General features: G+C 35.0%; 4 protein-coding genes and 1 pseudogene across 6 annotated transcripts; all 5 read left to right on the plus strand.

Annotated features, from left to right (window-relative positions):
* Nucleotides 1-19270: 19270 nt before the first annotated feature.
* LOC107424632 (mediator of RNA polymerase II transcription subunit 6) lies at nt 19271-22609 on the plus strand. The gene is made up of 5 exons (XM_016034476.4): nt 19271-19564; nt 20454-20628; nt 20980-21049; nt 21410-21519; nt 22073-22609. Exons 1-5 carry the CDS (start codon nt 19335-19337, stop codon nt 22232-22234), a joined length of 747 nt encoding a protein of 248 aa, XP_015889962.2. The 5' UTR covers nt 19271-19334; the 3' UTR covers nt 22235-22609.
* A 3904-nt stretch (nt 22610-26513) lies between these two features.
* Nucleotides 26514-29778, plus strand: LOC107424630 (inositol oxygenase 1-like). Its single transcript, XM_016034475.4, has 11 exons — nt 26514-26717; nt 27045-27147; nt 27880-27961; nt 28068-28272; nt 28358-28417; nt 28536-28588; nt 28701-28823; nt 28933-29002; nt 29104-29182; nt 29321-29402; nt 29504-29778. Exons 1-11 carry the CDS (start codon nt 26684-26686, stop codon nt 29528-29530), a joined length of 918 nt encoding a protein of 305 aa, XP_015889961.3. The 5' UTR covers nt 26514-26683; the 3' UTR covers nt 29531-29778.
* Nucleotides 29779-33534: 3756 nt separating this feature from the next.
* LOC107424624 (putative leucine-rich repeat receptor-like protein kinase At2g19210) lies at nt 33535-39965 on the plus strand. Of its 3 annotated transcripts, XM_016034470.4 has the most exons (13): nt 34689-35085; nt 35363-35909; nt 36465-36940; nt 37044-37182; nt 37260-37331; nt 37483-37554; nt 37639-37719; nt 37823-37992; nt 38232-38458; nt 38586-38712; nt 38854-38913; nt 39018-39207; nt 39360-39965. In XM_016034470.4, exons 1-13 carry the CDS (start codon nt 34815-34817, stop codon nt 39775-39777), a joined length of 2850 nt encoding a protein of 949 aa, XP_015889956.3. In that variant the 5' UTR covers nt 34689-34814; the 3' UTR covers nt 39778-39965. The 3 variants fall into 3 exon arrangements, 2 of the variants coding, with proteins under 2 accessions (XP_015889956.3, XP_015889957.3); XM_016034471.4 differs by lacking the exons at nt 34689-35085; nt 35363-35909 and adding an exon at nt 36008-36211; XR_007238500.2 differs by lacking the exons at nt 36465-36940; nt 37044-37182; nt 37260-37331; ... (6 more) ...; nt 39018-39207; nt 39360-39965 and adding an exon at nt 33535-33700 and having other exon boundaries at nt 33838-35085; nt 35340-35479.
* A 2554-nt stretch (nt 39966-42519) lies between these two features.
* On the plus strand, nt 42520-49210 carry LOC107420869 (probable LRR receptor-like serine/threonine-protein kinase At1g05700; annotated as a pseudogene).
* Nucleotides 49211-55837: 6627 nt separating this feature from the next.
* LOC132800540 (uncharacterized) lies at nt 55838-75196 on the plus strand. Its single transcript, XM_060814476.1, has 6 exons — nt 55838-56020; nt 56147-56293; nt 56414-56506; nt 57404-57521; nt 57615-57706; nt 73802-75196. Exons 1-6 carry the CDS (start codon nt 55838-55840, stop codon nt 75194-75196), a joined length of 2028 nt encoding a protein of 675 aa, XP_060670459.1.
* Nucleotides 75197-144179: the final 68983 nt, after the last annotated feature.

A 144179-nucleotide genomic window follows, 5' to 3' on the forward strand; every position in this document is an offset into this window, starting at 1 on the left:
TTTAATTAAAAAAAATATAAAGATATTATTAATTAACTAAGATATATATAGAACGATTAGAAAATAAATTTTGGGTTGAATATCTATCAAGTATATATTTATGGTACATAAACTAGAAGTTCTTTCTACCTATATACTACATAAAAAACAATGCATAGAGTAATTGAAAATGCTCTAATATGGAAAATGAACATTTTTAAAACAATCAATTAAATTGTTATATAATATATAGTTTCTATTAATACTCCGGCAGTAAAAAATATTATTTTTCAATTGAATATCGTCAATTAATAATTGTCATATCAACTATGGTCCCACCATTATAAGTAACAAAACTCTCAATTTATATTCATTCTTTAAAGACTAATTGAAAGAAAAATTTTCTTGAAGATGCAAATTTTAAAGACCGAATAATATGTATACATTATATTTTTGCTTACAAAGGTTCTCATTTCTCACTTTGTCCAAAACCCACCCCCCCCCCCCCCCTCTTCCACAAAAAATAAAATAAAATAAAATAAAATAAAATAAAAAAGAAATGAGAAAGATAAAGGTCCAAATACTTTTCATATTTTCAAATATAAAAAATATATGAAAAATGAAAATATAAAATAAAAAAAATTAGTACAAATAGATCAATGGTAAAAAAGTTATTGTCTTATCAAAAAATAATACAAGTTAATATATTTATATTTATATATATATATAAGGATTTATCCCTATCTTTAAGAAAATTAAAAAGGTATTACATGGAATTTTTCTATATATATATATATATACAATTTTACTGATATGCTCAGTGTTGCTGATCTTTTGGTGGGGGAACAATTGTCATTCATTCTAGCAAATTTTATATATATATTTTGCCAAAGATTACGTACAATCGTTACTCTTTATGACCTTGAGAAATTGCCCACGTGCAAACCCATTGTATAAGTTAAACAATGGGGAATTTGGCCCAATACCCTCGTAGGACCGAGGTTAATGAATTTTGCCCCCTCACTTGATATCTTTTTTGTTCTACCCCTCAATATCCCTTATAACCTTCAAACAAAAAACAATTACTTACATATCCTCTTATTTTTGAAACCAAACAAAAATCAACTTTTCCTTTTCTAAACGTCTTTACACTTTCATACAAATACAAAAAACCAAACAAACGGCTTTACACGAACACACAAATACAAAAAACCAAACCAAAGCTGCCGTGGAAAAGCCAAACATTAGGATCTCATCTCAGCACTGTCCGAGGTAATTGGTTGAATCTTTTTGTTTATTTGTTGCCATGGGACCGGTGTGGGTTGTTTTTGTGTGGATTGGGCTTTGTGTTTATTTCTTTCGTTGCCGTGGAGTGTGGGTTTTTATTTATATTTTTTGTGTTTATTTGTTGCCTTACCTTACCGTTAAATACTTACAAATTTAGTACAATGAGACATTGAAACTTGTGATTTCTGTTTAGTGTTTGAGAACCGGTTTAAAATGTGGAATTTTTGAAGATTTAGGTTTTCGTATGAAAGTGATTATAACCTAGGTTTTAGGATAGATTGATATTGGGCATTAGTAGGAAATGAAGAGAGGAAAAAAATGGGACTGGTTTGGCCTTGAACGGTGGCCGGAGGTGGAAGAAATAACCGGGTCAAGAATCGGGTCGGGACTGGTTTAGGCGGGTTCGGGTCGACCCGGACAAGAGTTGAAGATGGATTGAACGACATGTCGTCTGGGATGAACGACACCCAGACGACACGTCGTTTTTATTTTTATTTTTTTTAAAATTTTTATAAAAAAAAATTTTTTTTTGGGTTCCATCGACAGACATCCCTAAGCATGGAAAATAAATAAAGGATGAAGGCAGGGAAATCAATGAATTTGATGAAGAATAATGTTAGTTTGTAATAATGTTAGTTTGTAATAAAAAAACATAACATATGTATATATATGTATTTGTTACAACTTAGGGATATAAGGATTTTTACCCTGATCAAAGTTTAAATCCTTAAGCTAAAGGTGTTATCTCACTAGTGCATGATACTCAAACTCTGTCTAGAAAACTGCTTTTGTGGGTTGAAAAGAAGAATTTTTTTAAAAACGTACTTGACCCTTAGGAAACTAATTATATTTCTTTTTGGATTTGTATACAGATAAAATAAATATGAAGTGAATGATTTGTATAGCATAGATAGGTGTCGGTAGGTCTGAGCTTTTACAACCAAATCAGGTTAAACACAAGCAGTATGGGGAAGAGATGTAGCTACATTAGTTGACATACTCATATAGAAGTGGTGGACATGTTGCAGTCCAGCTTAACCTATATGTTCAGATTATAGTCTGCAACTTTCTGTGCACATTTTTTAGACATATATTGTATGGTAAGAAATAATTAAATATAACATGAATATGATATGTATATATACAGTCTAAGGACTGCTTTTGATTGGCTTATAACAATCTGTCTGTTGCGTCGCTTCTATCTAGTCTTCCACCTCTATACTTCACTTTCTTGTTTTTCTATTTTGGCTGAATTGACTACTTCCTCTCCAGTCATTTCAATATTTCACTTTATGTGCTTCTGCATGTAGCATCATAATTGGCCACAATTGTGGGTTGCTCTATTAAAACCTCACTTTAGACTATAGCTGCATTAGAAATCTTAGTTGCTTTTCAGACCTTCTTTTTTCTTTTAAGTTTTTTCTTCTTCCTTTTTGCTAGTGTAATTTATTACTAAAAATTAGTACATGGAGATAAGAGAAAAATACTTTATGATTAATTAGAATTGAAGTTGAGAATTCCAGAGTTAGTACTTTCTAAAGGTATAGATATATATATATATATATAGAGAGAGAGAGAGAGAGAAGATCGATGCATAAAATTTTAGGTACATGGTTAGCTAGAAGCAAACACTCAAACACTTTATCCCCAAAAAAGAAAAAAATAAAAAATTAAAGAAGAAGAAGATAGAAAGATTTAGATGGCATGCACACTGCTATACATTAAATGTTCAGTAAACATTTTGTAGATGGCATGCACAATATCCTTAGGAAGAGAGCGTATGAAATTGAGGATTGCGGATATTTATACATGTATGTATACATAGTTGACAATGTTGTTAAAGGTAGATAAAAGTTTATTAATGTTGTCAATGTACATTTGTAGGTTGTACTTTATAATGGCACCAAAGAAGAACTTGCGACGTCAACCGAAGAAGGGAGTTAAGAAGGTGGAAAGTAAGAGATGCGGTGGTAGCACAGCAACACCCGACTCTAAGCGTCGACGTACTACTAGGCAGAAATCCAAATCTGAGACGGAAAGCACCAAACTTCGAGGGCACGTTCCACTTTCCTCTCCCCCATCTGATATGGTAAGTTTTATATTCATTTATGTTGTTTTGTGCGGTAAATGATAAGACATCTGATAGTATTTATTCATGAATGTGAAAACTGAAGAAAAACTTCACCCGATGGCCATCGGTAATTGCCGATAGGCCATCGGGCTTTTTTTTAGTTCATGTAGGTTGATTACCGATGGTTTCATCGGTAATTACCACTTGTGCAAAAATGTGAACCCATATGTCTTAAGATTTAGTTGGAAATTATTATTATCAAGTTAGGGTGGAAAAATAGGGTATGATTAAATCGTTGATGTCAGTTCCATTTATGTAATTCATATTGCAGCCCATCGATGCTCCAAAGGAACGGATGTTGCAGGATGCCGATATAAATAGAGTTAGGGCACATTCATTCGGGAATCCAATAGAGGCGAACAAAGTAATTACAAGTGTCCTCACAAGTGAGCAGCTAGAAAAGTATAGACAAACATGTTTTGGACACTTACTTGACATGAAGAACCTCCGGTTCTCTGGTCAGTTAGTGCATCACCTGCTTTGCAGACAAGTTGTGTCCAACAATCCAGAAGTACTGGAGTTTAACTTCGGCGGATCTGCAGTGTGGTTTATGAAGTGGGAATTCGCACTCATTAGTGGGTTAAAGTTTTGTAGGTACCCTTCGATGTATGATATGCAAATTTCCAAAGGAAATGAGCTGCGCACGAGGTTGCTAGATGACAGGAGTGACTTGAAACCGCCCGAACTGGAACGACTATTCAAGGATACACTTTTTGTGGATGATTGGGATGCTGTTAGAATTGCGTTACTATATTTCTTAGTTCATGGTGTTTCAGGTACGGTAATATATTTAATACATGTAGCGTTTACTTAAAAATTATATTTAATAACCTATAATTTGTATTTTGTAGGTGTGGGGGTTTGAAGCAATCCCTGATTTTGGTAACCAATTTGCCGACCGATTGGAAACCCGTTGTTCGAGGATCCTTGGATGGCATACTCCAAGGCAACCGAACCATTTTGCTGTCCATAATTGGTTCTCCTCCAATAGCAATGTAAGGCAAATTTTTTTTAGACTACATGGTACGACTACATTCAAGTTACATTACCATAGTCAGTTTCCAAATTTACTTTTTTTTCCTTTCTTCATTGCATGTAGTATGTTGTGCACTGGAGGTTAGATGCTACCGATGAGGAGAAGACTATGGATTACTGGCGAACAATAGCAGTTGACATACATGAAGTTCGGTACACGTCACCTTCAATTGTAGCACCAATAGTTGGCGCTAAAGATGTTGGCGCTAAAGATGTTAGCGCTAAAGATGCGTCCAAAGCTGAAGAGCATTCTAGTGGCCCTCCAAATGCTAATTTCAGGGTATGCAATTGTTACTTGCACGCAAATTTGTATTTCATATGTTGTACTAATATATGTTGACTTATGTTTTGGATATTGATATTGATTAGCTTGCTTGCTTGGAGGCAAAATTTGATGAATTAAATAAAGAGATGGCAGCGTTAAGGAAGATGCTTAGTTCTGTTATTGACCAACAAAAGCATCAGGTATCATTTAGACAACTTAGTATACTTTACTTTAGTGCTTCAGCATTATTAAATTACATATTGTAATTCAGCAATTATTTGTTGTTAGAGTTTGGGAACTGCAAAAATAACCATTGTGTTTTGCAGGCCGAGCATCATATGCATAGCCATTCACCGTCATCTTTGGTTAGACCATCATCCCCTGTGGCACCGTCTGTTGGAGAGCAAGCTGAAGAATTTGATGCACCCATAGACGGTTCCAATGGTAGGAAGGAGGATGATGATTGTACTACACCGTTTGAGCCTATCGTACCTAGAGGACCCTATGTGGAGGATTCCTGGGCTTTGTTGCCATATCGGCCTTTGCATTTCGGGTGGGATATCGGTGCTTCAGCTGACAGTCCACATCATGACCAATTAGCTGAGATTGAGGTGGAAGATCGGACGCATAACGTTGGTGATACAAGCCGATTCGGTCGAGTTTACCACCAGTCACATCACGTCATCTCTCCTTACACCGACCCGTGTAAAAAGAAGGTCAAATTTAATCTTACTCGACCTATTGATGCATCAAAGGAGAGGGGGTTCGATGAGTGGTATAGGGTGGCACCGAAGGAAGCAACCATGTGTACATCTTATATGACGGTGGGAAAGGAATTTTTTGCTGAGCTACTTACCGATGAAGGATGGTTGAATTCTGATGTAAGTTATATGCTTTATGTTCATGTAAAATCATTGTGGTCCTACGTTTGGAATGATGTTTTATTTATCACCTCGCACTTGTTACTTATTTCCTTTAATGTGGTTTTGCAGCATATTGACACTATTTTGTATTTCATACGAAAAAGGCGGTTTGATAATGAGAAGATGTTCACCAACACCTGTGCCATATTAGACGTGTTATTTTGGGTAAGATGATGGGATGTTACTGCGTTGCTTAATGTTATATTGATGATATTTTATATTGTATATATTTCATTATTTGGCTGTCATCCGTCAAAGGGCGTTATCCCATATGGAGGGCATCTCGTAGCACATATTCATGTGATGCGACCCTTTGTAACTATGTGCATGGGAAGTCACCCAAACCTAGCGTGTCGTGGCGGATATGTGATTATGTAAGTCCATACATATATTGAAAAAAATTCTCACTAAGTTTCACATTTTGTGGATAATGAGGTTATGTTCTAATTTGCAGGTGTACATCCCTGTCAACAATGGAGGCGCGCATTGGTTGGCAGCATGTGTGGACTTGAAGGCCCGACATATTGATTTATACGATCCAAATATGGGAAATAAATATGTCCAGAATAGAGAGTTAAAGAATGCGGAATGCCTTACGTATATGCTGCCTTACCTATTGAGGGATGGGGGATATTACGAGAAGAATCCGGACATGCCTCCCACTTTAGATCCATTCACGATGACCATGATCAAAGATGCACCCCGCCAAGATAATGGGTATGAATGTGTTGTCATTTCAAACAACTTGTATTGCTGCTGTTTTTTATTGTGGTTACGTGTGAAAATACACGTGGTTGGTTTTCATTAATGCTAATCATTAATGCTATTCTGCAGGGGTGATTGTGGCGTCTACGTTCTGAAATTTATTGAATACATGAGTAGTGAGGAGAACCCTTCATTTGGTCCGCAAGACATTATGTTTTTTAGAAAAAAAATATGCTGTTGATTTGTACTTTAATAAACTTTCAACGTAGATCGTATGTTTAATGTTATGACAGTCTATACTAATGTTATACTAATGTTATCTTAATATGCTGAACCTATCTTTACTAATGACAACCGTTGAAAAAAAAAAAGAAAAAAGAAAAAAAAAACCCTCAGTTGTGGTAAAACTTAAAGCAAAGATGATTATCGATGGTGCATCGATAATTCCCGATTCACCATCGGTAATTACAGAAACGCTTTTCGTAACCAACAAATAAACCCTTGAAAAATTACCGACGGTTTCGTTGGTAATTTCCGAGGGTGTACAGTCCACCACATTTTACCAATTTGTTGGGCCCCACAAGTCCCATAATGTGTGTTGAATGCAAAAACATGGCAAATAGGGATTCTAAAATTATAATAAGTGGAGAAAATCCCAAAATTTAATAAATGTTATCAAATTTTGCAAAAAAATAGGATGACTGTTCACCCTCGATAATTCCCGAGGCAACCGTCGGTAACCACCAAATTCCCTCTGGAATAATTACCGACGGTTTAGTTGGTAATTCCCGAGGGTGTACAGTCCATCCCATTTTACATGTTTTTTGGGCCCCACAAGTCCCATAACGTGTGTTAATGCAAAAACATACAAAACAGGGATTCCAATATTGTACTAAGGAGAGAAAATCCCAAAATTTCATAAAAGTGTATCAAATTTTGCAAAAATAGGGTTAACTGTTCACCCTCGATAATTCCCGAGGAAATCGTCGGTAAACTACAAATGCACTCTGGAAAAATAACCGACGGTTTCGTCAGTAATTCCCGAGGATGTACAATCCATAAAATTGTACCAATTTTTTGGGCCCCACAAGGCCCCTAAGGCGTGTTGAATGCAAAAACATGCAAAATAGGGATTCTATAATTGTACTAAGGAGAGAAAAGCCCAAAATTTAATAAAAGTGTATCAAATTTTGCAAAAAATAGGATGACTGTTCACCCCTGGTAATTCCCGAGGAAAACGTCGGTAACCACCAAATTCCCTCTAGAAAAATTACCGACGGTTTCGTCGGTAATTCCCGAGGGTGTACAGTCCATCACATTTTACTTGTTTTTTGGGCCCCACAAGGCCCCTAAGGTGTGTTGAATGCAAAAACATGCAAAATAGGGATTCTATAATTGTACTAAGGAGAGAAAAGCCCAAAATTTAATAAAAGTGTATCAAATTTTGCAAAAATAGGGTTAACTGTTCACCCTCGGTAATTCCCGAGGAAATCGTCGGTAAACTACAAATGCCCTCTGGAAACATTACCGACGGTTTCGTCGGTAATTCCCGAGGGTGTACAGTCCATCACATTGTACCAATTTTTTGGGCCCCACAAGGCCCCTAAGGTGTGTTGAATGCAAAAACATGCAAAATAAGGATTCTATAATTGTACTAAGGAGAGAAAAGCCCAAAATTTAATAAAAGTATATCAAATTTTGCAGAAATAGGGTTAACTGCTCACCCTCGGTAATTCCCGAGGAAATCGTCGGTAAACTACAAATGCCCTCTGGAAAAATTACCGACGGTTTCGTCGGTAATTCCCGAGGGTGTACAGTCCATCACATTGTACCAATTTTTTGGGCCCCACAAGGCCCTAAGGTGTGTTGAATGCAAAAACATGCAAAATAGGGATTCTATAATTGTACTAAGGAGAGAAAAGCCCAAAATTTAATAAAAATGTATCAAATTTTGCAAAAAATAGGATGATTGTTCACCCTCGGTAATTCCCGAGGAAAACGTCGGTAACCACCAAATTCCCTCTGAAAAAATTACCGACGATTTCGTCGGTAATTCCCGAGGGTGTACAGTCCATCACATTTTACTTGTTTTTTGGGCCCCACAAGTCCCATAACGTGTGTTAATGCAAAACCATGCAAAACAGGGATTCTAAAATTGTACTAAGGAAAGAAAATCCCAAAATTTCATAAAAGTGTCTCAAATTTTGCAAACAAATAGGATAACTGTTCACCCTCAGTAATTCCCGAGGAAAACGTCGGTAACCACCAAATTCCCTCTGGAAAAATTACCGACGGTTGCGTCTGTAATTCCCAAGGGTGTACAGTCCATCACATATTACAAGTTTTTTGGGCCCCACAAGTCCCATAACGTGTGTTGAATGCAAAAAACTTGTAAAATGTGATGGACTATACACCCTCTGGAATTACCGACGCAACTGTCGGTAATTTTCCCAGAGGGCATTTGTAGTTTACCGACGATTTCCTCGGGAATTACCGAGGGTGAACAGTCATCCTATTTTTTGCAAAATTTGATACACATTTATTAAATTTTGGGATTTTATCTCCTTAGTACAATTATAGAATCCCTATTTTGTATGTTTTTGCATTCAACACACCTTAGGGGCCTTGTGGGGCCCAAAAAATTGGTACAATTTTATGGACTGTACACCTTCAGGAATTACCGACGAAACCGTCGGTAATTATTCCAGAGGGAATTTGGTGATTACCGACGGTTTTCTCGGGAAGTACCGAGGGTGAACAGTTATCCTATTTGTTTGCAAAATTTGAGACACTTTTATGAAATTTTGGGATTTTCTCTCCTTAGTACAATTTTAGAATCCCTGTTTTGCATGGTTTTGCATTAACACACGTTATGGGACTTGTGGGGCCCAAACAATTGGTAAAATTTTATGGACTGTTCACCCTCGGGAATTACCGACGAAACCGTCGGTAATTATTCCAGAGGGAATTTAGTGGTTACCGACGGTTTCCTCGGGAATTACCGAGGGTGAACAGACATCCCATTTTTTTGCAAAATTTGATACACATTTATTAAATTTTGGGATTTTCTCCACTTATTATAATTTTAGAATCCCTATTTGCCATGTTTTTGCATTCAACACACATTATGGGACTTGTAGGGCCCAACAAATTGGTAAAATGTGATGGACTGTACACCATCGGGAATTACCGACGAAACCGTCGGTAATTTTTCCAGAGGGAATTTGGTGGTTACCGACGGTTTACTCGGGAATTACCGAGGGAATACAATCATCCTATTTTTTTGCAAAATTTGAGACACTTTTATGAAATTTTGGGATTTCTCTCCTTAGTACAATTTTAGAATCCTTGTTTTGTATGTTTTTTCATTAACACACGTTATGGGACTTGTGGGGTCCAAAAAACCTGTAAAATGTGATGGTCTGTAAACCCTCGGGAATTATCGACGAAACCGTCGGTAATTTTTCCAGAGGGTATTTGTTGATTACCGACGGTTTCCTCGGGAATTACCGAGGGAATACAGTCATCCTATTTTTTTGCAAAATTTGAGACACTTTTATGAAATTTTGGGATTTTCTCTCCTTAGTACAATTTTAGAATCCCTTTTTTGTATGTTTTTGCATTAACACACGTTATGGGACTTGTGGGGCCCAAAAAACCTGTAAAATGTGATGGTCTGTACACCCTCGGGAATTACCGACGAAACCGTCGGTAATTTTTCCAGAGGGTATTTGTTGATTACCGACGGTTTCCTCGGGAATTACCGAGGGAATACAGTCATCCTATTTTTTTGCAAAATTTGAGACACTTTTATGAAATTTTGGGATTTTCTCTCCTTAGTACAATTTTAGAATCCCTTTTTTGTATGTTTTTGCATTAACACATGTTATGGGACTTGTGGGGCCCAAAAAACCTGTAAAATGTGATGGTCTGTACACCCTCGGGAATTATCGACGAAACCGTCGGTAATTTTTCCAGAGGGTATTTGTTGATTACCGACGGTTTCCTCGGGAATTACCGAGGGAATACAGTCATCCTATTTTTTTGCAAAATTTGAGACACTTTTATGAAATTTTGGGATTTTCTCTCCTTAGTACAATTTTAGAATCCCTTTTTTGTATGTTTTTGCATTAACACACGTTATGGGACTTGTGGGGCCCAAAAAACCTGTAAAATGTGATGGTCTGTACACCCTCGGGAATTACCGACGAAACCGTCGGTAATTTTTCCAGAGGGTTTTTGTTGATTACCGACGGTTTCCTCGGGAATTACCGAGGGAATACAGTCATCCTATTTTTTTGCAAAATTTGAGACACTTTTATGAAATTTTGGGATTTTCTCTCCTTAGTACAATTTTAGAATCCCTTTTTTGTATGTTTTTGCATTAACACATGTTATGGGACTTGTGGGGCCCAAAAAACCTGTAAAATGTGATGGTCTGTACACCCTCGGGAATTACCGACGAAACCGTCGGTAATTGTTCTAGAGGGTATTTGTTGATTACCGACGGTTTCCTCGGGAATTACCGAGGGAATACAGTCATCCTATTTTTTTGCAAAATTTGAGACACTTTTATGAAATTTTGGGATTTTCTCTCCTTAGTACAATTTTAGAATCCCTTTTTTGTATGTTTTTGCATTAACACACGTTATGGGACTTGTGGGGCCCAAAAAACCTGTAAAATGTGATGGTCTGTACACCCTCGGGAATTACCGACGAAACCGTCGGTAATTTTTCCAGAGGGTATTTGTTGATTACCGACGGTTTCCTCGGGAATTACCGAGGGAATACAGTCATCCTATTTTTTTGAAAAATTTGAGACACTTTTATGAAATTTTGGGATTTTCTCTCCTTAGTACAATTTTATAATCCCTGTTTTGCATGGTTTTGCATTAACACACGTTATGGGACTTATGGGGCCCAAAAAATTGGTAAAAGTTTATGGACTGTTCACCCTCGGGAATTACCGACGAAACCGTCGGTAATTATTCCAGAGGGAATTTGATGGTTACCGACGGTTTCCTCGGGAATTACCGAGGGTGAACAGTCATCCCATTTTTTTGCAAAATTTGAGAACTTTTTAAGCAATTTTGGAATTTTCTCTCCTTAGGATAATTTTAAAATCTATATTTTTCATTTTTTTGCATTCAACACACCTTAGGGGACTTATGGGGCCCAAAAAATTGGTAAAATGTGATTGCTATAGGGTTTCGATAATTACCGATGAAACCTTCGGTAATTCCTGAATCAAAAACAAATTGAACGTTTTCATTTTTTAATGCCGTTTGATCACTTACTTTGCCAGAATTTATCATTAATAATGCTACATTTAGCATGTTATTGGTTGGAACACACATGATTGAAGTTGCCGGATGGAATTGTTGTGAGTCTTTTATGACGGTGTACAAATGTCAATTACCGATGATGCATTGGTCATTACCATTGGGCAGTAATATCATCCATGCAATAGTAAGAAACATAGAAACAACTGAACCAAAAACTGAAGACGGAATGATATGTTATCAAAACAATACGACAGATGAATTTGACAATAAAAGAACACATAAAGCCAACGTCTATTACGCCAAAACACATGTTACGCGGTTGACCAACTAATTGCATTCCTGACTACATTTCATACACACGCATACCACATAACATGGCCTCATTGTCTGAATATAGCATCATGCGATTGATGGGCGTCCGTTTCAGTGGTGCTGTTGGTTGTTAATGTTATCAAAAGGTACAGCGGCGGAGCATGATCGGCTGGTGTGACCAACCTGTTTGCACCTCCCGCATCTATATTGATGACCCTCCTCTCCTTGAGATTGAATCCTCTTCTTTCTCGGTCTTCCTGACTGTTTGCCAATTTGAGGTGGAAGTACAACCTGGTTTATGACATCATCTGGAGCATGCCACTGACATTTATCTCCAAGTGGATATATGGTTTCCGAATATGCATAACGGAGTGAGTCAACTGAGTAATGCGCCGAGCAAAGGAAATATGGAGAAATATGTCGATGCTTACATGCTGCAATTGCATGGACACAAGGAAATCCATCAATGTCAAATTCCTTGCATGAGCACGTCTTATTTTCTAAGTTAACAACTCCAACGAACATGCCATGGCCAACAACTTGAAACTCATATAAGTTCATTGGCATAACACGTAAGCCTCTGCCATTATTTGAGCGGTCCTGCATGATTTTTTCCAACCAATTAGTAACAGGAGTTTGCATTGCAGCAGCGTTAGTTCGACATTCATACCACCACCTTTGCAAGACATCACGAATGTGATCTAGTAATGGCAAAACAGGTTTATCCCTAGCATCAATAAGCACAGAGTTCATGCTCTCTGCAATGTTAGTTGTCATTATGTTGTATCTATTGCCCGGAAAATGTGATCTAGCCCATTTTGAAGGACTTGCATCCTTGAGATATTGTACAGCTTCAATACTAACCCCTTCTAAAAGCTGCATGGCCTTATCAAAATCCTCAACAATATATGCTCTAGCTGCATCATTAAAAGTTGATATAATCGCGTTGACATTACCTTTAAACTTCTTAGCACGTAAATTTGTACCAAGATGATATGTGCAGTGGCCATGGTGATTATTAGGGAAAACTGTACGTATTGCTTTTGCAATGCTCTTGTGTCTATCCGATATAAAAGCTATATTCGGATCATCCCCAAACGCTTCTTTAAAGCTCTCAAAAAACCACGTGTAAGCCGCATCCATCTCCCCAGGGCCTATTCCATAAGCAAGTGGATAAATTTGATTGTTCCCATCCAAACATGATGCAATATATAACAAACCTCTATATCTATTCTTCAGTGTAGTTTCATCGACAGCTACGACTCTCTGCATATGCTGGAACCCTCTAATGCTAGCTCCAAGTGCCATGAAAAAATATAAAAATATAAAAATCTGTTTTGATCATCAGTTTCAATTTGAGTAAACGTGCCCGGATTTTTGCTCTTCAAAACGTGACTCCATAAAGGAAGTTTTGCATATGAATCTTCTGGCGTGCCCCACAAACCCGATAGTGCAACTTCCTTAGCGGCCCATGCTTTGGTGTAGCTTATGTTTACTCCGTAATTAGAGCGAATGTCATGCACGATATCTCGAGGTTTGTATTGCCTTGAAATCCCATCAAACATTGGCTGGATGATGTCTCCGATAACTGAACTTGTTGCTTGACGATGATCCCTTTTCATGATATTTAAAGAGCAAATATGCTCATCCTTGAAGGCCCTAATCATGAAGGCCTCTGTATTATCACCATGTAGTTTAGTAGCACGCATTCGCCACATGCAATTGTTGTTTGCACATACAACCTCATATCGGACTCTATCTGACTTCTTGACCTTGAATTCAAAATTTCTCCTTAGTGCATAAAGACTAATCTTCTTCTGTAGCGCATTCTTACTCGCAAAGATTTGGTTGATTCGAATGATTTCATGGGCATTGACGGATGAGAAGCAATGGTTAACCTTAAGTTCAGCCATGGTTGCGGTCGAATCGTGTCGAATGTCCAAATGGTTTTCGGTACAAGGAGAGGCAAGCACATCATCATTCACATTATCAATTGGAGTACTACCATAAGGAGACTCACCATGTCGACTATCACCAGCTGAAAGTCCCGAATGTTGGGTCCAACAAGTGTCTCGTAACCCATCTTCACTACGATCAGTGTTGACCTCAACCTCAAATTGTTCATCTTGATCATAATCATGTCCACGATATTCATTCATATCATTAATGTCGAAGTGCTCATTATCATGATCATGTTCCACAGATTGCACATTGTTTTCACAAATTTGATTTTCAGAGAATCTAGGTTGAGTTTCCGGCACATGAAGTTCGGTCGCTGGGGACTGCATGTCGGCATCAGAGGTACAAGTAGCTATCTCGGGAACTGCAGATAGTGGGGCATTAGTCATAAATCCTAAACTTGTAGGTATCCTATTCACAACACATCCAGCAATATTAATACTCTTTGGAACCCTAGATAACACATCAACAATAAGTGGAGATCTGTCTTGAGGTCTGTGTGAACTATACTCTTCTATAAAACTTTGTAGGTCTTCATCATTTTCCACAACGTACGGCTCACATGACAAACACACATGGTATATGAACTTGAAGATTAATTGATGTTGTGTAGAATCTACGTTGAGAGCGTTGTAGACAACATCTTCAAGATCGGTCAACGTACAATTCCTTTTGATACGTATAATCTTCGTTCTTTGACGTTGGTATGTCCAGGTACCTTCAGAACATACACTCCATGTTCCATCGTAGAACAGTAAAACTGAAATTTGTGACATTGAGCATAAAGAGTTTACCAATTCAAAACATACTAAGTATCTACTTCTGCAATCGTAGAATCTTTGCTGGAAGGTTTAACTATAATCCTGAAGCAAAAGTAATGAAAAAATACAAATACATTTTTAGTAAATGAGTACAGAAAATAAGCCAAACAATTATGTTATTAACGCCTACTGAAATAGCATTTTAAATACAAATACAAACATTTTCAGTAAATGAGTAAAGATAAAATAGGAATGCATTTTATGTAAATGAGTACAAATGCTGTTTAAGGGAAAAATGTTGCCATATATGTACACATATTTATATTTATAACACACCCTGTGAAAGCGGATAGAAGGTACTAGCTGCTGGATAGAGAAGACAAACGAGTTTTGTAGTTGGTCAATGTTTTCCCTTTCTGACCATGTAAATGTTATTTTTTTAATACAATATTGACTAATTAAATTCTTATTCTTAGGCTAATATATATATATATATATTTATTAATTAAATCGATCCATTGAAAGGTCTAATGCTCTAAATTTGACCTCGATATCATCTTTCTGTGAATTCAAACAAAACATTTTTGATTCATTTTTATAATATTATATTTAATTTTTTGTTCATAGTTTATAACGCCTCCTTTGTTCGTACCAATTCATACTTTTTCCTCACTACTAGTATTGTGCTAAGGCTAAGTCATTATTTGATTTTGACTTTATCTATCACCTATACGTAAAGTATATTTTAGGAAATTTTTTTCGTAAAATCAATTAACAAAATTAATATGAAGTATATTGTATTTATTTTTTGGCTTAGTTATTAAGCCATTTATGTTTACTATTGGGGGTTCATGATTTCAAAACATTAAGATGGAAAAAATTAATTATAAATGATAAAAAAAATTATGTAAAGAAGTAGCATAAAGCCAAATTATGTATATACATATATATATGTATATATATATCCACATACCAGGTAATCGTTAACTCCGATCTCCAGAAACGTACAATTTAATTACATCCTTTTGAAGTGTATGGGCTCCACAATGAAGATTTTCAGATGATGCAGGGAGAGTGAACTGAACTGAAGAGATTTTGGGATTTTCTGCAATGTTCGTCAATGCAAAGAAAGAAGGTTGAAAGGTACCTGACCAACAAAAGAGAAAGAGAAAGGAAGACACAGTATACATTTAATGTGGTAGCAGGGACAGTAAGAGAGAGGGACAGAAGTTAATGAGGGTAGATAGAAATGAGAGATGGTCAAAAAAATTGTTTTAATATTATCACCTGTATTCGAGACAGTCAATGAGAAATGGAAAACTGTTATTTTTATTTTACACTTTCATATCCATGTATTTAAATAGTTTACAAAAGCCAGACAATTAATTCCCTCCTAACAAGTCTCATTTGGACATACTACCATGGAGCCGTTCATGTAAAAGTGATTGATACCATCTATTTAAATTATCATCCTTCTTATTTATTGCTTCTCCACGTATCAAATAATATGGAGAATTTAATAATAAAATTGGATCCTTACACATCATATTGACACGAGAATCAAGTACAAAAACTAAAAACAAAATCTGAATTAGCAAGAGGAAATTGTACAAGTGTTTTATGACTAAAAACAAGAGAATATTACACCTCCTAGAGAATATTACAGCTCCTAGAGAATATTACAGTTCCTACAAAAGCCTCTATTGGTATCAATCCCAACTTGACCCAATGTTCCCCATCAGAAATGGAAAGGCTTGAAATTGTCACAGCAATTAAACATCAGCCATGGTAGTCAAGGATCACATGCTGACAACACGATTAACTGTTGGTTGAACAAATATATGAACCCTGCAGATAGCAACTAGCTGTCAATAAGCAAAAAATACTATCTAGTTTGCATGAAAAGAATCATGAAAAGGAAACTCCATATGAATGATAAACTTTCGGGTGTACCATTTTCCAAGGAATCATGAAAAGGAAACTCCATATGAATGATAAACTTTCAGGTGTACCATTTTCCAGGGAATCATGAAAAGGAAACTCCATATGAATGATAAACTTTCTATGTACTTTCATGATTTTCTTCATTTGGAAAATTCTCCTTCCCTGTATCAGACTTCTTATCTACACAAAAATATATGAACAACATAAAATAAAAGTGAAAAATATAATGAGCACTGGGAAATAAAAACCACCATAGCTGAATATATTACCCTCGGTAGAAATGGAGGTTTCTGTTAACGTATATAATGTGCAACCGTGGAGTTTAAACAGTAAATTTCCCTTATGATTCTCATATTGATAATGAAGTAAATGCAATAACTGACAGTTTGCATTAAACATTAAGGAAAACAAGAATTATACATGACAACAATAACTGATAACAACGAAAGCAGTTATATTTAATCACCAACAGCAATTATAGTAATAAAATAACTATAACTACAATTATATTAAAACACAAATAAGCGTGCAGACAATTAAATTTAATAAATAAGCAGCATTCAATAATGGAAAACACACAATTACCATCTTTAGAATAACCTCCACAGCACCTTTGCCATCACCAAGAGCTCCATCTATTTCATCAATCACCTAGAGAAAAAGTAGTAACTTGTTTCTTCTGCATACATTCTACAATAAGAAGGGTAACCATAAAAAATAATGCCAACCAAGCACTTTGGCCTCGACTCAACAGTGACAGAGTTCATCTGCACTACATCAAGAAACTAAACTGTTGTATAAAGTAACCTATAACACAAAGCAATACATTGTAATAGCTAGGGAAAAAAATAAATAAATAAAAACACAAAGTAACTTTATACAAAATTTCCAATCTTAAAAGAATCTAATATTCAGCAGATAAAAATTAATGCAGATCCATGTGAAAAAAAACAAAAATGAAAAAAAAAAAGAAGAAGCATATATATACAAATACATACATCAGGGACCAAACCCATGGATTTCATTTGGGGGGGGGGGGGGGGGGGGGGGTTGTGTGGAAATTGGAAGCTGGATGAAGAAGCATTCACTTGAAAAGACAAGTTGAGCATCATTTTCACATTCACAGGTAGGTTACTAATTTTAAGTTCTACCCATGTGTGATATTCAAAATCACAATTTCACAACCACAATTTTATGCTTTGAAAATAAATTAGAGACGCATAGTACTTAGAAATTGAAGGATATAACAGCAGAAAGTTTAACATGACAAGAGTATTACAAAACATTTCTACCAATTGTATATGATCATTGGCACTGTTGACTCCATCTATGCTTCAAATTTTTTAAACAACCATGACAGCTTTCAGAATGCAAAAATCATATGCACTATAAAATGGAAAATGGATTGGAGACACAATAGAAAAGAAGATATGGTACCTGTAGGGCCAAACCATAACCGCCATTCACATCTTGCTCGAAATAAAGTAACAGGAAAATAAAGCAATTAGATTATAAATTTAATGTCACATCAGCAACACAAAAGAAAATGCAGATGCAGAGAGAGAGAGAGAGATAGAGAGAGAGTTCATAGTCATCAAACATGGTATATAAAAAATTTAAATGCAAAAATATGAAATATACATACCTTAAATTTGCTTTGTGCATTTGAAGTAACTCTTACTACAATACCACACTCGGCTTGTTGCTCATTGATCGTAACACCAAAGAAATGAGCATTTTGCTTATCCACCTGCAACAAAACAAAATCAAGCAAACGGAAAATTCCAGAAAGAATGAAAGTCCATGATAACAAACATGAAAGCACCTTTCCACTAACTGATGACAGAATGGAATGTATCCCTAGTTGGCTGTACTCCATCCAGCATCATATCATCATACATATCTCTCAGCAAGAAATGCCTACCACCACCGTTATTAAAAAAAAAAAAAAAACAGAACACAACTTTCACAATTTCTCCCAAAAAAAAAAAATTCCCAAAACCACTAAAAGAAAATCAAAATTAGAGACACTGCTTGCGTAGTTCCTCCGTCCCAATAACAATCTAAAATATATTATTTATTTAAAAAAAAACTATTTCATTATTAGCGAAACAAGGAAGAAAATGTCTGGGGAAAAGCTTAAGAATTTGAAAATGGAGAGGAGAAGATTACCAGTGATTGATCGAATGAGCCTCATGCTTTCCTACTTCGCTGTTGCCTACCTGTTGCTTCTGCTTCTGCTCCTAGGGCTCTCTAAAACCCTGCAGTTTTCTCTCTGAGTCGCCTCTTCACTATCTCCTTCAAAACGCGCAGTCTCCACGCTTACAATCCGGCCGATGCGAAAGGAAACAGAGGGCTCCTAAGGTCTGGTTATGGATAAAGAGATGGAGGAGAAAAGTCGAAGAAAGGAAAGAAAAAAACATATAAAAAAAAACATAAAGGTATTTTGGGATTATAAAAGATTGAAGGGGTAGATAAAAAAAGATATCAAGTGAGGGAGCAAAATTCATTAACCTCGGTCCTATCATGGTATTGGGCCAAATTTCCTTTAAAAATTAAACAAGAAAAATGAGCCCAATCAAGTAGTGGACCATCCCAAACCCAAAGAGGCCCACAATGAGTGTCTGTGCTGAAAACTTGAAAGCCCATTTTCTGCAAGGGCGTCATATTAGGCGTTTAACCTTTTAAATCAACTATTAAACGACAAGTCGGTGAGCCAAAAACGGAGTCCTTTTGAGGTTGTCGAAAATGGCGATGCCGCCGGTGGCGCCGGAGGGCGGTGGAGCCCCAGCCCCAGCACAACCAGGAACGGACATGACGGGGATATGCTTTAGGGATCAGCTGTGGTTGAACTCTTATCCTCTGGATCGCAACCTCGTCTTCGATTACTTCGCTCTTTCCCCCTTTTACGACTGGACCTGCAACAATGAACAGCTTCGCATGCGCTCCATTCACCCACTTGACATCTCTCACCTTTCGTATGCTTCTTTTCTTTCTTTCTTTATTAATTTCTTTATGAATAATATTCTGTTAGTTTTACTTTCTTGGAAAATTATTGATTAGCTAAGAGCTTCTGATAATTGTTTTGATTTCTTTTTGGTTGCTTAGCTTTTTTTTCTTTTTTTTTGGGTTCATTCTCTGGTCGCTAACAAATGGGTGGGAATCCAACATTGATATTAGAATTTGTTGTTTTCTTTTTCCTTCTCTTTTTTTCGAAAACAGTACGATATAATATATTTAAGCTCATATATATAATTTTTTTTTTTTTTCACAAAGAAAAGATGTTGTGTTTCCTTGAGCTCCTTGACAACTAGAAGTAACTTTTAATTGTTCTATATATTATCTTTGTGTAACATGATATCATTTTGCTCATTAGTCACTTAAACCATGTTGGAATTAGTCCAAATGAAGATTTGGAAGTGATTGGTATTTCCACTTTGAACAATTTGTAAGGAATTTAGATTGTTTCCCATCATACTTCTAGTTGAAAATGGTTGAATAGCTTGTGTTATAGATGATATGACGACTTAAAAACACAACTATATTGAGATATAGCAGAATCCTCAAAACCTTGAAAAGAACAGTCAATTTGTGATAGGTGTGGATGCTGTCATTCAAACTTTGTTTACTTTAAACATCATACTGAAATACTTATATGAAACATGTTGAATATCATTTTGGTTTGTCTATGAACTACTAAAACATGGCGGACAAGAAGTTAAATCTTTTAAAAAAAAAAAAAAATTTTAAAAAGAAAAAAGAAAACTAATATTGGATTTGGACCAGAAATTTCATTGTTTTAGGCTGCTAACTCCAAGTAGTTGGTAGAAGGTAGAGTTAGTGATGCTAATTGTTTGTGTATTACAGGAAAATGACAGGCACAGAATACATGCTGAATGAAGTAATGGAGCCCCACCTTTTTGTTATCCGCAAGCAAAAGAGGGATGGACCTGAGAAAGTTACACCGATGCTGACTTATTATGTCTTAGATGGTTCAATTTACCAAGCACCGCAACTATGCAATGTTTTTGCAGCTCGAGTTGTTAGTGCCTTTTCTTGTCTGATTGAGTTTTTGTCTTGTTACTACTATCATAGAGTAATATTCGCATATAAGCATTACTGTGAAAATTGTTGAGCCTTTGTTTATGGTAATGTCATAAAATGACCCTGTAACTATAGGCGGTTAGACCTGTAACTAATTTTATTGTGCTTGGTAGTACTTGTTTTGAACTCCTGTTTAGAGTTGGTATTGTCATTTTCAAGTTTGGACTATATATGTCATACAATTGTTGGAGCCTGTCTTAGAAAGACTGTTGTCTTATTGCAGAATCTATTTATTAATATGTAATAGGAAAACTCAATGCTGTGTTTTGATAAACTATTCATGCTGCAGGGACGGGCTCTTTATTACATATCAAAGGCTTTTACCACTGCTGCCTCAAAGTTGGAGAAGATTGGATATGGTATCGTATCTGAGTGCTAATTTTGATAAATGCATGGGCTTAAAAGCAGTGTGTCTTTTTTCTTTAAAATTTTTATAAACAGAGAAAGCAGTGAGTCTTTCTTCTTATTAAGAAAAAAGAAAGAAAGAAAGAAGGCAGAGTATCTTTCAATAGCTGTGGTCTAATACTATTAGGCATGACCATGAAAACTGATGCAACGCTAAAAAATTTCTTCTATCATTTAGAATGCTCTCCTTCATGTGTGTGTGCGAGTGTGTGTGTGTATGTTCCACTGCTAGATATACACTTTTATGCCTTCTTTTGTATGACTATTAGCTTTATGTTCATAAGTTATATTTCCTTTTGTCATTTCGGATGCAGTTGATTCTGAAAACGAGAGTGTAGCCCTTGAATCAAAGGTTGGCAAAGAGGCAATTGATTTTAAGGAAGTTAAGCGAGTGGATCATATTCTTGCATCCTTACAGCGGAAGGTGACATTTTATAAAACTTAAAACATATATTCTCTATTATTCTTGTTCTCAAAAGAAATAGGTAATGGAATATGTAAAATACCAAAACTTAAAAAAAAAAAAAAAAAAAAAAATGTATTGGAAAATGTAAAGTAGGTAATAAATATCATTTTATTAGGGCGCCTATTCTTGTTTTTGTCCAAGAAATAATACCAAGAATGTAGATGCTTATTTGCTTGTTCACGTATCTTTCTCTGTGCTGTTACCTTTTTAACTCATTAAGATCCCAGCATAAAACTATTTCGTGTATATGTATGCAGAGTGAGTCTGAAGCTGTGAGTTTTAAAAACCACAATGCCACCATGTATATGTGACTGTTACGAAGCTTCTAACCTTTTTCTATTAGTGTTTTTAAATAACATTGTTACTTATCAAAAAGGTATATCTTATCATCGATACCGTTGTTGATGTCTCAGCTTTTGGAGTATGGCTAAAAATTGTAATGCTCTGCTGTGGTTAAGATGTTAAAAAAATCTATTACCAAGGCATTGACTTTATAACTTTGTTGATGCAGCTACCACCAGCCCCACCACCGCCACCATTTCCAGATGGTTACATTCCTCCTCCCACCACAGAAGCAGAAAATGCCCCTGAAACCCAGCAAGCTGGAGAGCCACAGCAACCTATCGTTGATCCCATAGTTGACCAGGGCCCTGCCAAAAGAATGAGGTTTTGAAGTATTTTTATCATTTTCGATTCTTATGGGCATGAACTGGATGCTACGTGAGGATCGTTGTGCAACATTTGTGTGATCTAACTTAAGAGTTTTTTCTGGTTTTTGTAAGATTAAGATCCATGTCAATTTAATGTAATTTCCCAAATGGGATAATTGAAGTTACACGTAAGTTTAACATCTTGTACATACATCAAACATGATTTTTGTCACTCTGTTCCAAGTGTCCGTCCTGCATTACAAGGACGATCAGTTACATAGCAGTGTTCTTACATGTTAAGTAAAATGGTAATTGCGATAGGTTTAATTCTGATTTATGTCTATATAAGACAATCTGTTACTCATTTTCATGTTTAGCAACTTTATTCCGTTCTGTTTGATGCTTCTCCCTGAGACGATCCACTCCATTCTTTTTCCCCAGCAGAGAAGATATCAATATCATCCCTCAATTAATTTTGAACTGTTCTAGCAAGAAGATAATAATATTTGCCTAGTTATGAGAAAAGGGTAATAAACAGTATTGAATTGCTCAATGCCGCAATCTTCATAGCAATTTCTTGACAGGAAAGGAAAGGAATGCTTCACTACCTTGCCGTTGTGGACGTATGTCCTTTAAATTGCCATTTACTACTCGAAAAGCTTTTATACCCTCAAAAAAAAAGAAGAAAAAAAAAAAAACTGTTGTGAGACACGTCTGCAATCAGGCATCTTGGTACGTTTACATAGTTTAGGATAGTGCATTTAAACCAATCCAAATCAGTTCAGAATCAAACATGATACTGTGTTTTTCAAATTTCCAATAAAACCAATTTGGATTGGCTATTGGTTTGCCAAACGACTACATAATGACAATGGACTATCGCAGTCATTGTCAATAAAAGAATTATGAAAAAAAAAAAAAAGAAAAAAAAGAAAAAAAAAAACTATCTGTTCAAAACATAACAACAATCTTTTTTGGGCGAATGAAAACATAACAAGAATCACGTTCAACTCCTTTACCACTTGGTAATTTTGCTGAAACGGAAGTACATGGTCACCCAATAATTCATGAAGAATATAAGTTAATAGGAATATGCTTTTGTGCTCGGTTGTTTACTTTAGATATTAATGAAAACACTGAAAGGAGCAAAAACATAAGTTTAGTGGCTGCAACTTGCAGAGGAATTAGCTTTACAGAAAACCATCACTCGTAATGACCTTTCCTTTTTCTCTTTATTAATTTTATTCGACAAAACAAAAAAGTTTGAACATAAAACGTCAACTTTCACGATTGCTGCCACTCACTTTTGTTGCTTGTGAAGCAGCAGGTAAGTTTCCCTTTTTATTTGTGTTCTGTATTTATTTATTTATTTTTTTTTTGGGCCATCCCTCTTATTAATATAATCCAATGATGAAAAGAACCGCAGAGCATAGCACAATGGTAGATATTTTAGTCTGCCGAACTTTCCGCCACACAAAAAAAAAAATAAAAATAAAAATAAAAATATTTATATTGTAGTGGTTTGAGATGATTATGCATTAGGAAAAAATAAGTTAAAATAGCATACGTGTCTATCTACCATGAGAAAAACAGGGAAATATTTTATATTCATTCTGTTCGGTGTCTCAGTGACTAGAAATACATTTATCTTATCCAAATTTACTGGACTTAGTAATGGAATTGTAAACAAAACATGAAATTTTCCATAAAGTAAAACAAAAACGGGAAGGTGATGTGGGTGATTGTGGATCGTGAAGTTGGCTTCTTGTACAGTGTGCCAATTTGACAGATAAAAATGAGATTTGGACCAACTTTAATAGAAGCCAAACAGCTAGCTCTCTGATAATAACCTTGCATTAGCAACCAACCACTACTTGCATCAGCGGCCAGAAAATCTCAGCATCTCTCTTTGTCCCACACCAAATCCATAGCAATATTTCGTACCCTACCATATGTAACTGGATCGGCCTCTTTCTTCTCCACTTGTAAGTTATATCAAAGAGAGCTCCTTTCTTTGCTCGCTACTTTATGATTAATTCGTCCTTTATTTCCTAATTTGAAACACATGTTTTTCCAATATCATCAAGTCGGTACCGTTAAATTTAGTTAGCCCTGCGTCCTAATCATATTACTATTTCCACATTCAGTTGCACAGATTCTACTGCATTATATATAAAGCAAAACTAGAGTTTGTGAAAGTTTTTACTGCTTGTTGTGACAGCTAGGGACCTGGGCTTCTAGATGGTGAAAAGTCCTTAACAAAACAAACCATTGATATTACACTTCAAAAACTTTGATAGTATGGAGGATATTATTAAAACTACTAATTATTTATTTGCTTACCTTATATTAATCACGTCGTCCAATATCTCTGTAAATTAATTATATAACACGTTGCACCATCGTAATTGTCATTCCAATGACTTTGAGAGAAGCATACGATTACGATCAGATTACTTTTTGAATTCATTGCGTATATCCATGCTTATATAGAATGCCGAAATTATACACGCTTTTGATGCGTTGGATTGTTTTTGTGATCAAATCAGCATATGATTTATGGGAATAAAACCAGCTTTCTTTTTGGGACAATTTAACTGCACGTATGCTGTTAATGTTATATGTAGGGACAGAACTTTCTAATTTTTTATTTTTATTTTATTTTATTTTTTTTTGGTAAAAACCTTAATAATTTAGTTGCATTCGAAAGTGGCGAACCAAATAGATTAATATGGAATATAACGCCAAGATAATATATATTATATTTTTTAGGATATATTATATTTTGAAATTTTTTTAATTACAATCAATATTTTCATAAAATTATAAAAATATAAATATGAAAATATTCAATTATAATATAAAAAAAACATCGAAAATATATAATATAATATATCCTAATTTTTATGTTCAAAGAAATAATAAAATAATTTTATTTTAATAATAAATTAATAATTTGTAGTCTTGTAAACAAAGTGGTCAGTATTAAAATGATATCATTCAATTAATATAAAGATACTTTCTTTTTCTAAGAAGAATATAGGTGTTCCTTATCCGAGAAACATATTGAAAAACATGATGATCATGTCATTAATAACCCGATCTAACAACAGAAAAAGGTTATTGCCCAAAAAAAAAGAAAAAAAAAATTCATGGTAATATATAAACTCTCTTTTCTATCCTAACCTTTTCGATGGATTAGGTTCAATCATTTTGACTTTTTCTAATCCTTATTCTCTTAGTTATATTTTAGGTAATAAAAGTATATAAATCGTCAATGTTTCATTAGTGCTTAACATTCACCTTAACTTAGAGACCTGTCCTATGTATCCTTATCCTTATCTAGTATTGGAGCAAACTGATTCAAAATTTCCTGAAAATTATCCAAAATGTGATTGATTGCCCGGTTCCAAGTGTTAAGTTTCCAATGAAGGTCCAAGGCGTATTTTCTTAAATTAATTTATTATCCAAACCCTACAAGATCTTTTTGTGATAATTTTGTTTATACAGTAAATGCTTAAAACAATGCCATTTGGATTCGACCAGTTTCTCATTCAAACATTAATTGCCATCGTCCTTTATATTTTGTTGAAAATTTTACCTTCGAAAGTAGAAAAATATTATTAAATGATTACGTGTCAAATTATATGGTGTACTTCGTAGTACGTTTGACCTCGACTCTCAACGCTGCCCCGACACATGTGACCATGACCATACGTGTACGATAAAAAATGATCCAATATCAACGTGCACAAATTTTCAATTGACACGTGGCAAATTCATGGTGGTTTTTGAATAATATCGGGAGGGGGTTAATCTTATTGAGGAGCAGAGGAAGGGCGTGGGCGCTTTCCTTAAACTGCAGTGGAAATAGCAAATTAAACGCCTGATAAGAACAACGCGTAAGGGGCACCAACTTGACTGGATGCCACGTAAAGTGGGCCCCTCTCTACAGAGAAGAGATTGTGACATCCCACGCGGTGCTGACTCAGTCTTGATTTGACAAAATATAAAATTTATGGTTTACAGTGGGACCCACAGACCCCCTAATTTTATCATAATTATAAATTTAGCTAAGGAAATTTAGGATTGGATTGTGGATTAATAACGTATTAATAACAATCTCTCTCTCTCTCTCTCTCTCTCTCTGTCAGTCCTCCTTTCTGTTTCCAACTTTCTTACTTTTACTTTGTTGTAAAATAATAATGTTAGTAGTTAGAGTAATGTTTTATGGATTTATTTGTGGTGATAAAAATATGGGAAAAATATTACAAAATAATAGTAAAAAAAAGAGAAACAAAACTTAGATTTTCAGGTAAGGACTTGGAACATCCGAATTCTCAGGGAAGGACTTCTCCGGCCAATTATAAATACCAACTCCAAAATGCTTCCAAAACTCACCCTATTATCGATTTTTCTTATTATTATTTTCTCTTTCTCTCTCGACTGTTATCTTGTCGTTTTCATTCACGATGACTATTCTCATTGAGCAGCTTCATGACTTTGGTAATTTTCCTATTTATTTTGTTTTCATTTTTTTTTTTTTTTTTTTTTTTTTTTTGGATTCCTTCTGTCATAGCTGTTCTTTTTATCCTTATTGTTCAACATGATTTCGTTTATTAAAAATTTCCCAGTTTTGTTCCTTAATGAAACAGGATTTGTTTCCAAGGTTTTTGTTAATAGTTATCTCAAATACACCATTGAACTATATTTGTTAATTTCTTTCTAACTCTAATTTTAATAAATTAAGATTTTTCTCTCTCAGTTCGGTAATTTTGATCCAAACATTTTTTTGTTTTTTTAATCTTTATACATAATTGGGAATATTTTCAGGAGTTGAAGCAGATGAAAAGAAGGTCCAAATAGATGAGAAAGAACTGGCATTGGATGGGGGATTTATGGTGCCAGAGACCAACTCATTTGGACACACGTTTAGGTTATACTCTTTTGCAAATATGCTATATTCCTATGAACCCTAATAGAACTCAATAAAAAACAAATCTACAAAGCACAATTATAAGAGATGCTGAATATATCATTAAGCCTATGACACTTTTCGATGTCTTATAGGCTAATAAAGTGTATAAGCCTAAGTATTATCATATCAGAAATTAACTCTTCACATGCATATATGAAAGCGTGCTCCATAAATAAATATACTATTATAATTCCTCTGATCTTGATTGTCCGACTATTTTTTGTCACATGCATTAGACCTGTATTTGGCGAGGGCCACATGCTGAAACATTTTCACTTCCAAGCTCTAACTCAGGATTTCACCCCCCCACACCCCCACAAAAAACCAAAAAAAGAAAAAGAAAAAAAGGGGACTCTGTACTATATATATATATATATATATAAATCCAACTGTGTAACAAAAACTTTACTGTCTATAATAATTGTTTCTGGATCAATAAGCAGCAGGCTTGTCAATAGAGCCAAGGTCCAGATAGAAGCCTGGGCTTGACTGTTTCTGGCCCGCAATGTCGTAGCCCTTGGGTCGGTCTGTTGTCCACCTTAATAATCTTGAGATTGAAACCCGGAGTCATAGTCTCAACCCAAGCCTGGTATAATTTTCTGCAGAAAAAGAATGAAGTTGGGTATTAATTGTTATTCCCTCTTGAACTTATTGGATTACTTATAAGAAAAAATATTAATGACAAAACAGGGATTATGATGCTGAAGGTGAGAGGCAACCCGGCGTGGAGAACTTCTACAGAGTTAATCACATTAACCAAAGTTATGAATTTGTAAGTAATAAGCTCTAAGGACTTTGAATTGGTGATGAATCTACAAATTTAATTAAGAAAAAAAGAAAAAAAAGAATGATGTGCTTATAATTTCCATGAAATGCAGGTGACGAAGATGAGGGAAGAGTATAGCAAATTGAACAGGGTGGAGATGAGCATATGGGAATGTTGTGAGCTTCTGAATGATGTGGTGGATGAGAGTGATCCTGACTTGGATGAGCCTCAAATTGAGCACTTGCTGCAAACCGCTGAAGCCATTAGAAGGGACTACCCTGATGAAGATTGGCTTCACTTGACTGGCCTAATCCATGGTATTTTATTACTTCAAATTTTGTTCTTTTTTGGTTGGACCTCTACGGATTAAGCTTAATATGATATGTTTTGAACTTGTTTTAGATCTTGGTAAAGTGCTTCTCCTTCCTAGCTTTGGAGAGCTTCCTCAGTGGGCTGTTGTGGGTAAGAATCACGCTCCATTTGCATCATTAATTTATTATCTGAAGAAAATACATATTTTGATGTTATTTTGTTATAATTTTTTCAACTTAAAACAGATCATTGAACAACAATATTTCAGGTGACACTTTCCCAGTTGGCTGCGCTTTTGACGAATCAATTGTTCATCACAAGGTGATTAGCAACCAAAAGAGTGAAAATTAAACCCAATTTTATTAGGCACAACTTTGAAATATATTTTCTGTTGGTTAATATTAATGAAATATGTGTTATACTGTCACTGCAGTATTTCAAGGAAAATCCTGACTACAACAATCCTGCTTATAACACCAAGTATGGAGCCTACTCTGAGGGATGTGGACTGAACAATATATTGATGTCATGGGGGCATGATGACTACATGTATTTGGTACATCCTCAAACCTTGAAATAACACTTGGAAAGTTCATATTAAAAACAATTGTATAATTATCAAGAAAAAGAAAAATTAATGTGTAATTGGCATGAGGCATTTTCAGGTGGCCAAGGAGAACAAGACTACTCTACCTTCAGCAGCTCTTTTCATCATTAGATACCACTCATTCTATGGTAAACAGAAAATTATAGAAAAATACTTCTTCTTCTTTTTAGAAAAAGACACTTTTCATGATCTATCATACTGACTGTGATGGAAAATACTGGTCTTGCAGCACTACATAGATCAGGAGCATATAAGCACTTGATGAACGAAGAGGATGTTGAAAACCTGAAGTGGCTCCAAATATTCAAGTATGAATTATTATGTTATATAATATTTTTATTAATTATTGTTACTGATGCAAATTTTTTATGCTTTGGTTCTGCTTCTCTGTTACTGAAAGTGCTTATGCTTCTCTGTTTGTATCTTGTATTTGGTATGTTGTACAGCAAGTATGACCTTTACAGCAAGAGCAAGGTTCGGATTGATGTCGAAAAGGTCAAACCGTACTATCTCTCCCTCATTGAAAAGGTATTTTATAATTCGTCTATTCTATCCATTTATAATTAATATAATATGTTATTGCTTGTGTTATCTCTGTTCTAAACGTATATACAACAATGTTGTTGCAGTACTTCCCTGCGAAGCTAAGGTGGTGAAGTAGAAGTTGTTAATAGTATTTGTGGATATAAGCTGAAGAGATAAAAGGCCATCCGGGAGTATTAGTGCTTGGCTGGCTGCGTTGTAGATCAGAATGACATTTGGAGCTTGCTGTTTTATCTTATTATTTGTTATGAAGTGATGTTTAGTTTGTCATCCATGTGAAATATTTTTATTCAGATTGCATAATAAAAAAGATCTGTCTTTTCTGTTTCATAAAACAATAAAATAATGATTGAGTTTTGTATTTTTTTATCCATATTGAAAAAATATCCAATATTTTTCCAGGTAAATGAAAGGAGTTAAATAAATTCGTTTCACATCCTGAAGGGAACAGTTAATTAATACTACTAAATAGAAGTAATTCATCCACAATTATCTAATATGTTTACTAGAAAAGATTTGCCAACAACACATATCAAATAGCATAAGAATGCTAAATAGTGCAAAACAGAGAAAGTATAACGCTTAATTTTATTTTTACTATTTTTTTTTTTTAATTTTTCTCGAATAGTAATGAAAAATGAAGTATAAGGATCATGGCCAAATTTGCAACATTAGCAATCATGGATTAGTCTAAAATGTTAATATATTATTTCATGTTCCCAGGGGATAACCAATGGTAAAAAAGAGCATTAGCTCTAGTTTGAATCCCCCCTAACATCAAAATTTATACATGGGACATCTAGATATTTTATCACAGACAAAAGTGGTTTTTGAAAAAATCCTTCTCTTGTAATTTTAAAAGGTTACCTGTTGTTTTTAATTTGAAATACTATTTTAATCAAATAATTAATTATTGTCGGTCCTATCTTAATATAGGATATAATTGTATATTCCATAAAATATATAACCGATTCCAATTCAGTCTAAAAGATTAATAGAGTCCAATTCTAACTTAACAAACATGATGAATAATCTATATGTAAGTGGGCCTCAGGAAAATAGGTGATGAAGGAATATTCGAGATATTAATGTTAATGTGAATGTTTTTTTTTCTTTCTTTTTTTTTTTTTTAATGTAAATTAAGAATTGACGTGAATGTTAATTAGTAAATAAGTTTATCCTCACGATCACAACGCACGTTGCAATCCGTGATAAAATTCAAGATTTTCAGCAGTTGACAGGGCCAATTGAAGCTTATTAGCTGGCTCAACTTCTCAATACTCCATCTAAAATTTAATACAAACATACAAAATTTAAGTCAGAAATGATCAAACTCAGTTGTATTTTATCCAAATGATAGCCTTTTAAAAATGATAAGAGGTTGTTCGAAAAATTGAAACTTTGACCTACTTGCCAACCAAAATTAAGAAATCAAGGTTTCAAAACACAGCAGCTGACAAATACAATTTGCTATAGTAAATCTTAAACTAGTTTCTCAAAGGATTGAGACCCGTAAATGTACATATAGGTCCACTATAAATACCTTATACCCGTACTATACAAAATCCATAAAGATAATCTTAGTAAGGTTTTGTTGTAACGTTTTTATCAGTCTAATTAGTTAGCCATGGCAGGAAACTCTGCTACAAAGTCTATCTTGGTGACCATCCTCATATTTGCTATGATTTTATCTCCATTGTCAACCTGCGATGCAGCTCGATTGTCTTATCAAGGTAAAATCACTACGCACCATACGATTTTCTTGGCAAGAAAGTAACATTTTTATGATGGATTTTGTTATTGATTTCAATTGAAATTTGTGTTTGCAGAGAGACCCATATGCCCTGCTTGTGTATGCTGCAGACCCCCTCCTCCAGGCTCTGCTTGTTGCCGTTGTTGTGCTGCTCCTATTGAAACTCAGCCTGCAGAAAATGGTTCTCCTTGAGAATATGCTTGATGTGTCGCCAATAAAATATTCCTAGCTAGCAAGGATGTGCTTTCTGACAGTGAAAGCTATATATATTTGCAATGAAAAATTATATGAATAAAAGAAGATTAATTATTTTGTATTTTTATTTTTTTTGCTTAAAAAAAAAATGAAGATTAATTATTATGTAACAATAATTTGCATCCTAACAGCTTAAGCTGTTAACACTGAAAGAAGATCAAAAGGATTTCGTGATCCTTCAATCAATATTTCCTGAGCGAGAAAAGGTTCTCTATTTCTAATATAAATCAAGTGGGCGAAGGAAAATAAATTACATTGTAAAATATGGTACAAACGATACGAATCAGAACTTATTTTTATATTTTCTCTATAATTTTCTTAGCCATGCTTACTACATTATACACTATTAAACGTCAACAGAATTTTTGTCTCTAAAAAATAAAAGATTTGTCCAAATTTTTTTTTTAAAAAATGAATAAATAATTGGCGGGCCTATTGAAACGTTTATTTTCTTGGGTTCAGATCCTTTAGAGAAAAGCCCATAATGGGGTATTCTTTAAATATGGTTTCCAGTGGTCCTGCGCTTTTGCAAATTCTCATTAGGCTTTTGTTTCAGAACAACGACATTTTTTTTTTTTTTTCCCCCTCTCTCTACCCTAGTTTCAAACTCGTTAATTCTCTTTTCAAACTGGTTAATACAAAGTAAAAGTGAATTATAATGTGAATAGTTGATATGTCATGAGATAGAGGCTGAAGAATAACACCAGAATATTTTAGCCAAAAAGAAAAACAGAATGGACTATTTTACCTTAAGGAGACATTAAAGTCCATCCAAATGCCATTTTTTTTCTTTTATTCTATATATATATATATATATATTAGAGTTAGTGACCCGAATTTTTGTTGATCCAACCCAAAAAGCTAGCGATGCGACTTATTTGGTAAAACTAATTTTGGAGAAAAATTTGAGGCTCTGTGGTGGAAGCGGAGGTAATTAGGGTTTTAGAATATCGCGCAATTTGCTCACCTTTGTACTAATTTTTTCGATATTGGATTTGCTTCTTCCTGCCCGTGATTTTTCCCGTCAAGAGTTTGCACGTAAATTGTGTGTTTGCTCTTCGCTTTCTTTGTTTCCGTTGCTATTTGTTTTTTTCCCAATTCCGTAACAAGATACATATGGAATAATTCTATGGTTATGATGCATCGTTTTTTCTTTGTTTGTGTGAGAAAAGAGATAAACCGTCATTTTTTTCATTGATATGCATGTATGCATGTAGACGATTATGATCATAAAAAGACTTTACCAATTTAACCGTTATTATCAACGGATTATCCAAAAAGGACAAAGCCCAAATGTTAGTCTGCATGCTGTACATTTACCACCCAACTATTTGTCAAGATCGGTGGCATAGCACACAAGAAAGCCATACGCATCGTTAGTGGAAATCGTTGCCAAATCTAGTACGGCCCATGGAAAAAAAATAAAAATAACAATAAAAATTAGGAAGCAGTTTCCTAAGATCATGCAACTTTTTCTATAAAGGAAGATTTCTTTTTTTTGATCATCTAGAAGGGAAGATTGATGGGTTAATCAAGCAACTCCGTTTGTTATGGGTAAGACACATGGTGCATCGAGATTCTATAAACACACGTGGACTATTTGGTTGTGGGTATAAAGACTTTCAAAATTATTAATTAATTAATATAACTTAGAGAAGACTTTAATTTACGACTTTTACAATATTAGATAATATATATGTCATTATTCTAAGTTGATTTTTTTCTTCTTTTTTTGAACCGAACCGAAAAATAAAATAAATATAATAGTTTATATAAAATACGATAAGATGTAAATTAATAAAGAAAATGTTTTTGTCAACGGCGCAAATCAAGTTGCCAAGATAGAAAATTGTGGAAGTCTTTGTAAAAGACTCATGATGTTGACGTCTTTCATTTTTTATTTTTTATTTTTTTATATTTTTTTGATAAATGTTGACGTCTTTCATTTGCATGCAGCAAAGAAGACTGACTGTATTTCAATTTTCAAACAATGAAAATCAAGATTTTTCTATATTCAAATAACACGGCCGGCACAGAAGCAAACCATGTGGAGATGGCGTATCAATGTAGATATATATAGATAATGTATTATAATATTTCTTGAAATTCTCTATAAATACCTTCTCAACCATGTGAGAAGTTGCCGTATATATTTTTCCTGTAAAATTAATTAAAGAGATGGCTTTGAGGTCGACAACTTTGGTTACCCTCTTCATCTTTGCAATCGTTCTGTCTCCATTGTCAACTTGCAAGGGAGCTCGATTCTTTTATCAGGGTATTTATACAACCCCATCACCGTTTCTTTGCATATATACTATATATTTACTATATATGGTTGTGATATTGTTAAGATAGAAGTGAGGGTATCTCATACACATTAATTAATTATTTTTTCTATTTTATTTGCTGCAGATACGACACCCATATGTCCTGCTTGTGTATGCTGCTATCCTCCACCTCCTGGATCTTGCTGTGAATGTTGTGCTGCTCCAGTTGAGACCACTGTCAGTGGTTCACCATGACACTGAATAACAGTTTGAATTAATAAAAGGATGTATGTGCTTTATATCACACTGTAAATAAATTGAAAATATACTAAAAAAATAGATAAATACCTAAATAAAGCATAATTAGTATGGTACCATAGTGAAATTAACATGGGAGTTCCTCGTACTGGAAAACCATGCATTCATGTAATTTCTATCATTAAATAAGATGTAAAAAATCAAGGTGTTATGGTATGTTCATATTAATTAACAGTTGTTATTGGATATAGATGAGTGGATTATTTGATTTTCCTATTAGCATTCATTAAATACTAATAATAATAAAACCCATGGTGTGCTAGTAAGGAGGCTAGCTCGACGCTCTGCTGAGCTAGCTATCTCATGTTGGGTCAAAGAGTTATTGGACTAACCCACCCCTAACATAAGCTAGCCCATTAACCATTTGACGGCCCAAAACAAAATGTGAAAGGAGAAAAAGAATCCACTTCAGCTGTTAAAGAAGTAGCAGTTGCCATGTCAGAAACCAACTTACCAAAATAAAAGAACAAAATTAAAGCACAGTGATATGCATTTCCAGTTGAGGAGGGAATGTGAATGGCCATGGGATATTTTCTTGCACTGGTATGGAAATATCTTCATTTATATTGTATCTACGGCCTCAATGATTCAGCTACGTGGGCCACATCACAATAAGTGACTGACAATGAAATGAGCGGACATCATGTCCATGGGCTCCCAATACCTTTAACTATTCTTTCACACGTAACCATGTTCTAATGAATTTGGAGAATATTGATCCAAAGCAATATGATATCCAAGTTGGCGATAGCCCCTTTTCATGTCCACAACTAATGCAATTAATATCTCATCGACAATCCTTTAATGGGGCATTTCCCTCTATGCATTTATTTTATTGTTCTTCCCCCAAGAAAAAAAATGTTCTCCATTTTTTGTTTCTTTAAAATTCACTCCAAACATTACTGGATGGGTATGGTATCTAGAGGCCGGAAGGCTTTGGTTGTGTGGTTTATGTTTGCAACTTTGTTGGGCACCTTGGCAAGCACAGAGGGGTTAACAGTTTTTGCTGCAGACAACAACTTTGTCAGTATTCACAATGGTAATGGTAATAGAAGGAAATTGGATGATATAGCCGGTAAGTTTACTCTTTGCCTTGCTGCTACTTAATGTAAGCATCCAATGCTTTGTTAATAGTTTACCCGCTTTACATTTTGCATTAGAAGTAGTCCTTCTACCAGATACGGCATATGGTTATGTTATATACTTTGTTGGCCAAATGTAAACTTAACATAACAACAAATTCAATCTGAATATGAAAAAGAAATCAGAGTCCTTTTTAGCAAAACGAAAATGAAACAACAGCTTTAAATGGTTCAATTTTGCTGACAGGAAGTGTTTCTATACAATTCTAGGTTCCATAAGTATCGATTGTGGGATAGCTGAAGATTTCAGCTACATCGACAGGACGACTGGGATCCCTTACATTTCAGATTCTACTTTCATTGACACTGGAATAAACAAGGTCATTTCTGCCAGGTTCATTTCTCAAACTCTTCAAAGGGCACTTTTGAATGTAAGAAGTTTTCCTAAAGGAAAGAGGAACTGTTATACCCTTAGACATCCTGAAGGCAAAGCGACCATATATTTGATTAGGGCTTCCTTCATGTATGGGAACTATGATGAATCTGATCGGTTGCCAGAATTCAGTCTCTATGTTGGTGTCAATTTTTGGGACACTGTCAAGTTTGACAATGCATCCCATGTTGTTATAAGGGAGATTTTACATGTACCTTTGATGGATACAATTGATGTTTGTCTCTTGGACACTGGCTTGGGAACTCCTTTCATATCAGCATTGGAGCTGAGACATTTCCATAATTCCAGTTATAGAACTCAATCTGGATCCTTGGTTCTTTTCAAACGGTTTGATATTGGTTCAACAACTAATCGAATAGTCAGGTATATAACATTCTTATTATTACTCTTCCAGAAGGGGAAAGAAAAAAAGAAAGTAAATAAACAAATAAATAAATCAAGAAAAACTGCTGTGACTGATTAGATGAGATGACCCAGTTGAAAGCTTTAGAAGCTTGTGCCCTGCATTTGGAGCGAAGTCACTAGGCCACCCAAGGATGTGCTATTTCTGTAAAAACAGAGGATAGTAGCTGAAAATTCTACCTCCAATGTGCAAAACAGGCTAATAAATGGCAAATTACAGGTCACCATATATAACTAATCAGGATGGACAATGTAGGTATCAGGTGATTCAATATCATAGTTGATATCTACTAATTCAGATTGTACCTCTGTGATCTTAATATCTAATAATTGGGGTTGTACTACTGCGATCAACTTTTAGTTGTTTAATATGGTTGTTGATCTACAACTTATTTCGAAACCAATATGCTTTCAAGTTCATTCCTAACATATATGTATATATATATATATAGATAGATTTTATTTTTCTTTTGTATATCATACTTTGGTGACGTGATACATTTGTAAATGTGATAGATATAAAGAGGATGCTTATGATCGAATGTGGTTTCCTTACAACATTCCATCTTCTGTCTCAATTAACTCCTCTTTTACCATTGACTCGCTGAATGACAATGAATATAAACTACCATCAACGGTTATGAAGACAGCTATGAGACCATTGGATGTTAATGACTCCCTGGACTTTGAGTTGGATACCGGTGATCCTAGTTTAGAATTCTATGTGTACATGCATTTTGCCGAACTTGAGAAGCTGCAACGTAACCAGCATAGAGAATTTGATGTTGAGCTGAATGGGAACATTTGGGCAAAATCTATTGTTCCAGAATATCTGCACTCTAAAACTATATTTACAAATGATTCTGTGCGAGGAACCAAGCTCAAGTTTTCTCTTTATAGGACAATTAATTCTACCCTCCCTCCCATTCTCAATGCTATGGAGATATACCTAGTAAAGGATTTCTTACAGGAACCAACAGATCAAGAAGATGGTATGCTGTAAACTTGCATTTCTTTGTTGTTGTTATTATCCTGAAATCATATATATATATATATATGAGTATATATCTCTTATTTGAATTTTGGATGTCTTAGTTAATGCTATCAAGGATATCAAGTCGAGCTATCGTATAGTTAAAAGCTGGCAAGGAGATCCATGTGAACCAATGCGATACTCTTGGGATGGCCTAAATTGCAGTTATAACGGTTATGAGTCCCCGAGAATAACCTCCTTGTGAGTATGTGTAGTTTGACAGAAAAGAATCCAGCTTCTGGCAGACAATTAACTTACATTCATTCTCTCAATTACAGGAATCTGGCATCAAGTGGATTGACTGGCCATATATCACCTTTATTTTCCAAATTTACGACATTAGAATACCTGTGAGTACAAGTTAGTAACAATAAAAAATAATGCCATATCAATGCATTATCACATTAGACAGGCTCTTTTCTTAAACCATTCTTTTTTCTTTTTTTGCACTGGAAAGTTTTTGAATTCTTACCTAAGCAATTGAATGCAATCTCCTTGCAGGGATTTATCAAACAATAGCTTAACAGGAGAAGTTCCTGACTTCCTTTCGCAATTGGTCAACTTGAGGGAACTGTAAGAGATTAAGTAATGTAGTTATAATGTTATATTCTTTATTGTAACTAAAACTGCTCACCTGCATTTAACATGTTGCTACAGGAATTTATCACGTAATAAACTCTCTGGTTTGGTTCCTGCATCTCTCATGGCCCTATCAAAGAACAGTTCATTGACATTGAGGTTTTTTATTGACAACCCAATACTACATCTTGCTTTTCTTTATCTCCCTAGTTTCCTTTCCAATTTGTCATATTTCTCTAACTTGACAAGTATCCAATGCTAGTTTGGATGGAAATGTGGACCTTTGTCTGACTGCACCATGCAAAGAGGAGAAGAAGAAGAAGAAGAATAATATTGTTGTTCCACTAGTTTCAGCCCTTGTTCCATCACTAATCATCCTGGCTGCTCTAATTATTATTTGGCGCTGCAAAACAAAACAAAGTATACATCAAGGTTTGCATTATGACACTAATATTGACTGTTCAAAACTTACAAATTGCAAAATAAAGAAGTACCCTGCATCTTATTGTCTTACTTGCAACTCAAAAGATATGCCTTTCTTGAAGATTTATATATATATATATATAATATACATTTTGCAGTTGAGAAGTATATATGGAAAAGTTTCAATAAGATTTTGTGACGCTTACTTTTATGGGCTATGCTAACATAAGTTGCAATGGAATTTCTAGGTCAAGCAACAGTTGTAAAATCACACAAGAGAGAAGGACTACTGAAGTCAAACAATCAACAATTTACCTATTCTGAAATAGTGAGTATGACAAAAAATTTTCAGTCATTAATTGGAAAAGGAGGATTTGGAATGGTATATCATGGCTACTTGAATGATGGAACCCAAGTTGCTGTCAAAATGCTATCCACATTGTCAAATCAAAGCTCTTCGCAGTTTCAAAATGAGGCATGCTTCCAAACAGCTTGATATTCATCTTCATTTTGTACTGAAATTATGATCATAACAATAATTCTTTTAGCAAAAATATTATTGATTTGGTTATTTATAGCTGTTATTTTTTTTCCAATTACAGGCTCAGCTCTTGATGCGAGTTCATCACAGGAATTTAGCTTCCATTATAGGATACTGCAATGAAGGCGGAAATATGGGAATAGTTTTTGAATACATGGCTTATGGAAACTTAGAAAATTATCTATCAGGTATCATTCACGAATATCAGAAAAACATTTTACAACTTGATGGCCTACACTATTTATGTTTCTTTTTTTGTTAAAATAAGCAAAGAAATACAGCAACGAAAATTAAACATCAGCATCTGATTTGAAATGTTGTGTTTTTAGATAAAACAAAAGTCCTAAGTTGGAAAGAGAGACTTCAGATTGCAGTTGATGCAGCACAAGGTGAGAAAGCAGAATACTATTGAGGTTATATATTCAATTCTGATCATTGCCAGCACGAGATGTTAAAAGAAAACTAACATATATGCCAAGTTGTACACATGCAGGGCTAGAGTACCTGCATCATGGTTGCAAGCCACCTATAATTCATAGAGACGTGAAGACAGCAAACATCTTATTGAACAAAAATCTGCATGCTCAGCTAGCCGATTTTGGTTTCTCGAAATTGTTCCCACTGGAAACTGTTAGTCATTTATCAGCTACTGTAATTGGCACAGTAGGCTACCTTGATCCAGAGTAAGTTGTTGTGTTGTGTCTATCTTACATCCTTGCATATATACCATATTCATTTTCAGCATTTGGCAGTCAATTAACATGGCAAATGAGATACCAAAATAGAAAATCTTTAATTCTGAACCCGTGAAACTAAAAATGTTTCACCAATGCAGGTACTACATTTCCCAAAGGTTGACTGAGAAAAGCGATGTGTATAGTTTTGGAATAGTGGTATTGCAACTAATCACAGGCCACCCTGCAGTTATAAAAAGCCATGACAACATTCATATTGTTGAATGGGTTCGTCCAATCCTCACAAGAGGTGACATAAGAGATATTGTTGATCCGAGTCTTGAAGGAAATGTCAACAGTAATTCTGTCTGGAAGGCACTCGAAATAGCAATGGCATGTGCTGGATCCAAGTCCATTGAAAGGCCAACTATGAATGATGTGGTGGTGGATCTAAAGCAGTGCTTGGAGATGGCAAATGATATCAGACACACTTGGGAAATTGGAAGCCAAACCATGCAATCAATTGATTACTCCGGGGCAAATTGTACGGAGCTTGAAATGGGTCCCCCAGCGAGGTAGTAGTCAAGGACTGCACAACTTGTATTGTATAGTAGTAGTCTGCTTAATTGGAAACCTGTTGAATGGCCTATTTTATCAAGTACTTATAAAGCTTTTTTTTTTTTTTTTAATTGTTTTTTGTAACTCAATGAAAACAATTTTTCATTTTTATTTTTTGAAAAATAAGAATAAACAACAAAATATGAGTATGGTGCGGAAGACAAAGATTGCATTTTGGAAGCTTTTTATTTTAGTCTTAACTCGTGAAAGGCTCATTAATGACACCGTAGCCGATAGCTACAAAAACCAATCAAAACCTTCCGTGTCATATCCCCCATGGTAAGGAGATCAGGCCCATCCAATACGTTTTGACTTTTGACTGGGTCAGTTGGTCCTGTCACCTTCTGCTGTGGAAATTAAATTCAAATTTCATTTATAACTTTTTCTTTTTCGTTTTTTTTTTTTCCAAGCCACTTTACGTTGTTAACAATTTAAATTTTGAATTATAACTATAAATTAAAAGGCCTCCTTGCTAGCATAAGTTGCCTTGCCAACAACTTTCTTCAACTAGTGATATGAAAAAGTTAATATCTTATAATTTTATTAGTCGAAAAATTAATATAAATTAAATAATATAATTTATTCAGAATTAATAAAATTATATATAATAAATTAATAAAATAATAATATTTTTATTTTTAATAATACTATAAGCATCAAAATATTTAATAAATAATACATATTAATTATTGACCAATAAATATTAATAATACTAATAATACTAAAAGATAAAAATTAATTTTTGCCCGTCATAGCAAAATAATAATAATAATAATAATAATAATAATTCGTGGCCAAGTACAGAGTTCAAGCTCAGTGAGACATCTTGACTGGGTCAACTGGTCCTGTCACCTCACAATTTGTTGCGGATATGAAAGTCAACTAAATCACTACTTCTTCTTCTCGTTCTTGTTAATTATTATTTTATTTTGCACTTTAATTTGTAAACCTTAATTTAGTACAATTTTGTCTTAAAACTATTTTTAATTTATTTATTTTTTTAATGTTGAAGCATATAAATGCAATAAAAAAATGAAATTAAAAAAAAAAAGAGACAATCCTTAAAGGACTCAAAATGTTGCATAAAGTACATATAAAAAGTAGATGAAAAATAATTTAGAGATCAAGATACATAAAAAAAAAAAAATTAAAACTTAGGGATCCATCAACGTGCCTAAAAAATATATAAATAAATAAAACATTTCAAAGACAAAAAGACGTCTGTGGGCCTGGTTAAATGACTAACATAGCAAATAACTCTTTTTTATTTTTTATTTTTCTCTTATTAGCCACTTATATTGTAAATTTTGAATTATAACAATAAAAAAATTCTTCCTTTTTAAGCTTGGCCATCAGTGTTTCATAAAAAATGAATAAATAAATAATAGTTGCGTATGTTTTTAAATTATTCTTTTTCAAATCTGTTAAATAAATTGATTTACATTCTTTTTATTTATTAGATTTGGACAAATCACTTGTGTTTTTATTTTATTTCGTTTGGGTTGCCATTACCTTCAGTATCAGTTGAGGCCCAGGAAAAAAATACTCTTTTAATTAAAGCGGTCAATGCTTTTCGACAAAATAAATAAATAAAATAAAGCATTCAATGAAAAGTGATGGTAAACTGTATGTGCCTCCCATCCCATGTGGGGATCTTAATTTAAAAAAAAAAAAAAATATATATATATATATAAAATTGAACGTAGTATTTGAAAAATCAAGCGTATGTACTGGACTGGTATATTCCTCAACCCCTTTTTTTTTTTTTTTTTTTTTTTTTTTTGTGGAAAGGAATTTTCCTCAACCCTATTAATCACCCTTATCGATTGTCCATTTTTTCCTTTAATGAGATCTCTTGGATACGCAACGCCAATAAGGTTCCTCTTCAGCCAATGACCAAAATTTTCTTGAAATCAATGGAGGGAGACAAGAGAGGGTCTCTTCTTTAATACTATGTCAACTATTTGCCTGAAAAATCTATCTACTATTGACTTGGGATGTTCAATATTTGAAAAATCTATCAAATTAATTGATTCTCGATCAACTAGAGGTCGACCCGATCGAACAACGTGACCAAGTCATCATACCAAAACAAAAAAACCTGACTGGTTCATCGAGATGTAATTAATTCACCCTTCACCCTCTTGGATATATTATCGACCAAATTCATTTCTATGTAATTAAATCAATTCATAATTGACTTTAGTTAGCTACATTTATATGAAATTAAGTTGTGTCTCGATATGTTTTCTAATTTTTTATTTCAAATCTGTCCAATATATAAATCAATATATATATATATATATTACATTTTGTAATTAATCAATAAATGCATATGTGTTAGTCAATTAATGAGTTAATATATTATATATTAATTGATATTTAATTATTGTAATTACTGTATAAAATAATTATTTTTTAAATATTAAAAATGAGAATTCAAATAAATTCAAGATTATTGTCTGAGGAAACTTTCTCCACATAGACATATAATTATTATTTAAACAATGCATATTTTGTAATTATCAATGGTAAGTCCCACATTATTAAAATATCAAAAAGACGTGAAAATAAATAATATAATTGCTTATTATTTATAATTTTAAAGGTGACTAGTTAAGGTCTTTTTCTCTTCTCATATGGCCACTAGTTATAAAAGGCGCTAGGAGTGCACTTGAGAATTCACCTCTGATAAGTTCAATTTTCATACTTTCAGGTAATCTTCATATCTTAAAACAGCCACATTAATTTTCTTGCTTTCCTCTCTAATTTCAGTTATACTTAGGAATTATGAATAAAAGGCTATCTCTTTTGCTGGTAAGAGCTACGTACTGCTTTATTAGCATTCTAATTCGAAACTAGCTAGCTAGCTTCTATATATATATATATATATATATGTACACATATGTATATATCGTATACATTATATATATTAAAAAGAAATCTTTAATGCATATATAGATTCTATGAGTACGGTACATATATTTAATTAAAAAATCTTCAATATTATAAATCTCCTCCCAATTAGGAAATTATGGTGATGGTGTGGACGTTTAAGTATTTCCTCTTTGCCGCGCTTGTTGGAACTGGTGGTTTTGCTCTTTTGGCTGATGCCCAAGATCAAAAAGGTATATATTAACCATCTCTCTCTCTCTCCCGCTATATATATATATATATATTAAATTGCGTTAGTCTTATAATTTTAGGTATTGATTATACCTACTAATCAAGTTTCACGTATATATATATATATATATGCGCCCAAGATCAAGATGATAGAAGGTAATTAAGGATATGTTATGCAAATTTATGTGTATTATGTGTTCATAGTTTTAGCAAAAGATAATAAAAATAAAATAATAGGAACAACAACAACAACAACAACAATGATAATGTGTTTCTGATGATGATCATCAGGATTCATCAGCCTAGATTGCGGCTTACCACAAAGCAATACCCAATATATTGAGAAGGATACAGGGTTGATATTTGTGTCGGATGCACCCTTCATAGACACTGGTGAAAGTAAATTCATATCACCAAAGAATAAACAAGATTATCTACGAAGGATGGAGTCTCTGAGAAGCTTTCCGGACGGAATCAGGAACTGTTACCGAATAAACGTCACAAGTGGCACTAAATATTTGATCAAAGCATCATTCTTGTACGGAGACTATGATGGCGAAGATATACTACCAGAATTCGATGTCCATATTGGAGCAAATTTGTGGGATACAGTGAGTGTCACAAAGGCAAGTGAAAGTGAAGAGATGGAGATCATACACGTCCCTCCCCAAAACCACATCCATGTTTGTCTTGTGAGAACGGGTTCTTCTACTCCGTTTATTTCATCATTAGTGTTCAGGCCTTTGAATAATCAATCCTATAAGACTGACGAAGGATCCCTGGTGGGGCTGGCACTATCCTACAGGGTTGACACTGGTTTTACTACATCTGATCCAGGATACGTCGGATACAGGTACTTACAATTTATTATGTACGTTGAATGTTTTCAATTAATTAATTACCTTCACTTCAAATTAATTTATATATATATATATATGTATATATTTTTTACTAGGGAACGTTAGATAGCTTATGTTGTTTAACTATCATCTAATCTCATGAAAAATTTTCAATACTCCGTCTTACATACATTTACTTAGGATCCACATATGTGTCCCACATGCATGTGAGAGGAAGTATCTGAATTTTTTTTCTTGATTTAATCGATGCGCTAGTTGGACAACATAAAAGAGCCACTTGACATTGCCCAGAATAAAACCACTATATATATATATATATATATATATATCTAATAGCTAGATTTAAATAGGATATTTAATATGAGAACTAATGAGTTTTTTTTTTTCTTTTTCTTCTTCAATTTTTGAATAATATTAATAGTTGAGATTTAAAGTTACATTTATTAATAACTAATTTCAAAATAATTTATTTTTGCTAAATATAGTTTTAGTATGTCATTAAATTTATATTCGATTATTTTTTAAATTTTAAATTCTAAATCTTATGTGATGTAATAATTATCAAGGTTAGATTTTTGTTTAACAAAATGGAGAAATTTTTTTTTTAATTTTTTTTTTATAAAATGTAAAATAGATTTTATTTGAGGTTGACTAATATATAAAAATATATATAAACATTTATACGCTGTTTATTTAGGTATCCTCAGGATGTTTATGATCGTTATTGGCCTTCCGACGACCCTAATAGTGATTGGACAAGTTTAACTACCTCGCACACCATTGAAAGTAACAATTCATACAAACCACCTTCTGATGTAATGAGTACTGCTGCTACACCCAAATATCCACTAGATTCCTTGGATTTTGACCTGTTAACTTTTGATGATGGTAATGACACTTCCGAATATTATATCTACATGCACTTTGCTGAACTTGAACTGCTCAAAGCCCACCAGCGTAGAATATTCAACATTTCATATAATGAAGAGTACTGGGCTGGACCTTATGCTCCTCGTTACTTAGAAACAGAAACCTTTTACGGCACTAGCGGATTGATGGGAGGACATCATCGTTTTTCCATTTACGCGGTTGACAATTCAACCCATCCACCCATCCTTAATGCTTACGAAGTTTATATTGTAAAACGCTTCTTACAATCCGAAGCCAACCAAAACGACAGTAAGTACAACTTTTTTTTTTTTTTTTTCAAAGTACAACCTTAATATTATTTACTAAACTTCAACCCATTTGTTGAATATATACTTTGAATACCAAATATAATGTGATAGAATGTTGGATTATGTTGGGTTTATCTAAATGTTTTTGTGTGTGTCTTTGTGAAAGATATTATGTAAGCTCGCATATCGATTTATATAAGATAAATTTCTGTATGCATCTATAATTAGTTGATGCTGTAACAATACTAAAATCAACTTACGGGATAAAGAGAAACTGGCAAGGAGATCCATGTACCCGTGAATACTTGTGGGAAGGTCTAAATTGTAGTTACGATGGTAATTATGATGCCCCAAGAATCATATCATTGTAAGTATACATATGTTTCAAATAATTAAATTTTAATTTCTTTCCCTTCTTTTCCTCCGCAATTTTTTTCTTAGAATTAAATGCACTTTGTTACCTTTTTATTTGAGCAAAGTTCATTTTCGGGTTTCTACAGTTTTCTAAATTTTTATTTTTATTTTTTACATTTGATATCTTTTAAATTTTAAAAAAATTAGATTTTGATGACAAACCGTTAACAGAAACCATTAAGTTCGTCTGTTTTTTTAACACTAAAGCTAATTTTTTTTCTTTTTTAGCTTAACAGTTTCCGTTGTATTTAATATTTCTCACCAAAATGCAGCTTTCTGAGAGTTAAAAAGGATATTAAATGCAATATATATATATATATATATGCACAAACTCCTAAGTGAACTTTGCTCGTATTAGAGGGTAGAAAAGTGCATTTAACTTTCTTTTTACTTTAGCCAAGTACTTACAGAAGATGCAATCAGGAATTTGTCCTCAAGTGGATTAACCGCCGAGATTCCTCCTTCTATATCCGAACTCACCATGATTCAAAATTTGTAAGTATATCAGCTATATGACATAGTGCTTGGAACCAAATCGGATGGCCATCATTTTAATTTATTCCTTTTTCATATACCAATCAAAATGCTTAATTATTTCAGGGATCTATCAAATAATAACTTTACAGGATTAGTGCCGGAATTCCTCTCCAAATTGCCTAACTTAAGGGTCTTGTAAGTAATTATTAATGTGGATTCTAGTGGATGACATTGTGCATCCATCCTAATTAATTAGTTATATTAATTTATTAACTTGGTGATATACATACAAGCATATATATATATATATATATAAATATAGTCTTTCTACTATGCAAATATCTAAATTTTAACAAAACACTGATATAGTATCTATTATTTTATGGGATTACATGTAAGCTGAATTAATGATTACATACAATCCCATTATAGATATACCTATATGCATTTTAAGAAACTACAGATATCAGCATAGTAGAATTTTTGTATATATATATATATATGTATGTATACACAAACATATGCAGAAACTTGGAGAAGAACAATCTCAAAGGTCCAGTTCCAGTTGCCCTCGTGGCAAAGTGGAAGCAGGGTATACTCTCCTTAAGGTTGGTATCGTGTATGTGCAATTAACTACCAATAATTTCTTTTTTTTCATTTTGTTTTTCCGTTTCAATTTCTTTCTTACCATATGCCTCCTAAAATTATAAATTTTTTTTCCATAGAAATTATCTATATAGATTTGTAAGAGTTACATAATGTATCACAATCAATAACATATTTTTCTATTACTTATTATTCTAAATCTTGGTTTTTCACTATGAAAATTTTTTTGGTTACTATATCTATTGATGCAGTGTGTGCGGAAATCAAGATTTGATTGTACCAGTCCCTTGCAATTCAACGACGAAGGAAAAGAAAAAAGAAAATTCAAATCTAGTAGTAATTCCAGTAGCAGCATCAGTTGGTATTTTCGTTCTCTTATTAACAGTTGCAGCAGTTTGTTGGGGCCACAGAAGGAAAAAACAAAACAGTAAGACTATCCGTATAGATATGGTCCCCTTTATATGTATGCAGTCCGGTATGGATGTCTACAACATATATTACTTGTGAATTTAATATTTTTCAGCCTTTAAAACAATATTTTAAGAATATATATATATATGTATATCTGCTGGAACTTCTTATTTTATTGTGAGCATATATGAAATATGAATTGGAGCTAAAATTGAATTTCATGCATCCACTATTATGTTTAAAGGGGTAAAAATATTAATTAAAACTATGACCATGACAACAATACTGAGAGGAATTTAACTATAACTGGGTCAGATACCAAAAAAACAAGAGTATTGACCACAACAAAAGTAGTGGCTAAAAGTTTGTATTTTATAATTAAACGTTTTTAACAATTGAAAAACGTCATTACTAGGTTGTGGCCAAAAATCCCTTGGCCAAAATTTTTATACACAATATGATATCGATAAAAGTTTTTAGCCACATTCTTAGTAAAAACAATCCTTGTACTCAAACAAATTAATGTTGCTAAAAGCTTTTTGTTCTTGCCAAAGGTGCTTTACCTACAATAATTCATAGTAGCTAAAAGTCCCATGGTTAATGCACAATTTATTACTATTATTATTATTTTCTTTTATTTATTTTTATTTTACTATTATTATTATTATTTTTTGTAGTGATTGCAAAATACACAGATCAGAAAGGGCCATTGGCGTCAAGCAAACAAGAATTCACATACTCAGAGATACTAAGAATAACCAACTATTTTGAGAGGGTTATTGGCAAAGGAGGATTTGGAGCAGTTTACCACGGCTACATAGGTCACACTCAAGTAGCTGTAAAAATGCTTTCCCCCTCAGCCCTGCAAGTACATCAACAATTTCTTGCTGAGGTTCCTAATTAATTAATTCTTAAAAATAATATGTACCTGTGTTTAAAAAAACAATACGTGCATGAAGTCCATTACACAAATATAGTCATATACATAGTAATCAAAGTGAATTTTTTTATTTTTTATTTTGGTAAAATCCAGGTAAATCTTCTTATAGGAGTTCATCATAAAAACTTAACAAAATTGATTGGACATTGCAACGATGGAACAAACACAGGGCTCATCTATGAGTACATGGCTAATGGAAACTTGAAAGCGCATATTTCTGGTTAGCTACCTGACCTATAATTTGGTTCTTTGGTTATAATTTGTAACGATCTCCAATAACCAAGACTAATAAGGGAAACAATAATTAACTAAACAGACAAATTTTTTTTTTTTTTTTTTTTTTTTTTTTTTTTTTTTTTTTTCATGTGGACACAGATCAGAGTCCATATATCTTGAAGTGGGAAGTTAGACTTCAAATAGCACTGGACGCAGCACAAGGTAAGCAGCATAACGAAAATTTCCCGATTCTTCTATATATGTTATATAGCATGCCTTTTCTAATTTTCAAATTGTGGTGTTTAGGTCTGGAGTATCTGCATTACGGTTGTAAGCCTCCAATAATCCACAGAGACGTGAAATTAACAAATATCTTGTTAAATGAAAATCTTCGAGCCAAGATATCCGATTTTGGTCTATACAAAATATTTTCAACTGATAGTATTACCATATCTCGTATATCAACAGTAGTTGCTGGTACTCCAGGGTACCTTGACCCTGAGTAAGTATATTTAATGTATGCATATTTCCCTGCTTTTGGAGAAATTTGCTAAATGAAGGAATTGATTTTCTTTGTCAAAAAGGTATGATTTTATTTGCATGCATTATGTGATTTTTGCAGGTACACCAAATCAAACAGATTGAATGAGAAGAGTGATGTTTATAGATTTGGGGTTGTACTGTTGGAGATTATCACAGGTCGATCTGCCATTGACAAATTGCACAACAATATTCATGTTAGTGACTGGGTAACTTCCACACTTGAAAATGGGACCTTAATAGTATCGTTGATCCAAGGTTAGATGGAATTTTTGAAATCAACTCGGCCTGGAAAGCTGTTGAATTAGCAATCAATTGTGTGTCTCCTAAGCCAAGCCATCGGCCAACCATGAGTCAAGTAGTGAGTGAACTAAAGGAGTGTTTGGATAAAGGACATGCTTGGACAAAGGGAAGCCGAGATATTGAATTGAATGAAACGAGGCCTCTGTATTCGATCACTGAGTCGAGTCCCTCAGCTAGGTAGGATTTTGTGTGTTTGTTTTCTAAGAAAATGCCTTTTGTAGCAGTTAAATGAATTAAGCAGGAACCACAGGGTAAAATGATCCTCTGGACATGATATGTATATAAAATTATAAACGGTCATGATGCATAATTTCTTTTTCTCATACTGATTACTTTCCTATGTATGTCATTATGTATGGATATGAATGATAGTTCAAAGTCAACGCCTCATCTTTAGTTTGGAACACAGAAACTAATAAATGCATTACGAACCAAATTAACATCGAAATAGCATATGCAAATGAGCATTCGTACGTCCATCCAAATATTAAAAAGTTTAGAAAGTTGTGGCCTGTATTTGGAGGGAGCTTGTATTTGTATGACCTCGCTAGTACAAGCTGTTCTGGAAAATCAGAACCAAGTTGCTACTTTATCTGGTAGAGGACAGAGCCACACCTGCCTCATAACAAATGACAATTTCTAGCAATAACATTAACCGTACCCAAAGAAAACCCTTCTGATGCGTAAACACCATCATTCCTCTGATTTGACTTATCTGGGATTCTCAGTTAGAAAACCAACTCTGCCCCGGTATTGTCTACTTTCCCAAGTTTTTTCAAAAAGGGAAAATACACAGGCTCTATATTAATACTCCTCCCTCGCTAGTTATCATTTCAGAAAAACATTGCACAGAGAAAATAAATAAATAAATAAATAATTCTTCATATGTTTTCTACTGTTCTGTCAGAATGTCCCCACTAGCATCTCGATTCTCCAGTGTATAGTAGCTTTTTTTTCTTTCTTTTTTTCTCTTCTTCTTTTCGTTTATTATTCTTTATTTAAATATTTAATATAATAACTATTGTTTTCTTAATATATCATACAAACCATCAAATAGTTGAGTTTTTTGGTATACCTATTTGTTTATCCGTTGTTTGGATACTAATTGATATATAAATGAATCAATTAATAGTTAACAAATTAATAAAGCTAACCTACATTTACTGAATTTGGTATTTAAATTTGTCAATTCCGTGTGCATCGTTTTTTCCCCACATAGCACTAATGTAGTGGCTCACATGTTGTCACGTTTTAGCTTAATTAACCACTAATGATTAGTGTGTTTGGCTGGAAGATGGCCCTGCATGCGTGGCTAACTTGATCTAGACTAAGTTGTTGTATTGTATCTATTTTACATTCTCACATATATACCTTATTCATTTTTGGCATTTGGCAGCCAAACATGCCAAATGAGATACGAAAATAGAAAATCTTTTAATTCTGTACCTGTAAAACTAAATGTTTCACTAATGCAGGTACTAAAGTTACCAAAGGTCGACTGAGAAAAGCGATGTGTATAGTTTTGGTATAGTGGTATTGCAACTAATCACAGGCCAACATGAAGTTATAAAAAGCCATGACAACATTTGTTAGATTTTTAGAACAAAAAAACACAGCAAAAACAAAAGACAAAGAAGCTTAAACAGGTGTGGTCTCAACACCCTTGTTCATTATGGACATAACATATAACCACAAGTTTTCAGAAATAGTAAATCACCTAATTTTCACCTACTAGTGACTCATATTGCCAAAAGGCAAGCCATACTTTGGCTATCTAATACAACAGTGTTTTTATCAAAAACTGAAAGCACAGTAACTAATCATTACAAAGCAACTTATGACAGCAACAAAAGTGACATTACACTAACACTCCTCCTTGGCACTTTTGCTGGAAACACTAAGATCATTTCTTAATGTTTCAAACCTGTTTCTTGGCAAAGCTTTCGTCAAAATATCAACAAGTTGGACCTCAGAACTGCAATGAACCAGCTTCACTTCACCATTTCTTTCAGCTTCTCTCACAGCATGATATTTGACTAGAATATGCTTTGTTCTTCTATGTTGACCTGGATTTTCAGCAATGGAAATTGCAGACTTGTTATCACAGTATATTGTGGTAGCTTCTTCTTGCCTCTCATTTAAATCAACAAACAACTTTCTTAGCCATAAAGCTTGATTTGAAGCAGCTGCAGCAACAATATATTCAACTTCAGCTGTGGATTGAGCAACTGAACCCTGTTTTTGTGAGCTCCATGAAAAAGGACCTGAACCAAGAGAAAATAAGTACCCTGAAGTATTTTTTAATCTTCCATACTTCCAGCCCAATCACTATCAACATAGCCCATCAACTTGCCTTTTTCTTGCTTCAAAAACAAAACACCATAGTCTATGGTGCCTCTAATGTACCTTAGCACTCTTTTAGCTGCAGAATAATGCATATGTGATGGAGCATGCATAAATCTGGAAAGCAGACTCACAAAAAACATAATGTCAGGTCTAGAAGCACATAAATACAGTAAACTTCCAATAAGGCTTCTATAGGTTGAAACTTCAATCTTGGCAGCACCATCTTCAAGTTCAAATTTTTGATTGTAAACCATTGGAGTGTCAACTAGATTACACTTCTCCATGTCAAACTTTTTGAGTAGTTCTATAGCATACTTCTTTTGGGATAAGAAAATGCCATGACTAAATTGATATATCTCCATACAAAGAAAGTAGTTCATCACGCCTAAATCTGACATTTCAAACACCTTTTGCATCTTAGATTTAAACTCCAACACACTTTGTGAATCTCCTCCTGTAACAAACATGTCATCAACATATAGAGAAACAATCAATTTTTCATCATTTGAACCTGACTTCACGTACAAAGTAGGCTCATTCTCACTCCTTTTAAATCCTTTTCCAACAAGCTGTGAGTCAATTCTACTATACCAAGCTTTGGGAGCTTGTTTCAAGCCATAAAGAGCCTTATGCAATTTATAAACCTTGTCTTCCTTTCCTTGAACAACAAAGCCTTCAAGTTGTTCAACATATACTTCTTCCTGTAGGTAACCATTTAGAAATGCAAATATCACATCTAAATGGCAAACTTTCCAGCCCTTTTGAGCGGCAAGTGCTAGTAGAAATCTGATTGTTTCATGTCTCGCAACTGGTGCAAACGTATCTCCATAATCAATACCAGGTTGCTGTACATAACCTTTAACTACAATCTTGCTTTATGCTTATCTATTGTACCATCAGCATTGACCTTGGTCCTAAAGACCCATTTCACTCCAATGGCATTTTTGCCTTAGGGTTTGTTCACCAATTCCCAAGTTTTGTTTTTGCTTATCATATTGATTTCCGTTTTCATAGCCTCTCTCCATGTCTCGAACTGATTTGCGTTATTGAAAGTAATTGGATCACACAATGCTAGGTTGCATCTTTCATATTCATCAGTCAAGGGTCTTGTACCTCGAACATCGGACAGAGATCTTATAGCTCAGATATCGGACAGGGATCTTCTATCTCGGACATCGGACAGGGGTCTTATAACTCGGACATCGGACATGGATCTTGTATCTGGGACATCGGACAGGGATCTTGTAGCTTGGAAATTGGACATGGATCTTATATCTTGGATATCAAATAGGTGTTTTGCATCTCGGACACGTCTCTCGGATGCATCAGTGAAGGGTCTTGTACCTCAGATGCTTATCTTGGATGCATCAATCAGAGGTCTTGTACCTTGGATGCTTATCTCGGATGCATCAGTCAGAGGTCTTGTACCTTGGATGCTTTTCTCATATACATCAGTCAAGGATCTTGTACCTCTGATTCCAATAGCATCTTCATCATTTGAATCATTCTCCTCCTGAATCTCGTTATGTTCTTGGGTAAAATTCTTTTATGAGGCTTAAACTTCATTCTTTTTCCAATTCCAAACAGTAGCTTCATCAACTTTAACATTCCTACTAACAATGAGCTTGTTAGTTTTCAAATGATATACTCTGTACCCTTTTGTGTTGCTGCTGTAACCAACAAAAATTCCCATATCAGCTTTTTGATCCAACTTGTCTCTCTTAATTTCAGGAACATGTGAATAACAAGTACTTCCAAATATCTTCAAATGCTCCACAGTAGGCTTGACCCCATACCACACCTCATATGGAGTTTTAAACTCCAATGCTTTAGTTCACCACAAAAAAATGGGAATTAGTGACTATACTGTCAGTGACGAAAAAGTAATGGTCACTGAATGAATAAAACAACGACCGATATTTAGTCGCAGAAACGATAGTAAGAGAAACATGTAGAATTTTGGTTGACCTGTTATGGTGACCAGAAATTTGGTCACAAATATAAATTTTCGCTGACCAAAAACTATTTGGTAGTTAAAAAGGCAGGGTGGGAAGCTTTCCCACCTTTTTTTTTGGCGGGAACATGAAGTTTCAACGACCAACCACTGTTGGTCACTAAAAGTATTTATAAAGGACCAATATATTAATCACTAATAATATAACTTTAAATTTTTTTTTAAGGAAAAATAGCAAATAATGTTAGCATAAGGCATTCCACGACCAAATTATTTTGGGTGGTCAAATGTTATATTTGTGACGAAAATATTGGTCACTAAATAGAATTTAAAATAATAAAATATGAAAAAAAAGTTTATAATAGGTTTAGTTTAATGCCATCAGCGACCAACTATGTTTGGTGAGTAAATGCAAGGGCGGGAAACCATCCACATGCTTTTCCATTTTGGCGGGAAGTGAGAACCTTGACTAAATGTAAGAAAAAGAAACATGAAATTGGTAATTTAATGGTTTGAGCTACCATGTCAGTGGCTATTAAATAGATACAAACGGTGTTAATAATAATATTAATAAAATAATCCACAATGAAGCTGCATTTTGTAAAGAAATATTTACTTAAAAAAAAAAACAGATTTTATTTATTTTTTGTATTTTTGGTTACAATCCCGATAGAACCATTTTTGGATGGATGATCCCCATAAAACCCTTTAGATGATAAAATTGCATGGGCCCTATTTCCTTTCTAAAACTCTCTCCAAGAGTTGTGCTGCCCCCTTTGGATTGTCTCACCTCTCTGACCATTCGTTGCTTCTGACTGCTTGGATTGGCATCTCTCTCAAGCTCCATCTCAGGTGTGTTTCCTCTCCCATTTTCTCTCTGTGCTTTTTCTTTTCTCTGTTTCTTCATTTTTCCCTAAGTTGCTCATTCCATGAAACGTAGGTGAAAGATGGGTTAGTTCTTTGTTACATATGACAAAGAGTCAACTGGATTTAATGAGCTAATAAAGGAAGGATTGAAGGATTTATTAGGGACATGAGAGGAAGCAAATCTATTCTTGGTAAAAGACATCTATAACTTCTTCTTTTTTTCCCTCTATGTTTGTTGTGGTGTTTTGTGAGAGATAGGTATATTGAGTGAGAGGAGTCTCTGGCCCTATATGTTATTGGTTTTTGGCAATGTGGTTGATATTTTCAAACAATAAAGTTCTAGAAATTTTTCCCACATGTTGATACATAATTGCATTTTTATCTTTTTTCCTATGTTCTTAACATAATGTAATGAGTTTTCATGGATTGGAATTTTCTTGAACTGCTCTGTTGCTTTTGAAAAAAACACAAGCATCGTAATTTTATGGCTTGAGATTTTTTGTTTTTGAGAGATACTGAATCAAAATGTAAAAAAAGAAAAAGAAAAGAAAAAAGAAAGAAAAAAAAAAGGGTAACCGAAAATGGGAAAAAAACTTGAGGTAAAGAAGTAAATATGGTTCTCCAACCTATAAACAAATAAGACAGTTTCTAGATTTTTACTTTATTTTGGTTTTGGATTGGGACTTTTAAGAACTTCTAAATTGTTGAATGTTGAATAATGGACTCTGTAACTTGTCTAATAATAAACACCCATAACATAGCAAAATGTAATTGAATATCAATATATAATATTATTGCATATTGGGAATTGAATGGAGAAATCAAATTAGAATAACTCCTGTTGAATATATATAACTAATTGTCTAAATATTATTTATGATCACCTTGTGTAGGCATGGTGCATAATTTGTGGAGATTGGAATACTGATGGCATCCTCTATCTATATAGATATATGTACATATATAACTATGTGGGTTTGAGAGATAAAATAAGAAGGGACTATAACATTTCCACAAGATCAGTGATGATTGCTTCATTTATGCATATATACATGTATGTATATATATATATATATATATACGTATAACAAAAGGATTGAATGATTAAGATTATTGACAATATCAATCTCTTAGATATAGTATTGATATTATTTTTTATGTTTGCAGGATGGTAATATAGGGGAAACAAATATTGCCAAAATATTCCTTTAAATATGCCACCTAAGAGATCAAGATATGTACCAGGAAGAGAGACTTTGGTTCTTAGGAGGTCTCCTAGGACTACCCCAACACAAAGAGAGACTTTGGTCCCTAGGAGGTCTCCTAGGACGACCCCAGCAGAAAGAGAGACTTTGGTCCCTAGGAGGACACCATCACAAAGAGAGAATTTGTCTCCTAGGAGGTCTCCTAGGACAACAACATCATCTAGAAGGACTGCATCGCCTATGGAGACACCATCCCCTAGAGGTCGACAACCTATGCAAACACCAGATCGTTCCACAACACCAACGCCTAGTGAGACATCAATACCTAGTGGTCCAGAGTATGCGGAAACACCAATTCCAAACATTACATAGTCTAGAGGTCATTCTCCTATAGATCCTGTAGATGAGAGTACTGAAGATACACCTGTATCCACTGGTATGTTGGTAATCTATCATATATGTTATGTAAATTGAGAATCTATATTACATAGTATTATTAATTAACATTATTTCACTTTGTAGGTTTAATGAAGAAAAATACACGTGGCATTACGCGAGGATTGAAAATTCTTAAAACAATGGCATCCAATACTAAACTTCGCGTCCAAGTAAGTGATGGGGATATGCATGCATATGGTGACCATTGTTCTCCCTTTGCCAATCAGATTGGCATTGTTGTGCGTAACTTTGTTTCACCAAGATTGAAGGGATGGAAATATGCTTCTGATGATGAAAGGAAAATTGTCTACAAACATATTGTTGTGAGTAAAACTTAGACTCATATCATTAATATACCATATCAGTATTATAATAACTAACAAGGTTTTATTTTCCTTTTATGTATAAGGATCGGTTTGACATTGATCTGAATGATCCTCAATGGATAGAGATTGTTGAGAGGCATTGTCGTGATAGGTACAAAAACAATAGGAGTTATTGCAACAATCATTTCAAGCTGTGTAAGATGCAAGGCAAAGACCCATTGCAATTTAGACCAAAAAGAATACGATGTCAAGAAGATTGGGAGTGGTTGTGTGCTCATTTTGAGAGTCCATAATTTTTGGTGAGTTAGAACTATTTAAACTGTTTCAAACTTTTTTTAAATTCATGTGTATCTTTTATCATATTCTAAACCATTTATTTTATATATACAGAAACGTTCTAAAGCAGGGCAATGTAATAGGGCTAAAAGGCTATATAATCATCATGCTGGATCAAGATCGTTTATTGCAAGAAGGGCAGCACTGGTTTGACATTCTTCAACAATTACTTTAGTTATATTTGAGAATGGATTATTTTTTCTTTATTATTTTTCCATATTATGGTAAATACTCGGTTCATAAAGTGCTTGATAAGTGAAATTTCCAATTGCATTAATATCTTTGATATCTTAGTGTTTACTTAGCAATTTTAAGGATAAATCTCTTGCTCATGCATCTTATGTCTATTGAAATTTGGTTGTCATTGGATGCTAATGGATTTTTACTAGTTTTGGTCCTTTGACAATTTATAATATATGTCATGTATCTATAGCAGAATTGGGTTTGAGCTTAGAATTCCATGGCTTTAATGACTATTTAGTTTCATTGCCATGATAAAAAGGCAAAAATGTCAACAGCATCAGCTAAAAAGGACATTTACTATTACTACCTTTGTTATTCCGACAAACCTTTTATATTTCAACTTTGTTGATATTGGATTTCTACTGCCTTGTAGCTATAGTTCTATGTGATTCTGTTGATTTGTTGTTACCTTTGTTTGTGAGCTATTTCTAAGCTATGAATCTTGGTGATTCATTGGGATGTTGAATAGAAGTTGGAGATTATGATTATAATGTTATATAAGTGTCTATATATACATATATATATATATATACATACAGAAGGTTTAGTCCCAAATGTGAATGTGACTTTCCCTTTGTTTAAGCATGCAAGTAAAATTATCTTTCTTTTTATTTTGTAGTCATCTCCAAATGAACCAATTGGTGAGATTGAGTTTTTCAAGAGAACACACTGGACACAAAAAAAGGATGGAATAATGTTATAGCTGAATCAAGATATGTAAGTTTTACTTATCACTCCTTAACTGGTTTGACATACTTGTAATATCTTATAATGACATTTTTATACCTTTCATGTTGTTAGAATGAGATGGTTCGGCTACAAGAAGCACAAACGCAGCAGACACAAGATGATGCTTCTCCTGATGATACTGGTGCACCGGTTTTTTTGACAGAAGCTGACATTCGTGCACAAGTCCTAGGTAGAAATGCTGGATTCATTTCTAGTGTTGGACTAGCTCCAAGAAAGAGCTATAGCAGGCTGCTTAACCAACCTACCCCTTAGTTGGCTACAGAGTTTGAAGATTACAAGGTTGAGGTAAAAAGACTTGCACAAGTTATGGATCAACAGGCAGAACTCATTGCCAGACTTTCTGCATTCTTGGATGTGAGTCAATATCCTTCACGTCCCAGCCAGTCGCCGCCACCACCACCACCTACTACAACAATGACTTGATGTTATGGTTTCTGCTTGTGATATGCATAGCATTAAAATTCACCTATACATAGTTTTTTGATAGTGTACATAGTTAGAATGCAAAATATTTGCATTCACAGGTGAATTTTTGGCACTATGCATGGTTATAGACATTTGCAATCACAAGTCTTTTTGTAAAGCATGTACAGGCACAAGTGCTCAGCTTACAGTCCTTTTGATACACTACTTTCTGTTTGTAGTGTAAGTATATAAATGTATGCAATGACAATTATGTGTAGGCAAGGACACTACTTTATAATCCTATAATTATGACATGGATTTTGACTGAATTCGATACTATGCCCTCTCCATGGTAGAACGACATTTAATTGCAATGTTTTAAAGGTTTAGGAGGTTAAACGAACTTGAGGACAAAAATGCAAACTTAAATAATTAAATTAAGGATAAAAAATGCAAAATGAAAAATAGTTTGTGGGATTCCATCTCTCCCCTACATGATTTTAATTTTGTTTTTCTATTATTTTTTTTTTTACATTTTATTGTTCTCAATAACAAGAATAAACATAATGAGACAAAAAAAAAAGTTTGTTTATATTAATGTTGTTTAAACTCGAGAGGAGGCAAGCTGCATTTTCTTTATTTTACACTAGTTCGAATTTTTTTTATTTTTTTTGTTTTTTTCACTAACTTTAATGTTATACTTATTTTTGAAGTAACTTATTTTTAATTTTTAATGTATTTTTAACTGTTCACATGCAAAATTATATGTATACACACACATATATATATATATATATGTATATATATTTTGTGCCTCAATGAATGCTTAACTTTTGACTATGAATTTATAATAAACGTGTTGTAAATTAATAATTGGTTCTATGCCAGGAAAAACACTTTTAATGTAATTGATTATTATTTGTCAAATCTTTTTGTTTTACTTAATATTCTTATCATTTTTTTGTTTTCGCAAATTAGTGCCACGATTATTACCGACATAACGTAATAATTATTTATGATTATATATTTTTTATTTTAATAATTAATTATAAAATTTACAAATTCTTACTCCCTTAATGATTAATTGTGAAATTTATATTTATAAGTTGTTGGAAGATATTTTGATTGTACAAATAGTTTGATGGAAAACGTCTAACATTCACGGTCTTAGTGTATTTTTCTAACATCAAATTATAACAAACCTTATTACAAATCTTAAGGGCTTAGATGTATTATAGCATAGTTTTTATAAGTAACTATATGTATATAGGGGAATGTATTGTGTACAAATTAGGGGTTTGACACATATTAGCGATCTTTAACTGTTATTAGCTAATGGTAAATAATCGCTTATTTTTATTAAAATAGATAATAAAGATAATTCTTTTTCAAAATTATAATATATTTAAAATATATCAATTTTCAACTATTGAATGATCCTGCAATTGCTAGTGCGATTTGTCAAACATATTTGTCAAATATTTTTGATAGAACACGACCCCATACATATATATAGTCCGCAATTTATTTGAGATACTATATGTCGCCGTATAATTATATATAAAATATGTGTTTAATTATTATGATTTTGATCCTTCTTTGTTTTCTCAATGAACATTTGTTATGTTATTATAGTTTTTATCATACAAAGAAAAATGTTATTTACATACTAATCTACAAAGATACTTGTACATTTATATATATATATATATATATATTATCATTAGTGTTTAAATTCAAACTCATGATCATGATATAAAATAATTGCAAATGCACATAAACTTTTATGATACTTAACCACATTATAAATATGTTTCCTAATAATTTACACTTGATTAATTAAGATGGACAAAATACATTTTTCACTTTCCATACATATAGCTTTCATTGTCATATGAATCTTAAATTTTTATATGGTTAATTCTTAGGTTCATATGATTTGGACAGAAGAAAAAAAGAGAAAAAGAAAGAAAAGAAAGCAAAATAGAGAAAGTAAACGAAAATTTATATTGGAAAGTGAAACCCAAATATGAATTTCTACTTTGGTGGGAAGTTTTGCCGCCTTTTTCATATTTCCCATTTATTTCATTTTGCTAAAATCCCAATCTGTCCCTTATGTTTACGTTTTAGCAAAAGCAAATCCCCATTTGAAACATTTTGTGTGATAGGAGTCCACCCCTCTGTGCGTCCATTTCGACCGGTAACACTCTCAACCTCTCTCTCAGTTTTGTTTTCTTCTTTTCAAAATACAGCGTATTACCTCTGCTACCACCTATCAAATTTCGTCCAATTCCAGAATTTTGGCTAACTGAAGAAGTCATTCTTCATATGTATTTTTGCTCAGCTTGTAAGGTATACGTGAATGATTGGGTTTTATACATATCAAACGAAAGCAACTGGATTGAGGAGCTGGTTGGATTTTTAGTTGGATGTGATGAGCCGAGAGGGAAAAGGTTCTTCATGACCTAAGGAAGGCATTCTTGGTAAGAGACATTTTCTTTCTGAGTTTGTGGTGTCTTTATGTAAATGACAGAGTTCTAGTGATGTGATTCCACCCGAGCCCGCTCCACCGATAACCCGCTGTGGTGCTGACTCGACACGGATGAAGACTAGGCCAATCACAAGAGCTCAAATTAAAAGATTTAAGGACAACCTGGGAGTATTTATACAGGGGGTAATCAATCTCAACAGAGCTTGTCCATACTTGAAGATACAAAGCCTATTCTAAGCATCCAAGTAGTGGAAGCCGATATGGACCCGGGTGACGGTTTTGGTACATTTTTGGAGTCCGGGAAGCATGAAATGGTTCCAATGCTTTATGGGTTCAATACATATGCCTAAGAGGTCATGGAATCAAGTTAAAGCAGCCTCAAATGCAATCAAAAAGGGCTTGTACGGACAGCCTCAACAATTTGGCCGAATTTGCTTTATTGCTTGCTAGCTTTACTGTATTTTACTGTATTAGCCTTTTCTTATTTTTCCAAGCATGGGCAACGTGTGGGACTTCATATTCTGCTTATTTGACATCCTACAAAGCATCTAGAAGCTGATTTGAAGCTCAAAGAGGTCAAAGATTGATCAAAGTCAACTTGATCAAAAAGGCTAGCATTTTTAGTTTCGTAATTTGTTTTTACTTTTTGTTTTAGGAAACTACCATTACTTTTTGGCTTTTATTTATTTATTTTCAGGAAAAATAACTTTAGGAAGGTTTTTATTTTATTCTTTCCATTGTAAATTAATTAATTCCTAATTTAATATAAAGGAATTAATTAATAAAACTTAGATTAGGAAAGGAAGTATAGTTTCGGCCAACTAGGTTTCTTTATGTGTGGTGGCCGGTTTTCTTTATGTTCTAGGGTTTTATTTCGTGGCTTTGTAGCCTATTTAAAGGCTTATTTTTTTAATAAGAATACAACTTTGATTTGATTAAAAAAATACTTGTGAGATTAATTATCTCTTTGTTCTTTGAGAACACCTAAAACACCATTAGAGAATTGGTTGTTTTAGCTTGACTTATCAATAGGTTTTCCATCCCCTATTGTGGCGTCTACATTATACCAAGGTTTCTAACCACAGGTTGGTTAGGGGTTGAGGTCAATTCCATTAGAACTTGAACTTAATTGAGATCTGGGCTAATATAATACGGGTTTAGGATCAGGTCGTCCTAGGTTCGTATCATTTGGTATCAGAGCTAAATTTTGTTCAGGTTTGATCTATCTTTATTTGCTTTATTTGTTTTTGTGTGACTCTGCAATTTTAGCATTAGGTTAAGGTTGCATCCATCCTATACACGTTCAGCATCTTAAAAAAAAATAAAAATAAAAATTCATTCCTAGTTGAATTAGGATTTCCTAGTTTTATCGTATTTTTTTTTCCTAGTTTGTTGGTTGTCTTTTATCATTGTCCTTGTTAATTTGGTTTTTGTTGATTTTTCTTTGCTGTTTTAGTCTTAGATATTTGCATTCATATATTTAAAAAAAAAAAAAAAGAGTTTGCGGCAACATTAAAAAAAAAAAAAAAACTGCACATTTGTATTTATTTGGAGGTCACGGGTTTGGTGTTTGTTTTGGAATTGGAATTGCAATTTTGGTAATTATTCTTGCTACTGCAGTTGTTTATGTTCTGTGAGTTGAAAAAAAAAAGAAAAAAAAGAGAGGTAAAGCCGAATAAAAAAAAAAAGTATTTCGGTTTGTAGGAGTTTGATTTGTTTGCTGGAAATTTGTTGGAGCTGCTGGGTTTTTTGATTATTTATTCAATATTTGAGTTGCTGGGAAATTATTTTTGCTGCTGGATATTTGGATTTTGGGTGCTTAAATTATTTGGACTAAAATCAGTTAAAGGATTTGATACAAAACTTGAATTACCAAGAACAACAACCAACAACTTCTCTATATTTTTGTTCTCTTTGATTCTTGTTCATATTTGAATTTCTTTTTCTGGAATTTTATTCTTGAACTCATAATCTACTAGCATCTGGTTCAGTTTTCAAAAATTCCTACGTTTTCCCATTATTTTGTGTTTTCTTGTCTAGAAAGCCGAAAAATTAGGATTTGTTGGACTCTTTCGGTATTGCCTACTTTTTGCTACTGTTTTGTTGATAAGTTTAATTAAAACATACTAGTGATCTAATTGCTGTTTTGTGGGTGTTTTAATTAGAACTTTGAGATAATTCATTGAGTGGAAAAAGGCAAGAGTGTGTGAGGTTAAAAGAGGGTAAAAGCCGAAACTAGTGTGCAAACACGAGTGTCGAGACCTTGTTTGAGTGAAACACGTGAGGGAGTGAATATTGTGAGGGTTTATTTTATTTTTTGCAGTATTTTACTAACATGGCAGATTCTAGAATAAGAAGAGGAGATCCACCCTTGAGGATCAATGAGGAAGAGTCCGTAGCATTCCATGGCAATGCCCGAGCTACCGGGAATGGAGACCAAGTGGACATGAGAGCTGTTTTGGAGTCAATACAGCGGGTTAGTGCTCAAGTTGAGCATGTGAATCAAAGGATGGGAAGGCTAGAAGTTTCCCAAGGAATTCCGAACACAAGAAATAGGCAAGAATTCCATGGAGGACGAGGCCAAGGACGAGGAGGTCGCGAGAGACCGAGAGAGGAATTTGATGAGGAGCCATTCGGTGGAGACTTTGAGGAAGGTATGGATGAAACTTTTGTTGTCTGGCCGTGGAAGATATAGGAGGGAAGAAACAGATGACAATCTTAGCACTATCAAGATCAACATCCCACCATTCATGGGAAAAAGTGATCCCGAAGCATATTTGGAGTGGGAAGAAAATATGGAGATGATATTTGAACGCCATAATTATTCAGAGGCTAAGAAGGTGAAATTGGCAGCAATGGAGTTTGGCCATTATGCACTCCAATGGTGGACCAATGAGCAAAACACCCGAAGGAGAGTGGGTGATGACTTGATTACTACATGGCGACAAATGAAAGGAGCCATGCGGAGGCGATTTGTACCATCACACTATCATAGGATGCTGCATCAAAGACTTCAATCTTTATCTCAAGGACATGGATCCGTGGAGGATTATTACAAGGAGATGGAGATGCTTATGATGAGATTGAACTTGAATGAAGATAGGGAAGCAACCATGGCAAGATTTCTTGGTGGATTGAATCGTGAAATAGCCAATGAACTAGAATTGCAACAATATGTGGAATTGGAGGAGATGTTGCATGTGGCTATTAAATTAGAGCACCAATTCAAGAGGAGGGGTGTAAGCTCATGGTTTAGAGGTGTTTCCAACAGTGGAAGGTCCAATTCAAGTGGCTGGAGGAACAATGCCATCTATGAAAGCAAGTCAAAGCCGAAAGTCAAAGAAGAAAGTTCAAACTGGCCAAGGAAGGAGACTAGAATCAAATCTGTCCAAGCACCAAAGAATGAGGTAAAATTAGATCCTAAACCTTTTAGAACTCATGATGTTGTGTGTTTTAAGTGCCAGGGAGGAGGACGCATTGCTAGCCAATGCCCAAATAGAAGAATCATGGTGTTAAAGGGCAATGACGAGCTAGAATCAGAAAGTGAAGAAAGTGAGGATGAAGCCAAGCAAGAGGAGGAGGACTTGGAGGATGAACCCGAAACCTTGCAAGCATCCAATGCTGAATTAAACTTGCTTTCTAGGAGAGTACTTGCTGCATACAAAGATGAGGATGAAATTCAAAGAGAGAACATCTTCCACACTCGATGTGAAATTCAAGATAAGATATGTAGTATGATTATTGATAGTAGAAGTTGTACTAATCTAATAAGTAACCTTGTAGTTGATAAATTGGGCTTAAAAACAATAAAACATCCTGAACCATATAGATTACAATGGTTTAATGATAGTGGTGAGATGAAAGTAAACAAACAAGCCAAAATAAAATTTAATATAGGTAGATATGAGGATGTAGTTTTATGTGATATTGTACCCATGATTGCTGGACATATACTATTAGGTAGACCATGGCAATTTGATAAAGATGCTACTCATTTTGGTTGAGAAAATAGTATTGTTTTCAGGTTTAAAGGAAAGAAGGCCAAGCTGGAACTATTATCTTCTAAAGAGGTTTACAAAGACCAATTACAAATGCAACAAAGGAGAGAAGCTGAAAAGCTCAAGGAAAAAGCAAGTATGGCACCAACGGCTTCACCATCCTTTCAAGAAGGTAAGAATGAGGTTGCTGATCAAGGTAAGGTTTCTAAGACTCATATTGAGTGGAAAGATCAAGGAAAAACCGAAAGAGAGGGGAAAGAAAGTGGCAAACCCAAGAGCTTGGAGAAGGAAGGGAAATCCGAAGGTTTGCGCCAATCCGAGAGAGAAAAAGAAAAAGAAAGAAAAGAAAGGTCAAGTAGCAATTTTTATTTGAGTTTAGGGGATATTAATAAGGTTATTGAGTGTAAGAAACCTTTGCTGGTCATGATTTATAAAGAAAATTATTTTAATGATCAAACTAACATTGAAGAACTTGCATTGCCAAGTTCAATGATTTCTCTTTCGAAGGAATTTGGAGATGTCTTCCCAAATGAAATTCCAAGTGGACTACCATCCAATCAAGAGGGAAAAGGTGAGCTTGCTGTCCAAGGTAAGTCTTCTAATACTCAGGTTGTGTGGAAAAATTTTAATAAAACCACGAGTGCAAAATTTGGTGCAAAAGCCGAGAGTGAGGAAGGTGAGATGGCCGTGAGTGAGAAAGGAAAAGGAAGACAAGAAAGGAAAAATATAAATTTTTATCTTAGCTTTGGTGATGTTAACAAAGTAATTATGAATAAGAAATCATTGCTGACCATGAATTTTAAGGATACTTATTTAAAGATGTCTTTATTGAGTAGAACTTTATCTGCATTGTTGAGAGCTTTACTTAGTGGCAATTTGAAAATTTGGGAAATATTGTTTGCTAACTTTAAAAAGTGTAATTTTTACCATAATGAGCATGTATTTCTAGATTTTGTTGTAATAGTGTTTGACCCAGGAAAATTGGTTTGGTTGCACTTACAAAAGGAAAGGTTTCCTAAACAAAGAAAGTCAGAGCTCATGTCGCCTATGTTGGGGTGAGAAGGTTATGAACAAGCAAGCTTTTGGTGATGCTCTTGGGAATGGTTGTGTGTGAGTTGTGTTTTTAGGTTTTGGTTATGGTGTTTTCTGGTTTTTAGGGTTCCTAAAGTGTTCTAAGGTGTTGAAGAAGAGATGAGAAGAAGAGGAACACGTTGGCTTTTGAAAATAAGGCTTAGATATTTAGGCATATAATTCATTTTACAATATAAGCTTGAAATTACAACTAGTTCACACATGCCAAGCATGTGAGCTTACAAAATGAGTAAAGTATTTGAAATTTAAAAAGTAAAATGGTCAACACCTAACTTTTCATACACAAAAGAGTCAAAAACCAGCTGCAACATGTCTATTCCAAATATAGTAAAAAGTGGCACATGGTTTGAACTAAGTTCCCATTGTTTAACTAGTTTGGGTAAACAACCAAACTAGCTTCACCTACTTAGTTTCCCTTTGTATCTGCCTGTGAAACTTGGTTTTAAGCATCCTTGGTCATCAATAAATATTGTTCCAAGAGCTAGGAATGTTCTGGAACCGGATCATGGGCCAAACAGCTCCAAAACTGACCCATACTCTGCATACTGGGCCCATCAGATACAGCAATCTGTTTGGAATAGAAAATGGACTTTCCCATGTCATTTGGACCTGAAATGTGAACCATAGTCTTCTATATATGTCTGTAGACATCCCTCAAAATTTCAGCCCAAAACTCCATTTGCAACCTGAGATATAAGATAAATAGTGGAACTATGTTGCTGGAAATTATGAATCCAGCACCATAGGCATTTCAAGCATAACATTCCTACTCTTTTGTGCATAATTTTGCCTATACTTTTGCATACATAACTTAGGCACAAAAAATTATCAAAATATACCTTGCATAAATTAAAACATACAAAAAAAAATATAAACTCATAAAAGGAAATGATTTGATACCAAGGTGTGCATGCTAGCCGGTGACATGCACCATCAAGTGGCAAAATTAACACACTTCAACACTCCTCCTTGGCAATTTTGTATGAGACATTGAGAAGTCCTCTCAATATCTCAAATCTCTTCTTTCCCAATGGCTTGGTGAAGATATCCGCCAAGTTCTCCTCGGAAGTCACATACTCCAACTTCACTTCACCATTTGCTTCAAATTCCCTTAAGAAATGATACTTGACCGGTATGTGCTTGGTCCTCCCATGTTGGACTGGATTTTGTGCAATTGCTATTGCTGAAGTATTGTCACACAATATTACTGTGGCTTCCTCTTGCTTCAAGCTCAAGTCCTCCAATAATTTCCTAAGCCAAACACCTTGATTAGCACAACTTGAGCAAGCAATATACTTGGCTTCCGCGGTGCTTTGTGCAACGGTTTGTTGCTTCTTGGAATTCCATGAGAAAGGACCATTTCCAAGAGTGTAAATGTAGCCCGATGTGCTCTTGCTATCATCCAAAGAACCAGCCCAATCACTATCACTATAACCAAGCAAAGCTTCATTCATGCCATCCTTGTACCATATACCAAAATCACTAGTACCTTTCAAATACCTTAGGATTCTTTTTGCACAACTAAGATGATTTTGTGATGGACTATGCATAAATCTTGACAAAACAGCCACACTAAACATGATATCCGATCTAGTAGAGCATACATATAAAAGGCTACCAATTAAACTTCTATAGATGGAAGGATTTACCTTTGGAGAATCATCATCCTTCACCAACTTGGTGCCTTCATTCATAGGTGTGGCAACGCTATTACAATCCTCCATGTCAAACTTCTTGAGCAACTCCTTCACATAGCTTTCTTGAGATATGAAGATGCCCTTGGATGATTGGACAACTTCAATTCCAAGAAAGTATTTCATCTCTCCAAGGCTAGACATTTCAAAGTTCAATTCTAGCTCACTTTTGAAATTGCTCACTTCTTTCTCATTACCACCGGTCACTAGGAGGTCATCAACATAAAGAGACACCAACACCATGCAACCATGAGTCCTAATATACAATGTAGGCTCATTAGGACTCCTTCTAAATCCATGCTTTGTCAAAAAACCATCTATCTTGGCATACCATGCCCTAGGAGCTTGTTTAAGGCCATACAAGGCCTTGTGTAGCTTGTATACCTTCTCTTCACTTCCTTTCTTCACAAAACCTTCGGGTTGCACAACATAGACCTCCTCCTTCAATATTCCATTCAAGAAGGCTGACTTCACATCAAGGTGATATACTTTCCAAGACTTTTGTGCCGAAATTGCAAGAAGAAGTCTTATGGTTTCCATCCTTGCAATCGGTGCAAAAGTCTCTCCATAATCCACACCGGCTTGTTGTGCATATCCTTTGACAACAAGCCTTGCCTTGTGCTTATTTATGGACCCATCCGGATTGTACTTGGTCCTAAAGATCCACTTCACCCCAATAGCATTCTTTCCCTTCGGTTTTGTTACCAAGCTCCAAGTGTCATTCTTGTTTATCACATCGATTTCATCTTGCATGGCTTGTCTCCACTCTTTTCTTGCCATAGCCTCATGGACATTGATTGGATCACTCAATGCCACATTACACCTTTCATAAATCTCATTAAGAGGTCTTGTGCCTCTCACACCATCACCAATCTCCAAATCAGCCCCTATGGAGATTTCTAGCTCATTCTCATCATATTCATCATCATGGGCAGCACCTTCATCATTTCCTTGTTCCTCATCATTATCATGAGCTTCAAGCCGATTGTCTTCATCCATACTAGCCAACTCCTCCTTACTACAAACCCATTTAGCTTCCTCATCAACTTTCACATCTCTACTTATCACAAGTTTCTTGGTTTCCAAGTTATACACTCTATATCCCTTGGTCACATCACTATAGCTAACCAAGACACCAACTTGTGACCTTTCATCAAGCTTTCCTCTCTTCTCTTGTGGTACTAGGATGTAACAAATGCTTCCAAATACCCTTAGATGATCAAGAGAAGGCTTATATCCAAACCAAAGCTCAAATGGGGTTTTACTCCTCAAAGACTTGGAGTAAAGCCTATTTTGGATGTAGATGGATGTATTAACTCCTTCGGCCCAAAACTTCTTTGGCAAGCCACTTTCAAACAACAAACATCTAGCCATCTCCATGATGGTACGGTTTTTCCTTTCACATACACCATTTTGTTGTGGTGTGTATGGTGTAGTGAATTGATGAACTATACCATGATCCTTACAAAGTTGTTTGAAAGCCTCACTTGTGTATTCCCCACCATTGTCCGTCCTTAACACCTTTATAGTGCAACCGGATTGATTTTGCACTAACTTCATAAATTCTACAAACTTCTCCAAAGCTTGTGATTTTCTTTCAAGGAAATACACCCAACACATTCTTGAGTAATCATCAATGAAAGTTATGAAATACTTGCTGCCATTTAAGGATGGAACACTCATAGGACCACAAATATCCGAATGTATAAGTCCTAACTTCTCCTTTGATCTCCAAGAACAAGATTGAAATGCTAGCCTAGTATGCTTTCCTTTTTGACACACTTCACACACATGTTCTTGCTTCTCCACCAATGGCATGTCTCTAACAAGTTCATGTGTGCCTACCAATGACTTAAAGCTAGCATGGCCTAGTCTTTTATGCCAAAGTTGAGAGGTGTTCTCAACTTTGGTGTTCAATGCAACCGATGCACCATTTTCATCCATATTCAACCTAAAATTCTTGTTCTTCATTCCAACACACATTAATTTATTTCCATGTGGATCAACTATAGTGCATGTCATGTTTGAGAAGTGTAATGCATATTTGTTCTCAAGCATTTGACCTACACTAAGTAAGTTCTCACATAAAGAAGGTACATAGAGAACATCATGGATAGTTTTGATACCTTTGGTGGTGTGTATCACCACATCTCCTTTGCCTTTCACTTTCATCAAGGCTCCATTTCCAATTTTGACTTTGTTGTGGCTGCTCCTATCCAAGTTTGTGAACCACTCATGCTTGTGAGACATATGGTGTGTTGCTCCACTATCAATGATCCATCCTTCATCATTCTTGATGCTACTAAAACAAGTAGCAACAAACAACTCTTCGGATTCACTATCACTTGCATTATCTTTAGCAACATTTGCTTGTTGCTTATCTTTCTTGTTTGCCTTGCATACTCTCTCCACATGACCCTTTTGTTGGCATTTATGGCAAAATGCATCCGGCCTCCACCAACACCCTCTTGGATGATGACCTTTCTTCTTGCAATGGTGACAAGGTTCATAGGACTTCCTCTCGGGTTTGCTAGTTTCACCTTTCTCCTTTATGACCTTAAGCTTGTTCTTCTTTTGATTTTGTGTTTTTTGATGTTGTTTAGACACAAATGCAGCCTCCATTGATTCTTCATGTCTAATCCTCCTCCTTTGCTCCGTAGCTTGCAAGGCATTCACCAACTCGGTCAAGGAAATTTCATTTAGGTTCCTTGACTCCTCCAATGAAGATATCTTAGCTTCAAACCTCTCGGGCAAGGAGACCAACACCTTCTCCACAATCCTTTGGTCACTTAATCTTTCACCTAGCACCCTAATTTGATTCACCACATTAAGAAGCCTTGTGGTGAACTCCTTAACCGTTTCTTTGTCTTTCATCTTGATAGTCTCAAACTCCCTCCTTAGGTTAAGGATTTGCATTTGCCTTGTCCTTGCACTCCCTTGGAACTCATCTTGAAGTTTGTCCCAAGCTTCTTTGGCACTCTCACATGCCATTATCCTTGTGAAAATGGTATCACTAATACAAGAATGAATGGCGGTGAGAGCCTTAAAACCTTTAGCCAATTCCTCCTCATGGTGCTTGATTTGGTTGACCGTTGCCCCTTGTCTCAAAGGCTCGGGTTCTTGGGGATTTATGGTGACCTCCCAAAGACCATAAGCCTTCAAGTAGGCTTGCATCTTGATACTCCAAATGTTGTAGTTCTCCCCATTGAAGATAGGAGGAGAAGGAGTTGAAAAACTTGAAGAAGCCATGTGAATGTTGCTTTCTAGTATGAAGGAATATGAAAATATATTTGTGCTTTCAAATATCTCTTCACTCTCAAGGAACGAACCAGCCCAAAAACCTCACAAATCTCACAAAAATGTGCCTTGCTCTGATACCACTTTGTTGGGGTGAGAAGGTTATGACCAAGAGCAAGCTAGCTTGAAGTGTTAGCAACAAGCAAGCTTTTGGTGATGCTCTTGGGAATGGTTGTGTGTGAGTTGTGTTTTTAGGTTTTGGTTATGGTGTTTTCTGGTTTTTAGGGTTCCTAAAGTGTTCTAAGGTGTTAAAGAAGAGATGAGAAGAAGAGGAACACGTTGGCTTTTGAAAATAAGGCTTAGATATTTAGCCATATCATTCATTTTACAATATAAGCTTGAAATTACAACTAGTTCACACATGTCAAGCATGTGAGCTTACAAAATGAGTAAAGTATTTGAAATTTAAAAAGTAAAATGGTCAACACCTAACTTTTCATACACAAAAGAGTCAAAAACCAGCTGCAACATGTCTATTCCAAATATAGTTCCCATTGTTTAACTAGTTTGGGTAAACAACCAAACTAGCTTCACCTACTTAGTTTCCCTTTGTATCTGCCTATGAAACTTGGTTTGAAGCATCCTTGGTCATCAATAAATATTGTTCCAAGAGCTAGGAATGTTCTGGAACTGGATCATGGGCCAAACAGCTCCAAAACTGACCCATACTCTGCATACTGGGCCCATCAGATACAGCAATCTGTTTGGAATAGAAAATGGACTTTCCCATGTCATTTGGACCTGAAATTTGAACCATAGTCTTCTATATATGTCTGTAGACATCCCTCCAAATTTCAGCCCAAAACTCCATTTGCAACCTGAGATATAAGATAAATAGTGGAACTATGTTGCTGAAAATTATGAATCCAGCACCATAGGCATTTCAAGCATAACATTCCTACTCTTTTGTGCATAATTTTGCCTATACTTTTGCATACATAACTTAGGCACAAAAAATTATCAAAATATACCTTGCATAAATTAAAACATACAAAAAAAAAAATATAAACTCATAAAAGGAAATGATTTGATACCAAGGTGTGCATGCTAGCCGGTGACATGCACCATCAAGTGGCAAAATTGCCACACTTCAACAGCCTATGGATGGACCTTTTCAAGTTTTGGAGCCGAATAACAAGAATGCTTACAAGCTTGATTTACCGGGTGAGTATAACATGAGTGCTGCATTTAATGTTGCTGATTTAACTCCTTTTTTTCTGCAGGTGATGATCTTGATTTGAGGACAAATCCTTTTCAAGAGGAGGGGAAAGATGTGATTCCACCCGAGCCCGGTCCACCGATAACCCGCTGTGGTGCTGACTCGACATGGATGAAGACTAGGCCAATCACAAGAGCTCAAATTAAGAGATTTAAGGACAACCTGGGAGTATTTATACAGGGGGTAATCAATCTCAACAGAGCTTGTCCATACTTGAAGATACAAAGCCTATTCTAAGCATCCAAGTGGTGGAAGCCGATATGGACACCGGTGACGATTTTGGTACATTTTTGGAGTCCGGGAAGCATGAAATGGTTCCAATGCTTTATGGGTTCAATACATATGCCTAAGAGGTCATGGAATCAAGTTAAAGCAGCCTCAAATGCAATCAAAAAGGGCTTGTACGGACAGCCTCAACAATTTGGCCGAATTTGCTGTATTGCTTGCTGGCATTACTGTATTTTACTGTATTAGCCTTTTCTTATTTTTCCAAGCATGGGCAACGTGTGGGACTTCATATTCTGCTTATTTGGCATCCTAAAAAGCATCTAGAAGCTGATTTGAAGCTCAAAGAGGTCAAAGATTGATCAAAGTCAACTTGATCAAAAAGGCTAGCATTTTTAGTTTCCTAATTTGTTTTTACTTTTTGGCTTTTATTTATTTATTTTCTGGAAAAATAACTTTAGGAAGGTTTTTATTTTATTCTTTCCATTGTAAATTAATTAATTCCTAATTTAATATAAAGGAATTAATTAATAAAACTTAGATTAGGAAAGGAAGTATAGTTTCGGCCAACTAGGTTTCTTTATGTGTGGTGGCCGGTTTTCTTTATGTTCTAGGGTTTTATTTCGTGGCTTTGTAGCCTATTTAAAGGCTTATTTTTTTAATAAGAATACAACTTTGATTTGATTAAAAAAATACTTGTGAGATTAATTATCTCTTTGTTCTTTGAGAACACCTAAAACACCATTAGAGAATTGGTTGTTTTAGCTTGACTTATCAATAGGTTTTCCATCCCCTATTGTGGCGTCTACATTATACCAAGGTTTCTAACCACAGGTTGGTTAGGGGTTGAGGTCAATTCCATTAGAACTTGAACTTAATTGAGATCTGGGCTAATATAATACGGGTTTAGGATCAGGTCGTCCTAGGTTTGTATCATCTAGTACTGTAAATATTGAAAAATATATCAGATTTTTGTTTTTGGGTTCATACCAAACTACATGATGAGTCAATAGGAAAACAAATATATGTAACCTGCATTCTTTGTTGGAACAACTTAGAGCTTATTGCAGCATATATAGGATTAGGTGAATACTTTTCGTTCCTATGACTTATACAAATTACATTTCCATATCCTATTTGGTTTTCATAATTTCTAAGCGTAATTATATGTCATTTCCTGGAATGATGGTTTGGTTGTTTGTGGATGAGATGGTTTTTTCCATTTGACTTACCCTCCAATAAGATTGAAAAAACTAATTTATTATTTTGGCAAAAACAATAAAAGTAGTGCATCTACACAAACTTGAGCCCAAAAATCATGTGGCAGAGCAATTGAAATAACCAAATGTAGGGATACTTGCCAAACTCCAAATCAGCTTGTAAACCAAGTCATCATAGAAACATAATAACATTGTCCACATTCTATTTAAAATATTATGTTACAAGATAACTCTATATCACACAGTTTAGCCATAACTTAATGCCTAGTAAGCTGGAAATTTCTATTCTTATTTTTTTCAATAAAGTATATCTACATACATATAATTTTTATGTGATACATAAATATATATTAGCAGCTCCTAACATTGTGCTTCCACTACCTTGCTGTCACCTTTAAAAAGGATCATGCTATAAGAAAACACACTGGACACAAGGTCATTGAAGTTTTATCTTTATTATGATAAAGTGAAGTTGATTATCAATGTTAATTCTAGATGGCTATGAATATACTCCAAAAACAAATATTAGTGGAATGAATAATGCTTAGCATACCTATCATTGTTCTTTTTGTTGTTTTTTTTTTTTTAAATAGACCATTTCATGTCTTTGAGTATATGAATATTGCAATATCTGTTCTCCTTTTGCTAGTTAACTAGTTTATTATTCTTTTAATTTCCTATCCTTTAATGCTATCTTGCTGTGTATTGAGACATTTAAACCCATTTTAGCTTCAATATTGTATAAGTTAAGTTATTTTAAGTGCTTGACATATTATATCCTTATAACTATACTATTGGTTTCTTCTAGGAAGTTATGGAAAAAAAATCGATATGGTGTCATGATAAGCTGTCAGATGAATACACAAATGGTGTTAAATCATTTATTGAATTGGCTAAACATCATTTAGATGAAGATAATAGGACTAGATGTCCTTGTCGATATTGTCGGAATGTGTATTTCCAAGATATAAGTGTAGTTGAACGACATTTATGGGTGAAAGGATTTTCACCAGATTATCACAATTGGATTTATCATGGAGAGGCATTGAATTTTCAAGGAATTGAAATGGGTTTTGAGGAAGATGATGAAGCTGTTGAACATGATAGGGAAGAAGATGATAATGATGATATCATGGTAGCATTGCAAGATGCTGCAGGTGACATGGATATTGATGTAGATGCATATGAAAGTCACATTGGAGATCAAGATCATAGAAATAAAGAATTTTCAGGATTATTTGCTGAAGTTGAAAGCGAGTTATATCCAGGGTGTACAAAGTTCTCTGCATTGACTTTTTTGGTCAGGTTAATGCATATAAAAGCTTTAAACCATTGGAGTAACAAGTCATTTAGTATATTGCTTGAACTTCTCAAGGAAGCACTTCCAGAGGGTACTAAATTGCCAAAGTCTTACTACAAGGCAAAATGTACACTTCATGCACTTGGATTAGGATATGAAACGATTCATGCTTGTAAATGGGATTGTGCATTGTTTTGGAAAGAATCAGCTGAATTGGATAAATGTCCAATATGTGCTGAACCGAGATACAAATTTCAAGGTACTGAGGGGAAAAGGATCCCTCAAAAGGTGCTTCGATATTTTCCTATCATTCCAAGACTGCAAAGATTATTTACATCTCGCCATACTGCTATTGATATGAGATGGCACAAAGAGAAGCATCCTAACACAAATGGAGTATTGAGGCATCCAGCAGATGGAGAAGCATGGAAGCACTTTGATGAACAATATCCGATATTTGCTATGGATCCTCGTAATCTCCAGCTACATGCTGCCACTGATGGATTTAATCCTTTTAGTAACTTGAGTACTTCGTATAGCATGTGGCTAGTGATGTTAGTGCCTTATAACCTGCCACCTTGGAAGTGCATGAAAGAGACTTTTTCGATGATGTCACTATTAATACCAGGCCTAACGGCACCTGGAAAAGACATTGATGTGTACTTACGGCCTATGATTGATGAATTGAAAGATCTATGGACAAATGGTGTCACCACTTATGACATCTCTAAAAAGGAGAGGTTTACAATGCATGCAGCAGTGTTGTGGACAATACATGACTTTCCAGCATATGGAACACTTTCTGGATGGAGTACCAAAGGATACAAAGCATGTCCGACTTGTAATGAAGATACTTCTTCCCAAGCTTTAAGAAGTAAGATTTGTTACATGGGACATCGTTGATATTTATCCATAAATCATGCATGGAGAAATAATCGACAATATGATGGAAAGCTTGAACGAAGGTTAGCTCCAAGGCAGTTTTCAGGAGCTGAAATATTACAACAATTAGATAGGACAATTGAGAGCAAACCGGGGAAACATCCTAACAATGTGGATAAAAAGAGAAAACGTGCTGCCTGTGAATTAAATTGGACAAGGAAAAGCATATTTTTTGAACTAGAATATTGGTCTAAATTAAAATTTCGGCACAATTTGGATGTAATGCATATTGAGAAAAACATTTGTGATAATATAGTTGGAACAATGTTGGACATCAAAGGTAAGTCGAAGGATACTGACAAGGCACGTATGGATTTAAAGGATCTGAATATTCGAAAAGAATTGCATTTACAAGAAACTAGCGGTAAAGTTTTGAAACCTTTGGCATGTTTTTCATTAACAAGGGATGAAAAACATGAGTTTTGTAAGTTTTTGAAGTCTGTCAAATTTCTAGATGGCTATGCTGCTAATATTTCAAAGAATGTGAACATTAAAGATGGTAAGATATCAGGTTTGAAAACTCATGATAGTCATGTTCTTTTGCAACAACTTTTTCCCGTGGGTATAAGATCTTACATTAAGAAAAAGGTTTGTGGAACAATTATTGAAATGTGCATGTTCTTCCAAAAACTTTGTGCACGAACTCTATCTGTTTCAGACTTGGATATATTACAAGAGGGGATAATACTTACATTGTGTAAATTGGAAAGAATATTCCCTCCAGCCTTTTTTGATATCATGGTTCATCTAGCAGTTCACCTACCATATGAGGCAAAAATGGCAGGACCAGTACATACTCGTTGGATGTATCCTTTTGAAAGGTAAAGCCTTTGGTTATTAAAGTTGATCAATCAATTTACATTATTTTAATTTTTTTTATTTTTTTACTTTTATTTTTATTTTTATGATATTTTTCATTCATTATTAGAGCTTTGGGAACATTGAAAAAATATGTGAGAAATAAAGCTCATCCAGAAGGTTCAATAGCAGAGGGTTATGTTGTCAATGAGGCATTAACTTATTGTTCAATGTACCTTCATGGTATTGAAACTCGATTCAATCGGCCAGAACATAATAAAGATGGTGCGAATCAGATTGCTTCGACTTTGTCAGTATTCACTCAACCTGTGAACTTGTTGGGGAAACCTCAATTTGTTGAACTGAAAGATGATGATTATAAAAAAGCTCATTGGTACATCCTTTACAATTGCTGTGGGTTGCAGCCATATTTTGAGTAAGAACCAAAACTTATATATTATTAGTTGAAGTTCAAAATAAGTAAATTATAAATCCATACTTCTAATTAAATTACATTTTTGCAGTGAGCGCACCAAACTATTGCAAAACAGGGGTGTCACAAGTATTTTGCAGGTACAAGAAAAGGAATTTCCACAATGGTTTGAACAAAGGGTATGTTTTTTTAAGTTATAAAAGGTAAAATTCCAGCTTGATATGTAAGTATTGTTAATTAATTAAAATTACATTTTCACAGATAAAATATTTCAGTAGATGTAAATAGCCAATTGTAATTGATGAGTTGTACTCACTAGCATGTGGTCCTGATTATGGAATAAGATCATATAGTGGATGTGTAGTAAATGGAGTTCGATATCGCACAAAAGTTCGTGATGATAGGCGTGTCACTCAAAATTGTGGAATTTGGGTTGTAGGTGATCATGATGGTGAATCTTGTGACTTTTATGGGGTAATAGAAGACATTCTTGTGTTAGACTATAGGTCCAAACACTCTGTTGTACTTTTTAGATGTGCATGGTTTGACACAAATGTGAAAAAGAAAAAGATGATCACAGAGTTTCAAATCACAAGCATTAATGTCACTTCATATTGGTATAAGAACGACCCTTTTGTCCTTGCCTCACAAGCTAAACAAGTGTTTTACGTGGATGATTACAAGATGGGTCAACATTGGAAAGTGGTTCGAAAGGTGCATCACCGTCATCTGTGGGATTTTCCAGACCGATTAGATGAAGGTGATGATCATGGTGATTCATTTGAAGTTTATGAGTTGGATGCTTATAAGAAAATGATTCAATGGACATTCAAAATTTATTTGAATCAATTGATATTGAACGTCTTAATCGTGAAGATATTGTGATACGAACCTAGGACGACCTGCTCCTAAACCCGTATTATATTAGCCCGGATCTTAATTAAGTTCAAGTTCTAATGGATTGGACCTCAACCCCTAACCAACCTGTGGTTAGAAACCTTGGTATAATGTAGACGCCACAATAGGGGATGGAAAACCTATTGATAAGTCAAGCTAAAACAACCAATTCTCTAATGGTGTTTTAGGTGTTCTCAAAGAACAAAGAGATAATTAATCTCACAAATATTTTCTTAATCAAATCCAAGTTTTAAAGTTATCTTATTAATGAAAAATAAGCCTTTAAATAGGCTTTAAAAGAAACAAAATAAACCCTAAAAACCCTAGGAAAACCCGGCCACACAATGAAGAAGTCTACCTTGGCCGAAACTTTCCTTTTCCTAATCTAATTTGGATTAATTAATTCCTTTATTTTGAATTAGGAATTAATTAATTTATAATGAAAATAATAAAATAATAACTTTCCTAATCTTATTTGTCCAGAAAATAAATAAATAGAAACTAAAAATAATGGTAGTTTCCTAAAACAAAAAGTAGAATAAAATTAGGAAACTAAAATACTAGCTTTTTTTGATCAAGTTGACTTTGATCAATCTTTGACCTCTGTGAGCTTCAAATCAGCTTCTAGATGCTTTTTAGGATGCCAAATAAGCTGAATATGAAGTCCCACACGTTGCCCATGCTTGGAAAAATAAGAAAAGGCTAAAACAGTAAAATACAGTAAAGCCAGCAAGCAATACAGCAAATTCGGCCAAATTGTTGATGCTGTCCGTACAAGCCCTTTTTGATTGCATTTGAGGCTGATTTAACTTGATTCCATGACCTCTTAGGCATATGTATTGAACCCATAAAGCATTGGAACAATTTCATGCTTCCCGGACTCCAAAAATGTACCAAAACTATCACCCGGGTCCGTATCGGCTTCCACCACTTGGATGCTTCGAATAGGCTTTTTATCTTCAAGTATGGACAAGCTCTGTTGAGATTGATTACCCTCTGTATAAATACTCCCAGGTTGCCCTTAAATCTCTTAATTTGAGCTCTTTTGATTGGCCTAGTCTTCATCCGTGTCGAGTCAGCACCCCAACGGGTTATCGGTTGAGCGGCCTCGGGCGGAATCACATCATTCCCCTCCTCTTGAAAAGGATTTGTCCTCAAATCAAGATCATCACCTGCAGCAAAAGGAGTTAAATCAGCAACATTAAATGCAGCACTCATGTTATACTCACCCGGTAAATCAAGCTTGTAGGCATTCTTGTTATTCGGCTCCAAAACTTGAAAAAGTCCATCCATAGGCGGCATGAGCTTTGACTTTCTTTGTTTAGGAAACCTTTCCTTTCGTAAGTGCAACCAAACCAATTCTCCTGGGTCAAACACTATTACAACAAAATCTAGAAATACATGCTCATTATGGTAAAAATTACACTTTTTAAAGTTAGCAAACAATATTTCCCAAATTTTCAAATTGCCACTAAGTAAAGCTCTCAACAATGCAGATAAAGTTCTATGCAATAAAGACATCTTTAAATAAGTATCTTTAAAATTCATGGTCAGCAATGATTTCTTATTCATAATTACTTTATTAACATCACCAAAGCTAAGATAAAAATTTATATTTTTCCTTTCTTGTCTTCCTTTTCCTTTCTCACTCACGGCCATCTCACCTTCCTCACTCTCGGTTTTTGCACCAAATTTCTCACTCTTGGTTTTATTAAAATTTTTCCACACAACCTGAGTATTAGAAGACTTACCTTGGATAACAAGCTCACCCTTTCCCTCTTGATTGGATGGTAGTCCACTTGGAATTTTATTTGGGAAGACATCTCCAAATTCCTTCAAAAGAGAAATCATTGAACTTTTCAATTCAAGTTCTTCAATGTTAGTTTGATCATTAAAATAATTTTCTTTATAAATCATGACCAGCAAAGGTTTCTTACACTCAATAACCTTATTAATATTCCCTAAACTCAAATAAAAGTTGCTACTTAACCTTTCTTTTCTTTCTTTTTCTTTTTTTCCCTTGGATTGGCTCAAACCTTCGGATTCCTCTTCCTTCTCCAAGCACGCGGGTTTGCCACTTCCTTTTCCCTCTCTTTTGGTTTTCCCTTGATCTTTCCACTCAATATGAACCTTAGAAACCTTACCTTGGTCAGCAACCTCAATCTTACCTTCTTGAAAGGATGGTGAAGCCGTTGGTGCCATACTTGCTTTTTCCTTGAGCTTTTCGGCTTCTCTCTTTTGTTGCATTTGTAATTGGTCTTTGTAAACCTATTTAGGAGATAATGGTTCCAGCTTGACCTTCTTCCCTTTAAATCTGAAAACAATACTACTTTCTCGACCAAAATGAGTAGCATCTTTATCAAATTGCCATGGTCTACCTAATAGTATATGTCCAGCAACCATGGGTACAATATCACATAAAACTACATCCTCATATCTACCTATATTAAATTTTACTTTGGCTTGTTTATTCACTTTTATTTCACCACTATCATTAAGCCATTGTAATCTATAAGGTTCTGGATGTTTAATAGTTATTAAGCCTAATTTATCAACTACAATGTTACTAATTACATTTGTACAACTTCCACTATCAATAATCATACTACAAATCTTACCTTGAATTTCACATCGGGTGTGGAAGATGTTCTCTCTTTGAATTTCATCCTGATCTTTGTATGCAGCAAGTACTCTCTTAGAAAGCAAGTTTAATTCAGCATTGGATGCTTGCAAGGTTTCGGGTTCATCCTCCAAGTCCTCCTCCTCTTGCTTGGCTTCATCCTCACTTTCTTCACTTTCCGATTCTAGCTCGTCATTGCCCTTTAACACCATGATTCTTCTATTCTGGCATTGGCTATCAATGTGTCCTCCTACTTGGCACTTAAAACACACAACATCATGAGTTCTAGAAGGTTTAGGATCTAATTTTTCCTCATTCTTTGGTGCTTGGACAGATTTGGTTCTAGTCTCCTTCCTTGGCCAATTTGAGCTTTCTTCTTTGACTTTCAGCTTTGGCTTGCTCTCATAGATGGGATTGTTCCTCCAGCCACTTGAATTGGACCTTCCACTGTTGAAAACACCTCCAAACCATGATCTTACACCCTTCCTCTTGAATTGATGCTCTAATTTAATAGCCACATGCAACAGCTCCTCCAATTCCACATATTGTTGCAATTCTAGTTGATTGGCTATTTCACGATTCAAACCACCAAGAAACCTTGCCATAGTTGCTTCCCTATCTTCATTCAAGTTCAATCTCATCATAAGCATCTCCATCTCCTTGTAATAATCCTCCACGGATCCATGTCCTTGAGATAAAGATTGAAGTCTTTGATGCAGCAACCTATGATAGTGTGATGGTACGAATCGCTTCCTCATGGCTCCTTTCATTTGTCGCCATGTAGTAATCAAGTCATCACCAACTCTCCTTCGGGTGTTTTGCTCATTGGTCCACCATTGGAGTGCATAATGTCCAAACTCCATTGCTGCCAATTTCACCTTCTTAGCCTCCGAATAATTATGGCGGTCAAATATCATCTCCATCTTTTCTTCCCACTCCAAATATGCTTCGGGGTCACTTTTTCCCATGAATGGTGGGATGTTGATCTTGATATTGCTAAGATTGTCATCTGTTTCTTCCCTCCTATATCTTCCATGGCCAGCTCTATCTTGGACAGCAAAGGTTTCGTCCATACCTTCCTCAAAGTCACCATCGAATGGATCCTCATCAAATTCCTCTCTTGGCCTCTCGCGACCTCCTCGTCCTCGGCCTCGTCCTCCATGGAATTCTTGCCTATTTCTTGTATTCGACCTTCCTTGTGAGCCTTCTAGTCTTCCCACTCTTTAATTTACATGCTCAAATTGAGCACTAACCCGCTGTATTGATTCCAAAATAGCTCTCATGTCCACTTGGTCTCCACTCCCGGTAGCTCGGTCATCGCCATGGAATGCTACGGACTCTTCCTCATTGATCCTCAAGGGTGGATCCCCTCTTCTTATTCTAGAATCTGCCATGTTAGTAAAATACTGCAAAAATAAAATAAATCCTTACAATATTCACTCCCTCACGTGTTTCACTCAAACAAGGTCTCGACACTCATGTTTGCACACTAGTTTCGGCTTTTACCCTCTTTTAAGCTCACACACTCTTGCCTTTTTCCACTCAATGAATTATCTCAAAGTTCTAATTAAAACACCCATAAAACAGCAATTAGATCACTAGTATGTTTTAATTAAACTTATCAACAAGACAGTAGCAAAAAGTAGGCAATACCGAAAGAATCCAACAAATCCTAATTTTTCGGCTTTCTAGACAAGAAAACACAAAATAATGGTAAAACGTTGGAATTTTTGAAAACTGCACCAGATGGTAGTAGATTATGAGTTCAAGAATAAAATTCCAGGAAAAGAAATTCAAATACGATCAAGAATCAAAGAGAACAAAAATATAGAAAAGTGTTGGTTGTTGTTCTTGTAATTCAAGTTTTGTATCAATTCCTTTAACTAATTTTAATCCAAAAAATTTAATCACCCAAAATCCAAATATCCAGCAGCAAGAATAATTTCCCAGCAACTCAAATATTGAATAAATAATCAAAAACCAGCAGCTCCAACAAATTTCCAGCAAACAAATCAAACTCCAACAAACTGAATTATTATTTTTTTTTTTATTCGACTTTACCTCTTCTTTCTTTTTTTCTTTTTTTTTTCTTTTTTTTTTCACTCACAGAACTCAAACAACTGCAGTAGCAAGAATAATTACCAAAACTGCAATTCCAACTCCAAAACAAACACCAAACCGTGACCTCCAAATAAACACAATGTGCAGTTTTTTTTTTTTTTTTTTAAATGATGCCGCAAACTTCTTCTTTTTTTTTATTTTTTTTTTATTATATGAATGCAAATTTCTAAGACTAAAACAGCAAAGAAAAATCAACAAAAACCAAATTAACAAGAACAATGATAAAAGAGAACCAACAAACTAGGAAACAAAAATACGATAAAACTAGGAAATCCCAATTCAACTAGGAATGAATTTTTTTTTTTGTTTTTTTTTTTTAAGATGCAGAACGTGTAGGGGATGGATGCAACCTTAACCTAATGCTAAAATTGCAGAATAACACAAAAACAAATAAAACAAATAAAGATAGATCAAACCTGAACAAAATTTAGCTCTACCAAATGATACGAACCTAGGACGACCTGCTCCTAAACCCGTATTATATTAGCCCAGATCTTAATTAAGTTCAAGTTCTAATGGATTGGACCTCAACCCCTAACCAACCTGTGGTTAGAAACCTTGGTATAATGTAGACACCACAATAGGGGATGGAAAACCTATTGATAAGTCAAGCTAAAACAACCAATTCTCTAATGGTGTTTTAGGTGTTCTCAAAGAACAAAGAGATAATTAATCTCACAAATATTTTCTTAATCAAATCCAAGTTTTAAAGTTATCTTATTAATGAAAAATAAGCCTTTAAATAGGCTTTGAAAGAAACAAAATAAACCCTAAAAACCCTAGGAAAACCCGGCCACACAATGAAGAAGTCTACCTTGGCCGAAACTTTCCTTTTCCTAATCTAATTTGGATTAATTAATTCCTTTATTTTGAATTAGGAATTAATTAATTTACAATGAAAATAATAAAATAATAACTTTCCTAATCTTATTTGTCCAGAAAATAAATAAATAGAAACTAAAAATAATGGTAGTTTCCTAAAACAAAAAGTAGAATAAAATTAGGAAACTAAAATACTAGCTTTTTTTGATCAAGTTGACTTTGATCAATCTTTGACATCTTTGAGCTTCAAATCAGCTTCTAGATGCTTTGTAGGATGCCAAATAAGCTGAATATGAAGTCCCACACGTTGCCCATGCTTGGAAAAATAAGAAAAGGCTAAAACAGTAAAATACAGTAAAGCCAGCAAGCAATACAGCAAATTCGGCCAAATTGTTGATGCTGTCCGTACAAGCCCTTTTTGATTGCATTTGAGGCTGATTTAACTTGATTCCATGACCTCTTAGGCATATGTATTGAACCCATAAAGCATTGGAACAATTTCATGCTTCCCGGACTCCAAAAATGTACCAAAACTATCACCCGGGTCCGTATCGGCTTCCACCACTTGGATGCTTCGAATAGGCTTTTTATCTTCAAGTATGGACAAGCTCTGTTGAGATTGATTACCCTCTGTATAAATACTCCCAGGTTTCCCTTAAATCTCTTAATTTGAGCTCTTTTGATTGGCCTAGTCTTCATCCGTGTCGAGTCAGCACCCCAGCGGGTTATCGGTTGAGCGGCCTCGGGCGGAATCACATCATATTGACCCAATAGAAATTAATTTGAAGAGTGCAACAAACTATGATGATGCAGATAGTGAGGCACAGAGTGGAGATTTTGAAGATGCAGATAGTGGTGCAGAGAGTGAAGATTATGAAGATGCAGATAGTGGCACAGAGAATGAAGATAATGGGGAGTACAATGAGGAAACCGACAATGATAGTGAAGATGAGTTGTTAAGTAATGGTGAAACCGGTGAGGATACTGACCCATTTGCATAAATAACTATATATATTTTTTTCCTTTTTTCAGTTTCCTATGTAATGATTTCTGTTCATGTTAAAGATGATTATGCTCCATTTCAAACTAATTTAATATAACTATATGTTGCTTTTTTAATATAGCTTACTAGCACATATATATATATATATATTAAGTCCAGAATGTTCATATTGTCAGCTAATAATTCGTTTTTGTTTTTATTGTCATCACTTTACATATACTCTTATTCTTTAAAGTTTTATCACAATATGATTATAATGCACCATGTTATCACCTTGGACATATTAGAAAGTTCCTTCACTTTGCATATACTAATTACTTGTACTGTTGTATTTATGTAATGATTTCTCTTCATCATACTGTTATATTTGTGTAATGATTTATATTCATGTTTATGCTGATCATGCTCCATTTTAACTATAGGTTAATATAACCTACGCTGTCTTTTGAATGTGGTTTATTTGCATATATTAATTACTTATATTTATATTCTCACTTAATAATTTCTTTATTTTTATGTCATCATCAATTCCAATATGCTTTTATTTTTTAAAACAGGGGTGTCATCATAATAAAATATATTGCACCATCTTATCACCTTGGACAAGCACCTAATGACAAAAAAGAGTACTTTTTTTTTTTTGTTGCAATTGATTACATCTACAGTGCCGAACATGATCCTAATAGGATATTTCTTAAAGTGAATTAGGAGGATTAGATATATAAAAAAATATATATATATATATATATACATATGTATATTTGTTTTTATTCCAATTCATGATAATATTTAGAGTAACAATGATTCTATTTCCTTCAATGTTTTACCTTGTGCAAGTTATTTTTAGATTGAGAATTACTTGTATATTTGTGTAGAGTTTGTTTTGATTGAAAATTAATTATGTATTTTCATTTGTGAATTTATGCTCAATCATGAATGTTATTGGCTTAATAAAAAATGTTGTATTGGTGAAATTATTATTGCATTTTTTAGAGTTTGTCTTTTTTTTCCTAAATTTTATTATTGCCTCTATTTGTCAAATATTCACAAATGCATTTAGTGTTCTTGGAAATTTCAATGGAATTGAGGGATATGTATTATAGAATACTATTGGACCTGAATCAGTTATGCACATTTTTTCCCCAATATATCAATCAATTAGTAATTTGTTTCTAATTTGTTTCGTTTGTATTTTGTCTTCAATTTTTTTTAATGTTTTTTTATATTTAAGAATGAGATGATATGATTACAACAAACATGCGTTGATAAAGTTTATGGTACGATTACAATAACCATGGATATTGGTGCGTGCTTTTCAAATTACATTGTAGCATCTCACAAGTATAAATTATATTGTTTGCTTTATTCATGTTATATACAGATGCTTTTTCTTCTTTAATATTTTGTGTTTGCAATGTAAATATAGTGTGATATCAATTTCACGTATGTAACGAAATTTATAATAATATAATCAGTTTTATACTTTTTGGTTAAACATATAATTGAAATTATACAATATTATTAATATTTATTAACATTCATAAGCATAATTCACTACCAATCTATTGGTAATTGATACCAAAATAAAGGTTTATAGAAACCCAATATTGGTAATTGATAATGCCCTTTATTTTGGTATACAGTGAAAAAGGGATACAGTGACTAATATTTTTGTCATTAAAATGCATTTCAAATTCCCAATGATTATTATTATTAACCATAACATTCATTAGTGAAAGGTTTCTCGACGACCAAATAATAGTTACAGAGTAATAAAATTTGCCACCAATTGTAACTAGCCACTATACCAACAATTTTAGTGACTACAAAAATGTGTCACTCAAACACTATTTAAGGACCAAATGATAAGTCGTTGAAACTAAATTCTTCGACCAAATCACATTGCTGCTAAAACCATATTTTTGCAACCAACTACATGGTCGTTCAAAACCTCTTTTGATGACTGGAACACTTTGTTATTGAATACGGTTTTTAGTGACCATAATTTTGGCCATGAATATTTTAATAATTGGTCCCATAACATTTTTTGGTTACGAAGTTATAAGTTTTTATAACTAAAATATATGCTTAAAGTGCCATAAATAGTCACCAACACAGCATTGAGTGACAAAATATTGGTTGCTCATATTTTATAATTGGTCGATAAAAGCTTAAAATTGGTGTCCTTTTTAATATTCAAGGCGTTTTAAAGACTAATTTATGGTCACAAAATCCTTAAAAGCTAGCCACTAAAACCTCAACTGATTTAGCAACCAACATATATTAGTTACTAAATAGAATCTGTTACGACGTTTAAGCAACCACGTGGTGACCACGGTTTTTTGGTCTCTAAAAGCCACTGGCGACCAAAATTGGATGTTTTGCAACCAAATTAATGGTTGTTAAAAGGCATTTTTTTAGTAGTGGTTGGTAATCTATTTAGCAAATACACTAAGGTGTTCACTGCTTCAGCCCAAAACTTCTTTGGTAGTTGCTTCTCAAACAACAAGCATCTACACATCTCCATAATAATCCTGTTCTTCCTCTCACTAACCCCATTTTGCTGAGGAGTAGAGGGAGAGGTCAGCTGATATTGAATTCCAGCTTCTTTGCATTGTAACTCAAACTTTTGAGCTATATATTCAGTTCCATTATCAGATCGTATCACCTTGATGCTACATTTTGCTTGATTTTCTACCATGGCTTTAAAGCTGGTGAAAATCTCAGCAACTTCAGATTTTTGTTTTAGAAAATACACCCAACACATTCTGGAGAAATCGTCTATGAAAGTGAGAAAATATCTACTACCGTTGATAGAATTCTCACTCATAGGTCCACGTACATCACTACGAATTAATTGAAGCTTTTCAGAGGCTCTCCAAGCACCTTTTGAAGGGAATGGCAGCCTTTGTTGCTTACCAAGCTGACACACTTCACACACTTCCAGGTTTTGCTAACAGCAGGCATATTCTCCACCAATTTCTTTTCATGCATTAGATTCAAGGAGTTATAGTTAAAATGACCAAGCCTTTTATGCCATAACTTAGATTCATCACTAGTTTTGGCATAAAAAACATTATTTCCCTTCTTGTTCCGCTCTACCACAAAGCTTTTATTTTTCATTCCAACATTTAGAATTTCACTTCCATGTTGATCATATATTATGCAAGACTTATCTTGAAAATTCAAAGAATATCCATTTTCAAGCATTTGTCCCACACTTAACAAGCTTTGGCTTATTTCGGGTACATATAACACATTTGAAATGAGTTTAGTAGCTGTTGAAGTTTCCACAGCCATTTCTCTTTTGCCTTGAACCTGAATAAAATCTTTATTTCCTATTTGCACTTTGGAAACAAAGCTTCTATCCAAGGTGTAACACCCCGTCCCGAAGTACACCGGAAATTTTCTAACTTTGACCGAGGTTGATCGTTGACCGTTGACCGTTGACCAAGGGGTCAAAAGTTGACTTTTTGACTCGGATGGAATTCTAGGTTGACTGAGGTACCATTACGAAGTACACGTTGGCACGAGTTCGTAGACTAGTAGCACGTTGAAAACAAAGCTACGGTTTGAAAGATATGAGTAAAACAAGATTGGGGTCCAAACTGTCCAAGGGTGCCAGAGTTGACTTTTTATTTATGGAGAAATGAGCTTTGACTCATACATGGTTGTCAAGTGCTCATTGATACGAGTCCACAGACTAGCGGCATGCTTAATTTGGACGTACGGTTAAAAAGTTACGAACCTGCAAAGTTTTCCGAACACTGTAATATTTTATTATATTTTTGAATCGGTGAACAGTGAAACACCACGTGTCGCGATCTCAGCCGCTCCTGTGAGTGCACAGTGGCACCCACATGGTTTTTCTTAGGTGAGGTGGGAGAGGAGAAAGAGAGGAGAGAGAAAGAGAGAAAAGGAGGAGAAAGAAAGAAAGGGGGAGAAAAATCGGCGACCATCGGTTGGCCATCGTCCGGCCATCGGAGGGCCACACGCGCCACCCCACTGCCTCCGCCTCCTCAATTCTGACCAGCCACCCAAAATCTCACGGCCAACCAGTTGGTAACGGGCCATGATCGGAGCGTTTTATAGCGACGACCATTTTTCCCCTCAACCACCGGCCACCGCTGTTTGACCCATTTTTGGCCATTTTCAGGCCACACGCGCCAGCCACCCCTCACCACCTCCTCTTTTGTGACCAGCCCACCAAATTTCACGGCTACCGAACCTCCGACGCGCCGGGATTGGAGTATTTTCTAGCGAGGGGCCGAAAATCTTCAAACCCAAATCTCTTCGCCGTCCAGCCTCTGTTTGCCTCACCGCCGGTCCCTCATCTGCAAAACCCCCAAAAATCTCGGCCACCAGCCACCGAAGGTGCCACCGGTGATGATGATTTTCAGTGGGATTTGGCGGCTCATCGGAAAATTCAGTTCCGGCGAGTACCCAGTTACACCGCCGGTCCCTCCCCACTAATTTCGACCCCCTGAACCCAGATCTGGTGTCCTTTTCCTCCAATTCACGACGGTTTGGGAGAATCGAGGCTCTAAAGGCCGAGAGCTTTCCGGCGAGATTCCGACCACCACCGTCCGATCTCCGGAAAGTAAGATCGGATTCGTAATCCTCATCACTCAAGCTTTGATTCGATATATTACTCGTCAATTTTGGTTAACGTTTGTGTTAGTCCCCCCGGTACCGGGTATTATTTATCCGAATAAAATATTAATTTATTTGAGTTGTGTAATATTGTTGTTCTAGGAGCACGTGTACATCGTGGAATTGATCCCATAGAGGATCTTGGATTAATTGCGTGCTCCAGGTGAGTGACCCACCTTCAAAATTATTTTGGGATGTTAAGATATATATATATATATATATTTTGTGTAAATTGGTTGTCTGAAAAATATGTTTGATGTGTTGAATATTTAGTAAAAATATATTTGGAATTTAGGTGCCAAAATTGAATGGAATTAAATATTTGTGCATTATAAAATATTTTGGTTTTAAGGAATTTGAGATTTTGGCAATTATTATCAAATTTCATTGTTGGAATATTTTATAATTAAATATTTGATAAATATGTTTTATGTATTTGATATTTAGAAATATGCTCATGTGGTGGAATTTAAGTATAATTGTGGTAAAAATTTTATTTTATATATATATATATATTCATATTGATACTAAATGAAAATTTGGTTTATTAAGGAATTCTTGATTATTATTATTGTAAATTAATTGTATTTATTACGCATGAGCAAGGTGTTTTCAGTTAATCAATTGTATTTGGATTTTAGTATTATTTTTGGGCATGATTTGATTTTAAATATTTCAAGAAAAATATTGGTTTAAATTGGTGGTTTCAAATTTTATAATTATGCCCGTGGAACATTATTTGATGGACTTTGTGATATGAGAAAAATTATTTGTATATTGTTATTGGTGGATTTGTACTCAAAATGTTAAAGAAAAATGTGGGAGGTTGAGTTCGAAAAATGGTATAATTCCCACGGTGGATTTTGGAAAAGTTTGCGTATCTTTTTATAATAAAATTTGGTTATTTATTTTAGATGCACTCATACAGTACTGGTGTTCTGTACTGTATATGTGGATGAGCGCGCAAGTTATAATGTCTCCCGTGAGTTGCCATTGGATCGAGGGTAGACAAGTTTATATAGTGCGCATAAGTCGCCCCCCTCCGTGGCCGGGATGACGGTTTAAGCAGCGGCGCTGTCGGGATTCCGAAGCGACCGTGTGCAAGTTTCTCTCTTTAACCCCCCGCCAGACGGTGCTCGGGACGCTGGGTATCGGAGGGCATCACTGGTATATGGTGTGGTGCATCAAGTATAAATTTTCAGATAGAAATTTCAAACTCTAAAGGTTTTAAAATCGTATTTAAATTAAATGCATTTAATTTGTGTTACCATCTAATTATAATTATTTAAATTACATTTTTTTGATATTCTTTATTTTGATTGATTAAATCAAATTTTATGAATTAGATATATTGAGAGTTTTTTTTTCTGATGTTATATTTTTTTCATGCAAGTATTCCAAATTTATTTTATTATATTTCATTACATTTTATTGGTATTTGGATTATGTAATTATTTATTAAATTAATTATTACTTGATTTGTGGGGCATAAAATATTGGATGTATTTTTGTTCTTATGCCAAATTTCTTTAATATAAGTATTATTTATGATTTTATTTATGGTATCCAATGATGTCTTATTCTATTTTTCCATTATAAATTTGGATCCTTAAATTCTTGTATTTTATTCGAAATTTAATTAACTAATTGTTTCCTTGGTTTTCGAGGCATAAGAATAACGGGTTTTGCGAAAATGTTTTAAAAGGGGAACCTTTCCAACTGAGTGAATAATGAGGGTTTTGAGAGAAAATATTATTTTCAAAGAATTAGTATTTATTATTTATTTATTTATTTAATTGTTTGGTATTGATTAATTAAATCCCTTTTATTGTTATATTATTAATATTAAAAGTGTACAGTAGATAGGGTCACTCACTGAGATGCTTCGCCGAAAGTCCAAGAAGCATTTCTTCCCTTTTTTCTCTTCATCTTGTACTGCTTCTTTATCTGACATTGTATTAATTCTACATTTATTTTTGTATAATGCTCTGTATACTGTATTGGACATTTAGTTGTTAATTATGCACTAATTTACTATTATTCATTTGGAGTGCTGCAAATTTGTGGAATTATATTGTAGTAATGTGGGAGGAATAAGGGGATGTATATATAAGTGTGTTTTCAGTGCAGGAAATTTGTGGTAAGTCCAACCATTAGGGGAGGTTCTGCCAGATATTCCATTGGAGGGTTCGGTAGGGTTTCCCTGGGATCAGGGCTTGTCTAGGATTCCAGTGAGGAATTTTGGACGGGTCCTGACCCAAGGTCTTGAAGAGATCAGCATCATGAGTCATATGTTGAGTACAGCCACTATCCACCAACCAAGCTTCTTTGCTGTCGTTTTCTACATAACATGTAGCAACAAACAGCCTTTCCTCACTTTGCCATGCTTCATCAGCAACTTGTACTTGGTGTGCTTGTTGCACTGGTTCTCTTGTGTTTTTGCAAACTTTTTCAATATGTCCAAGTTGTTTGCAAACTCTACATTGAACATTTGGCCTAAACCAGCAATATTTTTCAGAATGGTTGTCCTTTTTGCAATAAGAGCACTTCATAAACTTCTTTCTTTCACCTTCTCTGCTTGTACCAGCACCATGTTTTCCTTTGACATTACTTCCTCCACCTTGCTGCTTCCTTTGATTATTGTTTGCTGGAGCTTTACCTTTTTGTAATGCTAAAAAAGCACTTTCTGAGGTTTCTTCTTATCTTATAGATCTCCTTTGTTCAGTTGCTTGTAAAGCATTAACAAGCTCTGACAAAGAAATATGATTCAGGTCTCTTGATGTAACATCTCGTCTCGAAGTACATTGAAAATTTCTAAAATTATATCAAGGTTGACCGGGTTTGACATCGTTGACCGAGAAGGGATCAAATGTTGACTTTTTGTTTCTAATGGATTTTCATATTGACCGAGGTACCGTTAAAAAGTACACGTTGTCACGAGTTCATAGGCTAGTAGCACGTAAAAAATGGAGTTACAGTTTGAAAGTTATGAGCAAAACAAGTTGAGGTCCAAATTGTCCAAGGGGTGCCGGAGTTGACTTTTTGTTCATGCAAACTTGAGTTTTGACTCATGCATGGTTGTGAAGTACTCATCGATATGAGTTCATAGACTAGCAGTACGTCCGATTTGGACATGTGGTTTGAAAGTTATAGACCTGTAGAGTTTTTCAAATATAGTACTATTTTAATATTATTTTTAAATATGTGAACAGTGTGCCACGTGTGACTTAATAAAGGGTGCCATGTGTCACAATGGTGAGATACCACATGTCAACCATGATTAAATACCATAATATTTTATTATTATTCTATACAATAATATTATTTTAATATTATTTAATTATTTTCTTTTATTTTCTTTTTCTTTTTTTTCTTTTTTTTTTCCTTCCCCATGTGGGAAAAACACCCCCCCCCCCGAACCTTTCTTCTTCTTTCTTTTCCTTTCCTTTTCCTCCTCTTGGGTCTTCGCTGTTTCTCAAATTCCAGCCATCGGACGGCCACACGCGTCAGCTAAGGAAGGAGCGCACTCCCCAACGATGCCACCCTCTAAATTTCCCGGCCAAATGCTGCCGGATGCGCCCAGATCGGGCCGGTGAAGTCGGCGGCGGTGGGTTTGAGTTTTCCGGCGATTCTCGCTATTTCCGGCCAATCCAGTCCAATCTTCCACCCTTTTCCCCCTATTTTTGGTCCTCTGAGTTCAAATATGGTCTCCAATTGTTTAAATTCGAAGTAGTTCACGAGTTATGAGAAGGTGAAGTTCGGCCGGTACTTCCTGGGCAAATTCCGACCACCACCAGCGGAATTGGGGTCAATGGAGGCCGGTAATGCAATTCTCGCTCCATAAGCTTCGTTTTGGTATATTACTCGTAAATTTTGGTTAACGTTTGTATTATTTATCCGAATAAAATATTAATTTATTTGAGTTGTGTTATATTGTTGTTCTAGGAGCATGTGTGTGTTGTGGAATTGATCCCATGGAGGATCTTGGGTTAATTGCGTGCTTGAGGTAAGTGATCCACCTTCGAAATTAATTTTGGGAGTCAAATTAATTATATTGTGGTATTTTAATATTTGAATGTTTTTACTTTATGTTAATTGTTAGATAAATTGTGAATTAAATTTTGATGCCCATATTTGAATAAATTGAAATGTATAATCTTTGATAAATTATGGAAATCTAGATTTTATGACAATTTGATATTTAAAGAAATTGTAAAAGTAATATTATTTGATTTATTACAGAATTTATTTGTGAATTTATTTTCATTAATAAAAAATGCATTTATATAAATATATGCATTTTGGAAATTATTTTATGGTATTGAGGATTTGTGGAATTAAATTATATATGAAATTCATGTGGTTTTAATATTATTTTTGGTATGATTTGATTTTAAAGATTTAAAGGAAAATATTGATTTAAGTTATGGTGCTCTCAAAAATATATTTATGCACTTGAAATATTATCTAGTTGATTTTATGATATGAGAAAAATTATATATTATTGATGGATTTATGCTAGTGTTATTAAAGAAAAATGTGGGATGGTGAATTTGAAAAATGGTACAATTCCCACGGTGAATTTTGGAAAAATTGGGTATTTTAATAATAAACTTGGTTATCTGTTTTAGATGCACTCATACAGTACTGGTGTTCTGTACTGTATATGTGGATGAGCGCGCAAGTTATAATGTCTCCCATGAGTTGCCATTGGACCAAGGACAGGCAAGTTTGATATTGGCCATAAGCTGGCCCCCCTCCATGGCCGGGATGACGGTTTAAGTAGCGGTGCTGTCAGGACGCCGAAGCGACCGTATGCAAGTTTCTCCCTTTAACCTCCCGCAAGATGGTGCTCGGGACACTGGGTATCATAGGGCATCATTGGTATATAGTGTGGTGCGTCAAGTATTATTTTTCTGATATAAATTTCAAATCCTAAAGCTTTAAAGCCGCATTTAAATTAAATGTATTTAATTTGTTTTATCACCTATTTCCAATTAGTATTTTATAAAATGTAATTATTCACATTTTATGTCACTTATTTTAAATTAATGTTTTTAAAATGCATCTTGCCGTATTTTTATTATATAGATTGGTTGAATATTTTAAAATGAATTTTTATAATATTTTTACCACTTATTTTACAGGACTATTTGTAATTATTTAAATTATATTTTTGATACTGTTTATTTTAGTTTATTAAATCAAATTTTATGAATTATATATTGAATTTCACTTTTATGTTATATTTCTTTAATGCAAGTATCCTGAATTTATTTTATTATATTTCATTATATTTTATTCGTATTTGGATTATTTAAAATTTTATTAAATTAATTATTCCTTGATTTTGGGGCATAAAAGATTGGGTTTTGCAAAAATGTTTTAAAAGGGGAACTTTTCCAACGGAGTGAATGGTGAGGGTTTTGAGAGAAAATATTATTTTCAATTAATTATTATTTATTTACTTATTTATTCTTAATTAATCAAATACGCTATAATTATCGTTACTATTATAATTGTGTAGTAGATAGGGTCACTCACTGAGATGATTAGCATCTCATATTTCTAAATTCGGTTCCCCTAGGTACAAGGATTGGGAGATGTTGATTGTCCGGAGGCGAACTCGACATCTCAATTCATTGCCGAAAGTCCAAGAAGCATTTCCTTCCTTTTTCCTCTCCATCTTGTATTGCTTCTTTATTTGACATTGTATTAATTTCATATTTATTTGTATAATGCTCTGTATACTATATTGGACACATTTTATTAAATACAGCATTAATTCCCTGTTATTATTTTGGAGTGCTGTAAATTTGTGGAAACAAATTGTAGTAAGATGGGAGGAATAAGGTGGTGTTTATAGAAGTGTGTTTTCAGTGCAGGAAATTTGTGGTAAGTCCAATCTTTAGGGGAGGGTCTGCCGGATTTTTCATTGGAATGTCCGGTAGGGTTTCCCTTGGACGGGTCCTAACATTTGACTCCTCCAAGGATGATATCTTTGCTTCGAACTTTTCTAGTAAGCTAACCAGGACTTTCTCCACCACTCTTCTATCTCCTAGCTCCTCTCTAAGAATTTTGATCTGGTTTACAACCTTCATAAGTCTGTCAATAAAGTTTTTTACCAACTCAGAATCCTTCATTCTTAAAGTTTCGAACTCCCTCCTTAAGTTCAATACCTGCATTTGTCTTATTCTTGTACTTCCCTGGAACTCTTCTTTCAGCTTGTCCCAAACCTCTTTAGCTGTAGTGCAAGCCATAATTCTGGTGAACATCACTTCTGAAAGACCAGCATGTAAGGCAGATAAGGCCTTAAACTTTTTAGCAACCTCCTCACTATGTTGCTTTATTTGAGCGATAGTGGGATTTGTTGTCAAAGGGGGAGGATTTTTTTGGGTCTCTACTACTTCCCACAAGTCAACAGCTTGAAGGTAAGCTTTCATTTTTATAGACTACATGGCATAATTTTCTCCAGAAATTATAGGAAGTGATGGAGCAGAAAAATGAATTGAAGCCATTTAAAAAAGGAGGGAAAGGTAGAAGGAAGGTTTCTTGTATTTTTTGCTATTTCACTCACAGCCCCTCTAAGATGATTAGAGCTCTGATACCATTTGTTGGATTTTTAGAACAAAAAACACAGCAAAAACGAAAGAAAAAGAAGCTTAAATTGGTGTGGTCTCAACACCCTCGTTCATTATGGGCATAACATATAACCATAAGTTTTCAGAAACAGTAAACCACCTAATTTTCACCTACTACTGCAGTAATCATATTGCCAAAAGACAAGCCATACTCTGGCTACCTTATACAACAGTGTTTTTATCAAAAACTGAAAGTACAGTAACCAATCATTACAAAGCAACTTATAATAGCAACAAAAGTGACATTACACTAACAACATTCATATTGTTGAATGGGTCACAAAAGGTGACATAAGAGATATGGTTGATCAGAGTCTTGAAGGAAATTTCAATAGCAATTCAGTTTGGAAAGCACTGGAAATAGCAATGGTATGTTTGGGATCCAAGTCCATTGAAAGGCCAACAATGAATGATGTGGTAGTGGATATCTAAAGCAGTGCTTGGAGATGGCAAATGATATCAAGCACATTTAGGAAATGGGAAGCCAAACTGTGCAATCAATTGATTGCTCCAAGGCAAATTGTACGTAGCTTGAAACGGATCCCCAAGCGAAATAGTAGTCCAAGGACTACACTACTTGTACTGTATATTAGTAGTCTATTGAATTGGAAATTAACCTATTTAATGGCCTATTTGACTTATAAAGCTTTCTTTTAATTGTTTTTTGTAACTCGAAGAAAACAAATTTTCATTTTTGTGTTTTGAAAAATAAGAATTAACAGTAAAATATTGGTGTGGTGCGAAGGATTGTACGGTTCTCCCCAAGACAAAAATTGCATTTGGAAGCTTTTTGTTTTAGTTTTAACTAGTTAAAGGCTCATTATTGACGCCGTAGCCGATAGCTACAATAACCATTCAAAACCTTCCGTATGATATCCGCCTTGGTAGAGAATTCAAGCCCATCGAATACGTTTTAACTGTGTCAGTTGGTCATATCACCTTCTGCTGTGGAAATTAAATTCAAATTTCACTTCATAATTTTTTCCTATTATAAGGGGTATTATCAGTGGTGAAACTGAACTGTGATGATTGATGCGATATATATCTGCAAAAATTAGAATTTTAATGTTCCCAACCAATCATATTTAAAGCTTCGACATAAATTACTTTACGTCAGCCAATGACCAAAAGTTGTATTAACTGCATTTACAGAATAATTGAATGTAATGGACGAAGACAGATACAGGGACAGAGGGGGAGACAAGAGAAGGTCGTCTTTTCTTTAATAACACGTGAGCTATTTGCTTGAAAAATCTATCTACTATTGACTTGGGATTTTCCCTATCTGGAAAAATCTATCAAAGTAATTCTTGGTCAACTAGGGGTCGACCCGATCGAAAAACTTAACTGGGTCATCATTCACACAAAAAAATGAAAATAAAAAACTGGACTGGGTCATCTAGATGAAATTAATTCACTTCATAATATGATATTAAGTTTTAGTTAACTACATCTATATGAAATTAAGTGGTGTCTCGATATGTTTTTTAATTTTTCTTTTCAAATTTGTCCAATATATAAATATGTTTTAGTAAATTATTCAGTTAATATATTATATATTGCTAATTAATTATGATAAGAAATTATAATTATTTTAAATATTGAAGATGAGAATTCAATTAAACTCGAGGTTATTGTCTGGAAACTTCTCCACATAGATGTGTAATAACTATTACTTAAGCAACGCATGTTTTGTAATTATCAATGGTAAGTCCAACACTATTAAAAATATCAAAAATATGTGAAAATAAATAATATAATTGTTTATTATTTAATATTTTAACGGCGACTAGTTAAGATCTTTTTCTCTTCTCATACCACCATTTATCAAGGCGCTAAAAAGTACACTCGGCACTTTCAGTTCAATTTTCATACTTTCAGGTATTCTCCATATCTTAAAACAGCCACATTAATCTTTTCTGGCTTTCATCTCTAACTTCGGTTATACTAAGGAATCATGATGAAAAAAATCAATAGCAGGACATGGAATATATATATATATATATATATTGGTATTTTCGTCAACTCTATTAACCTCTTTTATGATCGATTGCATGTCTACTAGAAATAATTGAAAATTCAAGCATACTAAAGTGGATTTAAAGTAATCACATGGAAGAATGTATTGGTATTTTCGCCAACGCTATTAACCTGCTTTATTAATTGTCATTAGAAATAATTCTAAAATCAAAGAGTTAAATTAGAGCTTATTGTTTGAATTATTAAAGATTTATTTAGAATAAAATTGATGAAAATAAATTTATTGTTATGTATTTCCTTCTTTTTTTTTAAATCAATTTTCTGACACTTTTTTGGATCAAATGTAAATAATTGTATCATTTGATTTGACAAGTAAAATTTGATTAGTTTAACGTTAGTGTTTTTTGAAAGTGATAGTTTAAGAGAATAATTTAGGTTGATGAAATTAAAATGGGTAAAAATAAAGAAATTAGATGTCCTTCCAATCCAAAGTCTGGACAAGCAGCAACCTACATTTTTTTTTTTTTTTTTTTTTTGGTGAAAACCGGGGAGACAAAGCACCCCCAAAAAGCATCAACCATTAACTCCAAGTTACACTATGTGCATGCTTTCACTTTTTGTTTTTTAAATGGAAAACTCTATTGTACTAGGTGGACACGGGTCAAAGTGTGAGCAAGCTATTTCCTTTGAAAAATTCCATCGACTATGAGTGTATGACGATCGACTCGGAAGATCCCACGGATAATGTCTGTGTCAAGTGATGGAATTTGGAGTAGGTTTATGTTGTTGTACCCTAGAGCACAATCATTCAAGGTGTTAGTCAAGAATGATTGTTGTTGGTTTTTGGTTTTTAATTTTGTTTTTTTTTGGATTTGTTAAGGTTTTGTTTCTGGTTTTAATGGAGGTTTAGGGTTCTTAAGAAGGTTGTTAGCTTTTAGGAAGAAGAAGAAAACAAATGTATTAGTTGAGAGAGAGAGGGAGAGAGAGAGCCAAAATTGTTGTTTTTCAAAATTTTTTGAATATTACTTCCTCAACATTTTCATTACAATTTTCATACTTTTAAATACATCAAAAAGACAATAAGACATGCTGTTATATTGAGCAATAAATACAAAAGCATTAAAAGTAACCAACCAAGCCAAACTACCTCAACTAACTCTTATCAATGTGCTAGGTATGCAAGAAACCTTCTTTAATGGGCAGTTCTGCTTGTCTAAGGCATTTGAATTTGAAAACCAGCTCCATTTGACTTGAAAATTGGAGGGAAGTCTTTTTGAATATTAATCTGTGTTCTAGCCATAAACCAGATAAAAAAAAGCCCATTTACCCATTCAAAAATAATCAAACCCAAGGCAGTTTTGTCCAAATTTCTGGGCAACAAAACTGTACAAGGGTCAGATTGTTTAGGACTTAACTCAGCCTTCCCAGCTCCAAATTGGGCCATTCTTTTTGGTGCTGCTTCCTCTGTATTTCTAGTTTAATATATCCAAAATTCAGATCCAAATCCCAAACCTTCATCAAACGGCATCCAAGGAAGTGGACTTATGTTGCTGGAAATACAATTCTAGCAACTAGACAAAAAAGGCCCTAAGCTTTAGTTAATTGAGCTTAGGGCATTACAAAAAGGATATTGTTCTTAAAAATTACAAGATACAATAAAAATGCATAAACATAAATAATTTTTGGTCTTTGATGTTGCAAAATAAAAAGTGCAAGTGTAACCGAACTACCTTGCATATTGTGGCAAGATCACCACATTTCCACACTCCTCTTTGGTGTTCTTGCTTGTAATATTTAGAAGCTTCCTCAAGGTCTCAAATCTTGCTTTTGGAAGTGGCTTGGTGAAGAAATATACAAGGTTATCTTTGGTCTTGATATATTCCAAGCTTACTTCTCAATTTTCTTCAAACTCCCTCAAAGAGTGATACTTCACCGATATGTGTTTTGTCCTTCCATGTTGAACGGGGTTCTTGGCTATTGATATGGCTGAAGTGTTGTCACATTTGATGATGGTTGAACCCTCTTAAGGATAATGAAGGTCCTCCAATAATTTCCTAAGCTAAATGCATTGATTTGCACATGAAGAGCAAGCAATGTACTCGGCTTCGGCGGTGCTTTGAGCGGTTGTTGCTTGCTTCTTTGCATTCCATGAGAATGGTCCACTACCAAGTGAGAAAAGATACCCCAAAGTGCTCTTCATATCATCCAAGCATCTAGCCCAATCACTATCCAAGTAGGCCATTAATCTCATCACATCTTGCCTATCATATCAAACTCCAAAGTCTTGTGTTCCTTATAAGTATCTAAGAATTCTTTGGGCACCTACAAAATGATTTTGGGATGATTCTTGCATATATCTAGACAAAACACATGTGGCATGCATAATATCTGGTCTTGATGAACATATATAGAGCAAACTTCCTATCATGCTTCTATATAGGGTCGGGTTTACCTTTGGTGTGCCATCCTCCTTCTTGTATTTGTCTCCTTGGTTCATTGGTGCTGACATTGGCTTGCATTCATCAAGGTTGAACTTTTTCAAAAGATCTTTGATGTATTTCTCTTGAGATATGAAGATACCCCTAGAGCATTGCATCACTTCCACTCTAAGGAAGTAATTCATTTCACCAAGGCTTGACATGTCAAACTCCTTTTCAAGTTCAATTTTTCAAAACTTCCACATTCTTTTCATTTTCATCCGTGACCAACAAATCATCCACATAGAGTGAGATAACAATCATGCCTTCTTCATTCCTTATGTATAGTGTTGGCTCATTTGAACTCCTCCTAAAGCCTTGGTAGATCAAGTAACCATCAATCTTGCCATACCAAGCCCTAGGTGCTTGCTTTAACCCATAAAGTGCCTTATGTAGATGGTAGACTTTGTCCCCATGTCATTGAACAATGAAGCCCTTGGGTTGCTTGACATAAACCTCCTCTTGAAGCACACCATTCAAGAAAGCCAACTTTACATCAAGGTGGTACACCTTCCATGACATTGAGGCCGAGATGGATAGGATGAGCCTTATGGTCTCCATTCTTGCAACCGGTGCAAACGTCTCTCCATAATCTACACCCGCTTGTTGTGCATAGCCTTTTGCCATAAGCCTTACCTTGTGCTTGCATATTGTTCCATCCGGGTTGAACTTGGTCCTAAAGATTACACCAATTAGTTTCTTGTTTTTAGGTTTAGAAATCAAAGACCAAGTTTCATTCTTTTCTATTATATCCATTTTGGTTTGCATGGCCTCCATCCACTCTTTCTTTTGCATAGCTTCTTGAGCATTGGTAGGATCACTCAAGGCAACATTGCACCTTTCATATATTTCGGACAATGGCCTTTCTCCTCTAACACCATCTTCAATCTCCAATTCGGCTCCAATGGTCTCAAGTGCATCCTCCTCATCATCTTCATTTTCTTCATTGTCATTGTCATTGTCATTGGTTTTTTCTTCTTCATCATCCAACCGAGCATTATCTTCATGGACAAGAAGCTCCTCCTTTGTCCAATCCCAAACAGCATCTTCATCAATCCTCACATCCCTTGTTACCACAAGTTTCTTGGTTTCCAAGTTGAAAACCCTAAAACCTTTGGTAACCTCACTAAAGCCGACCAAGATGCCCACATTTGCCCTTTTATCAAGCTTGTCTCTCATGTGTGGATGAACATGGAGAAAACAAACACTTCCAAAGATTTTTATGTTGTCCAAAGATGGTTTTTCTCCATACCATATATCATCGGATGCCTTGGACTCATTGGCTTTGGTGTATGCTCGGTTTTGGATGTAGCTTACTATGTATATGGCTTCGGCCCAAAAATTCTTTGGCATGTTCTTCTCATGTATCATGCACCTTGCCATCTCCATCAAGGTCCTATTTTTTCTCTCACAAACACCATTTTGTTGTGATGTGTATGGTGTTGTGAATTGATGCACCATTCCATTTTCTTTGCAAAAATCCTCCATTGCCAAGCTTGTATATTCTCCACCATTGTCGGTTCTGATACCAAATGATACGAACCTAGGACGACCTGCTCCTAAACCCATATTATATTAGCCCGGATCTTTAATTAAGTTCAAGTTCTAATGGAATGGACCTCAACCCCTAACCAACCTGTGGTTAGAAACCTTGGTATAATGTAGACGCCACAATAGGGGATGGAAAACCTATTGATAAGTCAAGCTAAAACAACCAATTCTCTAATGGTGTTTTAGGTGTTCTCAAGGAACAAAGAGATAATTAATCTCACAAGTATTTTCTCAATCAAATCAAAGTTGTATTCTTATTGATAAATAAGCCTTTAAATAGGCTACAAAGCCACGAAATAAAACCCTAGAACATAAAGAAAACTGCCACCACACATAAAGAAACCTAGTTGGCCGAAACTATACTTCCTTTCCTAATCTAAGTTTGATTAATTAATTCCTTTATATTAAATTAGGAATTAATTAATTTACAATGGAAAGAATAAAATAAAAGCCTTCCTAAAGTTATTTGTCCAGAAAATAAATAAATAAAAGCCAAAAAGTAATGGTAGTTTCCTAAAACAAAAAGTAAAAACAAATTAGGAAACTAAAAATGCTAGCCTTTTGATCAAGTTGACTTTGATCAATCTTTGACCTCTTTGAGCTTCAAATCAGCTTCTAGATGCTTTTTAGGATGCCAAGTAAGCTGAATATGAAGCCCCACAAGTTGCCCATGCTTGGAAAAATAAGAAAAAGCTAATACAGTAAAGTACAGTAAAGCCAGCAAGCAATACAGCAAATTCGACCAAATTGTTGATGCTGTCCGTACAAGCCCTTTTTGATTGCATTTAAGGCTGATTTAACTTGATTCCATGACCTCTTAGGCATATGTATTGAACCCATAAAGCATTGGAACCATTTCATGCTTCCCGGACTCCAAAAATGTACCAAAACCGCCATCCGGGCCCGTTTTGGCTTCTATTGCTTGTATGAGTAAAACAGGCCTTGGTTCTTTAGATATGGCAAACCCCTCTTGAATATGACTTATTCCTTGTATAAATACAGCAATATTGTCCTTGAACTTCTTGGCTAGGTCTCTAGTGATCGGTCCCACCTTCATCCATAATAGATTGGCACCCCAGCGGGTTGTCGGTTGTACTGGGTCGGGCGGATTCGCATCATTCCCCTCCTCTTGAAAAGGATTTGTCCTCAAATTGAAGTCATCACCTGCAGAAAAAGGAGACAAATCAGCAACATTGAAGGTAGCACTAACATTATACTCACCCGGTAGATCAAGTTTGTGGGCATTGTCGTTTATCCACTCCAAAACTTGAAAAAGTCCATCCATAGGTGGCATGAGCTTTGACTTTCTTTGTTTAGGAAACCTTTCCTTTCGTAAGTGCAACCAAACCAATTCTCCTGGGTCATACACTATTACAACAAAATCTAGAAATACATGCTCATTATGGTAAAAATTACACTTTTTAAAGTTAGCAAACAATATTTCCTAAATTTTCAAATTGCCACTAAGTAAAGCTCTCAACAATGCAGATAAAGTTCTATGCAATAAAGACATCTTTAAATAAGTATCTTTAAAGTTCATGGTCAGCAATGATTTCTTATTCATAATTACTTTATTAACATCACCAAAGCTAAGATAAAAATTTATATTTTTCCTTTCTTGTCTTCCTTTTCCTTTCTCACTCACAGCCATCTCACCTTCCTCACTCTCGGCTTTTGCACCAAATTTCTCACTCTTGGTTTTATTAAAATTTTTCCACAAAACCTGAGTATTAGAAGACTTACCTTGGACAGCATGCTCACTTTTTCCCTCTTGATTGGATGGTAGTCCATTTGGAATTTCATTTGGGAAGACATCTCCAAATTCCTTCAAAAGAGAAATCATTGAACTTGGCAATTCAAGTTCTTCAAAGTTAGTTTGATCATTAAAATAATTTTCTTTATAAATCATGACCAGCAAAGGTTTCTTACACTCAATAACCTTATTAATATCCCCTAAGCTCAAATAAAAGTTGCTACTTGACCTTTCTTTTCTTTCTTTTTCTTTTTCCCCGTTGGATTGGAGCAAACCTTCAGATTTCCCTTCCTTCTCCAAGCTCTCGGGTTTACCACTTTCTTTCCCCTCTCTTTTTGTTTTTCCTTGATCTTTCCACTCAATATGAGCCTTAGAAACCTTACCTTAACCAGCAACCTCATTTTTACCTTCTTGAAAGGATGGTGAAGTCGTTGCTGCCATACTTGCTTTTTCCTTGAGCTTTTCGGCTTCCCTCCTTTGTTGCATTTGTAATTGGTCTTTGTAAACCTCTTTAGGAGATAATGGTTCCAGCTTGACCTTCTTCCCTTTAAACCTGAAAACAATACTATTTTCTCGACCAAAATGAATAGCATCTTTATCAAATTGCCATGGTCTACCTAATAGTATATGTCCAGCAATCATGGGTACAATATCACATAAAACTACATCCTCATATCTACCTATATTAAATTTTACTTTGGCTTGTTTATTCACTTTTATTTCACCATTATCATCAAGCCATTGTAATCTATAAGGTTCAGGATGTTTTATTGTTTTTAAGCCCAATTTATCAACTACAAGGTTACTTATTACATTAGTACAACTTCTACTATCAATAATCATACTACAAGTCTTACCTTGAATTTCACATCGGGTGTGGAAGATGTTCTCTTTTTGAATTTCATCCTCATCTTTGTATGCAGCAAGTACTCTCCTAGAAAGCAAGTTTAATTCAGCATTGGATGCTTGCAAGGTTTCAGGTTCATCCTCCAAGTCCTCCTCCTCTTGCTTGGCTTCATCCTCACTTTCTTCACTTTCCGATTCTAGCTCGTCATTACCCTTTAACACAATGATTCTTCTATTCGGGCATTGTCTAGCAATGTGTCCTCCTCCCTGGCACTTAAAACACACAACATCATGAGTTGTAGAAGGTTTAGAATCTAATTTTACCTCATTCTTTGGTGCTTGGACAGATTTGGTTCTACTCTCCTTCCTTGGCCAGTTTGAACTTTCTTCTTTGACTTTCGGCTTTAGCTTGCTTTCATAGATGGGATTGTTCCTCCAGTCACTTGAATTGGACCTTCCACTGCTAGAAACACCTCCAAACCATGATCTTACATCCCTCCTCTTGAATTGATGCTCTAATTTAATAGCCACATGCAACATCCCCTCCAATTCCACATATTGTTGCAATTCTAGTTGATTGGCTATTTCATGATTCAAACCACCAAGAAACCTTGCCATGGTTGCTTCCCTATCTTCATTCAAGTTCAATCTCATCATAAGCATCTCCATCTCCTTGTACTAATCCTCCACGGATCCATGTCCTTGAGATAAAGATTGAAGTCTTTGATGCAGCAACCTATGATAGTGTGATGGTACGAATTGCTTCCGCATGGCTCCTTTCATTTGTCGCCATGTAGTAATCAAGTTATCACCAACTCTCCTTCGGGTGTTTTGCTCATTGGTCCACCATTGGAGTGCATAATGGCCAAACTTCATTGCTGCCAATTTCACCTTCTTAGCCTCCGAATAATTATGGCGGTCAAATATCATCTCCATTTTTTCTTCCCACTCCAAATATGCTTCGAGGTCACTTTTTCCCATGAATGGTGGGATGTTGATCTTGATATTGCTAAGATTGTCATCTGTTTCTTCCCTCTTATATCTTCCATGGCCAGCTCTATCTTGGAGAGCAAAAGTTTCATCCATACCTTCCTCAAAGTCTCCACCGAATGGCTCCTCATCAAATTCCTCTCTCGGTCTTTCGCGACCTCCTCGTCCTCGGCCTCGCCCTGCATGGAATTCTTGCCTATTTCTTGTATTCGGAATTCCTTGGGAAACTTCTAGACTTCCCATCTTTTGATTCATGTGCTCAACTTGAGCACTAACCTGCTGTATTGACTCCAAAACAGCTCTCATGTCGCCTTGGTCTCCACTCTCGGTAGCTCGTGGATCACCATAAAATCCTACGGACTCCTCTTCATTAATTCTCAGTGGTGTGTCTCCTCTTCTTATTCTAGAATCTGCCATGTTAGTAAAATACTGCAAAAATAAAATAAATCCTCACAATATTCACTCCCTCACGTGTTTCACTCAAAGAAGGTCTCGACACTCGTGTTTGCACACTAGTTTTGGCTTTTACCCTCTTTTAAGCTCATACACTCTTGCCTTTTTTTCACTCAATGAATTATCTCAAAGTTCAAATTAAAACACCCACAAAACAGTAATTAGATCACTAGTATGCTTTAATTAAACTTATCAACAAAACAATAAGCAAAAATAAACAAATACCGAACGGAATGAAAATACCTATTTTCGGTTTTTCTAGACAAAATAAAGCAAATTAATGAGAAAACTTTGGAATTTTGAAGAACTGGACCAGATGGTAGTATATTTTGAGTTCAAGAATAAAATTCTGGAAAAATAAATTTAAATACAAACAAGAATCAAAGAGAACAAAAATATAGAAAAGTGTTGGTTGTTGTTCTTGTAATTCCAGTTTTGTATCAATTCCTTTAACTAATTTTAATCCAAATAATTTAACACTCAAACTCAACTATCCAGCAGCAAAAATAACTCTCCAGAAACTCCAAATATGTAACAAACAGTCAACAATGCAGCAGTTCAAGGAAATTTCCAGCAAACACCAAATTCAACAAACCAAATTTTTTTTTTTTTTAAATTTGGCTTTTTCTTCTTTTTTTTTTTTTTTTTTTTTCACTCACAGAACATAAACAACTGCAGTAGCAAGAATAATTACCAAAATTGCAATTCCAACTCCAAAACAAACACCAAACCCATGACCTCCAAATAAACACAAAAGTGCAGTTTTTTTTTTTTTTTTAAATGTTGCCGCAAACTGTTTTTTTTTTTTTTTTTTTATATGTTGCTGCAAACCCTTCTTTTTTTTTTTTTTTTTTTTTGAATATATGAATGCAAATATTTAAGACTAAAACAGCAAAAGAAAAATCAACAAAAACCAAAATCAACAAGAACAATGATGAAAAACAACCAACAAACTAAGAAACAAAAATTACAATAAAACTAGGAAACCTAATTCAACTAGGAATGAATTTTTTTTTTTTAAAGATGCAGAATGTGTATGGGATGGATGCAACCTTAACCTAATGCTAAAATTGCAGAATAACATAAAAATAAATAAAACAAATAAAGATAGATCAAACCTGAACAAAACTAAGCTCTGATACCAAATGATACGAACCTAGGACGACCTGCTCCTAAACCCGTATTATATTAGCCTGGATCTTTAATTAAGTTCAAGTTCTAATGGAATGGACCTCAACCCCTAACCAACCTATGGTTAGAAACCTTGGTATAATGTAGACGCCACAATAGGGGATGGAAAACCTATTGATAAGTCAAGCTAAAACAACCAATTCTCTAATGGTGTTTTAGGTGTTCTCAAAGAACAAGGAGATAATTAATCTCACAAGTATTTTCTCAATCAAATAAAAGTTGTATTCTTATTGATAACTAAGCCTTTAAATAGGCTACAAAGCCACGAAATAAAACCCTAGAACATAAAGAAAACCGGCCACCACACATAAAGAAACCTAGTTGGCCGAAACTATACTTCCTTTCCTAATCTAAGTTTGATTAATTAATTCCTTTATATTAAATTAGGAATTAATTAATTTACAATGGAAAGAATAAAATAAAAGCCTTCCTAAAGTTATTTTTCCAGAAAATAAATAAATAAAAGCCAAAAAGTAATGGTAGTTTCCTAAAACAAAAAGTAAAAACAAATTAGGAAACTAAAAATGCTAGCCTTTTGATCAAGTTGACTTTGATCAATCTTTAACCTCTTTGAGCTTCAAACGAGCTTCTAGATGCTTTTTAGGATGCCAATTAAGCTGAATATGAAGCCCCACACGTTGCCCATGCTTGGAAAAATAAGAAAAGGCTAATACAGTAAAATACAGTAAAGCCAACAAGCAATACAGTAAATTCGGCCAAATTGTTGATGCTGTCCGTACAAGCCCTTTTTGATTGCATTTGAGGCTGCTTTAACATGATTCCATGACCTATTAGGCATATGTATTGAACCCATAAAGCATTGGAACCATTTCATGCTTCCCGGACTCCAAAAATGTACCAAAACCGCCACCCGGGCCCGTTTTGGCTTCTATTGCTTGTATGAGTAAAACAGGCCTTGGTTCTTTAGATATGGCCAACCCCTCTTGAATATGACTTATTCCTTGTATAAAGACAGCAATATTGTCCTTGAACTTCTTGGCTAGGGCTCTAGTGATCGGTCCCACCTTCATTCATAACGGATCGGCACCCCAGCGGGTTGTCGGTTGTACGGGTTCGGGCGGATTCGCATCAGGTTCTCAAGCACTTCATCTTTGCATTGCTTTGGGTTTCCACCATCTTCTTGAATTCCATGAACTTGTCACGCACTTATGACTTGGTTGTTATAAAATATACCCAACACATCCTTGAGTAGTCATCAATGAAGGTTAGGAAGTACTTACAGCCTCCAATTGATGACAAACTCATCGGTCCACACACATCCGAATGGACTAGCTCAAGCTTCTCCTTAGCTCTCCATGAACCGGCTTTAGGGAATGGAAGTCGTGTGAATTTCCCTAGTTTCCATACATCACATAGGCTTCTCATCTCCTCAATCTTTGGCTTGTCCTTCACAATGGCATTGGTGTTTTTCATGGCACCATAGCTAGAATGCCCAAGCCTTTTATGCCAAAGTTGAGAAATGGACTCCACTTTGGTTTTTAAGGCTTGTTTATTCTTAACTAGGTCCAATCTATAGCTTTTGTCCTTCAATGGTACCTTAAACAATTCATTACCACAAGCATCATATATAATACATCCATCTTTTGCAAAATTTAAAGCAAAGCCTCTTTCTACCAATTGTGCTACACTAAGCAAGTTTTCACACAAACTAGGAACATATAGCACATCTTTTATAATTTTGGTACATTCCTTGGTGTTCAAGCACACATCTCCTTTGCCTTCTACTTCCATGAACCGGCCATCACCAATCTTCACTTTGGTTTTGTAGTTTCGGTTAAGCTCCATAAAACCATCCTTTTGGAAACTCATGTGGTGTGAGCAACCACTATCCACAAGCCAACCGAGACCACTACTTGTGGCCTTAAGGCATGTGGCCACAAATAGGTTATCGGCTTCTTCATTAACCACATTGGCTTGTTGTCTCTTTTGCTTGCATACTTTGGTAATGTGGCCTTTTCCTCCACATCTTTCACAAGATGCATCCGGCCTCTAAAAACACTTGGATGGTGGATGTCCAAGCTTCTTGCAATGAGGGCAAGGTGGATGCCCTCCTCGGTTTTGATGGCTTTGTTGTTCTTGCTGTTGATTCCATCCATTTTTGTTGTTTTTTGTGTTGTTGTTGGTTGTAAAATCGGTTTGGTTGGTATTGTTGCTCTTCCTTCCTTTATTCTTCTTTTTGTTTCCGTGGCCACCATAGAATGCACTCTCTATGGTCTCCTCTTTTCTAATGGCTCTCCTTTGTTCGGTTGCTTGAAGAGCATTGATGAGCTCACTCAAGGTTATTTCACTAAGATTTCTAGATTCTTCAAGGAAGGAAATCTTAGCTTCAAACCTTTCGGGTAAGCTCACCAATACTTTCTCTACTACCCTTTGATCGGTCAATTACTCACCAAGGACCCGAATTTGATTTACCACTTTGAGCATCCTTTCCGTGAAATCCTTGACAAGCTCATTCTCCTTCATCTTCAAGGTCTCAAACTCTCTTCTTAGGTTTAAAACTTGCATTTACCGAGTTTTAGTATTTCCATGGAACTCCTCTTGAAGCTTTATCCAAACCTCTCTAGCACTTGTGCGTGACATTATCCTTGTAAAAATGGAATCACTCACGGAGGAGTGCAAGGCAGTGAGGGCCTTGAACCCCTTGGCAACTTTGGCCTCATGTGCATTTCTTTATGCTTGGGTTGCATTAGCTCTCAACTCTTCCACTACATAACCTTCTTCTATGACTTCCCATAAACCAAAGGCTTGAAGGTAGGCTTTCATTTTTATACTCCAAATGGAATAGTTTTGGCCTTCAAACTTAGGTGGTGTTGGGGTTGCAAAGGATTGTGAGGCCATTTGAAAAAATGGTTTTTGAAAAATTTTGAAAAATGGACACAAGAACAAGCTCTCGGGTGGTGGTGTTTTTGTGAGTTTCAACTAGCCTTTTTAGGAAGTTTTGGTTTCGGTTGGAAGGCTTTAGGTGGGGGATCCTCTCATAAATAAAATGGTCTAGGTTGAAAACTCACAAGGTCCTAAGAAACTACGTTTTGCTCTGATACCATGATGGAATTTGGTGTAGGTTTATGTTGTTGTACCCTAGAGCACAATCATTCAAGGTGTTAGTCAAGAATGATTGTTATTGGTTCTTGGTTCTTGATTTTTTTTTTTTGGGTTTTTTAAGGTTTTGTTTCTGGTTTTAATGGAGGTTTAGGGTTCTTGAGAAGGTTGTTAGCTTTTGGGAAGAAGAAGAAAACAAATGTAGTAGTTGAGAGAGAGAGAGAGAGAGAGAGCCAAAATTGTTGTTTTTCAAAATTTTTTGAATATTACTTCCTCAATGTTTTCATTACAATTTTCATACTTTTAAATACATCAAAAATAAAATAATACATGCTGCCATATTGAGTGATAAATAAAAAAGCATTAAAAGTAACCAACCAAGCCAAACTGCCTCAACTAACTCTAATCAATGTGCTGGGCATGCAAGAAACCTTCTTTAATGGGCAGTTCTGCTTATCTAAGGCATTTGAATTTGAAAACCAGCTCCATTTAACTTGAAAATTGGAGGGAAGCCTTTATGAATATTAATCTATGTTCTAGCCAAAAACCAGATAAAACAAAGCCCATTTACCCATTCAAAAATAATCAAACCCGAGGCAGTTTTGTCCATATTTTTGGGCAACAAAACTGCACAAGGGTCAGATTGTTTAGGGCTTAACTCAGCCTTCCCAGCTCCAAATTGGGCCATTCTTTTTATTTCTGCTTCCTCTGCATTTCTAGTTTATTATATCCAAAATTCAGATCCAAATCCCAAACCTTCATCAAACGGAATTCAAAGAAGTGGACTTATATTGCTGGAAATACAATACCAGCAACTAGACAAAAAAGGCCCTAAGCTTTAGTTAATTGAGCTTAGGGCATTACAAAAAGGGTATTGTTCTTAAACATTACAAGATAAAATAAAAATGCATAAACATAAATAATGTTTGGTCTTTGATGTTGCAAAATAAAGGGTGCAAGTGTAACTGAACTACCTTTCACATTGTGGCAAGATCACCACATTTCAACATCAAGCCCATGAAGTTGACTACGTTTTCTGAAAAAAAAAAAAAAAAAGCACAAAAAAATGAAACACAAAAAACAGAAGTTGGACTTGTCTTGTGAACCTTAGTACGTACTGTATACGAACTAATTTAAGCATTTTTCAAAGGTTTGGAAGCAAATATATATAAATAATCTGTTTTATATGAAAATAAAATATTAAATTAAATAAATCTAATTACACATCATATCAAATATATATAATCTAACGATTATAAATAATTAATTGATTGACAGAAATTATTATCAATTAATCATTGATTTTTTACAAAGAAAAAATATATTTAATATAAACATTATTAATTTTGGAGTTCAAATCTGGATTTTTGGTAGAGTAGCACAGGATTAGTTCAATGTTCTAGACTTGCTTAGAGCAAGTGGGAGATTGTTGGATTTATGCTCTTCGATAAAGTTAATCCATTGATCAGGAGCCTTGATTAATAATGGACCATAAAATCCCCAAACTACCTCATTAAATGACAAAGCTCATTTAATTTGTCATTAAGCTATAAGAAAAAGCCCATTAATTAGGCCCAAATTAAGGTTAGCAATTTATAAATACACTACTTACTAGCCTCCAATGATAGAAAGGTTTTACGTATTATTTTCTAGAGATTCACAATCTCAATGGGAAAAATCAAATACCTTGAGAGAAAAATAAAATCTGTGAGGTTTTAAAGTGTTTTTCAGATTAACCTTCTTGTTTCTTTTATGATCAGGTATGCTCACATGCAGATCTATCATGTGCATTACTACAGGTTAGTAATGGATTATGAAAATATATCTATCACATATATATTCAACTGTATGATTCCTGTTTTCTGTTGTATGATTCCAACAACAACATCCAATCAAAACCTTCCACATCATATTTTCTTCTTCTTCTTCTTTTTCTTGACTTTCTTTTTGGCCACTTTAGATTGTTAACAATTTAAATTTTGAATTATAACCATAAAATAAAAGGTCTCATTGCTAGCACTAAGGGGGGAAAAAAAAAGACAGTTAATATATTATATATATCTAATTAATTATAATAAGAAATTATTATTATTTTAAATATTGACGATGAAAATCCAATTAAACTCGAGGTTATTGTCTGGAAACTATCTCCACATAGACGTATAATAACTATTATTTAAACAATGCATATTTTGTAATTATCAATGGTCCCATATCAAAAAGATGTGAAAATAAATAATATAATTGTTTATTATTTAATATTTTAATGCTGACAAGTTAAGATCTTTTTCTCTTATCATTCCATCAGTTATAAAAAGGCACTAAAAGTACACTTGAGACTACAGTACAGTCTTCATACTTTCAAGTAATCTCCATATCTTAAAACAGGCACATTAATCTTATCTTGCTTTCATCTCTAATTTCAGTTATACTGGGGAATTATGAAGAAAAAAACCAATAGCAAGATGCTATCGCTTTTGCTGGTAAGAGCTAGTACTCTTTTCTTATAGTTTTCTGCTAACTCAAAACTAGCTAGCTTTTATATATAAAGTTTTTTTACAGTGCAAATACATATAAAGATGATGATTTTAAAAAATTTCATTTATATATATATACAGATATTCACAAGTTAAATACATAAAACTCGTGGATATCTTTACCAAAAAATTATACATATTAAAATGAAATCTTCGATGCATATATAGATTCCATGAAAGGTACATATATTTAATTTTAAAAAATCTTCAATATTATTAATCTTCTCCCAATTAAGAAATTATGGTGATGGTGTGGATGTTGAAGCGTTTCCTTTTTGCCGTGCTAGTTGCAACTGGTGGTTTTAATCTTTTGGTTGATGCCCAAGATCAAAAAGGTATATATTAACCATCCATCTCTCTCTCTCTCTCTCTCTCTCTCTCTCTCTCCATATATATATGTAGGGAAAAATATTATGGGAACATATGTGTATATACATGTGGATAAGCAAGATAAAATAATAATAAAAAATATAGGAAAGAAGTAAATTAGATTAAAACTTGTATTTCCTTTAGTTTTGTAATTTGCTAGTTAAGCAATTTGGTCCGATGTCTGTGTGATACCACAGTATCCTTAAAACTATTCTCATCCCACCGATGCAAGCGTTTTCCGACAGTTGTCTCTCAGGATACAATGGAATCTCGAAGCTTTCGGACGTAGCACTACTGAAGCTTTCTTTCGAACTATCTATGCACCTGATCTTTACCACACTACTATGCAAAAATGCTAGAAAATTTTTCACTCTTGTTCTTTCTTGGAAATTTACATGTGGGAGAAAGGAATTTCAAAAAAAAAAAAAAAAAACTTTTTTTTTAATCAAAATTGACTCCTCTTCTTTTCAACCCAAAACAAAAATACAATAAAGGCCCATTAAAACTAAAATAAGGCAAATCATTCAAATTCCAATTAAACCAAAACCGTTACAATCCCCCACATGAATTATTTGACTACTTGAACTATGCAAGACTTTAGTGTTAAAGCTCTGCAGTTGGAACTTACATAGGATAGGTAGATGTTACTCTTTAAACCTTCCCTTGTGAGATTACATTTTCTTTACTGACTGATGGTAGATGCGATATCTTTGAACCATTACGCCGTTTGTGTAAATTACAACATAGTTCGCACAGATTCCTTCCTCGTACACTTCAGTTCTCATTGTTGTGTTCATTTTGGCCTTGAACATCTACCTGGTTCTGCAAGAGTTTCTAAAGAATTGCGCCCTTAACAATTCTCCTTTAAAGTGGCCACTCTTTTCTCTCACCTAGGCAATTTATTTTTCCAATGTAATCAGCATTACTATGCAAAGATTACTAAACACACACTTATAGGAATCATTAAAAGCATACTTTATACTTAATCTCTTTCTATCATTGTTTCATCATAGGAATGGGCAGAGAATTAACTCCCACAGTAATCTATACCAGTCTTTACAATTACGTTGTCCCATTGAACCTAGATCTTAGGATCTACAGTCAACTAGGTTGGGTTTCCATCGTATCGACTTTACTCACGGGCTTTAATCCTATTCCCCTCGATGATTTCTTAATTAATTCTCTATTTAACCCTTTGATTAGCGGATCCGTAACATTATCTTTAGACTTTACATAATCTATTGAGAAAACTTCAGTTGAGATTAATTGTCTAATGGAATTGTGTCTACGATGAATGTGTCTAGACTTTCCATTATACATCACCTTTTGTGCCTTGCCAATTGCAGATTGACTGTTACAATGTATACTTATTGCTAGCATAGGCACATGTTTCGGCCACCTTAGAGTGTCCTCCAAGAATTGGCATAGCCATTCTGCCTCTTTACCATATTTATCTAATGCGATGAACTCATAGTCCATCGTGGATCGAGTTATTACTGTTTGTTTTAAAGACTTCCACGTTACGGCTGCACTCGCTAATGTAAATACATAGCCACTAGTGAATTTAGAATCCTTGATATCTGATATCCAGTTAGCATCACTGTATCCTGTTAATATAGTAAGATATCTAGTATAGTGCAGTCCGTATTCATGAGTGTATCGTAATTATCTTAATACTCTAATGATACCTTTCCAATGATCATAATTTGGATTACTCGTGTATCTACTTAGTCTACTTATAGCATAGGCTAAGTCTGGTCTTGTACAATTCATTAAGTAAATCAGACTTCCAATCACCCTTGCATACTCTACTTGAGATACATTATTTTCTTTATTTTTAGATAAGTGTAAACTCACATCTATGGGCATTTTGGCTATATTAGTATCATCTTTACTAAAATTAGCCAGTATTTTATCCACATAATGTGTTTGACTAAGAATGATTCCATTCGAAATCCTTGTGATTTTCATTCCTAAAATCAAATTTGCAAGCCCCATATCTTTCATATCAAATTTAGATTTCAACATTGCTTTTGTAATTTAGATCATATTGTCGTCATTACTTACTATGAATATGTCATCTACATACAAACAAAGAATGACATATCAATTCTCAGTATCTTTTACGTAGATACATTTGTCACTATCAAATTTTTTATGTCATTGCTTCGGAGCTTATTAAGTCCATACAAATACTTCACCAATCTACAGAATTTCTTTTATTATCTTGGAGTGGAGAAACCCTCAGGTTGCTCCATGTAGATTTCTTCATCTAGATCTCCATTAAGAAAGGCTATTTTCACATTCATTTAATGCACCTTAAAATCCCGCAATGCAGCGATCACCAGTACCATCCTTATGGAATTTATTCTTGTTACTGGCGAATAATTATCAAAATAATCAAGGCCTTCTTGTTGCTTGTATCCTTTAATTACAAGCCTTGCCTTGTATTTGTCAATAGTTCCATCTGCTTTCATCTTTCTTTTAAAAATCCATTTGTAATCCAAAAGTTTACAACTTGGAGAAAGATCTATTAACTCCCAATGTGATTTTGCAATATAGAATCTAACTCACTTTTCACAGCTTCTTTCCATAAATTCCCTTCAGGAGAATTTATAGTCTTTTGGAAGCTTTGAGTTTCACTTTCCAGTGTATAAGTAAGAAAATCTGGACCGTAGGATTTTTCCATTCTTACTCTCTTGCTATGTTTAAGCTCAACCTAATTCTCAACTTTAGTTTCTTATTCTTGATCACTATCATGATTATCTTCATTGATAGTATAATAAATTTGTTTAGATGAACTTTGTCCTTCTTCCACTTTATATGGAAAAATATGTTCAAAAAATGATGTGTTTCTCGATTCCATTATCGTATTCTTGTGTATATTAGGAATTTCTAAACTATACATGAGAAACCGATGTGCACTACTATTTTGTGCATATCCTATGAAAATGCAATCAACGGTTTTAGGACCTATCTTCACTCTCTTTGGAGTTGGTACCACAACTTTGTCTAGACACCCCCACACTCGTAAGTAATTATAAGAAGGTTGTCTTCCTTTCCATAATTCATAGGGAGTCTTTACTTGGTCCTTTCGGGGCACCTTATTTACAAGGTTGTTTGCCAACAAAACAGCTTCCCCCTATAAGTTCTAAGGTACTCCAGAACTTATTAGCATTGCATTTATCGTTTCTTTTAAAGTTCTATTTTTCCGTTTTGCTACACCATTTGATTGTGACAAATATGGTGGAGTAGCTCCATGTATTATGCTATGTTGTGCACAATACTTCCAATTGGAGTCACATAATCTCCACCAAGATCACTTCTGATTACTTTAATTTTCCAAGTGAGTTGATTCTCAACTTCTGTTTTATAGAGAATAAATTTCTCTATAGCCTCATCCTTGCTCTTAAGTAAGTACATATAGAAATATTTTGTGCTATCATCAATAAAGATGACAAAATATTTATTACTACTTCTAGTCAGTGCAAACTTTAAATCACATACATCACTATATATTAAATCCAAAGGTTCATTATTTCTTTCAATTGTTTGATATGATAATCTCATTAATTTTGCCTCTACACAAGTTTCACATTTATGTTTGGAATCAATATGAATATGATTCAAGTTAGCTAACATCCGTAGAGAATTAAAATTAACATGACCTAGTCTACCATGCCACAAAATGGAAAACTTAAGCAAGTAAATGGAAGAAGTACTAGTTTTATTATTATTACTGATCTTTGGTTTTACAGTCGTTACATTCAATTTGAACATTCTATTGACTACATAGCCCTTTTCCACAAGCATCCCATACTTTAACAAGATAACATTGTTTGACTCAAACATTAAGTGAAATCCATGTTTATTTAGCAATGATCTATACACCAAATTGTTACGAATATCTAAAACATACAATACATTATTAAGAGTCAGATCCTTCCCAGAGGTCATGTCAGGGCCCGTCTAAAATTCCTCACCAAAACCCTAAACAAGCCTTGATCCCAGGAAAATCCTACCGGACCCTTCAATGGAAAATACGGCAGAACCTCCCCTAAGGGTTGGACTTACCATAATTTTCCTGCACTAAAAACACACTTCTATATACATCCCCTTATTCCTCCCACATTACTACAATTTAATTACACAAATTTACAGCACTCCAAAATACTAATAGGGAATTAATGCAGTATTTAATAAAAGGTGTCCAATATAATATACAAAGCATTATACAAATAAATATAAAATTAATACAATGTCAGATAAAGAAGAAATACAAGATGAAGAGGAAAAAGGGAGGAAATGCTTCTTGGACTTTCGGTAATAAACTGAGACGTCAGGCTTACCCCGGACAATCAACGTCTCCCAATCCTTATACCTAGGGGAACGAAATTTAAAAACATGATATGCTAATAATCTCAGTGAGTGACCCTATCTACTTTACAATTATAAAGCAACGATAATTATAGTACATTTGGTTAATTAAGAATAAATAAGTAAGTAAATAATAATTAATTGAGAATAATATTTTCTCTCAAAACCCTCACCATTCAATCCGTTGGAAAGGTTCCCCTTTTAAAACATTTTCGCAAAATCCAATCTTTTATGCCCCAGAAATCAAGGAATAATTAATTTAACAAATAATTAAATAATCCAAATATGAATAAAATATAATGAAATAAATTTAAAATACTTGCATTAAAAGAATATAACAAAAAAGAGAAATTCAATATATAAATCATAAAATTTGATTTAATAAATCAAAATAAACAGTATCAAAAATATAATTTAAATAATTACAAACAATCATGTAAAATAAGTGGTAGAAAAATACTATAATATTCATTTTGAAATATTCAACCAATCTATATAATATTTTTATGGCAAGATACATTTTAAAAACATTAATTGAAAATAAATGACATAAAATATGAATAAATACATTTTAGAAAATACTAATTGAAAATAGATGATAAAATAAATTAAATATATTTAATTTAAATGCTGCTTTAAAACTTTAGGATTTGAAATTTATATCTGAAAAATAATACTTGACGCACCACACTATATACCAGTGATGCCCTATGATACCCAGCGTCCTGAGCACCGTCTGGTGGGAGGTTAAAGGGAGAAACTTGCATACGGTCGCTTCAGCGTCCCGACAGTGTCGCTGCTTAAACCGTCATCCCGTGTAACACCCCGTTCCAAAGTACACCGAAAATTTCTCAAATTTGACCAAGGTTGACCTGGTTTGACCGTCGTTGACCGAGAATGGATCAAATGTTGACTTTTTGCTCCTGATGGAATTTCACGTTGACTGAGGCACCATTAAAAAGTAAACATTGTCACGAGTCTATAGACTAGTAGCACGTCGAAAACGGAGCTACGGTTTGAATGTTATGAGCAAAACAAGTTGAGGTCCAAATTGTCCAAGGGATGCAGAGTTGACTTTTTATTCATGCAAAGTTGGGCTTTGACTCATGCATGGTTGTGAAGTACTCGTCGATACAAGTTCATAGACTAGCGGTACGTCTGATTTGGACATGTGGTTAAAAAGTTATGGACATGCAAAGTTTTCCGAATACTGTAATATTTTAATATATTTTGACCTGAGTGAAGAGTGTGTGCCGCGTGTCGTATTTTCAGCCAATCCCATGAGTGAACAATGTCACCCATGGGTGGCTTTTATTTTGGCCAAAACAAGTGAGCCGGGGGAGGAGAGAGAAAGAGGGGAGGAGAGAGAAAGACAGAGCTAGAGAGAGAAACCCAACCTGCCAACCGCCGTTCACCCATTTCTGGCCACCAGAACAATACACGCACCACCCTAGCTTGAAGCCCATTTGAAAACTGGCCGGCCAGCCAAAAATCACGGCCAACTGACTGCCAACGACCCCGGATTGAGACTTTTTTCGGTGGCGGCGCTGATTTTTTGAAACCCAGATTTCTCCCTATTCCAGCCTCCGTTTGCCTCACCGCTGGTCCCGTTGAATCATCCATTCCCCGATCTACCTTCCCACCAAAAATTACCGCCAGTGGTCACCCGATGCGCCGCCAGTGGTGGCGGATTCCCGTGACCACGGCGGCTCGTCGGGAAATCGACTTTCCAACAAGTTTCCAGTTGCACCGCCCATCCTTTCCCACTAATTCCGACCCTTTTAACCCAAATCCAAGGTCGTTTTCCTCCCATTCGTGACAGAATGAGAGAATCGAGGACTTGAATTCCGAGAGCTTTCCGGCGAGATCCCGGCCACCACGAGTCCGATCTCCGGGAGGAGCACGTGTGCATCGTGGAATTGATTCCATGGAGGATCTTGGGTTAATTGTGTGCTCGAGGTGAGTGACCCACCTTCAAAACTATTTTGGGTTGATAAATTTCATATATTTTATGTTGAATATGTGTTTGGAAATTATATTCATGTATTAATTATTATAAATTATATTTGGGATTTTGATGCCACAATTGAATAAAATTATAGTATATTTATGCATTAAAGTACAATTTGATTTTGGTAAATTATGGGAATTTTATTTCATGAAATTGTGGATTTAATTTTATTTAAATTGTGGTTGAAATAAATTGTGAAATTATTTATGTTTAATAAGAATGTATTATCCATTGATGAATTGCGAGATCCAATTATATTTGAATTTTGAAGAATTGAAGTAATAATTATTTTTAATTATTGTTACATTCATGGATGGATTTGAAATTGATGGAAAGTATGCGATGGATTTACGACAATGAATTATAAAGGAATTGTGGAAAAATTTACGGGTTTAATTGAATGGAATAAACCCGGTGGAAATTTTTTTTGGGATTTGAAACTATATGGATTTTAGAATCTTTATGATGCACCACACACGTACTGGTGTTCTGTATATGTGGATATGATTAGTGCGCACATGGATATGATAAGCGCACAGGTGGGTGTGAGTAGCGCGCAGGTGATTTATGGGTTGTCCTGTGGTTGCCATCGGACCGAGGTTCAGCAAGTTGATATCGGCCGTAGCCACCCCCCTCCATGGCCAGGACGCCTGTTTGCAGCGGCACTGTGGGACGCCACGGGACCGTATGCCGGTTTCTCTCTTTAACCTCCTGTCTGGTGGTACCTTGGGAAGCTGGGTACTGTTGGCGCCACTGGTATATAGTGGGTGCATCAAATGGTTTTCACGATCTGATTTTTAATAAAATATATTTAATAGTGTTTCATTAATTATTTAAATTTAAAGGTTATGCAATTTTTATAAAAAATTTTTTAAGAAATTATTATTCAAATTGTTTTGGTATTTTGAAATCCATTCTAATATATTATATTTTCCTTCATTTTATTATATTCTTAAAATTTATTTTAAGTGGGTGTTTTAATTGACTAAATTATTCCTTTATTTAATTGTGCAATTAATTGAGTTGTTCTAATTAATTTATTATTTTATGAATTGTTTTAATATGATTATCATTGATATCTTTATATTATCTGTTGATGATATGTTATTATTCTTTTAGGATTGTTACACAAGTCATTTTCATTTCTATTATTACTCTCATTCTAATTTTGGATTCTTAATTTGTTGTGTTCTATTTGTAAATTATTTGGTTAATTATTCTTCTTAATCTTGGCATCAAACATCGGGTTTTGTGAAAACGATTTAAAAAGAGAACATTTCCAACTGAGTGACCATGAGGGTTTTGAGAGAAAAATTATTTTCAACTGTTATTACTAAACCATTCATGTATTTATTTATTTAATAATTATTTATTCATTTGCTTACTATTAAATTACTTGATTATTAGTAGTTAGTAGACTAGGTCGCTCACTGAGATGATTAGCATCTCATGTTTTCAAATTTCGTTCCCTTAGACTCAGGTGGTAGACATTGTTCGATCAGGGCGAGCTCGACAGTTTGATCATTTCCGGAACTCCGAGAAGTCTTCTTTCCTTTGTTTCTTATTATGTAATTTTCTTTCTACTTTGTTGTAAAACTTTCGTACTTAACTGTATCTTATGATGCTCTGTATACCACGGGATATATTTCCTTAATTATTACATTGGCTCCCTGTCATTTATTTGAAGTGCTGAAATTTGTGGAATCAAACTGTAGTAATGTGGGAGGAATAAGATGGTGTATATTGGAATGTGTTTTACGTGCAGGAAAATTTATGGTAAGTCCAACCCTTAAGGGAGGTTCTGCCGGATTTCCATTGGAAGATCCGGTAGGGTTTCCCTGGGATCAGGGCTTATCTAGGGTTCCGGTGAGAAATTTTAGATGGGTCCTGACATCCCGGCCATGGAGGGGGGGGGCGGCTTATGGCAAATGTCAATCTTGCCTGCCCTCGGTCTGATGGCAACTCACGGGAGACATTATAACTTGCGCGCTTATCCAAATATACAGTACAGAACATCAGTACTGTATGAGTGCGTCTAAAACAAATAACCAAATTTATTATTAAAATATGCAATTTTTTTCCAAAATTTACCGTGGGAGTTATATCATTTTTCAAACTCATATTCCCACATTTTTCTTTAGTCTTCATCATACATCCATCAGTTTAAAATCCATCAATTTCACCATAAATAAATAAATTCCATAATATTTAAATACATAAAAATATTTTTGAAGCATAATACTTTTAAAACAAATATTTTCCTTCAAATCCTTAAAATCAAGTTGTACCAAAAATGATATTAAAAACTATATCAAATCCATATGCAATTAAATTCATATAAATCACCATCATAACACTAACATTAAACTTAACAATAATTTAAAATAAATATTCCTTCAATTCCTCAAATTTTAAAATATAATTAAATCACATGATAAATATAACAATTATAAAGGAAAATTGAAATCACCATTTCTTTTAATTCCCAAATATATTCTTTTGGCGCCAAAGCATATATAAAAAACATTATAAATTGGCAATACAATTCTAGATAGAAATTCTCATAATATCGAACATATAAATATATTTTTGAAATATTCAATTATGAAATATTCCAACAAATTAATTTAATAATTAATAATCTCAGTTTCAACTTTTATAAAATTCTTTATGTCAAAATATTTTTTAATATATAAATATTTTGATTCACTCAATTGAGCATCAAATTTTCAAATATAAATGTATTACATATTTGACGCATAAATTACAAATTTCAAATATTCAATTCACACAAAATATTCACAAATTTAATTCCCGAAATTAATTTGAAGGTGGGTCACTCACCTCGAGCACGCAATTAACCCAAGATCCTCCATAGGATCAATTCCACGACACACGTGTTCCTAGAACAATAATATTACACAACTCAAATAAATTAATATTTTATTAGGATAAATAATACCCGGCACCGGAGGGGGTTTAACACAAACATTAACCAAAATTTACGAGTAATATACCGAAACAAAGCTTATGGAACGAGGATTGCATTACCGGCCTCCATTGACCCCAATTCCGCCGGTGGTGGTCGAAATTTGCCCAAGAAGTACTGGCCAAACTTCACCTCCTTATAACTCATGAACCACTTCGAATTTAAACAATTGGAGACCATATTTGAACTTAGAGGACCTAAAATAGGGGGAAAAGGGTGGTAAATCGGACGGGACTGGCCGAAAACAGCAAGAATTGCCCGAAAAACAAAATGAGCCGCCACTGGCTTCAACCACCGATCTGGGCGCGTCGCCGATCGACCGGCCGCCAAACTTAGCGCTTGCGCTCACCGAGGGCTGGGCTTCATTGGTGGCCGGTGCGTGTGGCTGTTCGGTGGCCGAAAAAGATGCAGCAAGGAGAGAGATATTGATAGGAAGGAGAAAATGAAGAGAGAAGGAGAAGAAGGAAGAAGAAGAAGAAAGAAAGAAGGAGGGGCCCATGGGCTTTTTTTCCCACATGGGGAAAGGAAAAAAAAGAAAAATAAAAAGAAAATAAAAGAAATAATTAAATAATATTATTGTATAGAATAATAATAAAATAATATGGTATTTAATCATAGTTGGATGCCTTCTTCTTGTTCTTGAAGCTACTTCCATGGCCCACAACATTAGCCTTCACTCCGGCCTTCATGGATCTTCTGTCAGACCTCCTATTATCATCTTCAATTTGAAACTTGCCAACAAGAGTCTTCATATCCATTTCCTTTCTCTTGTGCTTAAGATAATTTCTGAAGTGTTCCCAACTAGGAGGCAGTTTCTCAATCATAGCAGTAACTTAAAAGGCTTCATTAATCACCATCCCTTTAGCAAGAAGTTTTTGGATGAGCACTTGCAACTCATGTACTTTACTCATCAATGGCTTGGTATCCATCATCATGTAGTCCAAGAAACAACCTACCACAAACTTTCTAGACCCTGCGTTCTCAGTCTTGTACTTCTGGTCTAAAGTTTCCCACAGCTCTTTTGCTGAAGTCGTACCACAGTACACTCCATACAGAGCATCAGATAGGGCATTCAGGACATAATTCCGATATAAATAATTTGAATTCTTCTACACATCTACCACCATCAGAGTCTCCTTATCACTTTTATCATCACTTGGTAGTGTGTCCTCAGTTAGGAACCTCGTAAGGCCCAAAGTAGTCAAATAGAACAACATTTTCTACTGTCACCTTTTAAAATTAGCCCCATCGAACTTATCAGGTCTCTCTGCATGACTTGCAGGAGGAGGCACTTGAAATATAGGAGTCTGATTGAGCACTTGTGCAGCAGGCACAGTTACATCATCTCCACTTGCCATTTCTGTATGATCACAAACATAGAAATCAATTGGTTGTTATTTTCTACCTCAACAAACTAATTAAAGCCAATTTCCAAAAAGGAAAACACAAAAATTGTGATTTTTAGAGTTTCTATATACAAGACAAAAATTACTATATACATCTACATAAAATCCCACATCATCACCGATGTTACTGTTCACGCATATTGTTCACTTTCACTGTTCATGCATACTATTCACATGCACCGTTGTTAAAGTGGTGCCACACCATGTTATCATTATGCTGATGTGGCATTGCCACATGGCCATATGGGGTTGATGTGGCACCAGTGCCACATCATCATCGCTGTTGATGTGGCGATGCCATGTGTCATCCCTTGCTGATGTGGCCCTTTACTTGGCTAATACGTCTCATTACCCATGATGATAGGTGTCACCTGTAGAGATAGACACCTGGTATCATAGGTCGACACGCGTCACCTATAACAAGTCGACACGTGGGCTTGCCATGGTGCGCCACATCGCCTTGCCACTATGCACAATTTGTCAACGCCTCATCTCACCACACGTGGGGAGCCCATTCTCAATCGGACTGATTCCTTTTGGGCCTGGGTTTTGGACTAAACAGTAGCCTATTCTAACCATAGGTTGGGCTTTAAAACTAGGCCAGGTCTATCAGAATTCAAAATTCAAGCCCACCAACCTAGAAATCTACCCATACCAGTTTTTCCAACCCGTTAACTCGTTTTCTAACCAGTCTTCAACCTCCAACCGAGTTTTTTTGACCCGTTTCATTGGTAAACGGGTTTTTCAACCCAGTTCACAATTTTTCTTAATTTTTGTACTATTTCGGTACCGAAAAATTGCTGAAAAATCACCATAAAGCTTAAAATTCATGGGTAATTCAATTTTGGAAAAACTTTTGATTTTAAACAATAATAAGGAAATGCACAAAAATTTTTAAACCCACGAAAAACAAGTTTCTTCCAAACCCAGTACAAAAAAAAATTTAGATCCAAACATGGGCATGTAAATTTTATGAAAAATAAATATAAATATATATATTTAATAAAACAAATATAATGCCCATCCACAATCTACTGGGGTTTGAAGCCAAAACCATTTTTTTTCGGGAAACATAAACATCAATAAATCAAGGCATGTAAATTTTATGGGAATTAATTTTATAAACAAACAAAAATTATAAACCCACAACATTAAAGCCACGAAAAAAAAAAAACTTACTAAAAAAAAAGATCTAGAATATCCACACATATATAAACAGGTTTAGTCTTAAGATTGTAGGAAAAAATATTATGGGAATATATATGTATATACATGTGGATAAGTAACATAAAATAATAAACAAAAAAATAGGAAATAAATAAATTAGATTAGAACATGTAACTCCTTTAGTTTAGTAATCTGCTAGTTGAACAATTTGGTCCGAAGCCTATGTGGTACTACAATGTCCTTAAGACTATTCTCATCCCACTAGTGCAAGCGTTTTCCAACGGTCATCTCTCAGGATACAATGGAATCTCAAAACTTTCGGACGTAGCACCACCGAAGCTTTCCTTTGAACTATCTGTACACCTAATCTTTACCATACTACTATGCAAATGTCAGGACTCATCTAGAATTCCTCACCGGAACCCTAGACAAGTCCTAATCCCAAGGAAACCTTACCGGATCTTCCAATGGAAAATCCGGCAGAACCTCCCCTAAGGGTTGGACTTACCACAAATTTCCCTGCACATAGAACAGTTCTAGAAACATCACTTTATTCCTCCCACCTTACTACAATCTATTTCCATAAATTTACAGCACCCCAAAATAATAATAGGGAATCAGTAAACAATTAAACAAATATCTGTCCAATCCGTATATAGGGCATTATACAAATAAATATGAAATTAATACAATGACAGATGAAGCAATACAAGATGGACAGGAAAAAGGGAGGAAATGCTTCTTGGACTTTCGGCAATGAACTGAGACGTCGGGCTGGCCCCGGATGATCAACGTCTCCAACCTGGGCCTAGGGGAACCAAATTTAAAAATATGAGATGCCAATCATCTCAGTGAGTGACCCTATCTACTATACAATTATAATATTAATAATATAATAATAAAAGAAATTTAATTAATCAATACCAAACAGTTAAATAAATAATCATAATAATTATTTGAAATAATGTTTTCTCAAAAACCCTTACCGTTCACTCAATTGGAAAAGTTCTCATTTTAAAACATTTTCACAAAACCCAATAATTGTACCCCAAAAATCAAGAAATAATTAATTAAATAAATTATAATAAAATACATTAAATTAAAGATCTAGAATGTATAATAAGAAACAAGAATAATTTTAATAACAATTATTAAATTGTACACAAAATGTCATAAATAAAATAAGAAAAATCACAATAAAATTTACATTAAAAATAATCAAGGAAGTATCAAATTAAACGGAATGCAATAATTTAGAATGCATATAAATATAAATATTGATTTAGAACTCAATATATACATTGAAAACATTTTTAAAAAAATCCAATAATTAAATTTAGAATAAACATCACTGGATAAAATAAATAAAATCGTAAATAAACTTGTATTAAAGAAATTTGGCATAAAACAAAAACGAACTCAGTATATAAATTATAAAATTTATTGTTTAAATCAATGAAATAATCAAGGAAACATTTTTAATAGATTTTAAACCTCAATTTAAAATAGATAAAAGAATACAATAAAATTTATGTTAAAATCTCAAAATTTAAATAAATAATATCAACATGGTAAAATAAAATTTTAAAACACCAATTTAAAATAATTGATAAAAACATGAATAAATACATTTTAGAAAATACTAATTGTAAATAGATGATAAAACAAGTTAAATACATTTAATTCAAATACGACTTTAAAACTTTAAGATTTGAAATTTATATATGAGAAATAATACTTGATGCACCACACTATATACCAGTGATACCCTATGATACCCAGCGTCCTGAGCACCATTTGGAGGAGGTTAAAGAGAGAAACTTGCATACGGTCGCTTCGGCGTCCCGACAGCACCGCTGCTTAAACCATCATCCCGGCCATGGAGGGGGGTGGCTTATGTGCACCATATAGAACTTGCCTGCCCTCGGTCCAATGGCAACTCACGGGAGATATTATAACTTGCACGCTCATCCGCATATACAGTACAGAATACCAGTACTGTATGAGTGCGTCTAAAACAAATAACCAAGTTTATTATTATAATACCAATTGTTTCTAAAATTCACTATGTGAATTATACCATTTTTCAAATTCACATTCCCACATTTTTCTTTAATATCACCGGCATAAATCCATCGATATAAATTCCATCAATTTCAAATCCGTCAATGAAATCAACAATAATTTAAAATAAATCTTCCTTCAATTCTTCAAATTTCAAAATATAATTAAATCACATGATAAACATAACAATTATAAAAGGAAATTGAAATCACAATTTCTTTTAATTCCCAAATATATTCTTTTGGCACCAAAACATATATTAAAAACATTATAAATTGGCAATACAATTCTAGATAGAAATTCTCATAATATCGAATATATAAACATATTTTTGAAATATTCAATTATGAAATATTCCAATAAAGTAATTTAATAATTAATGATTTCAATTTCAATTTCATAACATTCTTTAAATCAAAATATTTTTTAATATATAAATATTTTGATTCACTTAACTGGGCATCAAATTCCCACATATAAATTCACTAAGTATTTGACACATAAAATATGAATTTCAAATATTCAATTCACACAAAATATTCACAAATTTAATTCCCAAAATTAATTTGAAGGTGGGTCACTCACCTCAAGCACGTAATTAACCCAAGATCCTCCATGGGATCAATTCCACGACAACAATATTACACAATTCAAATAAATTAATATTTTATTCGGATAAATAATACCCGATACCTGGGGGAGTTTAACACAAACAGAAACCAAAATTTACGAGTAATATACGTAATCGAAGCTTGTGAAACGAGGATTACGAATCTGGTCTTACTTCCCAGAGATCGAACTCGAGGTGGCCGGAATCTCGCTAGAAAGCTCTTGGATTTTAGGCCTTCGATTCTCACAATTCGTTAAAAATTGAGGAAAGTGGACATCGGATTTGGGTTCAGAGGGTCAGAATTAGTGGGAAAGGATGGGCGGTGCAACTGGAAACTCGCAGGAAAGTTGATTTCTCGGCGAGCCGTTGTGGTCACTGGAACCTGTAACCGCCGGTGGCCACTGGTCGTGATTTTTGGTGGGAAGGTAGATCAGGAAATGGGTGACTCAACGGGACCGGCAGTGAGGCAAATGGAGGTCAGAATGGAGAGAAATCTGGGTTTGAAGTAATCGGCACCGCCGCCCGAAAAAGTCTCGATCCGAGCACGTTGGCGGTCGATTAGCCGTGATTTTTGGCTGGCCGGCCGGTTTTCAAGTGGGCTTCAAAGTAGGGTGGTGCGTGTACTGTTCTGGTGGCCGAAAATAGGTGAACGGCGGTTGGCCGGTTGGGTTTCTCTCTCTAGCTCTCTCTCTCTCTCTCTCTCTCTCTCCCCTCCTTCTCCTTCTCTCTCCTCCCTCCCCTTCTCAGCCAGTCAAAATGCCCTGGGTGCCACTGTGCACTCACATGTGGGTCCACTTTTTTGACACGTGGCACCACTATTCACACACATACAGATCCATGAATAGTAAATGCTATCTCGAAAAAACTTCACAGGTCCGCAACTTTCAAACCACATGTCCAAATCGGACGTGCCGCTAGTCTATAAACTTGTATCGATGAGTACTTCACAACCATGCATGAATCAAAGCGCAATTTTGCACAAAAAAAATGTCAACTCCGGCACCCCTTGGACAGTTTGGACCTCAACTTGTTTCGCTCATAACTTTCAAACTGTAACTCCGTTTTCGGCGTGCTGCTAGTCTATGAACTCGTGCTAACGTGTACTTTTTAACAATACCTCGGTCAATGTGAAATTTCATCAGGAGTAAAAAGTCAATATTCGATCTCTTCTTAGTCAACGACGGTCTGGACCTTATTCTTGTCAGGACCCGTCCAGAATTCCTTCCCCGGAACCCTAGACAGCCTTGATCCCAGGGAAATCCTACCGGACCCTCCAATGGAAAATCCGACAGAGCCTCCCCTAAGGGATTTACTTACCACAAATTACCTGCACTGAAAACACACTTCTCAAAATATCCCCTTATTCCTCCCACGTTACTACAGATTGGTTCCACAAATTTCAGCACTTCAAAATAAATACAGTAATCCAGTGCATAATAAATACAACAAGAGTGAAAGAAATAGTACAACTGTAATAAAAGAAGAACAAGGTACTGCACGAACAAATACAGCGAGGAAGATCAAGTCCGCTCCGAGTGAACACCGACAACCTGGTACCTAGAGGAACGGAATTTAAGAGTGTGAGATGCTAATCATCTCAGTGAGCGACCCTACTACTATACAATATAATACCACGATAATAGGTATATAATTAATAATTATTTGGAAATAATATTTTCTCTCAAAACCCTTACAATTCTCTCAGTTGGAAAGGTTCCCCTTTTAAAACATTTTCACAAAACCCTTTATTCATATTCCCCAAAAACCAAGACATCAAATAAATATCCGAACAGTAATAATTAATTTTAATTCCAATACAGCTTTAAAACATTTTATTTTTAAAATACAGTTCTGAAAATTAGGTGATGCACCCACTATATACCAGTGGCGCCAACAGTACCCAGCGTCCCGAGGTACCGCCAGACAGGAGGTTATAGAAAGAAACCGGCATACGGTCGCGTGGCGTCCCACTGCGCCGCTGCTAACCTGGTGTCCCGGCCAAGGGGGGTGGCCTACCCTCATCCGATGGCAACCACAGGACAACCTCATAATATCAACCGCGTGCTAATCACACCCACCTACGCGCTAATCACATCACCTGCGCGCTAATCACACCCACCTGTGTGCTAATCACAACCGTGTGCACACTAACCATATCACATATAAACAGAACACCAGTACGTGCACGGTGCATCTAAAAATCATAAAATTCACAAATTTAAATTATATAACAAATTTCACATTTTTGCATAAACACAGCGGGTATAGTCCATCCGCTTGAACCGGGAAAATTCACCACAATTTCTTTATAATTAATACCATAAATTCCATGATTTTCAAATCCACCAACTCCCAAATCCATCAATTCAAATATTCACATTTTCCCAAGCATAAATAATTCTCGAAATATAATAATCAAATCTCATAATATTCCATGGGCATATTTTATAAAAATTGAAATCACCAACATAACCAAATATTTTCTTTGAAATATTTGAAAATCAAATCATGCCCAATTTAATATTAAAACCACAAGAATTTCAAAATCCTCAAAACCATAAAATAATTTCACATGGCATAAATTTGTAAAATACACATTTTCTTAAATCCAATAAATTCACAAATAATTCCACAATAAATTAAATAAATATTTGGCACATAGAATTTAAATTCCAAATATTTAAATCACACATAATATATTCACCAATTAAATTTCCAAAATTAATTTGAAGGTGGGTCACTCACCTGGAGCACGCAATTAACTCATGATCCACTACGGGATCAATTTCACGACTCACCGGTGCTCCTAGAACAAAATTCACAGACAGTCAAATAAATTAATATTTTATTCGGGTAAATAATACCCGGTATCCGGGGGGTCAAACACAAACGTTAACCAAAATAGGCGAATAATATACCGAATCGAAGCTTGAGCGACGTGGATTACAAATCCGGTTTCCATTGACCCCAATTCCGCCGGAGATGGCTGGAATTTGGTCGGGAATCTTTGGCCGGCTTTGATCTTGAGGGATCTTTCAAACGGTGGGGATTTTGGGCAAACTAACCCCGGAAATGGACTTAGAGGGGTCGAAAATAGTGGGATAGAGGTATGGGACGGGCTGGGTTGGTCGGAAACGGCGAGAATCGCCGGAAAATTTCACCTCGCCGCCGCAACTTCGCCGGCCCGATCTGGGCGTGTTCAGCGGCGGCTGACCGGGAAACTTGGTGGCCGAGGTCGCGAGGTGGCGGGCTTGGACGGTGGCCGGCACGTGTAGCATTCTGGGGATTGAAATCCGGCGAAACGCCTGTCAAACAGGGAGAGGGAGAGAGTCAAAGGAGAGAGAAAGGGAGAAAAAATTTTCTGCATATTTTGTCTTTCGGGCTCGGGGAAGAAGAAGGAAAAAAGAAAAAAAGAAAAAGAAAAGAAAAGGGAGGTGTTTTCCCATGTGGGGAAAAGAAAAAGAAAAAGAAAAAGAAAAAAGAAAAGAAAAGGAAAAGAAAAAGAAATAAAATAAAAATAATTAAATAAGTAAACAAAAATATTATCATTTAAAATAATAATAAAAAAATAATTTGATTTTACACATGGTTAACATGTGGCATTTCACCATGGTGACACATGGTCACCTTCATTGAGTCACACGTGGCACATCGTTATGCGTGTAAAAATAATATTAAAATAATACAGTATTTGAAAAACTTTACAGGTCCATAACTTTTAAACCACATGTCCAAATCGGACGTGCCACTAGTCTACGGACTCGTATCGACGAGCACTTCACCACCATGCATGAGTCAAAGCTCAACCTTGCATGAATAAAAAGTCAACTCCGGCACCCCTTGGACAGTTTGGACCTCAACTTGTTTTGCTCATAACTTTCAAACCGTAGCTCCGTTTTCAACGTGCTACCAGTCTACGAACTCGTGCCAACGTGTACTTCTTAACGGTACCTCAGTCAACCTCGAATTCCAACCGGGTCAAAAAGTCAACTTTTGACCCCTTTGGTCAACGGTCAACGGTCAGCTCTGTTTTCAACGTGCTACCAATCTACGAACTCGTGCCAAAGTGTACTTCGTAACGGTACCTCAGTCAACCTCGAATTCCAACCGGGTTAAAAAGTCAACTTTTGACCCCTTTGGTCAACGGTCAACGGTCAACCTCGGTCAACGTGCAAAAATTCCGACATGGTTCGGGATGGGGTGTTACAATTCTCCTCTCTACTTAGAAACAGAAACCTTTTACAGCACTATAGTATTGATAGGAGGACATCATCGTTTTTCCATCTACGCGGTTGACAATTCAACCCATCCACCCATCCTTAATGCTTACGAAGTTTTTATGGTAAAACTGTTCTTACAATCCGAAGCCAACCAAAACGACAGTAAGTACAACTTTTTTTTTTCAAGTACAACCTTCATATTATTTACTAAACATTAAACCATTTATTGAATATATATTTTGAATACCAAATATAATATGATACAATGTTGGCTTTATCTATATGTTTGTCTGTGTGTCTTTGTGAAAGATATTATGTAAGCACGCATATCGATTTATATAAGATAAATTTCTGTATGCGTCTATAATTAGTTGGTGCTGTAACGATACTAAAATCAACTTACGGGATAAAGAGAAACTGGCAAGGAGATCCATGTACCCGCGGCGAATACATGTGGGAAGGTCTAAATTGTAGTTATGATCGTAATTATGATGCCCCAAGAATCATATCATTGTAAGTATGCATATGTTTCAAACAATTAAACTTTAATTTCTTTCTCTTTTTTTTCCACTGCAATTTTTTTTCTTAAGGTTAAATGCACTTTGCTACTCTTTAGTTTGGACAAAGTTCATCCTGTGGTCTTTACATTTTTTATTTTTTTTGGCATTAGACATAGTCGAATTACCACTTCTTCTTAAAGGGTGGACCACCATTTCTTTTATCATTTTTCTCTCCAAAACTTAAGTTATTAAAAAGTGGATTATCATTTCTTTTATCATTTTTTCCTAACACTCCCCTTTTAATATTAAGTTGAACTACTACTTCTTCTAAAAGGCTAAGCTGTTAGGAGTTGAATTATCAATTTTTTTTTATCTATTTTTGTCAGGACCCGTCTAGAATTCCTTCCTCGGAACCCTAGACAAGCCCTGATCCCAAGGAAACCCTACCGGACCCTCCAACAGAAAATCCGGCAGAGCCTCCCCTAAGGGATTTACTTACCACAAATTACCTGCGCTGAAAACACACTTCTAACAACATCCCCTTATTCCTCCCACAGACTACAAATTGATTTCACAAATTGCAGCACTTTAAAAATAAATACAGTAATCCAGTGCAAAATAAATACAACAAGAGTGAAAGAAATAGTACAACTGCAATAAAGAAGAATAGGGTACTTCACGAAGTAAAACAGCGAGGAAGGTCAAGTCCGCTCCGAGTAAACACCAACAACCTGGTACCTAGAGGAACGGAATTTAAGAGTGTGAGATGCTAATCATCTCAGTGAGCGACCCTACTACTATACAATATAATACCACGGTAATAGGTATATAAATAATAATTATTGGAAATAATAATTTCTCTCAAAACCCTTACAATTCTCTCAGTTGGAAAGGTTCCCCTTTTAAAATCTTTTCACAAAACCCTTTATTCATATTCCCCGAAAACCAAGACATCAAATAAATACCAGAAACAGTAATAATTATATTTTTAATTCCAATACAGTTTCCAAACATTTTATTTTTAAAACACAGTTCTGAAAATCATTTGATGCACCCACTATATACCAGTGGCGCCAACAGTACCCAGCGTTCCAAGGTACCGCCAGACAGGAGGTTATAGAAAGAAACTGGCATACGGTCGCGTGGCATCCCACTGCGCCGCTGCTAACCTGGTGTCCCGGCCAAAGGGGGGTGGCCTACCCTCATCCGATGGCAACCACAGGACAACCTCATAATATCAACCGCACGCTACTCACACCCACCTGCGCGCTAATCACAACCGTGTGCACACTAAGCATATCACATATAAACAGAACACCAGTACGTGCACGGTGCATCCAAAAATCATAAAATCCACATATTTAAATTATATAACAAATTTCACATTTTTCATAAACATAGCGAGGCATAGTCCATCCGCTTGAACCCGGAAATTCTCCGTAATTTCTTTATAATCAATACCATAAATTCCATGATTTTCAAATCCACCAACTCCCAAATCCATCAATTCAAATATCCACATTTTCCCAATAGCATAAATAACTCTCAAAATATAATAATTAAATCTCATAATATTCCATGGGCATATTTTATAAAAATTGAAATCACCAACATAACCAAATATTATCCTTGAAATATTTGAAAATCAAATCATGCCCAATTTAATATTAAAACCACAAGAATTTCAAAATTCTCAAAACCATAAAATAATTTGACATGGCATAAATTTGTAAAATGCACATTTTCTTAAATCCAATAAATTCACCAATAAATCCACAATAAATCAAATAAATATTTGGCACATAGAAATTAAATTCCAAATATTTAAATCACACACATATTATATTCACAAATTAGATTCCCCAAAATTAATTTTAAGGTGGGTCACTCACCTAGAGCACGCAATTAACCCACGATCCACCACGGGATCAATTCTACGACTCACCGGTGCTCCTAGAACAAAATTCACAGACAGTCAAATAAATTAATATTTTAATCGGGTAAATAATACCCGGTACCCGGGGGGTCAAACACAAACGTTAACCAAAATGGTAGAATGATATACCGAATCGAAGCTCGTGGAACGAGGAGTGTATTACCGGTCTCCATCGACCCCAATTCTGCCGGAGGTGGCCGGAAAGTTTTGGCCGGTTTTCAATCCCTCGTATCTCGCACACCGCTTCGAATTTTTGAGATTGGAGGCCATTTTTGAACTCAGAGGACCGAAAATAGGGGGAGAGGGGTGGCAATTCGGACTGGGCTGGCCGGAATACGGCGAAATCTTCGAAAAATTTTCCACCCGCCGCCACGACTTCGCCGGCCCGATCTGGGTGCGTCGCCTCCACCGGCCGGGAAATTTGGTGGCTGAGGTCGCCTCCTCCCTCCGCTCGTCACTGGCCGGCGCGTGTACTGTATGGGTGGCCAGAATTTAAAACCACAGGAGAGAGAGACGGACGGGGGAGAAAGAAAGAAAGAAAGAAAGAAGGAAAGAAGAAGAGGAAGAAGAAGGAACAGGACAGGCCCCCTGGCCTTTTTTCCCACGTGGGGAAAAGAAAAGAAAAAGAAAAAGAAAAAGAAAAGAAAAAGGAAAAGAAAAAGAAAAATAAATAAAATTAAAAATAATTAAACAATATTAATAATAATATTATTATTTAAAATAATAATAAAAATAATTTGATTTTACACATGGTTGATATGTGGCATCACCATGGTGACACATGGTCACCTTCAGTAAGTCACACGTGGCACATCATTACGCGTGTAAAAATAATAATAAAATAATACGGTATTTGAAAAACTTTACAGGTCCATAACTTTCAAACCACATGTCCAAATCGGACGTGCCACTAGTCTACGGACTCGTATCGACGAGCACTTCACAACCACGCATGAGTCAAAGCTCAACCTTGCATGAATAAAAAGTCAACTCCGGCACCCCTTGGACAGTTTGGACCTCAACTTGTTTTGCTCAAAACTTTCAAACCGTAGCTCCGTTTTCAACGTGCTACCAGTCTACGAACTCGTGCCAACGTGTACTTCATAACGGTACCTTAGTCAACCTAAAATTCCAACCGGGTCAAAAAGTCAACTTTTGACCCCTTGGTCAACGGTCAACAGTCAACCTTGGTCAACGTGCAAAAATTTCCGACATGGTTCGGGACGGGGTGTTACAATTTTCCTAACAAATGCCTTTTAAATTTCAAAAAATTGCATTTTGATTATAAATCATTAAATGTTAATGGAAACTACTAAGCTCATCTATTTTTTAACACTAAAGTTTTTTTTTCTTTATTTTCCCATTTTTTATCATTAATTTATCCTAAAATAACCTATAATTGACTATTTAGGGGAGAAAATAAGCATAAAAAGAACAAAATTTAGACTAAACAAACTGAACTTAATTAAATATAACATTTAACATTGTCACCATAATGCAAGTATATGAAATTTAAAGGGTACTGAATGCAAAATATATATATATATATATACACAAACCTCTAACTGAACTTTGCCATATTAGAGGGTAGCAAAGTGGATTTAACCCTTTTTCTTACTTTAGCCAAGTACTTACGGAAGATGCAATCAGGAACTTGTCCTAAGTAGGTTAACCGGGGAGATTCCTCCTTCTATATCCGAACTCACCATGATTCAAAATTTGTAAGTATGCCATATATATATATATATATATATATCATATTAATAAATGTGTAACACAATTTGAAGATAGGAACCAAATCGGATGGCCATCATTTTAATTTATTCCTTTTTCATGTAACAATCAAAATGCTTAATTATTTCAGGGATCTATCAAACAAGAACTTTACCGGATCAGTGCCAGAATTCCTCTATAAATTGCCAAACTTAAGGGTCTTGTAACTAACTATAAATTTGGGTTCTAGTGGCTGACATGGTGCATCCATCCTGATTAATTAGTTTTATTTTATTTATTAACTTGATGATATACATATATATATATATGTATATATATCGTTCTGATCCGGTCAATATATCTAGATTTTATAGAGTTATAATACAATTTAAATTAATCAAGGCAAGTCGATAATTTTTACTTTAATATCATTTTTTTATATTGTATTTTAACTTTATAAAATTATAATATCTTGACAGGATTATTATATATATATATATATATATAGAGCTGTCTATCCAAATTTTAGATATAGTATAATTCCATGGGATTGCATGTACTCATCAATAATGATAACATGTAATCCCATTATAAATATATTGTATTTACATTTAAGTAAATTATGAATATCTGTATAGAAGAATTTTCATATATATATATATATATTTATTTATACAGATGTATCTATGTATACACAAACATATGAAGAAACTTCGAGAAGAACAATCTCAAAGGTCCGGTTCCAGTTGCACTAGTAGAAAAGTGGAGGCAGTGTATGCTCTCCTTAAGGTTGGTGGTGTCTGTGCAATTAATTAGAAGATTGATCACTACCAATAACTTCTTTTTTTTGTTTTGTTTTTCCTTTCAATTTCTTTCTTTCTATATGCCTCCTAAAATTATAAACTGTTTCCATAGAAATTATCTATATAGATTTGTAAGAGTTACAAGATATATCACAATCGATATATATATTTCTATTGCTTATAATTCTAAATCTTGACTTTCACCATGAAAATTTCTGTTGTTATTATACCTATTGATGCAGTGTGTGCAGGAATCAAGTTTTAATTGGACCAGTCTCTTGCAATTCAACCACGAAGGAAAGAAAAAAGAAAATTCAAATCTATTAGTAATTTCAATAGCAGCCTCAGTTGGAATCTTTGTTCTCTTATCGACCGTTGCAGCAGTTTGGTGGGGCCACAGAAGTAAAAAGCAAAACAGTAAGACTATCCGTACATATATGTTTCCCTTCATGTGCATGTAGTCCTGTATGGTGTCCACAGCTTATATTACTTTTGGCTTTAGTATTTTTCAGCGTTTAAAACAATATTTTAAGCAAATATATATCTCTGCTGGAACTTCTTTTTCATTGTGAGCATCTATGAAATATCAATTGGAGTTAAAAGTTAAGTTTCATGCATCCACTAATATGTATAAAGGGGAAAAAAACATTAATTGAAAAGTATATGACCATGACAACAATACTGTGAGGAATTTGGCTATAATTCGATCAGATATTGCAAGATCCACAGATCAGAAAGGACCATTGACGTCAAGCAAACAAGAATTTACATACTCAGAGATACTAGAAATAACCAACAATTTTGAGAGGGTTATTGGCAAAGGAGGATTTGGAGCAGTTTATCATGGCTACGTGGGTGACAGTCAAGTAGTTGTAAAAATGCTTTCCCCATCTGCAGTGCAAGGACATCAACAATTTCTTGCTGAGGTTCCTAATTAATTAATTCTTAAAAAATAATATGTATTTGTGTTTAAAAAACAATACATGCATGTCGTCCATTACACGCATAAAGTCGTTTACATAGTAATTAAAGTGAAATTCTTTTTTTTTTTTTTTTTTTGGGTTAATGCAAGTAAATCTTCTTATTGGAGTTCATCATAAAAACTTAACAAAATTGATTGGATATTGCAACGACGGAACAAACACAGGGCTCGTCTATGAGTACATGGCTAATGGAAACTTGAAAGCATATATTTCTGGTTAGCTACCTGAGCTATAATTTGGCTATTTGGTTGTAATTTGTAACGATCTCCAATAACTAAGACTAATAAAGGAAAGAAAAATTAACTAAAAAGACAAACTTTTTTTTTTTTTCATGTGGACACAGATCATAGTCCATATATCTTGAAGTGGGAAGTTAGACTTCAAATAGCACTGGACGCAGCACAAGGTAAGCAACATAAAGAAAATTTAGTCTTAACTCGTGAAAGGCTTATTATTGACGCCGTAGCCGATAGCCTGCCGGATCATATCTGCCTTAGTAGAGAGTTCAAGCCAATCGAATACGTTTTGACTGGGTTAGTTGGTCCCATCACCTTCAGCTGTGGAAATTAAATTCAAATTTCACTTTATAACATTTTCTTATTATAAGCTGAAATTATATTATAAGTAGTCAAACTGAAAGGTGACGATTGATGCTATATATAGGTGATGATTGATGCTATATATAGCTGAAAAAATTAGACTTTTAATGTTCCCAACCAATCATAATTAAAGCTTCTGGAATATTACTTTGCATCAGCCAATAACCAAAAGTTGTATTAACTGCATTTACAGAATAACTGAAAGTAATGGACGAAGACAGATACGGAGACAGAGGGGGAGGGTCGTCTTTTCTTTAATAATAGGTTAGCTATTTCCTTGAAAAATCTATCTACTATTGACTTGGGATATTCCCTATCTGGAAAAATCTATCAAATTAATTCTTGGTCAACTAGGGGTCGACCCAATCGAAAAACTTGACTGGGTCATCATTCACACAAAAAAAAAATATAATAATAATAAACTGGACTGGGTCATCAAGATGAAATTAATTAACCCTTTAAATTAATTTCTATGTAATTAATTCACTTCATTATATGAAATTAAGTTTTTAATTAACTACATCTATATGAAATTAAGTGGTGTCTCGATATGTTTTCTAATTTTTCTTTTTAAATCTTTCCAATGTATAAATCTATATATATATATATGTATGTATGTAACAACCTGTACCAAAAAATACACATATTTTAACAAGTTTGATAAGGTTTGACCAAGTTTGACCAGTGAACAAGAAGTGGGGCCAAAGTTGATTTTTTTTTTTTTATGAATAAGATTTTTGGTTTGACTAATATACCATTGTGTAGAGCTCTTCGATACAAGTTCATAGACTGGCGGCTTGCCAAATTCTGAATTACAAAAAGTTATGGTTCTGAGAAGTTTTCAGTATACGTTTTATATCCATATCCAAACCAGTCTCCAATTTTCGTTTGGTAGTGATCCAATGCTTTATATAAATGTGGAAAAGCATGCCAAGTAGGAAACAAGTTTCAAAATACCCATTTTGTCACCTAAATCTAAGAAATTTCTCTCCAGACCCACGGACCCAAACTGGGTCGTTTCGAACCCATTTTTTGCCTAACCTAGTCATTGCCGTTTTGCCCAATTTCGGCTACCTTCCTTATGTACGTGCCTGACACCCTTATTCCTCACCTTGAGAAGACCTCACTGACCAAATTTTAGGCCAAATCAACAATGGACACGCCGGGATTGGCCGTTTGAAGCCGGCGCTGGCCGTTTGATGTTTTCCAGCCGTTTGGCCATTTTTCGGCCTTTTCAAACCAACCCATAGACCTTTTCCACCATTTTTGGGCCCTTTGAACTCATTTCTGTGGTTCATTTGCCAAGATTCCTCACAGTTTGAGAGATACATCAACTTGGACTTCGGCAGAAGCTTCAACCAAGTTTTCCAGCCACCGGAGGAACTTTCGGACCAAGATGAGCATACTTGTAACAACCCGTCCCAAAGTACAATGGAAATTTTCCAGCTTTGATCGAGGTTGACCGTTGACTTTGACCGTTGATCGAAGGGGTCAAAAGTTGACTTTTTGACTCGGATGGAATTCTAGGTTGATTGAGGTACCGTTACGAAGTACACATTTGTATGAGTTTGTAAACTAGTAGCAAGTTGGAAACGGAGCTACGGTTTGGAAGTTATGGGCAAAACAAGTCGTGGTGCAAACTGTCCAAAAGGTGCCGAGAGTTGACTTTTTATCATTATATAATTTTGCTTTGACTTTTGTATGGTTGTAAAGTACTCGTCGATACGAGTTCATAGACTAGTGGCATGCTTGAATCAGACATCTAGTTAAAAAAGTTATATACGTGTTAAGTTTGCTGGATACCATAATATTTTATTATATCTGGCTTAAGTGCATAGTAATGCCACATGTCGTCACCTGATTGGTCCACGTGGGTGAACAGTGTCAACCATGGTGGCTTTTATTTGGTAAAAACGACGGGGAAGAGAGAGAAAGAGAGAGAGGAGAGAGAGAGGGAGAGAGAGAAACGACCGGCCGCCGGAACCGACAAATTTTCCGACCGACCCTTACTACATGCGCCGGCCAGACGGGAGCGCCTCCCCATTTTCGGTCAAACCCCAAAATCTCACGACCGCCGGTCCTCGGATGCGCCCAGATCGAGCCGGCGAATCTCGACAACAATTTTCCCCTCCACCGCCGGCCACCGCTGTTTGACCCCTTTCCGGCCATTTTCAGGCCACACGCGCCAGCCACCTGTAACACCCCGTCCCGAACCATGTCGAAATTTTTGCACATTGACCGAGGTTGACTGTTGACTGTTGACTTTGACCCTTGACCGAAGGGGTCAAAAGTTGACTTTTTGATCTGGATGGAATTCTAGGTTGACTGAAGTACTGTTACGAAATACACATTGGCACGAGTTCGTAGACTAGTAGCACGTTGAAAATGGAGCTACGATTTGAAAGTTATGAGCAAAACAAGTTGAGGTCCAAACTATCCAAGGGGTGCCCGAGTTGACTTTTTATTTATGGGGAAATGAGTTTTGACTCATGCATGGTTGTGAAGTACTCGTCGATACAAGTTCACAGACTAGCGGCATGCTTAAAACGGACATCCGGTTAAAAAGTTATGGACGCGTGAAGTTTGCTGGATACCGTAATATTTTAATGTTTTTGAATCGATGAACAGTGAAATACCACGTGTCGTTACCTGATTGGTCCATGTGGATGAACAGTGTCACCACTGTGGCTTTTATTTGACAAAAATCTCGGGGAAGAGAGAGAAAGAGAGAGAGGAGAGAGAGAAAGAGAGAGAAATCGACCGGCCGCCGGAATCTTCAAATTTTTCAGGCGATTCTTGTTACATGTGCTAGCCAGACGGAAGCCTCTCCCCATTTCCGGCCAAACCCCAAAATTTCAGGGCCGTTGGTCGCCGGACGAGTCCGGATCGAGGCGGCGAAGTTCGGCGGCGATTTTCCCCTCCACCGCCGTTTGTCCCATTTCCGGCCATTTTCAGGCCACACGGGCAGCCACCCCTTACCACCTCCTCATTTCCGGCCAGCCCACCAAATTTCACGGCCACCGGACCTCCGACGCATCGGGATCGTAGCATTTTCCGGCGAGGGGCCGAAAATCTTCAAACCCCGATTTCTTCGCCGTCCTGCCTCCGTTTGCCTCACTGTCGGTCCTGTTGGAACCCTCTCCCCTTGATCTAAAAAACCGCCAAAAATCTCAGCCAACGGCCACCGTACGCGCCGCCGCCGGTGACGGTTGCCGGTGACCGCGGCAGTTTGTCCGAAGTTACTGTTCCAGCGAGTACCCAGTTGCACTGCCGGTCCTTGTCCACTGTTTCCGACCTCCTGAATCCAAATCCGGCATCCTTTTCCACCAATTCACGACGGTTTGGGAGAATTGAGGAGTCGAATCCCGAAAGCTTTCCGGCGAGATTCCGACCGCCTCGGGTCCGATCGCCGAAAAGTAAGACCGAATCCGTGACCCTCGTTCCACGAGCTTCAATTTTGGTTAATGTTTGTATCTAACCCCCCGAGTACCGGGTATTATTTACCCGAATAAAATATTAATTTATTTGACCGTGTGTGAACTGTGTTCTAGGAGCACAGGTGAGTCGTGGAATTGATCCCATGGTGGATCATGGTTTAATTGCGTGCTCCAGGTGAGTGACCCACCTTTAAAAAATATTTTGGGCAATTAATTATGTTTAATTGGTGTTTAATTGATATTTAAATTATGCTCATGTGGTACAATTTAATTATGATTTTATTGTGATTTGATTTATTTATTATGCATGAGCAAAGTATATTTCGGTAATAATCGTACGTGGTTTTAAGTATTATTTTTGGGCATAATTGGTTTAAATATTTTATGAAAATATTCGTTTAAATTGGTGGTTTAATTTTATAATTATGCCCACGGTATTTATTTGTTGAACCTCGTATTACGAGAAAAATTTTGGTATTTGTTATCGATGTTGTCGTACCGGTTTGCTAAATAAAAAAATGTGGGATGGTAAGTGTGAAAATTTAATATATTTCCCACGGTAATTTTGGAAAACGGTACGGTTGGTTTAATAATTATTTTAGACGCACTCATACAGTATTGGTGTTCTGGTGTATGTACACATGATTTAGCGCGCAAGTATTATGTCTCCCGTGGTTGCCATTGGACCGTGGGCAGGCAAGTTTGATATTGGCCACAACCGCCACTCCCTTGGCCGGGATGACGGTTTCAGCAGCGGTACTGTTGGGACGCCGAAGTGCCGTTTGCAAGTTTCTCTCTTTAATCTCCCCGCCAATCGATGCTCGGGACGCTGGGTATCGGAGGGCATCACTGGTATATGGTGTGGTGCGTTAAGTGTAATTTTTAGATAAAGTTTTAAACCCCAAAGGTGTTCAAAAATTATTTATTATAATTTATTACATTTTAATTATATATTGGGGTATTTATTTATTTATTGTTTATCAAATGTTTGATCCCTTGGTTTTCGGGAAGTACGAATATCGGATTTTATGAAATCGTTTTAAAAAGGGAACATTTCCAACGGAGTGATTGGTGAAAGTTTTGAGGGAAAATTATTATTTCCAACTGTTATTATTTACTTATTTATTGTTGGTATTAATTCAATTCCCTTATTTGTTATATTATTATTATTATTATCATTAAAAGAGTTCAGTAGTTAGGGTCACTCATTGAGATGATTAGCATCTCACGTTTTTAAGTTCCGTTCCCTTAGGTGCAAGGGGTGGTAGACGTTCTTCCGGAGCAAACCAATTCTCCGCTGCTATCGTGTTTCGAGAAGTACCTTTGTACTCATTCATTTCAGTTGTATTATTTCTTTCATCTTTGTTGTATTTCTGTTGATTAGCACTTCATAAAGCTCTGTATACTATTTGGACACTTATGTTTTATTTATGCACTGGGCTGCCGTTATTGTTGTGAAGTGCTGTAAATTGTGGAAACAACTTGTAGTTTTGCGGGAGGAATAAGGGGGTGAATATAGAAGTGTGTTTTCAGTGCAGGTAATTTTTGGTAAGTCCTACCCTTAGAGGAGGTGCTGCCGGATTTTCCGTTGGAAGGTTTGGTGGCATTTCCCTGGGATCAGGGCTTGTCTAGGGTTCTGGGGAGGAATTCTGGACGGGTCCTGACACACCCCTCACCACCTCCTCATTTCCGGCCAGCCCACCAAATTTCACGGCCACGGGACCTCCGACGCGCCGGGATCGGAGCATTTTCCGACGAGGCACCGAAAACCTTCATACCCTGATTTCTTCGCCGTCCGGCCTCCATTTGTCTCACCGTCGGTCCTGTTGGAACCCTCTCCCCTTGATCTACAAACCCCCAAAAATCTCAGCCATCAGCCGCCACACGCACCACCGTCGGCAGCTCACCAGAAATCACTATTCCGGCGAGTACCCAGTTGCACCACCGGTCCCTCTCCACTGATTCCGACCCCCTGAATCCAAATCCGGGGTCCTTTTCCGCCAATTCACGATGGATTGAGAGGATCGAAGAGTTGAACCCCGAAAAATTTCCGACGAGATTCCGGCCACCACCTATCCGATCTCCGGGAAGTAAGACCGGATTTGTAATCCTCGTCGCTCAAGCTTCGATTCGGTATATTACTCGTCAACTTTGGTTGTCGTTGTGTTTGCTCCCCGGGTACCCATTTGGGAGTTACCCGATTAAAATATTAATATATTTGGTTTGGTGTATTGTGGATGATTTAGGTGCATGTGCAAGTAGTGGAGTCGATCCTGCAAAGGATCATGATTGAGATACGTGCTTAAGGTGAGTGACCCACCTTCAAATTAAATCATATTTTGATTTTTGACAAATTATGAAAATTTGGATTTTATGGAAATTTGATATATAAATGCATTGTGATTTTGATAATAATTGATTTATTGTGGAAATTATTGGTGGATTTATTTTGATTAAAGAAAATATACATTATATAAATTTATGCAATGTGGAAATTATTTTGTGGCATTGAGGATTGTGGAATTCAATTATATATGAAATTCTTGTGGTTTTAATATTATTTATTTTGGGCATAATTTGATTTTTAAATATTTCAAGGAAAATATTTATTTAAGTTGGTGGCTTCAATTTTTATAATTATGCCCATGGAATATCATGTGATTTAATTTATTATATTTCAGAAATATTTATGCCATTGGAAAAAATTGAATATTTAAATTGGTAGATTTGAGAGCTGGTGGATTTGAAAATTATGGAATTTATGCGATGAATTTACGACGATGATTATAAACGAATTATGGGAAATTTACGGGTTTAATTGGATGGAATAAACCCGGTATGTTATGGAAAATTTGAGATTTTGAGATAAAAAATAAATATGTGGATTTTATGATTTTTAGATGCACCATACACGTACTGGTGTTCTGTTTATAT

The sequence above is a fragment of the Ziziphus jujuba genome, chromosome 1 (assembly GCF_031755915.1).
Source record: "Ziziphus jujuba cultivar Dongzao chromosome 1, ASM3175591v1".
NCBI classification, from domain to species: Eukaryota; Viridiplantae; Streptophyta; class Magnoliopsida; order Rosales; family Rhamnaceae; genus Ziziphus; species Ziziphus jujuba.

Excerpts from the sequence above, each read along its gene's own strand:
- LOC107424632 (XM_016034476.4), top strand. The coding sequence starts at position 19,335 with ATGGCGATGCCGCCGGTGGCGCCGGAGGGCGGTGGAGCCCCAGCCCCA. Across the intron at positions 19,565-20,453 it reads CTTGACATCTCTCACCTTTC|GAAAATGACAGGCACAGAAT; the intron begins GTATGCTTCTTT and ends TGTGTATTACAG. Across the intron at positions 21,050-21,409 it reads GTTGGAGAAGATTGGATATG|TTGATTCTGAAAACGAGAGT; the intron begins GTATCGTATCTG and ends TTTCGGATGCAG.
- LOC107424630 (XM_016034475.4), top strand. The coding sequence starts at position 26,684 with ATGACTATTCTCATTGAGCAGCTTCATGACTTTG. Across the intron at positions 29,003-29,103 it reads TAGATACCACTCATTCTATG|CACTACATAGATCAGGAGCA; the intron begins GTAAACAGAAAA and ends CTGGTCTTGCAG. Across the intron at positions 29,183-29,320 it reads AAGTGGCTCCAAATATTCAA|CAAGTATGACCTTTACAGCA; the intron begins GTATGAATTATT and ends TATGTTGTACAG.
- LOC107424624 (XM_016034470.4), top strand. The coding sequence starts at position 34,815 with ATGGGGCATTTCCCTCTATGCATTTATTTTATTGTTCTTCCCCCAAGA. Across the intron at positions 35,910-36,464 it reads ACAACTAATCGAATAGTCAG|ATATAAAGAGGATGCTTATG; the intron begins GTATATAACATT and ends TAAATGTGATAG. Across the intron at positions 38,914-39,017 it reads TGCAGTTGATGCAGCACAAG|GGCTAGAGTACCTGCATCAT; the intron begins GTGAGAAAGCAG and ends GTACACATGCAG.
- LOC132800540 (XM_060814476.1), top strand. The coding sequence starts at position 55,838 with ATGGCATCCAATACTAAACTTCGCGTCCAAGTAAGTGATGGGGATATG. Across the intron at positions 56,021-56,146 it reads TTGTCTACAAACATATTGTT|AGATTGTTGAGAGGCATTGT; the intron begins GTGAGTAAAACT and ends CTCAATGGATAG. Across the intron at positions 57,522-57,614 it reads CATTCGTGCACAAGTCCTAG|AGTTTGAAGATTACAAGGTT; the intron begins GTAGAAATGCTG and ends AGTTGGCTACAG.